Source organism: Brachyhypopomus gauderio, unplaced genomic scaffold (assembly GCF_052324685.1).
Source record: "Brachyhypopomus gauderio isolate BG-103 unplaced genomic scaffold, BGAUD_0.2 sc62, whole genome shotgun sequence".
NCBI classification, from domain to species: Eukaryota; Metazoa; Chordata; class Actinopteri; order Gymnotiformes; family Hypopomidae; genus Brachyhypopomus; species Brachyhypopomus gauderio.
The window spans coordinates 1,476,311-1,620,489 of record NW_027506883.1 but is presented as its reverse complement, the minus strand read 5'-3'; the positions used below and the strand labels follow the sequence as shown (position 1 = coordinate 1,620,489).

The window sequence follows — 144,179 nt, the reverse complement described above, 5'->3', positions numbered from 1 at the left end:
ACACACCTTTATACCTATATGTATGTATAGTTTCTATGTATACTTATGTATGTATGTATTAGTATATGTTGTCATAGTTTCAGTACATACACTACCACACACACACACACACACACACACACACACACACACTTCTACCTAAATGTATGTATAGTTTGTATGCATATCTGTCCAGTCATAACAGTCATGTCAGTCCAGTCATGTCAGTCATTTCAGTCCAGTCATATCAGTCATGTCAGTCCAGTCATGTCAGACATAAGTCATGTCAGTCATATCAGTCATGTCATTACAGTCATGCCAGTCATGTCACTCATTCCAGTTATGTCAGTCATATCAGTCATATTACTTTTGTTCATCATGCCAGTGATGTCATTTCAGTCATATCAGTTATGTCAGTCATGCCAGTCATGTCAGTCATGTAATGCCAGGCTTTGCAGACTACATTCATACTTTGAATACACGGGCAGTCATGTTAGGCGTGCAAGGTGTGCAAGGAGTGAATTAACAAAGCATAGTCTCTGGCACCCTCAATCTCTCTCTGTCTGTAATATACAGGCCCAATCATGTATAGACACAATATAGGCCTTCCTATATTGTTCACATAGATGCAGCCCTAGCCAGATGTGCTATTTCTGTGTCTCCCTTTCTGACACACGCAGATGTCATCACACACTATCTGTAGAGCACACACTGGCCAAACCCAAACAGCTTCTTTTCACTTTTAGGTCTAAAGGACCTTTTGGGCTTCCTTTTGCCTATTGAGGCCAAAATATGCCTATTTGTGTGTGAACCCGCCAATCGCCGCTTGCGGCTATATTTCTTCTTATTATTATTATTTTTCAGGCTGTAAAACGCATACTGCAGCCTAGACCGTAAGGCCCAGAAACACCAAACTTGGCAGACAGGTGCACCAGAGGTGCAATGAGGGAAACCCAGACAATGACCCACATTGGCCTGATGGTGGCGCTATAGCGCAGCATTTTGCGTTTTGGTCCATATCTCCTACACCGTAGGTCATAGAAACGAAATTCCACTTCTGATGGATTCCTTGGCTCAAACCAAACAAAAAAGCCTCTAGGACCCTTTAGCTCCGCCCACTTAGATTTCGAGTTAATTTGCATAATGTGCAAAATCGCACACATCTTTGAGCGCGAACTAGTCCCTGGATTTTTCACATACATGCACATATGTGGTATCAAAACGTTCAGAAGAGTCTGAACTTTAAAATGTATCCAACAAAAATGCTAATTTCTTCACTACCTAGTCAGTATAAGCCAATCAAATGAGGGGGCGTAAATTCAATAGTAAATTTTGCGCATATGGAGCTCTAACTTAAGAAAACTTGCATGTAATGAGATGGCACTTCACAGACAGCTTCCGTGTGAGGGTCTGGGGCAGCTCGCAGAGGTTGCCATACCTCACCTGCTAGGGGGCGCTATAACATGCAAAAATTTGCCCCATGCACTCAGATTGGCCGATCCACATGAAACTTGGCAGACATCATCTATGGGCCTCTGGGAACCAGGTCCTAAAGCAGACATGCCATACTTCCAAAATGGCTGACGTAATCGGCCAATCAGTGATCGGCACGCGTTTGACAGGCTTACCATTGGTCGATCTGCACGAAACCTCTTGGGTGTGGACAAGTGCACGCCCCCTATGACATAATCCAGCCTGGTGTCGATTGGCCACTGGGGGGCGCTATTGCAAAAAAAGCAAGTGTATCCCCTACATAATTCCACTTGGGAACATGCAATTGGACTCTTTTGATTCCTTGCAGTAGTGCGAACAACTTTTCTATTACATGTCCTATTAAAAAATGCACAGTTTATTTACAGTTAATAATAGTTTGAAATCATCACTTTTCATACTCCTCCTAGGATTTTCATACTATCATGTCAAGCAAAGTCTTATAATACTCTACAGAGTGTGAAATCAAAAAACAATCCAAAGATTTTGGATTTGAGGACACTTATACCTGCTAAATATTTTTTTTAATGGACAGCATCGATACATATAATATTCATATTCTTAAAGCTCTTTCATATTTTACCCAATTCTGACCAAAATGCACAAGCCCATTCAGAATCCCATCCTGAACAAATTTGTCAAGTTTCATCTAAATCGGTTATCGTATGGCTCTACAGTGCAGTATTATATACAATGCATAAGAATGCATGTAAAGTCCCTCTGTCACCTTCTCCTTCTCACACGCACGCAAGCTGAAACTCACACTCTCAGTCTCTCTCACACTCTCACCCACATTCCCCCTCCCATCTCTGTGCCCTAAGTAAACATTGCTCTGGCTACCTAGATCTCTCTGTGTCTATTAACCAGGCACACACACATACAGGCGCAAGCAGGCCTTCCTATAGCATTCACAATGACACTTCCCTAGCCATACCCACCCATATCTCAGTGACTAACACATGCTTATACAAACTGATATTTGGCTTCTTTTTGTCTCTCTCTCACACAAACACACAGACACACACACCTTTATACCTATATGTATGTATAGTTTCTATGTATACTTATGTATGTATGTATTAGTATATGTTGTCATAGTTTGAGTACATACACTACCACACACACACACACACACACACACACACACACACTTCTACCTAAATGTATGTATAGTTTGTATGCATATCTGTCCAGTCATAACAGTCATGTCAGTCCAGTCATTTCAGTCCAGTCATATCAGTCATGTCAGTCCAGTCATGTCAGACATAAGTCATGTCAGTCATATCAGTCATGTCATTACAGTCATGCCAGTCATGTCACTCATTCCAGTTATGTCAGTCATATCAGTCATATTACTTTTGTTCATCATGCCAGTGATGTCATTTCAGTCATGCCAGTCATATCAGTTATGTCAGCCATGCCAGTCATGTCAGTCATGTAATGCCAGGCTTTGCAGACTACATTCATACTTTGAATACACGGGCAGTCATGTTAGGCGTGCAAGGTGTGCAAGGAGTGAATTAACAAAGCATAGTCTCTGGCACCCTCAATCTCTCTCTGTCTGTAATATACAGGCCCAATCATGTATAGACACATGCAGGCCTTCCTATATTGTTCACATAGATGCAGCCCTAGCCAGATGTGCTATTTCTGTGTCTCCCTTTCTGACACACGCAGATGTCATCACACACTATCTGTAGAGCACACATTGGCCAAACCCAAACAGCTTCTTTTCACTTTTAGGTCTAAAGGACCTTTTGGGCTTCCTTTTGCCTATTGAGGTCAAAATATGCCTATTTGTGTGTGAACCCGCCAATCGCCGCTTGCGGCTATTTTTTTTCTTATTTTTCTTCTTATTCTTTTGCCCATTTTTTGACATAAAATGCATCGTGCAGCCTAGACCGTAATGCCTAGAAAACCCAATCTTGGCAAAAAGGTTCAGTTAACTCCAAGGACCAGATTCCCATACAGGGACCCAAATTGGCCTGATGGTGGCGCTATAGCAGAGCATATTGACTTTTTGTCCATATCTCCTACACCGTAGGTCCTAGAACCAAAATTCCAGTTCCTATGCATTCCTTGACTAAATTCAATAGGACAATTAATATACAACCATTAAGCTCCGCCCACTTAGATTTCGAGTTAATTTGCATAATGTGCAAAATCACACACATCTTTGAGCGCGAACTAGTCCCTGGATTTTTCACAGACATGCACATATGTGGTATCAAAACGTTCAGAAGAGTCTGAACTTTAAAATGTATCCAACAAAAATGCTAATTTCTTCACTACCTAGTCAGTATAAGCCAATCAAATGAGGGGGCGTAAATTCAATAGTAAATTTTGCACATATGGAGCTCTAACTTAAGAAAACTTGCATGTAATGAGATGGCACTTCACAGACAGCTTCCGTGTGAGGGTCTGGGGCAGCTCGCAGAGGTTGCCATACCTCACCTGCTAGGGGGCGCTATAACATGCAAAAATTTGCCCCATGCACTCAGATTGGCCGATCCACATGAAACTTGACAGACATCATCTATGGGCCTCTGGAAACCAGGTCCTAAAGCAGACATGCCATACTTCCAAAATGGCTGACGTAATCTGCCAATCAGTGATCGGCACGCGTTTGACAGGCTTACCATTGGTCGATCTGCACGAAACCTCTTGGGTGTGGACAAGTGCACGCCCCCTATGACATAATCCAGCCGGGTGTCGATTGGCCACTGGGGGGCGCTATTGCAAAAAAAGCAAGTGTATCCCCTACATAATTCCACTTGGGAACATGCAATTGGACTCTTTTGATTCCTTGCATTAGTGCGAACAACTTTCCCATTAAAAGTCCTATTAAAAAATGCACAGTTTATTTACAGTTAATAACAGTTTGAAATCATCACTTTTCATACTGCTCCTAGGATTTTCATACTATCATGTCAAGCAAAGTCTTATAATACTCTACAGAGTGTGAAATCAAAAAACAATCCAAAGATTTTGGATTTGAGGACACTTATACCTGCTAAATATTTTTTTAATGGACAGCATCGATACATATAATATTCATATTCTTAAAGCTCTTTCATATTTTATCCAATTCTGACCAAAATGCACAAGCCCATTCAGAATCCCATCCTGAACAAATTTGTCAAGTTTCATCTAAATCGGTTATCGTATGGCTCTGCAGTGCAGTATTATATACAATGCATAAAAATGCATGTAAAGTCCCTCTGTCACCTTCTCCTTCTCACACGCACGCAAGCTGAAACTCACACACTCAGTCTCTATCACACTCTCACCCACATTCCCCCTCCCATCTCTGTGCCCTAAGTAAACATTGCTCTGGCTACCTAGATCTCTCTGTGTCTATTAACCAGGCACACACACATACAGGCGCAAGCAGGCCTTCCTATAGCATTCACAATGACACTTCCCTAGCCATACCCACCCATATCTCAGTGACTAACACATGCTCATACAAACTGATATTTGGCTTCTTTTTTGTCTCTCTCTCACACAAACACACAGACACACACACCTTTATACCTATATGTATGTATAGTTCCTATGTATACTTATGTATGTATGTATTAGTATATGTTGTCATAGTTTGAGTACATACACTACCACACACACACACACTTCTACCTAAATGTATGTATAGTTTGTATGCATATCTGTCCAGTCATAACAGTCATGTCAGTCCAGTCATATCAGTCATGTCAGTCCAGTCATGTCAGACATAAGTCATGTCAGTCATATCAGTCATGTCATTACAGTCATGCCAGTCATGTCACTCATTCCAGTTATGTCAGTCATATCAGTCATGTTACTTTTGTTCATCATGCCAGTGATGTCATTTCAGTCATATCAGTTATGTCAGTCATGCCAGTCATGTCAGTCATGTTATGGCAGGCTTTGCAGACTACATTCATACTTTGAATACACGGGCAGTCATGTTAGGCGTGCAAGGTGTCCAAGGAGTGAATTAACAAAGCATAGTCTCTGGCACCCTCAATCTCTCTCTGTCTGTAATATACAGGCCCAATCATGTATAGACACATGCAGGCCTTCCTATATTGTTCACATAGATGCAGCCTTAGCCAGATGTGCTATTTCTGTGTCTCCCTTTCTGACACACGCAGATGTCATCACACACTATCTGTAGAGCACACACTGGCCAAACCCAAACAGCTTCTTTTCACTTTTAGGTCTAAAGGACCTTTTGGGCTTCCTTTTGCCTATTGAGGCCAAAATATGCCTATTTGTGTGTGAACCCGCCAATCGCCGCTTGCGGCTATATTTAGGGTTCACACACACATAGTGTGGGAACCCTATTGTAATTGCTGGTATTTTTTAGGGTTCACACACACATAGTGTGGGAACCCTATTGTAATTGCTGGTATTTTTCTTATTAGGGTTCACACACATAGTGTGGGAACCCTATTGTAATTGCTCGAGTTTTTTAGGGTTCACACACATAGTGTGGGAACCCTATTGTAATTGCTCGAGTTTTTCTTATTATTATTATTTTTCAGGCTGTAAAACGCATACTGCAGCCTAGACCGTAAGGCCCAGAAACATCAAACTTGGCAGACAGTTGCACCAGAGGTGCAATGAGGGAAACCCAGACAATCACCCACATTGGCCTGATGGTGGCGCTATAGCGCAGCATTTTGTGTTTTGGTCCATATCTCCTACACCGTAGGTCATAGAAACGAAATTCCACTTCTGATGGATTCCTTGGCTCAAACCAAACAAAAAAGCCTCAAGGACCCTTTAGCTCCGCCCACTTAGATTTCGAGTTAATTTGCATAATGTGCAAAATTGCACACATCTTTGAGCCCAAACTTGTCCCTGGATTTTTCACATACATGCACATATGTGGTATCAAAACGTTCAGAAGAGTCTGAACTTTAAAATCTATCCAGCAAAAATGCTAATTTCATCACTACCTAGTCAGTATAAGCCAATCAAATGAGAGGGTGTAAACTCAATAGTAAATTTTGCGCATATGAAGCTCTAACTGCAGAAAACTTGCATGCAATGAGATGACACTTCACAGACAGCTTCCCTCTGAGGGTCTGGGGCAGCTCGCAGAGGTTGCCATACCTCACCTGCTAGGGGGCGCTATAACATGCAAAAATTTGCCCCATGCACTCAGATTGTCCGATCCACATGAAACTTGGCAGACATCATCTATGGGCCTCTGGGAACCAGGTCCTAAAGCAGACATACCATACTTCCAAAATGGCTGACGTAATCGGCCAATCAGTGATCGGCACGCGTTTGACAGGCTTACCATTGGTCGATCTGCACGAAACCTCTTGGGTGTGGACAAGTGCACGCCCCCTATGACATAATCCAGCCGGGTGTCGATTGGCCACTGGGGGGCGCTATTGCAAATAAAGCAAGTATATCCCCTACATAATTCCACTTGGGAACATGCAATTAGACTCTTTTGATTCCTTGCAGTAGTGCGAACAACTTTCCCATTACATGTCCTATTAAAAAATGCACAGTTTATTTACAGTTAATAATAGTTTGAAATCATCACTTTTCATACTCCTCCTAGGATTTTCATACTATCATGTCAAGCAAAGTCTTATAATACTCTACAGAGTGTGAAATCAAAAAACAATCCAAAGATTTTGGATTTGAGGACACTTATACCTGCTAAATATTTTTTTAATGGACAGCATCGATACATATAATATTCATATTCTTAAAGCTCTTTCATATTTTACCCAATTCTGACCAAAATGCACAAGCCCATTCAGAATCCCATCCTGAACAAATTTGTCAAGTTTCATCTAAATCGGTTATCGTATGGCTCTACAGTGCAGTATTATATACAATGCATAAGAATGCATGTAAAGTCCCTCTGTCACCTTCTCCTTCTCACACGCACGCAAGCTGAAACTCACACTCTCAGTCTCTCTCACACTCTCACCCACATTCCCCCTCCCATCTCTGTGCCCTAAGTAAACATTGCTCTGGCTACCTAGATCTCTCTGTGTCTATTAACCAGGCACACACACATACAGGCGCAAGCAGGCCTTCCTATAGCATTCACAATGACACTTCCCTAGCCATACCCACCCATATCTCAGTGACTAACACATGCTTATACAAACTGATATTTGGCTTCTTTTTTGTCTCTCTCTCTCTCACACAAACACACACACACACACCTTTATACCTATATGTATGTATAGTTTCTATGTATACTTATGTATGTATGTATTAGTATATGTTGTCATAGTTTGAGTACATACACTACCACACACACACACACACACACACACACACACACACACACACACACACACACACACACACATCTACCTAAATGTATGTAAAGTTTGTATGCATATCTATAGTATATGTATAGTATATGTCAGTCATGCCAGTGATGTCAGTCATATCAGAAATGCCAGTCATGTCAGTTACATCAGTCATGTCAGTCATGCCAGTCATGTAAGTCATGTCATGCCAATCATTTCAGTCCAGTCATATCAGTCATTTCAGTCCAGTCATATCAGTCATTTCAGTCCAGTCATATCAGTCATGTCTAGGGATGCAAATGATTAATCGACTTTCGATTAATTGTCGATTAAGACGTTACTCGATCAAAATGTATTAATCACGATTAATCGTTAGAGAGCGCTCCTGTAGTAACTTGAACAGAGTGTAAGAACGAGAGGTGAACACGTGTCGCGAAAGACCAGAGTGGAAAACAAAATGAAGCGGGCGAAAAGACGTGCGGTGTGGGACCATTTTGAAGCGGGTTCGGGAAACGAGGCAGAAACTGCGTAATCTAGAAAATCCCGAGGAGGGAAACTTTATTTTCCACGCAACTCAAACAACAGCACTGTTCTCTCCCCCAGTGTCACTTAAAGGGCCAAGTGCCTATCTGTTAGGGAATTCGCTGCGAGGAGTAGTAGTCGCTACAATTTTAACATTGTTAATTTAGGCTAAGAAGTCAAATGTTCTCTGTGTAATGCGGTATTGAAGTACAACAGTTCCACTAGCTCACTCAATTATGATTTGAACACCGTGCATGCAGCTGTCCTGCATATCACCAGTGCACCTGGTCAACCTAAAATCACAGCTACACTGGGAAGGCGAGCGTTTTCGAAGCTCGCTATGAAAAATGAAGAGTGAGCTAAAACAAAGCTAGCTACCACTACTGCTGTAGCCCTTACAACAGATTGTTGGACGACTCTAACAACATAAAGTTACATTACCGTGACGTGCCACTACACTGACGAGAACTGGCAGCTAAAATCTGCAGTGCTGATTACGACGAACATGTCGGACAGACACACCGCTGACAATTTAGCTGACAAGCTCAATGATGTTGTGGAGACTTGGGCACTCTCCGGTCGCGTTACAGCGTGTGTTCACGACAACGCTAGAAACATTGTCCAAGCATAGGCTCAATAATATTCTGTTTGGCTCTCTATTTAATTTCTTCTTTAAATTTTTTTTTTACATTTTTAAAAATGTCTAATGTTTCAAATGCAAGAACGGAGCCAGTCCTTAATTTATTCCTTTTTTAAATGAAAGAATGTATTTTGTTATACCATAAAAAATTCCTAATGCATAATTACTTGAGCAATATATCATATAATACAATATAATTATCATAATATAATATATACTTTTTGACCAAAGTGTTTTAACTACACTGCTCAAAAAAATAAAGGGAACACTTAAACAACACAATGTAACTCCAAGTCATCCACACTTCGTGTTCAGATAGGAAACAACACTGATTGTGAATCAATTTCAACTGCTCTTGTGCAAATGGAACAGACAACGGGTAGAAATGAAAGATTTTCAACTGATTTAAAAGATTTTTATTAATTGAGATCTAGGATGTGTTATTTTAGTGTTCCCTTAATTTTTTTGAGCAGTATATTTAGCTAATATTTTTAAAAGCCCTATTGAAACAATGAAATTCAGGTGGAAAACGCCGCTTATCGATTAATCGAAAGTCGATCGATAAGATCAATCAACTAACGATTAATGAATTAATCGATAATTTGCATCCCTAGTCATGTCAGTCAAATCATCAAATCAATACAGGCCCAATCATGTATAGACACATGCAGGCTTTCCTATATTGTTCACATAGATGCAGCCCTAGCCAGATGTGCTATTTCTGTGTCTCCCTTTCTGACATATGCAGATGTCATCACACACTCTACATCTGTAGAGCACACACTGGCCAAACCCAAACAGCTTCTTTTCACTTTTAGGTCTAAAAGACCTTTTGGGCTTCCTTTTGCCTATTGAGGCCAAAATGCCTATTGGTGTGTGAACCCGCCAATCGCCGCTTGCGGCTATATTCTTATTATTATTATTTTTCAGGCTGTAAAACGCATACTGCAGCCTAGACCGTAAGGCCCAGAAACACCAAACTTGGCAGACAGGTGCACCAGAGGTGCAATGAGGGAAACCCAGACAATGACCCACATTGGCCTGATGGTGGCGCTATAGCGCAGCATTTTGTGTTTTGGTCCATATCTCCTACACCGTAGGTCATAGAAACGAAATTCCACTTCTGATGGATTCCTTGGCTCAAACCAAACAAAAAAGCCTCAAGGACCCTTTAGCTCCGCCCACTTAGATTTCGAGTTAATTTGCATAATGTGCAAAATCGCACACATCTTTGAGCCCAAACTTGTCCCTGGATTTTTCACATACATGCACATATGTGGTATCAAAACGTTCAGAAGAGTCTGAACTTTAAAATCTATCCAGCAAAAATGCTAATTTCATCACTACCTAGTCAGTATAAGCCAATCAAATGAGAGGGTGTAAACTCAATAGTAAATTTTGCGCATATGAAGCTCTAACTGCAGAAAACTTGCATGCAATGAGATGACACTTCACAGACAGCTTCCCTCTGAGGGTCTGGGGCAGCTCGCAGAGGTTGCCATACCTCACCTGCTAGGGGGCGCTATAACATGCAAAAATTTGCCCCATGCACTCAGATTGGCCGATCCACATGAAACTTGGCAGACATCATCTATGGGCCTCTGGGAACCAGGTCCTAAAACAGACATGCCATACTTCCAAAATGGCTGACGTAATCGGCCAATCAGTGATCGGCACGCGTTTGACAGGCTTACCATTGGTCGATCTGCACGAAACCTCTTGGGTGTGGACAAGTGCACGCCCCCTATGACATAATCCAGCCGGGTGTCGATTGGCCACTGGGGGGCGCTATTGCAAATAAAGCAAGTATATCCCCTACATAATTCCACTTGGGAACATGCAATTAGACTCTTTTGATTCCTTGCAGTAGTGCGAACAACTTTCCCATTACATGTCCTATTAAAAAATGCACAGTTTATTTACAGTTAATAATAGTTTGAAATCATCACTTTTCATACTCCTCCTAGGATTTTCATACTATCATGTCAAGCAAAGTCTTATAATACTCTACAGAGTGTGAAATCAAAAAACAATCCAAAGATTTTGGATTTGAGGACACTTATACCTGCTAAATATTTTTTTAATGGACAGCATCGATACATATAATATTCATATTCTTAAAGCTCTTTCATATTTTACCCAATTCTGACCAAAATGCACAAGCCCATTCAGAATCCCATCCTGAACAAATTTGTCAAGTTTCATCTAAATCGGTTATCGTATGGCTCTACAGTGCAGTATTATATACAATGCATAAAAATGCATGTAAAGTCCCTCTGTCACCTTCTCCTTCTCACACGCACGCAAGCTGAAACTCACACTCTCAGTCTCTCTCACACTCTCACCCACATTCCCCCTCCCATCTCTGTGCCCTAAGTAAACATTGCTCTGGCTACCTAGATCTCTCTGTGTCTATTAACCAGGCACACACACATACAGGCGCAAGCAGGCCTTCCTATAGCATTCACAATGACACTTCCCTAGCCATACCCACCCATATCTCAGTGACTAACACATGCTCATACAAACTGATATTTGGCTTCTTTTTTGTCTCTCTCTCTCACACAAACACACAGACACACACACCTTTATACCTATATGTATGTATAGTTTCTGTGTAAACTTATGTATGTATGTATTAGTATATGTTGTCATAGTTTGAGTACATACACTACCACACACACACACACACACACACACACTTCTACCTAAATGTATGTAGTTTGTATGCATATCTATAGTATATGTATAGTATATGTAAGTCATGCCAGTGATGTCAGTCATATTAGACATGCCAGTCCAGTCATGTCAGTTATATCAGTCATGTCAGTGATGCCAGTCATGCCAGTCATGTTCTGCCAGTCATGTAAGTCATGTCATGCCAATCATTTCAGTCCAGTCATATCAGTCATTTCAGTCAAATCATCAAATCATTACAGTCATGCCAGTTATGTCAGTTATATCAGTCATGTTAATTTTGTTCGCCATGGCAGTGATGTCATTCCAGTCATGCCAGTCATGTCAGTCATGTAATGCCAGGCTTTGCAGACTACATTCATACTTTGAATACATGGGCAGTCATGTTAGGCATGCTAGGTGTGTAAAGAGTGAATTAACAAAGCATAGTCTCTGGCTCCCTCAATCTCTCTCTGTCGGTGATATACAGGCCCAATCATGTATAGACACATGCAGGCTTTCCTATATTGTTCACATAGATGCAGCCCTAGCCAGATGTGCTGTTTCTGTGTCTCCCTTTCTGACACATGCAGATGTCATTACACACTATCTGTAGAGCACACACAGGCCAAACCCAAACAGCTTATTTTCACTTTTAGGTCTAATTTTTAGGGTTCACACACACATAGTGTGGGAACCCTATTGTAATTGTTAGGATTTTTCTTTCTTATTCTTTGTCCCATTTTTTGACCTAAAACGTATTGTGCAGCCTAGACCGTAATGCCTAGAAACCCCAAACTTGGCAAAAAGGTTCAGTTACCCCCAAGGACCAGATTCCCATACAGGGACCCAAATTGGCCTGATGGTGGCGCTATAGCAGACCATATTGACTTTTTGTCCATATCTCCTACACCGTAGGTCCTAGAACCAAAATTCCAGTTCCTATACATTCCTTGACTAAATTCAATAGGACAATTAATATACAACCATTAAGCTCCGCCCACTTAGATTTCGAGTTAATTTGCATAATGTGCAAAATCACACACATTTTTGAGCACGAACTAGTCCCTGGATTTTTCACATACATGCACATATGTGGTATCAAAACGTTCAGAAGAGTCTGAACTTTAAAACGTATCCAACAAAAATGCTAATTTCTTCACTACCTAGTCAGTATAAGCCAATCAAATGAGGGGGCGTAAATTCAATAGTAAATTTTGCGCATATGGGGCTCTAACTTAAGAAAACTTGCATGTAATGAGATGGCACTTCACAAACAGCTTCCCTGTGAGGGTCTGGGGCAGCTCGCAGAGGTTGCCATACCTCACCTGCTAGGGGGCGCTATAACATGCAAAAATTTGCCCCATGCACTCAGATTGGCCGATCCACATGAAACTTGACAGACATCATCTATGGGCCTCTGGGAACCAGGTCCCAAAGCAGACATGCCATACTTCCAAAATGGCTGACGTAATCGGCCAATCCGTGATCGGCACGCGTTTGACAGGCTTACCATTGGTCGATCTGCACGAAACCTCTTGGGTGTGGACAAGTGCACGCCCCCTATGACATAATCCAGCCGGGTGTCAATTGGCCACTGGGGGGCGCTATTGCAAAAAAAGCAAGTGTATCCCCTACATAATTCCACTTGGGAACATGCAATTAGACTCTTTTGATTCCTTGCAGTAGTGCGAACAACTTTCCCATTACATGTCCTATTAAAAAATGCACAATTAATTTACAGTTAATAATAGTTTGAAATCATCACTTTTCATACTCCTCCTAGGATTTTCATACTATCATGTCAAGCAAAGTCTTATAATACTCTACAGAGTGTGAAATCAAAAAACAATCCAAAGATTTTGGATTTGAGGACACTTATACCTGCTAAATATTTTTTTAATGGACAGCATCGATACATATAATATTCATATTCTTAAAGCTCTTTCATATTTTACCCAATTCTGACCAAAATGCACAAGCCCATTCAGAATCCCATCCTGAACAAATTTGTCAAGTTTAATCTAAATCGGTTATCGTATGGCTCTACAGTGCAGTATTATATACAATGCATAAGAATGCATGTAAAGTCCCTCTGTCACCTTCTCCTTCTCACACGCACGCAAGCTGAAACTCACACTCTCACCCACATTCCCCCTCCCATCTCTGTGCCCTAAGTAAACATTGCTCTGGCTACCTAGATCTCTGTGTCTATTAACCAGGCACACACACATACAGGCGCAAGCAGGCCTTCCTATAGCATTCACAATGACACTTCCCTAGCCATACCCACCCATATCTCAGTGACTAACACATGCTCATACAAACTGATATTTGGCTTCTTTTTTGTCTCTCTCTCTCTCACACAAACACACAGACACACACACCTTTATACCTATATGTATGTATAGTTTCTATGTATACTTATGTATGTATGTATTAGTATATGTTGTCATAGTTTGAGTACATACACTACCACACACACACACACTTCTACCTAAATGTATGTATAGTTTGTATGCATATCTGTCCAGTCATAACAGTCATGTCAGTCCAGTCATGTCAGTCATTTCAGTCCAGTCATATCAGTCATGTCAGTCCAGTCATGTCAGACATAAGTCATGTCAGTCATATCAGTCATGTCATTACAGTCATGCCAGTCATGTCACTCATTCCAGTTATGTCAGTCATATCAGTCATATTACTTTTGTTCATCATGCCAGTGATGTCTTTTCAGTCATGCCAGTCATATCAGTTATGTCAGTCATGCCAGTCATGTCAGTCATGTAATGCCAGGCTTTGCAGACTACATTCATACTTTGAATACACGGGCAGTCATGTTAGGCGTGCAAGGTGTGCAAGGAGTGAATTAACAAAGCATAGTCTCTGGCACCCTCAATCTCTCTCTGTCTGTAATATACAGGCCCAATCATGTATAGACACAATATAGGCCTTCCTATATTGTTCACATAGATGCAGCCCTAGCCAGATGTGCTATTTCTGTGTCTCCCTTTCTGACACACGCAGATGTCATCACACACTATCTGTAGAGCACACACTGGCCAAACCCAAACAGCTTCTTTTCACTTTTAGGTCTAAAGGACCTTTTGGGCTTCCTTTTGCCTATTGAGGCCAAAATATGCCTATTTTTAGGGGTCCAAGCACCACCGGTGCTGGAACCCTATTGTAATTGTTCCGATTTTTATTATTATTAGGGGTCCAAGCACTGAAGGTGCTGGAACCCTATTGTAATTGTTCCGATTATTATTATTATTCTTCTTTTTCTGCCCTAAAACGCGTTGTGCAGACCAAACCGTAACACCTACAGACTTCTCCTTTGGCCAACTTGTAGTACTCCTCTCCGCTACTCAGGCGCAACACGCCAGCCCGATCCGCCCATAGGTGGCGCTATAGAGCGCAAAAAATTGTCACGCCTACACCGTATGTCATAAACAAAAAATTCCAATTGCATCTGATCAGTCATCTTCCATTCTACAAAAAATATATTTGAACCCATAAGCTCCGCCCCTTACATGTCGAGCTAATTTGCATAATATGCAAATTTGCACACATTTTTGAGCGCGTACTAGTCCCTGGATTTTTCACATACATGCACATATGTGGTATCCAGGCGCTCACAAGAGTCTGAACTTTAATTGTTATGGAGCCAAAGTGCACATTTCTGCACATGGGCGTGGCCACATGCATCACAAGTCAAGCGTCGAAAATTCCTTCGCCAAAAATCCACATATTCTGCTGTATCTCAGGCATACTTTCATGTATTCACTCCAAATTTCACACACATGTACCTATTGGGTGTCTAGACCTGCACATGCATTTTGGCAGACATGCACACCTAGGTGGCGCTATAACGGCCAAAAAACTCTCCTGCCCACACCGATTGGCCAAATAACTCCAAACTTGGTACGCATCATCTATATGCACCTATGACACAGGTCCTTGATCTGCACCATCATATGTCCAATATGGCCGCCGCTATCGACCAATCAGCTTTCAGTACACCTTTCACAAGCTTTTCATATGCCAATTTTTTTTCTGCCTTAAAACGCGTTGTGCAGCCTAAACCGTAAGACCTACAGACTTCTCCTTTGGCCAACTTGTAGTACTCCTCTCCGCTACTCAGGCGCAACGCGCCAGCCCGATCCGACCATAGGTGGCGCTATAGCGCACAAAAACGCATGAAAAAGTTTAAACTGGTGTTTCTCCTAAACCGTATGTCCTAGAGACAAAATGTAAACTTCACCTGATCAGGCATGTGCTCATCTAAAAAAAGTTCCATTGAAGCCATATGCTCCGCCCCTTACATGTCGAGCTAATTTGCATAATATGCAAATTTGCACAAATTTTTGAGCGCGTACTAGTCCCTGGATTTTTCACATACATGCACATATGTGGTTTCCAGGCGCTCACAAGAGTCTGAACTTTAATTGTTATGGAGCCAAAGTGCACATTTCTGCACATGGGCGTGGCCACATGCATCACAAGTCAAGCGTAGAAAATTCCTTCGCCAAAAATCCACATATTCTGCTGTATCTCAGGCATACTTTCATGTATTCACTCCAAATTTCACACACATGTACCTATTGGGTGTCTAGACCGGTACATACATTTTGGCAGACATGCACACCTAGGTGGCGCTATAACGGCCAAAAAACTCTCCTGCCCACACCGATTGGCCAAATAACTCCAAACTTGGTACGCATCATCTATATGCACCTATGACACAGGTCCTTGACCTGCACCATCATATGTCCAATATGGCCGCCGCTATCGACCAATCAGCTTTCAGTTCACATTTCACAAGCTTATCATAAGCCAATCAACATGAAACTCACATATTATGTTCATCTACACACCCTCTAAGACATACTCAAGTATGACGGGAATTGCACCACTAGGTGGCGCTATACTAGAATTTCCTGAATTACCCCTACATCTTTCTTACACATGCACACACATGCAATGGCCTACCTATAGGTTTCATATACACAATGCTTCACCCATACCTACCCAGTGATTACACACACATGCTTACGCATCTCAGGCGTGCCAGATGCTGCCCATACCCTGTGCTTGGACCCCGTAATTGCCGCTTGCGGCTATATTTATTATTATTATTATTATTATTATTTTTTTTCTGCCTTAAAACGCATCGTGCAGCCTAAACCGTAAGACCTACAGACTTCTCCTTTGGCCAACTTGTAGTACTCCTCTCCGCTACTCAGGCGCAACACGCCAGCCCGATACGACCCTAGGTGGCGCTATAGCGCACACAAACGCATGAAAAAGTTTACACAGGTGTTTCTCCTACACCGTATGTCCTAGAGACAAAATGTAAACTGCATATGATCAGGCATGAGCTCATCTAAATAAAGTTCCATTGAAGCCATATGCTCCGCCCCTTACATGTCGAGCTAATTTGCATAATATGCAAATTTGCACACATTTTTGAGCGCGTACTAGTCCCTGGATTTTTCACATACATGCACATATGTGGTATCCAGGCGCTCACAAGAGTCTGAACTTTAATTGTTATGGAGCCAAAGTGCACATTTCTGCACATGGGCGTGGCCACATGCATCACAAGTCAAGCGTAGAAAATTCCTTCGCCAAAAATGCACATATTCTGCTGTATCTCAGGCATACTTTCATGTATTCACTCCAAATTTCACACACATGTACCTATTGGGTGTCTAGACCGGCACATACATTTTGGAAGACATGCACACCTAGGTGGCGCTATAACGGCCAAAAAACTCTCCTGCCCACACCGATTGGCCAAATAACTCCAAACTTGGTACGCATCATCTATATGCACCTATGACACAGGTCCTTGACCTGCACCATCATATGTCCAATATGGCCGCCGCTATCGACCAATCAGCTTTCAGTACACCTTTCACAAGCTTTTCATATGCCAATTTTTTTTCTGCCTTAAAACGCGTTGTGCAGCCCAAACCGTAAGACCTACAGACTTCTCCTTTGGCCAACTTGTAGTACTCCTCTCCGCTACTCAGGCGCAACACGCCAGCCCGATCCGACCATAGGTGGCGCAATAGCGCACAAAAACGCATGAAAAAGTTTAAACTGGTGTTTCTCCTAAACCGTATGTCCTAGAGACAAAATGTAAACTTCACCTGATCAGGCATGTGCTCATCTAAAAAAAGTTCCATTGAAGCTATATGCTCCGCCCCTTACATGTCGAGCTAATTTGCATAATATGCAAATTTGCACACATTTTTGAGCGCGTACTAGTCCCTGGATTTTTCACATACATGCACATATGTGGTATCCAGGCGCTCACAAGAGTCTGAACTTTAATTGTTATGGAGCCAAAGTGCACATTTCTGCACATGGGCGTGGCCACATGCATCACAAGTCAAGCGTAGAAAATTCCTTCGCCAAAAATCCACATATTCTGCTGTATCTCAGGCATACTTTCATGTATTCACTCCAAATTTCACACACATGTACCTATTGGGTGTCTAGACCGGTACATACATTTTGGCAGACATGCACACCTAGGTGGCGCTATAACGGCCAAAAAACTCTCCTGCCCACACCGATTGGCCAAATAACTCCAAACTTGGTACGCATCATCTATATGCACCTATGACACAGGTCCTTGACCTGCACCATCATATGTCCAATATGGCCGCCGCTATCGACCAATCAGCTTTCAGTTCACATTTCACAAGCTTATCATATGCCAATCAACATGAAACTCACATATTATGTTCATCTACACACCCTCTAAGACATACTCAAGTATGACGGGAATTGCACCACTAGGTGGTGCTATACTAGAATTTCCTGAATTACCCCTACATCTTTCTTATACATGCACACACATGCAATGGCCTACCTATAGGTTTCATATACAATTGCTTCACCCATACCTACCCAGTGATTACACACACATGCTTACGCATCTCAGGCGTGCCAGATGGTGCCCATACCCTGCGCTTGGACCCCGTAATTGCCGCTTGCGGCTATATTTCTTATTATTCTTTGTCCCATTTTTTGACCTAAAACGTATTGTGCAGCCTAGACCGTAATGCCTAGAAACCCCAAACTTGGCAAAAAGGTTCAGTTAACTCCAAGGACCAGATTCCCATACAGGGACCCAAATTGGCCTGATGGTGGCGCTATAGCAGACCATATTGACTTTTTGTCCATATCTCCTACACCGTAAGTCCTAGAACCAAAATTCCAGTTCCTATACATTCCTTGACTAAATTCAATAGGACAATTAATATACAACCATTAAGCTCCGCCCACTTAGATTTCGAGTTAATTTGCATAATGTGCAAAATCACACACATCTTTGAGCGCGAACTAGTCCCTGGATTTTTCACATACATGCACATATGTGGTATCAAAACGTTCAGAAGAGTCTGAACTTTAAAATGTATCCAACAAAAATGCTAATTTCTTCACTACCTAGTCAGTATAAGCCAATCAAATGAGGGGGCGTAAATTCAATAGTAAATTTTGCGCATATGGAGCTCTAACTTAAGAAAACTTGCATGTAATGAGATGGCACTTCACAGACAGCTTCCCTGTGAGGGTCTAGGGCAGCTTGCAGAGGTTGCCATACCTCACCTGCTAGGGGGCGCTATAACATGCAAAAATTTGCCCCATGCACTCAGATTGGCCGATCCACATGAAACTTGGCAGACATCATCTATGGGCCTCTGGGAACCAGGTCCTAAAGCAGACACTCCATACTTCCAAAATGGCTGACGTAATCGGCCAATCAGTGATCGGCACGCGTTTGACAGGCTTACCATTGGTCGATCTGCACGAAACCTCTTGGGTGTGGACAAGTGCACGCCCCCTATGACATAATCCAGCCAGGTGTCGATTGGCCACTGGGGGGCGCTATTGCACAAAAAGCAAGTGTATCCCCTACATAATTCCACTTGGGAACATGCAATTGGACTCTTTTGATTCCTTGCAGTAGTGCGAACAACTTTCCCATTACATGTCCTATTAAAAAATGCACAGTTTATTTACAGTTAATAATAGTTTGAAATCATCACTTTTCATACTCCTCCTAGGATTTTCATACTATCATGTCAAGCAAAGTCTTATAATACTCTACAGAGTGTGAAATCAAAAAACAATCCAAAGATTTTGGATTTGAGGACACTTATACCTGCTAAATATTTTTTTAATGGACAGCATCGATACATATAATATTCATATTCTTAAAGCTCTTTCATATTTTACCCAAGTCTGACCAAAATGCACAAGCCCATTCAGAATCCCATCCTGAACAAATTTGTCAAGTTTCATCTAAATCGGTTATCGTATGGCTCTACAGTGCAGTATTATATACAATGCATAAGAATGCATGTAAAGTCCCTCTGTCACCTTCTCCTTCTCACACGCACGCAAGCTGAAACTCACACTCTCAGTCTCTCTCACACTCTCACCCACATTCCCCCTCCCATCTCTGTGCCCTAAGTAAACATTGCTCTGGCTACCTAGATCTCTCTGTGTCTATTAACCAGGCACACACACATACAGGCACAAGCAGGCCTTCCTATAGCATTCACAATTGACACTTCCCTAGCCATACCCACCCATATCTCAGTGACTAACACATGCTTATACAAACTGATATTTGGCTTCTTTTTTGTCTCTCTCTCACACAAACACAGACACACACACCTTTATACCTATATGTATGTATAGTTTCTATGTATACTTATGTATGTATGTATTAGTATATGTTGTCATAGTTTGAATACATATACTACCACACACACACACACACACACACACACACACACACACACACACACTTCTACCTAAATGTATATATAGTTTGTATGCATATCTATAGTATATGTATAGTATATGTCAGTCATACCAGTGATGTCAGTCATATCAGACATGCCAGTCCAGTCATGTCAGTTATATCAGTCATGTCAGTGATGCCAGTCATGTTCTGCCAGTCATGTAAGTCATGTCAGTCATATCAGTCATGTCAGTCCAGTCATGTCAGTCAAATCTTCAAATCATTACAGTCATGCCAGTTATGTCAGTCATATCAGTCATGTTAATTTTGTTCGTCATGCCAGTGATGTCATTCCAGTCATGCCAGTCATATCAGTTATGTCAGTAATGCCAGTCATGTCAGTCATGCCAGGCTTTGCAGACTACATTCATACTTTGAATACACAGGCAGTCATGTTAGGCGTGCTACGTGTACAAGGAGTGAATTAACTAAGCATAGTCTCTGGCTCCCTCAATCTCTCTCTGTCAGTAATATACAGGCCCAATCATGTATAGACAAGTGCAGGCCTTCCTATACTGTTCACATAGATGCAGCCATAGCCAGATGTGCTATTTTTGTGTCTCCCTTTCTGACACACACAGATGTCATCACACTCTACATCTGTAGAGCACACACTGGCCAAACCCAAACAGCTTTTTTTTCACTTTTAGGTCTAAAGGACCTTTTGGGCTTCCTTTTGCCTATTGAGGCCAAAATGCCTATTGGTGTGTGAACCCGCCAATCGCCGCTTGCGGCTATATTTTTTCTTATTCTTTTGCCCATTTTTTGACATAAAATGCATCGTGCAGCCTAGACCGTAATGCCTAGAAAACCCAATCTTGGCAAAAAGGTTCAGTTACCTCCAAGGACCAGATTCCCATACAGGGACCCCAAATTGGCCTGATGGTGGCGCTATAGCAGACCATATTGACTTTTTGTCCATATCTCCTACACCGTAGGTCCTAGAACCAAAATTCCAGTTCCTATGCATTCCTTGACTAAATTCAATAGGACAATTAATATACAACCATTAAGCTCCGCCCACTTAGATTTCGAGTTAATTTGCATAATGTGCAAAATCACACACATCTTTGAGCGCGAACTAGTCCCTGGATTTTTTACATACGTGCACATATGTGGTATCAAAACGTTCAGAAGAGTCTGAACTTTAAAATGTATCCAACAAAAATGCTAATTTCTTCACTACCTAGTCAGTACAAGCCAATCAAATGAGGGGGCGTAAATTCAATAGTAAATTTTGCACATATGGAACTCTAACTTAAGAAAACTTGCATGTAATGAGATGGCACTTCACAGACAGCTTCCGTGTGAGGGTCTGGGGCAGCTCGCAGTGGTTGCCATACCTCACCTGCTAGGGGGCGCTATAACATGCAAAAATTTGCCCCATGCACTCAGATTGGCCGATCCACATGAAACTTGACAGACATCATCTATGGGCCTCTGGAAACCAGGTCCTAAAGCAGACATGCCATACTTCCAAAATGGCTGACGTAATCGGCCAATCAGTGATCGGCACGCGTTTGACAGGCTTACCATTGGTCGATCTGCACGAAACCTCTTGGGTGTGGACAAGTGCACGCCCCCTATGACATAATCCAGCCGGGTGTCGATTGGCCACTGGGGGGCGCTATTGCAAAAAAAGCAAGTGTATCCCCTACATAATTCCACTTGGGAACATGCAATTGGACTCTTTTGATTCCTTGCAGTAGTGCGAACAACTTTCCCATTACATGTCCTATTAAAAAATGCACAGTTTATTTACAGTTAATAATAGTTTGAAATCATCATTTTTCATACTCCTCCTAGGATTTTCATACTATCATGTCAAGCAAAGTCTTATAATACTCTACAGAGTGTGAAATCAAAAAACAATCCAAAGATTTTGAATTTGAGGACACTTATACCTGCTAAATATTTTTTTAATGGACAGCATCGATACATATAATATTCATATTCTTAAAGCTCTTTCATATATTACCCAATTCTGACCAAAATGCACAAGCCCATTCAGAATCCCATCCTGAACAAATTTGTCAAGTTTCATCTAAATCGGTTATCGTATGGCTCTACAGTGCAGTATTATATACAATGCATAAGAATGCATGTAAAGTCCCTCTGTCACCTTCTCCTTCTCACACGCACGCAAGCTGAAACTCACACTCTCAGTCTCTCTCACACTCTCACCCACATTCCCCCTCCCATCTCTGTGCCCTAAGTAAACATTGCTCTGGCTACCTAGATCTCTCTGTGTCTATTAACCAGGCACACACACATACAGGCGCAAGCAGGCCTTCCTATAGCATTCACAATGACACTTCCCTAGCCATACCCACCCATATCTCAGTGACTAACACATGCTCATACAAACTGATATTTGGCTTCTTTTTTGTCTCTCTCTCTCACACAAACACACAGACACACACACCTTTATACCTATATGTATGTATAGTTTCTATGTATACTTATGTATGTATGTATTAGTATATGTTGTCATAGTTTCAGTACATACACTACCACACACACACACACACACACACACACACACACTTCTACCTAAATGTATGTATAGTTTGTATGCATATCTGTCCAGTCATAACAGTCATGTCAGTCCAGTCATGTCAGTCATTTCAGTCCAGTCATATCAGTCATGTCAGTCCAGTCATGTCAGACATAAGTCATGTCAGTCATATCAGTCATGTCATTACAGTCATGCCAGTCATGTCACTCATTCCAGTTATGTCAGTCATATCAGTCATATTACTTTTGTTCATCATGCCAGTGATGTCATTTCAGTCATATCAGTTATGTCAGTCATGCCAGTCATGTCAGTCATGTAATGCCAGGCTTTGCAGACTACATTCATACTTTGAATACACGGGCAGTCATGTTAGGCGTGCAAGGTGTGCAAGGAGTGAATTAACAAAGCATAGTCTCTGGCACCCTCAATCTCTCTCTGTCTGTAATATACAGGCCCAATCATGTATAGACACAATATAGGCCTTCCTATATTGTTCACATAGATGCAGCCCTAGCCAGATGTGCTATTTCTGTGTCTCCCTTTCTGACACACGCAGATGTCATCACACACTATCTGTAGAGCACACACTGGCCAAACCCAAACAGCTTCTTTTCACTTTTAGGTCTAAAGGACCTTTTGGGCTTCCTTTTGCCTATTGAGGCCAAAATATGCCTATTTGTGTGTGAACCCGCCAATCGCCGCTTGCGGCTATATTTCTTCTTATTATTATTATTTTTCAGGCTGTAAAACGCATACTGCAGCCTAGACCGTAAGGCCCAGAAACACCAAACTTGTCAGACAGGTGCACCAGAGGTGCAATGAGGGAAACCCAGACAATGACCCACATTGGCCTGATGGTGGCGCTATAGCGCAGCATTTTGCGTTTTGGTCCATATCTCCTACATTGTAGGTCATAGAAACGAAATTCCACTTCTGATGGATTCCTTGGCTCAAACCAAACAAAAAAGCCTCTAGGACCCTTTAGCTCCGCCCACTTAGATTTCGAGTTAATTTGCATAATGTGCAAAATCGCACACATCTTTGAGCGCGAACTAGTCCCTGGATTTTTCACATACATGCACATATGTGGTATCAAAACGTTCAGAAGAGTCTGAACTTTAAAATGTATCCAACAAAAATGCTAATTTCTTCACTACCTAGTCAGTATAAGCCAATCAAATGAGGGGGCGTAAATTCAATAGTAAATTTTGCGCATATGGAGCTCTAACTTAAGAAAACTTGCATGTAATGAGATGGCACTTCACAGACAGCTTCCCTGTGAGGGTCTGGGGCAGCTTGCAGAGGTTGCCATACCTCACCTGCTAGGGGGCGCTATAACATGCAAAAATTTGCCCCATGCACTCAGATTGGCCGATCCACATGAAACTTGGCAGACATCATCTATGGGCCTCTGGGAACCAGGTCCTAAAGCAGACATGCCATACTTCCAAAATGGCTGACGTAATCGGCCAATCAGTGATCGGCACGCGTTTGACAGGCTTACCATTGGTCGATCTGCACGAAACCTCTTGGGTGTGGACAAGTGCACGCCCCCTATGACATAATCCAGCCGGGTGTCGATTGGCCACTGGGGGGCGCTATTGCAAAAAAAGCAAGTGTATCCCCTACATAATTCCACTTGGGAACATGCAATTGGACTCTTTTGATTCCTTGCAGTAGTGCGAACAACTTTCCCATTACATGTCCTATTAAAAAATGCACAGTTTATTTACAGTTAATAATAGTTTGAAATCATCACTTTTCATACTCCTCCTAGGATTTTCATACTATCATGTCAAGCAAAGTCTTATAATACTCTACAGAGTGTGAAATCAAAAAACAATCCAAAGATTTTGGATTTGAGGACACTTATACCTGCTAAATATTTTTTTAATGGACAGCATCGATACATATAATATTCATATTCTTAAAGCTCTTTCATATTTTATCCAATTCTGACCAAAATGCACAAGCCCATTCAGAATCCCATCCTCAACAAATTTGTCAAGTTTAATCTAAATCGGTTATCGTATGGCTCTACAGTGCAGTATTATATACAATGCATAAAAATGCATGTAAAGTCCCTCTGTCACCTTCTCCTTCTCACACGCACGCAAGCTGAAACTCACACTATCAGTCTCTCTCACACTCTCACCCACATTCCCCCTCCCATCTCTGTGCCCTAAGTAAACATTGCTCTGGCTACCTAGATCTCTCTGTGTCTATTAACCAGGCACACACACATACAGGCGCAAGCAGGCCTTCCTATAGCATTCACAATGACACTTCCCTAGCCATACCCACCCACATCTCAGTGACTAACACATGCTCATACAAACTGATATTCGGCTTCTTTTTTGTCTCTCTCTTACACAAACACACAGACACACACACCTTTATACCTATATGTATGTATAGTTTCTATGTATACTTATGTATGTATGTATTAGTATATGTTGTCATAGTTTGAGTACATACACTACCACACACACACACACACACACACACACACTTCTACCTAAATGTATGTATAGTTTGTATGCATATCTGTCCAGTCATAACAGTCATGTCAGTCATTTCAGTCCAGTCATATCAGTCATGTCAGTCCAGTCATGTCAGACATAAGTCATGTCAGTCATATCAGTCATGTCATTACAGTGATGCCAGTCATGTCACTCATTCCAGTTATGTCAGTCATATCAGTCATATTACTTTTGTTCATCATGCCAGTGATGTCATTTCAGTCATGCCAGTCATATCAGTTATGTCAGTCATGCCAGTCATGTCAGTCATGTAATGCCAGGCTTTGCAGACTACATTCATACTTTGAATACACGGGCAGTCATGTTAGGCGTGCAAGGTATACAAGGAGTAAATTAACAAAGCATAGTCTCTGGCTCCCTCAATCTCTCTCTGTCGGTGATATAAAGGCCCAATCATGTATGGACACATGCAGGCCTTCCTATATTGTTCACATAGATGCAGCCCTAGCCAGATGTGCTATTTCTGTGTCTCCCTTTCTGACACACGCAGATGTCATCACACACTATCTGTAGAGCACACACTGGCCAAACCCAAACAGCTTCTTTTCACTTTTCGGTCTAAAGGACCTTTTGGGCTTCCTTTTGCCTATTGAGGCCAAAATATGCCTATTTTTAGGGTTCACACACACATAGTGTGGGAACCCTATTGTAATTGTTAGGATTTTTAGGGTTCACACACACATAGTGTGGGAACCCTATTGTAATTGTTAGCGTTTTTTAGGGTTCACACACATAGTGTGGGAACCCTATTGTAATTGTTAGCGTTTTTCTTATTATTATTATTATTCTTTTGCCCATTTTGCTGTCTATAAATGATACTGCAGCCTAAACCGTAAGGCCTAGACACACCAAACTTGCCAAACTTGTTCTCTAGGTCAAAAGGACCACACACACTTATAGGGACCCACATCGGCCTGATGGTGGCGCTATAGCACACTATGTGACTTTTTGGCCCATATCTCCCATACCATAAGTCATAGAAACAAAATTCCACTTCCTATGCATTCCTTGGCTCAATTCAATAGGACATTTCATATACAACTATGAAGCTCCGCCTACTTAGATTTTTTGCTAATTTGCATAATATGCAAAACCTACTTTTGCCTACTACTCCTTGGTTTTTCGTCTGATCACCACAGTCTTGGTATCAAACTACTCAGAAGAATCTCATTATCAAAACGCATCGCCAACATTGTGACATTTCCATACAGCCTGGCTGTCACATGTCAATCAATAGCTCTGAGGCGTGGCCAAATTTACTTCAGCAGCTATATCTCAGCAATGCTTTGACCAATCTTCATGAAAATATATCAGTTGTTAGGACACATGACTCAGAGGTCACAGGTCAAAGCAGGCCACGATTGTCCAATAGGGGGCGCTATAACATGGGAAAAACTGTTTCTCAGAAACCATTAGTCACATCAAACCAAAACTTTACAGGCATCATCATGGGGTCAAGTGGTATCAAGACACACAATGATGACCTCATCACTCAAAAAACATGGCCGCCATAAGCCAATTAATTTTAATTTTAATTAATTGGCCATTTGACCTACTTACCATAGGTACATACACATGAAACTGACATGGTATGTTCATGTACACACCCTCTAAGACATACCCATGTTGGAAGGGAATTGCACCACTAGGTGGCGCTATACTAGAAAATCCAGAATTTCTCCTACATATTTTCACTTATCAAGTAATGCTTGCACTCTTATGATTGTATGCAGAATTCCTAGCAACTTTGTAATTACATGTGCTTTGCAAAAATGTACCACTTTTTCACTATTATCAAATATATATAACTTGCCATTTTCATACTAGTCCTAGCATTTTAACTCCATCACCTTAAATCACACCTTGTAATACTCAGCAGACTCTGAAATGCTAAGATTAGCGAAAAAATCCTAAGTTTTTGACAAATTAATATTTTTCATATGCATCACAATGCTACCATCATAACACATCAAATTCCCAGTTCAATAACTACGCCATAGTATGTCTGATTGTTATGGAAATTGAAATCCACATTCACATGACCATTGTGGTGCGATGTGCCAATTTTGAGCCAAATCTGTCCACAAACAGCTCTACAGTGAATATTTTCATTTTCCATACAAAGCAGTGGAGGGAGGCATACACAGCTGCTAAGCCACACACGCACGTGCCTTTCTCACACACTCTGCCCCCCCCTCCTCCACTCCCCTCACACTCCCCCTTGCTTCCAACACTTTACAACCCATGGGCTCTACCTCCCCCCCCTCTCTTTCACATGCACTTACAAAAACACAGGCCTCTGTAGCTTTCACACTGCCCTTGCCATACCTACCCATTTCGCTATGAGTAACCCAGATACAAACACACAAACTGACGTTTAGCTTCTGTTTTTGAAAACACACTCTCTCTCTCTCACACACACACACACACACCTACTTATAGGTTTAACATACACACTGCCCTAGCCATGTATACCCATTACTCTTTGACTAAAACACACACACACACACACACACACACACACACACACACACACACACACACACACACACTTCTACCTAAATGTATGTATAGTTTGTATGCATATTTATAGTATATGTATAGTATATGTCATTCATGCCAGCAATGTCAGTCGTATCAGTCATGCCATGCCAGTCATTTCAGTCCAGTCATATCAGTCATATCAGTCATGTCAGTCATATAAGTCAAATAATCAAATCATTACAGTCATGCCAGTTATGTCAGTCATATCAGTCATGTTAGTCCACATTCATACTTTGAATACACGGACAGTCATGTTAGGCATGCAAGGTGTGCAAGGAGTGAATTAACAAAGCATAGTCTCTGGCTCCCTCAATCTCTCTCTGTCGGTAATATACAGGCCCAATTATGTATAGACACATGCAGGCCTTGCTATATTGTTCACATAGATGCAGCCCTAGCCAGATGTGCTATTTCTGTGTCTCCTTTTCTGACACAAGCAGATGTCAGTCATGTCAGTCCAGTCATGTCAGACATAAGTCGTGTCAGTCATATCAGTCATGTCATTACAGTCATGCTAGTCATGTCACTCATTCCAGTCATGCCAGTTGTCAGTCATATCAGTCATGTTATTTTTGTTCATCATGCCAGTGAAGTCATTCCAGTCATATCAGTTATGTCAGTCATGCCAGTCATGTCAGTCATGTTATGGCAGGCTTTGCAGACTACGTTCATACTTTGAATACACGGACAGTCATGTTAGGCGTGCAAGGTGTGCAAGGAGTGAATTAACAAAGCATAGTCTCTGGCTCCCTGAATCTCTCTCTGTCGGTAATATACAGGCCCAATCATGTATAGACACATGCAGGCCTTCCTATATTGTTCACATAAATGCAGCCCTAGCCAGATGTGCTATTTCTGTGTCTCCCTTTCTGACACACGCAGATGTCATCACAAACTATCTGTAGAGTACACACTGGCCAAACCCAAATAGCTTCTTTTCACTTTTATTTTCCAATATATTTCACACTGTAGGGCCTAGAAACAAAATACTACTTCTATTGTATTCCTTGGCTCAAGCCAAGATGTACTGCTTAAATCAAAAAACACACAAACACACATACACACAAAGCTATTCACAGCATGTGATTTACTTCTGATCTGAATCATTTTGCCAATTTTTTGGGCTTTTTTGCCTTTTTCGTGTGTGAACCCGCAATTGCCGCTTGCGGCTATATTTAGGGTTCACACACACATAGTGTGGGAACCCTATTGTAATTGTTAGCGTTTTTCTTATTATTATTATTCTTTTGCCCATTTTGCTGTCTATAAATGATACTGCAGCCTAAACCGTAAGGCCTAGACACACCAAACTTGCCAAACTTGTTCTCTAGGTCAAAAGGACCACACACACTTATAGGGACCCACATTGGCCTGATGGTGGCGCTATAGCACACTATGTGACTTTTTGGCCCATATCTCCCATACCATAAGTCATAGAAACAAAATTCCACTTCCTATGCATTCCTTGGCTCAATTCAATAGGACATTTCATATACAACTATGAAGCTCCGCCTACTTAGATTTTTTGCTAATTTGCATAATATGCAAAACCTACTTTTGCCTACTACTCCTTGGTTTTTCATCTGATCACCACAATCTTGGTATCAAACTACTCAGAAGAATCTCATTATCAAAACTTATCGCCAACATTGTGACATTTCCATACAGCCTGGCTGTCACATGTCAATCAATAGCTCTGAGGCGTGGCCAATTTTACTTCAGCAGCTATATCTCAACAATGCTTTGACCAATCTTCATGCAAATTTATCAGTTGTTAGGGCACATGACTCGGAGGTCACAGGTCAAAGCTGGCCACGATTGTCCAATAGGGGGCGCTATAACATGGGAAAAACTGTTTCTCAGAAACCATTAGTCACATCAAGCCAAAACTTTACAGGCATCATCATGGGGTCAAGTGGTATCAAGACACACAATGATGACCTCATCACTCAAAAAACATGGCCGCCATAAGCCAATTAATTTTAATTTTAATTTATTGGCCATTTGACAGACTTACCATAGGTACATACACATGAAACTGACATGGTATGTTCATGTACACACCCTCTAAGACATACTCATGTTAGAAGGGAATTGCACCACTAGGTGGCGCTATACTAGAAAATCCAGAATTTCTCCTACATATTTTCACTTATCAAGAAATGCTTGGACTCATATGATTGTATGCAGAATTCCTAGCAACTTTGTAATTACATGAGCTTTGCAAAAATGTACCACTTTTTCACTATCATCAAATATATATAACTTGTCATTTTCATACTAGTCCTAGCATTTTAACTCCATCACCTTAAATCACACCTTGTAATACTCAGCAGACTTTGAAATGCTAAGATTAGCGAGAAAATCCTAAGTTTTTGACAAATTAATATTTTTCATATGCATCACAATGCTACCATCATAACAAATCAAATTCCCAGTTCAATAACTACGCCATAGTATGTCTGATTGTTATGGAAATTGAAATCCACATTCACATGACCATTGTGGTGCGATGTGCCAATTTTGAGCCAAATCCGTCCACAAACAGCTCTACAGTGAATATTTTCATTTTCCATACAAAGCAGTGGAGGGAGGCATACACAGCTGCTAAGCCACACACGCACGTGCCTTTCTCACACACTCTGCCCCCCCCTCCTCCACTCCCCTCACACTCCCCCTTGCTTCCAACACTTTACAACCCATGGGCTCTACCTCCCCCCCTCTCTCTCTTTCACATGCACTTACAAAAACACAGGCCTCTGTAGCTTTCACACTGCCCTTGCCATACCTACCCATTTCGCTATGAGTAACCCAGATACAAACACACAAACTGACGTTTAGCTTCTGTTTTTGAAAACACACTCTCTCTCTCTCTCTCTCACACACACACACACACACACACACACACCTACTTATAGGTTTAACATACACACTGCCCTAGCCATGTATACCCATTACTCTTTGACTAAAACACACACACACACACACACACACACACACACACTTCTACCTAAATGTATGTATAGTTTGTATGCATATTATTATAGTATATGTATAGTATATGTCATTCATGCCAGCAATGTCAGTCGTATCAGTCATATCAGGCATGCCATGCCAGTCATTTCAGTCCAGTCATATCAGTCATATCAGTCATGTCAGTCATATAAGTCAAATAATCAAATCATTACAGTCATGCCAGTTATGTCAGTCATATCAGTCATGTTAGTCCACATTCATACTTTGAATACACGGACAGTCATGTTAGGCATGCAAGGTGTGCAAGGAGTGAATTTACAAAGCATAGTCTCTGGCTCCCTCAATCTCTCTCTGTCGGTAATATACAGGCCCAATTATGTATAGACACATGCAGGCCTTCCTATATTGTTCACATAGATGCAGCCCTAGCCAGATGTGCTATTTCTATGTCTCCTTTTCTGACACAAGCAGATGTCAGTCATGTCAGTCCAGTCATGTCAGACATAAGTCGTGTCAGTCATATCAGTCATGTCATGCCAGTCATGTCACTCATATCAGTCATGTCATTACAGTCATGCTAGTCATGTCACTCATTCCAGTCATGCCAGTTGTCAGTCATATCAGTCATGTTATTTTTGTTCATCATGCCAGTGAAGTCATTCCAGTCATATCAGTTATGTCAGTCATGCCAGTCATGTCAGTCATGTTATGGCAGGCTTTGCAGACTACGTTCATACTTTGAATACACGGACAGTCATGTTAGGCGTGCAAGGTGTGCAAGGAGTGAATTAACAAAGCATAGTCTCTGGCTCCCTGAATCTCTCTCTGTCGGTAATATACAGGCCCAATCATGTATAGACACATGCAGGCCTTCCTATATTGTTCACATAAATGCAGCCCTAGCCAGATGTGCTATTTCTGTGTCTCCCTTTCTGACACACGCAGATGTCATCACAAACTATCTGTAGAGTACACACTGGCCAAACCCAAACAGCTTCTTTTCACTTTTATTTTCCAATATCTTTCACACTGTAGGGCCTAGAAACAAAATACTACTTCTATTGTATTCCTTGGCTCAAGCCAAGATGTACTGCTTAAATCAAAAAACATACAAACACACATACACACAAAGCTACTCACAGCATGTGATTTACTTCTGATCTGAATCATTTTGCCAATTTTTTGGGCTTTTTTGCCTTTTTCGTGTGTGAACCCGCAATTGCCGCTTGCGGCTATATTCTTATTATTATTATTCTTTTGCCCATTTTGCTGTCTATAAATGATACTGCAGCCTAAACCGTAAGGCCTAGACACACCAAACTTGCCAAACTTGTTCTCTAGGTCAAAAGGACCACACTCACTTATAGGGACCCACATCGGCCTGATGGTGGCGCTATAGCACACTATGTGACTTTTTGGCCCATATCTCCCATACCATAAGTCATAGAAACAAAATTCCACTTCCTATGCATTCCTTGGCTCAATTCAATAGGACATTTCATATACAACTATGAAGCTCCGCCTACTTAGATTTTTTGCTAATTTGCATAATATGCAAAACCTACTTTTGCCTACTACTCCTTGGTTTTTCGTCTGATCACCACAGTCTTGGTATCAAACTACTCAGAAGAATCTCATTATCAAAACCCATCGCCAACATTGTGACATTTCCATACAGCCTGGCTGTCACATGTCAATCAATAGCTCTGAGGCGTGGCCAAATTTACTTCAGCAGCTATATCTCAGCAATGCTTTGACCAATCTTCATGAAAATATATCAGTTGTTAGGACACATGACTCAGAGGTCACAGGTCAAAGCAGGCCACGATTGTCCAATAGGGGGCGCTATAACATGGGAAAAACTGTTTCTCAGAAACCATTAGTCACATCAAACCAAAACTTTACAGGCATCATCATGGGGTCAAGTGGTATCAAGACACACAATGATGACCTCATCACTCAAAAAACATGGCCGCCATAAGCCAATTAATTTTAATTTTAATTAATTGGCCATTTGACCTACTTACCATAGGTACATACACATGAAACTGACATGGTATGTTCATGTACACACCTTCTAAGACATACCCATGTTGGAAGGGAATTGCACCACTAGGTGGCGCTATACTAAAAAATCCTGAATTTCTCCTAGATATTTTCACTTATCAAGAAATGCTTGCACTCATATGATTGTATGCAGAATTCCTAGCAACTTTCTAATTACATGTGCTTTGCAAAAATGTACCACTTTTTCACTATTATCAAATATATATAACTTGCCATTTTCATACTAGTCCTAGCATTTTAACTCCATCACCTTAAATCACACCTTGTAATACTCAGCAGACTCTGAAATGCTAAGATTAGCGAAAAAATCCTAAGGTTTTGACAAATTAATATTTTTCATATGCATCACAATGCTACCATCATAACACATCAAATTCACAGTTCAATAACTACGCCATAGTATGTCTGATTGTTATGAAAATTGACATCCACATTCACATGACCAGTGTGGTCCTATGTGCCAATTTTGAGCCAAATCCGTCCACAAACAGCTCTACAGTGAATATTTTCATTTTCCATACTCAGCAGTGCAGGGAGAAGTAGAGACACACGCAGGTGCCTTTCTCACACACGCTGCCCCCCCCTCCTCCACTCCCCTCACACTCCCCCATGCTTCCAACACTTTATAACCCATGGGCTCTACCTCCCCCCCCTCTCTTTCACATGCACTTACAAAAACACAGGCCTCTGTAGCTTTCACACTGCCCTTGCCATACCTACCCATTTCTCTATGAGTAACCCAGATACAAACACACAAACTGACGTTTAGCTTCTGTTTTTGAAAACACACTCTCTCTCTCTCTCTCTCTCTCTCTCTCTCACACACACACACACACACACACACACACACCTACTTATAGGTTTAACATACACACTGCCCTAGCCATGTATACCCATTACTCTTTGACTAAAACACACACACACACACACACACACACACACACACACAGATATTTAACTTTTTTCTCCATACACATTCACACACAGGACTACAATTATGCTTCATATACACAGTTCTCTAGCCATTTCCAACACACTAACTGATGTTTAGCTTATTTTTGTCATCCAAAGACACACTAAGATAATCTCAGCAAGTGATTTAGATCTATTATCTGAATTGTTTTGCCATTACAATGTTTTGTGACCTTTTGGGCCTTGGTGACTCATAAGCCAGTTAAATGGACACTGATACTTCAGAGCACGCTACATGTATTCAAATCCAAGGTTAATTATTTACTCTAAACAATGCTCATATCCTATATGGCCCATGGGCCCCTGCATATCTTCTTGAGATTCAAGACAATTGACAATGGGTGACTTTATTTGCTTAATCTGATTAATGTCAGAACATACACTACCACACACACACACACACACACACACACACACACACACACACACACACACACACACACACACACACACACACACACACACACTTCTACCTAAATGTATGTATAGTTTGTATGCATATTTATAGTATATGTATAGTATATGTCAGTCGTGCCAGCAATGTCAGTCGTATCAGTCATATCAGGCATGCCATGCCAGTCATGTCAGTTATATCAGTCATGTCAGTCATGCCAGTCATGTCAGTCGTGTTCTGCCAGTCATGTAAGTGGTGTCATGCCAATCATTTCAGTCCAGTCATATCAGTCATGTCAGTTCACATTCATACTTTGAATACACGGACAGTCATGTTATGCGTGCTAGGTGTGCAAGGAGTGAATTAACAAAGCATAGTCTCTGGCTCCCTCAATCTCTCTCCGTTGGTAATATACAGGCCCAATCATGTATAGACACAAGCAGGCCTTCCTATATTGTTCACATAGATGCAACCCTAGCCAGATGAGCTATTTCTGTGTCTCCTTTTCTGACACACGCAGATGTCAGTCATGTCAGTCCAGTCATGTCAGACATAAGTCATGTCAGTCATATCAGTCATGTCATGCCAGTCATGTCACTCATATCAGTCATGTCATTACAGTCATGCTAGTCATGTCACTCATTCCAGTCATGCCAGTTGTCAGTCATATCAGTCATGTTATGTTTGTTCATCATGCCAGTGAAGTCATTCCATCATGCCAGTTATATTAGTTATGTCAGCATGTGATTTACTTCTGATCTGAATCATTTTGCCTATTTTTTGGACTTTTTTGCCTTTTCGTGTGTGAACCCGCAATTGCCGCTTGCGGCTATATTTAGGGTTCACACACACATAGTGTGGGAACCCTATTGTAATTGTTAGAATTTTTCTTTCTTATTATTCTTTGTCCCATTTTTTGACCTAAAACGTATTGTGCAGCCTAGACCGTAATGCCTAGAAACCCCAAACTTGGCAAAAAGGTTCAGTTAACTCCAAGGACCAGATTCCCATACAGGGACCCAAATTGGCCTGATGGTGGCGCTATAGCAGACCATATTGACGTTTTGTCCATATCTCCTACACCGTAAGTCCTAGAACCAAAATTCCAGTTCCTATACATTCCTTGACTAAATTCAATAGGACAATTAATATACAACCATTAAGCTCCGCCCACTTAGATTTCGAGTTAATTTGCATAATGTGCAAAATCACACACATATTTGAGCGCGAACTAGTCCCTGGATTTTTCACATACATGCACATATGTGGTATCAAAACGTTCAGAAGAGTCTGAACTTTAAAATGTATCCAACAAAAATGCTAATTTCTTCACTACCTAGTCAGTATAAGCCAATCAAATGAGGGGGCGTAAATTCAATAGTAAATTTTGCGCATATGGAGCTCTAACTTAAGAAAACTTGCATGTAATGAGATGGCACTTCACAGACAGCTTCCCTCTGAGGGTCTGGGGCAGCTCGCAGAGGTTGCCATACCTCACCTGCTAGGGGGCGCTATAACATGCAAAAATTTGCCCCATGCACTCAGATTGGCCGATCCACATGAAACTTGACAAACATCATCTATGGGCTTCTGGAAACCAGGTCCTAAAGCAGACATGCCATACTTCCAAAATGGCTGACGTAATCGGCCAATCAGTGATCGGCACGCGTTTGACAGGCTTACAATTTGTCGATCTGCACGAAACCTCTTGGGTGTGGACAAGTGCACGCCCCCTATGACATAATCCAGCCGGGTGTCGATTGGCCACTGGGGGGCGCTATTGCAAAAAAAGCAAGTGTATCCCCTACATAATTCCACTTGGGAACATGCAATTGGACTCTTTTGATTCCTTGCAGTAGTGCGAACAACTTTCCCATTACATGTCCTATTAAAAAATGCACAGTTTATTTACAGTTAATAATAGTTTGAAATCATCACTTTTCATACTCCTCCTAGGATTTTCATACTATCATGTCAAGCAAAGTCTTATAATACTCTACAGAGTGTGAAATCAAAAAACAATCCAAAGATTTTGGATTTGAGGACACTTATACCTGCTAAATATTTTTTTTATGGACAGCATCGATACATATAATATTCATATTCTTAAAGCTCTTTCATATTTTACCCAATTCTGACCAAAATGCACAAGCCCATTCAGAATCCCATCCTGAACAAATTTGTCAAGTTTAATCTAAATCGGTTATCGTATGGCTCTACAGTGCAGTATTATATACAATGCATAAGAATGCATGTAAAGTCCCTCTGTCACCTTCTCCTTCTCACACGCACGCAGCCTGAAACTCACACTCTCAGTCTCTCTCACACTCTCACCCACATTCCCCCTCCCATCTCTGTGCCCTAAGTAAACATTGCTCTGGCTACCTAGATCTCTCTGTGTCTATGAACCAGGCACACACACATACAGGCGCAAGCAGGCCTTCCTATAGCATTCACAATGACACTTCCCTAGCCATACCCACCCATATCTCAGTGACTAACACATGCTCATACAAACTGATATTTGGCTTCTTTTTTGTCTCTCTCTCTCACACAAACACACAGACACACACACCTTTATACCTATATGTATGTATAGTTTCTATGTATATTTATGTATGTATGTATTAGTATATGTTGTCATAGTTTGAATACATATACTACCACACACACACACACACACACACACACACACACACACACTTCTACCTAAATGTATGTATAGTTTGTATGCATATCTATAGTATATGTATAGTATATGTCAGTCATACCAGTGATGTCAGTCATATCAGACATGCCAGTCCAGTCATGTCAGTTATATCAGTCATGTTCTGCCAGTCATGTAAGTCATGTCATGCCAATCATTTCAGTCCAGTCATATCAGTCCTATCAGTCATGTCAGTCAAATCTTCAAATCATTAGTCATGCCAGTTATGTCAGTCATATCAGTCATGTTAATTTTGTTCGTCATGCCAGAGATGTCATTCCAGTCATGCCAGTCATATCAGTTATGTCAGTAATGCCAGTCATGTCAGTCATGCCAGGCTTTGCAGACTACATTCATACTTTGAATACACAGGCAGTCATGTTAGGCGTGCTACGTGTGCAAGGAGTGAAATAACAAAGCATAGTCTCTGGCTCCCTCAATCTCTCTCTGTCAGTAATATAGAGGCCCAATCATGTATAGACAAGTGCAGGCCTTCCTATACTGTTCACATAGATGCAGCTCTAGCCAGATGTGCTATTTTTGTGTCTCCCTTTCTGACACACGCAGATGTCATCACACTCTACATCTGTAGAGCACACACTGGCCAAACCCAAACAGCTTTTTTTTCACTTTTAGGTCTAAAGGACCTTTTGGGCTTCCTTTTGCCTATTGAGGCCAAAATGCCTATTGGTGTGTGAACCCGCCAATCGCCGCTTGCGGCTATATTTAGGGTTCACACACACATAGTGTGGGAACCCTATTGTAATTGCTGGTATTTTTCTTATTTTTCTTATTCTTTGTCCCATTTTTTGACCTAAAACGCATTGTGCAGCCTAGACCGTAATGCCTAGAAACCCCAAACTTGGCAAAAAGGTTCAGTTAACTCCAAGGACCAGATTCCCATACACGGACCCAAATTGGCCTGATGGTGGCGCTATAGCAGACCACATTGACTTTTTGTCCATATCTCCTACACCGTAGGTCCTAGAACCAAAATTCCAGTTCCTATACATTCCTTGACTAAATTCAATAGGACAATTAATATACAACCATTAAGCTCCGCCCACTTAGATTTCGAGTTAATTTGCATAATGTGCAAAATCACACACATTTTTGAGCGCGAACTAGTCCCTGGATTTTTCACATACATGCACATATGTGGTATCAAAACGTTCAGAAGAGTCTGAACTTTAAAATGTATCCAACAAAAATGCTAATTTCTTCACTACCTAGTCAGTATAAGCCAATCAAATGAGGGGGCGTAAATTCAATAGTAAATTTTGCGCATATGGAGCTCTAACTTAAGAAAACTTGCATGTAATGAGATGGCACTTCACAGACAGCTTCCCTGTGAGGGTCTGGGGCAGCTCGCAGAGGTTGCCATACCTCACCTGCTAGGGGGCGCTATAACATGCAAAAATTTGCCCCATGCACTCAGATTGGCCGATCCACATGAAACTTGGCAAACATCATCTATGGGCCTCTGGGAACCAGGTCCTAAAGCAGACACGCCATACTTCCAAAATGGCTGACGTAATCGGCCAATCAGTGATCGGCACGCGTTTGACAGGCTTACCATGGGTCGATCTGCACGAAATCTCTTGGGTGTGGACAAGTGCACGCCCCCTATGACATAATCCAGCCGGGTGTCGATTGGCCACTGGGGGGCGCTATTGCAAAAAAAGCAAGTATATCCCCTACATAATTCCACTTGGGAACATGCAATTGCACTCTTTTGATTCCTTGCAGTAGTGCAAACAACTTTCCCATTACATGTCCTATTAAAAAATGCACAGTTTATTTACAGTTAATAATAGTTTGAAATCATCACTTTTCATACTGCTCCTAGGATTTTCATACTATCATGTCAAGCAAAGTCTTATAATACTCTACAGAGTGTGAAATCAAAAAACAATCCAAAGATTTTGGATTTTAGGACACTTATACCTGCTAAATATTTTTTTAATAGACAGCATCGATACATATAATATTCATATTCTTGAAGCTCTTTCATATTTTATCCAATTCTGACCAAAATGCACAAGCACATTCAGAATCCCATCTTGAACAAATTTGTCAAGTTTCATCTAAATCGGTTATCGTATGGCTCTACAGTGCAGTATTATATACAATGCATAAAAATGCATGTGAAGTCCCTCTGTCACCTTCTCCTTCTCACACGCACGCAGCCTGAAACTCACACACTCAGTCTCTCTCACACTCTCACCCACATTCCCCCTCCCATCTCTGTGCCCTAAGTAAACATTGCTCTGGCTACCTAGATCTCTCTGTGTCTATTAACCAGGCACACACACATACAGGCGCAAGCAGGCCTTCCTATAGCATTCACAATGACACTTCCCTAGCCATACCCACCCATATCCCAGTGACTAACACATGCTCATACAAACTGATATTTGGCTTCTTTTTTGTCTCTCTCTCACACAAACACACAGACACACACACCTTTATACCTATATGTATGTAGTTTCTATGTATACTTATGTATGTATGTATTAGTATATGTTGTCATAGTTTGAGTACATAGACTACCACACACACACACACACACACACACACACACACACTTCTACCTAAATGTATGTATAGTTTGTACGCATATCTATAGTATATGTATAGTATATGTCAGTCATGCCAGTGATGTCAGTCATATCAGAAATGCCAGTCATGTCAGTTACATCAGTCATGCCAGTCATTTCAGTCCAGTCATATCAGTCATTTCAGTCCAGTCATATCCGTCATGTCAGTCAAATCATCAAATCATTACAGTCATGCCAGTTATGTCAGTCATGCCAGTCATGTCAGTCATGTAATGCCAGGCTTTGCAGACTACATTCATACATTGAATACACGGGCAGTCATGTTAGGCGTGCTAGGTGTACAAGGAGTGAAATAACAAAACATAGTCTCTGGCTCCCTCAATCTCTCTCTGTCAGTAATATAGAGGCCCAATCATGTATAGACAAGTGCAGGCCTTCCTTTACTGTTCACATAGATGCAGCCATAGCCAGATGTGCTATTTTTGTGTCTCCCTTTCTGACACACGCAGATGTCATCACACTCTACATCTGTAGAGCACACACTGGCCAAACCCAAACAGCTTCTTTTCACTTTTAGGTCTAAAGGACCTTTTGGGCTTCCTTTTGCCTATTGAGGCCAAAATGCCTATTGGTGTGTGAACCCGCCAATCGCCGCTTGCGGCTATATTTCTTTCTTATTATTCTTTGTCCCATTTTTTGACCTAAAACGTATTGTGCAGCCTAGACCGTAATGCCTAGAAACCCCAAACTTGGCAAAAAGGTTCAGTTAACTCCAAGGACCAGATTCCCATACAGGGACCCAAATTGGCCTGATGGTGGCGCTATAGCGGACCATATTGACGTTTTGTCCATATCTCCTACACCGTAGGTCCTAGAACCAAAATTCCAGTTCCTATACATTCCTTGACTAAATTCAATAGGACAATTAATATACAACCATTAAGCTCCGCCCACTTAGATTTCGAGTTAATTTGCATAATGTGCAAAATCACACACATCTTTGAGCGCGAACTAGTCCCTGGATTTTTCACATACATGCACATATGTGGTATCAAAACGTTCAGAAGAGTCTGAACTTTAAAATGTATCCAACAAAAATGCTAATTTCTTCACTACCTAGTCAGTATAAGCCAATCAAATGAGGGGGCGTAAATTCAATAGTAAATTTTGCGCATATGGAGCTCTAACTTAAGAAAACTTGCATGTAATGAGATGGCACTTCACAGACAGCTTCCCTGTGAGGGTCTGGGGCAGCTCGCAGAGGTTGCCATACCTCACCTGCTAGGGGGCGCTATAACATGCAAAAATTTGCCCCATGCACTCAGATTGGTCGATCCACATGAAACTTGGCAGACATCATCTATGGGCTTCTGGAAACCAGGTCCTAAAGCAGACATGCCATACTTCCAAAATGGCTGACGTAATCGGCCAATCAGTGATCGGCACGCGTTTGACAGGCTTACAATTGGTCGATCTGCACGAAACCTCTTGGGTGTGGACAAGTGCACACCCCCTATGACATAATCCAGCCGGGTGTCGATTGGCCACTGGGGGGCGCTATTGCAAAAAAAGCAAGTGTATCCCCTACATAATTCCACTTGGGAACATGCAATTGGACTCTTTTGATTCCTTGCAGTAGTGCGAACAACTTTCCCATTACATGTCCTATTAAAAAATGCACAGTTTATTTAAAGTTAATAATAGTTTGAAATCATCACTTTTCATACTCCTCCTAGGATTTTCATACTATCATGTCAAGCAAAGTCTTATAATACTCTACAGAGTGTGAAATCAAAAAACAATCCAAAGATTTTGGATTTGAGGACACTTATACCTGCTAAATATTTTTTTAATGGACAGCATCGATACATATAATATTCATATTCTTAAAGCTCTTTCATATTTTACCCAATTCTGACCAAAATGCACAAGCCCATTCAGAATCCCATCCTGAACAAATTTGTCAAGTTTCATCTAAATCAGTTATCGTATGGCTCTACAGTGCAGTATTATATACAATGCATAAGAATGCATGTAAAGTCCCTCTGTCACCTTCTCCTTCTCACACGCACGCAAGCTGAAACTCACAGACACTCAGTCTCTCTCACACTCTCACCCACATTCCCCCTCCCATCTCTGTGCCCTAAGTAAACATTGCTCTGGCTACCTAGATCTCTCTGTGTCTATTAACCAGGCACACACACATACAGGCGCAAGCAGGCCTTCCTATAGCATTCACAATGACACTTCCCTAGCCATACCCACCCATATCTCAGTGACTAAGACATGCTCATACAAACTGATATTTGGCTTCTTTTTTGTCTCTCTCTCACACAAACACACAGACACACACACCTTTATACCTACATGTATGTATAGTTTCTATGTATGCTTATGTATGTATGTATTAGTATGTTGTCATAGTTTGAGTACATACACTACCACACACACACACTTCTACCTAAATGTATGTATAGTTTGTATGCATATCTATAGTATATGTATAGTATATGTCAGTCATGCCAGTCATGTCAGTCCAGTCATGTCAGTTATATCAGTCATGCCAGTCATGTTAGTCGTGTTCTGCCAGTCATGTAAGTCATGTCACGCCAATCATTTCAGTCCAGTCATATCAGTCATGTCAGTCCAGTCATGTTAGTCATATAAGTCATGTCAGTCAAATCATTCCTGTCATGCCAGTTATGTCAGTTATGTCAGTCATATCAGTCATGTCAGTCCAGTCATGTCAGACATAAGTCATGTCAGTCATATCAGTCATGTCATTAGTCATGCCAGTCATGTCACTCATTCCAGTTATGTCAGTCATATCAGTCATGTTACTTTTGTTCGTCATGGCAGTGATGTCATTCCAGTCATGCCAGTCATATCAGTTATGTCAGTCATGCCAGTCATGTCAGTCATGTAATGCCAGGCTTTGCAGACTACATTTATACTTTGAATACACGGGCAGTCATGTTAGGCGTGCTAGGTGTACAAGGAGTGAAATAACAAAGCATAGTCTCTGGCTCCCTCAATCTCTCTCTGTCAGTAATATACAGGCCCAATCATGTATAGACACATGCAGGCCTTCCTATACTGTTCACATAGATGCAGCTCTAGCCAGATGTGCTATTTTTGTGTCTCCCTTTCTGACACACGCAGATGTCATCACACTCTATCTGTAGAGCACACACTGGCCAAACCCAAACAGCTTCTTTTCACTTTTAGGTCTAAAGGACCTTTTGGGCTTCCTTTTGCCTATTGAGGCCAAAATGCCTATTGGTGTGTGAACCCGCCAATCGCCGCTTGCGGCTATATTTAGGGTTCACACACATAGTGTGGGAACCCTATTGTAATTGCTCGAGTTTTTTAGGGTTCACACACACAGTGTGGGAACCCTATTGTAATTGCTGGTATTTTTTAGGGTTCACACACACAGTGTGGGAACCCTATTGTAATTGCTGGTATTTTTCTTATTTTTCTTCTTATTCTTTTGCCCATTTTTTGACATAAAATGCATCGTGCAGCCTAGACCGTAATGCCTAGAAAACCCAATCTTGGCAAAAAGGTTCAGTTAACTCCAAGGACCAGATTCCCATACAGGGACCCAAATTGGCCTGATGGTGGCGCTATAGCAGACCATATTGACTTTTTGTCCATATCTCCTACACCGTAGGTCCTAGAACCAAAATTCCAGTTCCTATGCATTCCTTGACTAAATTCAATAGGACAATTAATATACAACCATTAAGCTCCGCCCACTTAGATTTCGAGTTAATTTGCATAATGTGCAAAATCACACACATCTTTGAGCGCGAACTAGTCCCTGGATTTTTCACAGACATGCACATATGTGGTATCAAAACGTTCAGAAGAGTCTGAACTTTAAAATGTATCCAACAAAAATGCTAATTTCTTCACTACCTAGTCAGTATAAGCCAATCAAATGAGGGGGCGTAAATTCAATAGTAAATTTTGCACATATGGAGCTCTAACTTAAGAAAACTTGCATGTAATGAGATGGCACTTCACAGACAGCTTCCCTGTGAGGGTCTGGGGCAGCTCGCAGAGGTTGCCATACCTCACCTGCTAGGGGGCGCTATAACATGCAAAAATTTGCCCCATGCACTCAGATTGGCCGATCCACATGAAACTTGACAGACATCATCTATGGGCCTCTGGAAACCAGGTCCTAAAGCAGACATGCCATACTTCCAAAATGGCTGACGTAATCGGCCAATCAGTGATCGGCACGCGTTTGACAGGCTTACCATTGGTCGATCTGCACGAAACCTCTTGGGTGTGGACAAGTGCACGCCCCCTATGACATAATCCAGCCGGGTGTCGATTGGCCACTGGGGGGCGCTATTGCAAAAAAAGCAAGTGTATCCCCTACATAATTCCACTTGGGAACATGCAATTGGACTCTTTTGATTCCTTGCAGTAATGCGAACAACTTTCCCATTACATGTCCTATTAAAAAATGCACAGTTTATTTACAGTTAATAATAATTTGAAATCATCACTTTTCATACTGCTCCTAGGATTTTCATACTATCATGTCAAGCAAAGTCTTATAATACTCTACAGAGTGTGAAATCAAAAAACAATCCAAAGATTTTGGATTTGAGGACACTTATACCTGCTAAATATTTTTTTAATGGACAGCATCGATACATATAATATTCATATTCTTAAAGCTCTTTCATATTTTATCCAATTCTGACCAAAATGCACAAGCCCATTCAGAATCCCATCCTGAACAAAGTTGTCAAGTTTCATCTAAATCGGTTATCGTATGGCTCTACGGTGCAGTATTATATACAATGCATAAAAATGCATGTAAAGTCCCTCTGTCACCTTCTCCTTCTCACACGCACGCAAGCTGAAACTCACACCCTCAGTCTCTCTCACACTCTCACCCACATTCCCCCTCCCATCTCTGTGCCCTAAGTAAACATTGCTCTGGCTACCTAGATCTCTCTGTGTCTATTAACCAGGCACACACACATACAGGTGCAAGCAGGCCTTCCTATAGCATTCACAATGACACTTCCCTAGCCATACCCACCCATATCCCAGTGACTAACACATGCTTATACAAACTGATATTTGGCTTCTTTTTTGTCTCTCTCTCTCACACAAACACACAGACACACACACCTTTATACCTATATGTATGTATAGTTTCTATGTATACTTATGTATGTATGTATTAGTATATGTTGTCATAGTTTGAATATATATACTACCACACACACACACACACACACACACACACACACACACACACACACACACACTTCTACCTAAATGTATGTATAGTTTGTATGCATATCTATAGTATATGTCAGTCATACCAGTGATGTCAGTCATCTCAGACATGCCAGTCCAGTCATGTCAGTTATATCAGTCATGTCAGTGATGCCAGTCATGCCAGTCATGTTCTGCCAGTCATGTAAGTCATGTCATGCCAATCATTTCAGTCCAGTCATATCAGTCCTATCAGTCATGTCAGTCCAGTCATGTCAGTCAAATCTTCAAATCATTACAGTCATGCCAGTTATGTCAGTCATATCAGTCATGTTAATTTTGTTCGTCATGCCAGTGATGTCATTCCAGTCATATCAGTTATGTCAGTAATGCCAGTCATGTCAGTCATGCCAGGCTTTGCAGACTACATTCATACTTTGAATACACAGGCAGTCATGTTAGGCGTGCTACGTGTACAAGGAGTGAAATAACAAAGCATAGTCTCTGGCTCCCTCAATCTCTCTCTGTCAGTAATATAGAGGCCCAATCGTGTATAGGCAAGTGCAGGCCTTCCTATACTGTTCACATAGATGCAGCTCTAGCCAGATGTGCTATTTTTGTGTCTCCCTTTCTGACACACGCAAATGTCATCACACTCTACATCTGTAGAGCACACACTGGCCAAACCCAAACAGCTTTTTTCACTTTTAGGTCTAAAGGACCTTTTGGGCTTCCTTTTGCCCCACAATATCTGAGTGAACTCATTGATTACTACAACCCATCTCGCCCTTTGCGCTCCCAAAATGCTGGATTTCTCGTAGTTCCAAAAATTAGTAAAACTACAGCCGGAGGCAGAGCTTTCTCTTTTAAAGCCCCTCAATTATGGAATAGCCTTCCAGCTCCAATCCGAGACTCTGACACAGTTCCAATCTTTAAATCTAGACTTAAGACTCACCTGTTTAGTCAAGCCTTCAGCTAAAATTCCCCTTGTAAGGTGTAGGGGCTTGGGGGCCCCCAGACATTGAGATTTCTGGTGATCTGAGATGTTGATGCTGTCATCCAGCTGTGTCTTGGCATCACTCTATTTGTGACTATGACTTGACTGGAAAGCAATGTCTCAGTGAGCCCTCATGCCTGTGGTCACCTCTGAACCTCTCCCTTTAGTTATGCTGCTATAGATTAGTCTGCCGGAGCCACATGCTGATCACTGGCACGTGAGCTACGTACATTTAAATCAACGGTGGTTTAAATTCATGTCCACTCAGTCTGTATTATCTATCTTCTTGCATGGCTCTACCCAAGACGATTGGATACAGGCACCTGCAGGCACCTGGGGGATGGTCTGGCTGCCGGTGGATGTGCTGATACCGGGGTTCACCTGGGGAGTAACACTGCAGTCGGAGCCTACAATACCAGCATCACTGCTCCGACACGGAATGGAAGCCTGGCATTCATCAACAGACATTTACAGTGACAATATCAAAACCCAGAACTTTCAATTCTACCTTTTACCTAGTCTGATTGTGTGAATTATGTGTGACTTGTGTATTTGTGTGTTAACGGGCCGCCCAATGGAGGATGGGTTCCCTTTTGAGTCTTGGTTCTCCCGAGGTTTCTTCCTATTCCTCACCATCATAGGGAGTTTTTCCTCGCCACTGTCGCCTTTGGCTTGCTCATTAGGGTTCTGGACCCATAGTATTGTTAACCTTGTAAACCCTGTAAAGCTGCTTTGCGACAACTTGAGTTGTTAAAAGCGCTATACAAATAAACTTTGATTGATTGATTGATTGATATTGAGGCCTAAATGCCTATTGGTGTGTGAACCCGCCAATCGCCGCTTGCGGCTATATTCTTATTTTTCTTATTCTTTTGCCCATTTTTTGACATAAAATGCATCGTGCAGCCTAGACCGTAATGCCTAGAAAACCCAATCTTGGCAAAAAGGTTCAGTTAACTCCAAGGACCAGATTCCCATACAGGGACCCAAATTGGCCTGATGGTGGCGCTATAGCAGAGCATATTGACTTTTTGTCCATATCTCCTACACCGTAGGTCCTAGAACCAAAATTCCAGTTCCTATGCATTCCTTGACTAAATTCAATAGGACAATTAATATACAACCATTAAGCTCCGCCCACTTAGATTTCGAGTTAATTTGCATAATGTGCAAAATCACACACATCTTTGAGCGCGAACTAGTCCCTGGATTTTTCACAGACATGCACATATGTGGTATCAAAACGTTCAGAAAAGTCTGAACTTTAAAATGTATCCAACAAAAATGCTAATTTCTTCACTACCTAGTCAGTATAAGCCAATCAAATGAGGGGGCGTAAATTCAATAGTAAATTTTGCACATATGGAGCTCTAACTTAAGAAAACTTGCATGTAATGAGATGGCACTTCACAGACAGCTTCTGTGTGAGGGTCTGGGGCAGCTCGCAGAGGTTGCCATACCTCACCTGCTAGGGGGCGCTATAACATGCAAAAATTTGCCCCATGCACTCAGATTGGCCGATCCACATGAAACTTGACAGACATCATCTATGGGCCTCTGGAAACCAGGTCCTAAAGCAGACATGCCATACTTCCAAAATGGCTGACGTAATCGGCCAATCAGTGATCGGCACGCGTTTGACAGGCTTACCATTGGTCGATCTGCACGAAACCTCTTGGGTGTGGACAAGTGCACGCCCCCTATGACATAATCCAGCCGGGTGTCGATTGGCCACTGGGGGGCGCTATTGCAAAAAAAGCAAGTGTATCCCCTACATAATTCCACTTGGGAACATGCAATTGGACTCTTTTGATTCCTTGCAGTAGTGCGAACAACTTTTCTATTACATGTCCTATTAAAAAATGCACAGTTTATTTACAGTTAATAATAGTTTGAAATCATCACTTTTCATACTCCTCCTAGGATTTTCATACTATCATGTCAAGCAAAGTCTTATAATACTCTACAGAGTGTGAAATCAAAAAACAATCCAAAGATTTTGGATTTGAGGACACTTATACCTGCTAAATATTTTTTTTAATGGACAGCATCGATACATATAATATTCATATTCTTAAAGCTCTTTCATATTTTACCCAATTCTGACCAAAATGCACAAGCCCATTCAGAATCCCATCCTGAACAAATTTGTCAAGTTTCATCTAAATCGGTTATCGTATGGCTCTACAGTGCAGTATTATATACAATGCATAAGAATGCATGTAAAGTCCCTCTGTCACCTTCTCCTTCTCACACGCACGCAAGCTGAAACTCACACTCTCAGTCTCTCTCACACTCTTACCCACATTCCCCCTCCCATCTCTGTGCCCTAAGTAAACATTGCTCTGGCTACCTAGATCTCTCTGTGTCTATTAACCAGGCACACACACATACAGGCGCAAGCAGGCCTTCCTATAGCATTCACAATGACACTTCCCTAGCCATACCCACCCATATCTCAGTGACTAACACATGCTCATACAAACTGATATTTGGCTTCTTTTTTGTCTCTCTCTCACACAAACACACAGACACACACACCTTTATACCTATATGTATGTATAGTTTCTATGTATACTTATGTATGTATGTATTAGTATATGTTGTCATAGTTTGAGTACATACACTACCACACACACACACACACACACACACACACACACACACACACACACACACACACTTCTACCTAAATGTATGTATAGTTTGTATGCATATCTGTCCAGTCATAACAGTCATGTCAGTCCAGTCATTTCAGTCCAGTCATATCAGTCCAGTCATATCAGTCATGTCAGTCCAGTCATGTCAGACATAAGTCATGTCAGTCATATCAGTCATGTCATTACAGTCATGCCAGTCATGTCACTCATTCCAGTTATGTCAGTCATATCAGTCATATTACTTTTGTTCATCATGCCAGTGATGTCATTTCAGTCATGCCAGTCATATCAGTTATGTCAGCCATGCCAGTCATGTCAGTCATGTAATGCCAGGCTTTGCAGACTACATTCATACTTTGAATACACGGGCAGTCATGTTAGGCGTGCAAGGTGTGCAAGGAGTGAATTAACAAAGCATATTCTCTGGCACCCTCAATCTCTCTCTGTCTGTAATATACAGGCCCAATCATGTATAGACACATGCAGGCCTTCCTATATTGTTCACATAGATGCAGCCCTAGCCAGATGTGCTATTTCTGTGTCTCCCTTTCTGACACACGCAGATGTCATCACACACTATCTGTAGAGCACACACTGGCCAAACCCAAACAGCTTCTTTTCACTTTTAGGTCTAATCTTATTATTATTATTTTTCAGGCTGTAAAACGCATACTGCAGCCTAGACCGTAAGGCCCAGAAACATCAAACTTGGCAGACAGTTGCACCAGAAGTGCAATGAGGGAAACCCAGACAATCACCCACATTGGCCTGATGGTGGCGCTATAGCGCAGCATTTTGTGTTTTGGTCCATATCTCCTACACCGTAGGTCATAGAAACGAAATTCCACTTCTGATGGATTCCTTGGCTCAAACCAAACAAAAAAGCCTCAAGGACCCTTTAGCTCCGCCCACTTAGATTTCGAGTTAATTTGCATAATGTGCAAAATTGCACACATCTTTGAGCCCAAACTTGTCCCTGGATTTTTCACATACATGCACATATGTGGTATCAAAACGTTCAGAAGAGTCTGAACTTTAAAATCTATCCAGCAAAAATGCTAATTTCATCACTACCTAGTCAGTATAAGCCAATCAAATGAGAGGGTGTAAACTCAATAGTAAATTTTGCGCATATGAAGCTCTAACTGCAGAAAACTTGCATGCAATGAGATGACACTTCACAGACAGCTTCCCTCTGAGGGTCTGGGGCAGCTCGCAGAGGTTGCCATACCTCACCTGCTAGGGGGCGCTATAACATGCAAAAATTTGCCCCATGCACTCAGATTGGCCGATCCACATGAAACTTGGCAGACATCATCTATGGGCCTCTGGGAACCAGGTCCTAAAGCAGACATGCCATACTTCCAAAATGGCTGACGTAATCGGCCAATCAGTGATCGGCACGCGTTTGACAGGCTTACCATTGGTCGATCTGCACGAAACCTCTTGGGTGTGGACAAGTGCACACCCCCTATGACATAATCCAGCCGGGTGTCGATTGGCCACTGGGGGGCGCTATTGCAAATAAAGCAAGTATATCCCCTACATAATTCCACTTGGGAACATGCAATTAGACTCTTTTGATTCCTTGCAGTAGTGCGAACAACTTTCCCATTACATGTCCTATTAAAAAATGCACAGTTTATTTACAGTTATTATTAGTTTGAAATCATCACTTTTCATACTCCTCCTAGGATTTTCATACTATCATGTCAAACAAAGTCTTATAATACTCTACAGAGTGTGAAATCAAAAACCAATCCAAAGATTTTGGATTTTAGGATACTTATACCTGCTAAATATTTTTTTAACGGACAGCATAGATACATATAATATTCATATTCTTGAAGCTCTTTCATATTTTATCTATTCTGACCAAAATGCACAAGCCCATTCAGAATCCCATCCTGAACAAATTTGTCAAGTTTCATCTAAATCGGTTATCGTATGGCTCTACAGTGCAGTATTATATACAATGCATAAAAATGCATGTAAAGTCCCTCTGTCACCTTCTCCTTCTCACACGCACGCAGGCTGAAACTCACACACTCAGTCTCTCTCACACTCTCACCCACATTCCCCCTCCCATCTCTGTGCCCTAAGTAAACATTGCTCTGGCTACCTAGATCTCTCTGTGTCTATTAACCAGGCACACACACATACAGGCGCAAGCAGGCCTTCCTATAGCATTCACAATGACACTTCCCTAGCCATACCCACCCATATCTCAGTGACTAACACATGCTCATACAAACTGATATTTGGCTTCTTTTTTGTCTCTCTCTCACACAAACACACAGACACACACACCTTTATACCTACATGTATGTATAGTTTCTATGTATGCTTATGTATGTATGTATTAGTATATGTTGTCATAGTTTGAGTACATACACTACCACACACACACACACACACACACACACACACACACACTTCTACCTAAATGTATGTATAGTTTGTATGCATATCTATAGTATATGTATAGTATATGTCAGTCATGCCAGTGATGTCAGTCATATCAGAAATGCCAGTCATGTCAGTTACATCAGTCATGTCAGTCATGCCAGTCATTTCAGTCCAGTCATATCAGTCATTTCAGTCCAGTCATATCCGTCATGTCAGTCAAATCATCAAATCATTAGTCATGCCAGTTATGTCAGTCATGCCAGTCATGTCAGTCATGTAATGCCAGGCTTTGCAGACTACATTCATACATTGAATACACGGGCAGTCATGTTAGGCGTGCTAGGTGTACAAGGAGTGAAATAACAAAACATAGTCTCTGGCTCCCTCAATCTCTCTCTGTCAGTAATATACAGGCCCAATCATGTATAGACAAGTGCAGGCCTTCCTATACTGTTCACATAGATGCAGCCCTAGCCAGATGTGCTATTTTTGTGTCTCCCTTTCTGACACACGCAGATGTCATCACACTCTATCTGTAGAGCACACACTGGCCAAACCCAAACAGCTTCTTTTCACTTTTAGGTCTAAAGGACCTTTTGGGCTTCCTTTTGCCTATTGAGGCCAAAATGCCTATTGGTGTGTGAACCCGCCAATCGCCGCTTGCGGCTATATTCTTATTATTATTATTTTTCAGGCTGTAAAACGCATACTGCAGCCTAGACCGTAAGGCCCAGAAACACCAAACTTGGCAGACAGGTGCACCAGAGGTGCAATGAGGGAAACCCAGACAATGACCCACATTGGCCTGATGGTGGCGCTATAGCGCAGCATTTTGTGTTTTTGTCCATATCTCCTACACCGTAGGTCATAGAAACGAAATTCCACTTCTGATGGATTCCTTGGCTCAAACCAAACAAAAAAGCCTCAAGGACCCTTTAGCTCCGCCCACTTAGATTTCGAGTTAATTTGCATAATGTGCAAAATCGCACACATCTTTGAGCCCAAACTTGTCCCTGGATTTTTCACATACATGCACATATGTGGTATCAAAACGTTCAGAAGAGTCTGAACTTTAAAATCTATCCAGCAAAAATGCTAATTTCATCACTACCTAGTCAGTATAAGCCAATCAAATGAGAGGGTGTAAACTCAATAGTAAATTTTGCGCATATGAAGCTCTAACTGCAGAAAACTTGCATGCAATGAGATGACACTTCACAGACAGCTTCCCTCTGAGGGTCTGGGGCAGTTCGCAGAGGTTGCCATACCTCACCTGCTAGGGGGCGCTATAACATGCAAAAATTTGCCCCATGCACTCAGATTGGCCGATCCACATGAAACTTGGCAGACATCATCTATGGGCCTCTGGGAACCAGGTCCTAAAGCAGACATGCCATACTTCCAAAATGGCTGACGTAATCGGCCAATCAGTGATCGGCACGCGTTTGACAGGCTTACCATTGGTCGATCTGCATGAAACCTCTTGGGTGTGGACAAGTGCACACCCCCTATGACATAATCCAGCCGGGTGTCGATTGGCCACTGGGGGGCGCTATTGCAAAAAAAGCAAGTATATCCCCTACATAATTCCACTTGGGAACATGCAATTAGACTCTTTTGATTCCTTGCAGTAGTGCGAACAACTTTCCCATTACATGTCCTATTAAAAAATGCAGTTTATTTACAGTTATTAATAGTTTGAAATCATCACTTTTCATACTCCTCCTAGGATTTTCATACTATCATGTCAAGCAAAGTCTTATAATACTCTACAGAGTGTGAAATCAAAAAACAATCCAAAGATTTTGGATTTTAGGACACTTATACCTGCTAAATATTTTTTTAACGGACAGCATCGATACATATAATATTCATATTCTTGAAGCTCTTTCATATTTTATCCAATTCTGACCAAAATGCACAAGCCCATTCAGAATCCCATCCTGAACAAATTTGTCAAGTTTCATCTAAATCGGTTATCGTATGGCTCTACAGTGCAGTATTATATACAATGCATAAAAATGCATGTAAAGTCCCTCTGTCACCTTCTCCTTCTTACACGCACGCAGGCTGAAACTCACACTCTCAGTCTCTCTCACACTCTCACCCACATTCCCCCTCCCATCTCTGTGCCCTAAGTAAACATTGCTCTGGCTACCTAGATCTCTCTGTGTCTATTAACCAGGCACACACACATACAGGCGCAAGCAGGCCTTCCTATAGCATTCACAATGACACTTCCCTAGCCATACCCACCCATATCCCAGTGACTAACACATGCTCATACAAACTGACATTTGGCTTCTTTTTTGTCTCTCTCTCACACAAACACACAGACACACACACCTTTATACCTATATGTATGTATAGTTTCTATGTATACTCATGTATGTATGTATTAGTATATGTTGTCATAGTTTGAATACATATACTACCACACACACACACACACACACACACACACACACACACACACACACACACATACACTTCTACCTAAATGTATGTATAGTTTGTATGCATATCTATAGTATATGTATAGTATATGTCAGTCATACCAGTGATGTCAGTCATATCAGACATGCCAGTCCAGTCATGTCAGTTATATCAGTCATGTCAGTGATGCCAGTCATGCCAGTCATGTTCTGCCAGTCATGTAAGTCATGTCATGCCAATCATTTCAGTCCAGTCATATCAGTCCTATCAGTCATGTCAGTCCAGTCATGTCAGTCAAATCTTCAAATCATTACAGTCATGCCAGTTATGTCAGTCATATTAGTCATGTTAATTTTGTTCGTCATGCCAGTGATGTCATTCCAGTCATATCAGTTATGTCAGTAATGCCAGTCATGTCAGTCATGCCAGGCTTTGCAGACTACATTCATACTTTGAATACACAGGCAGTCATGTTAGGCGTGCTACGTGTACAAGGAGTGAAATAACAAAGCATAGTCTCTGGCTCCCTCAATCTCTCTCTGTCAGTAATATAGAGGCCCAATCATGTAGACAAGTGCAGGCCTTCCTATACTGTTCACATAGATGCAGCTCTAGCCAGATGTGCTATTTTTGTGTCTCCCTTTCTGACACACGCAGATGTCATCACACTCTACATCTGTAGAGCACACACTGGCCAAACCCAAACAGCTTTTTTTCACTTTTAGGTCTAAAGGACCTTTTGGGCTTCCTTTTGCCTATTGAGGCCAAAATGCCTATTGGTGTGTGAACCCGCCAATCGCCGCTTGCGGCTATATTTTAATTTAGCATTTGGTAATTAATGTGCACCCTTACATAAAGGTACAGATCCAGGGGTTCAGGGGTTAAGGGTTTTATGGTAAACTTGGGCTCTGGTGCTGTCATCCTGTCACTGCTCGTGGTCACTCAAGTTTGTTGACAGTGCAGTGAATGGATGCCAATGTCTCAGGATGCTCCCAAGTCTGTGTTACCTTCTGGTTCTGCCCTTTTAGCTAGGCTGTAATAATTTAATGCCAGAATTGCTGACACACTCCAGTAATGTTTAAATTTCTTCTGTCCCACATATAATCCCATACAGAGCTCACTTTTCTTTTTTTCTTTTTTCCAAATGGCTGCCCTCCTACCCAGAAATACTGAAAAGAGGTGATGAGCTTTCCTGAGTTCCACTCTGGGTCAGCCACCTCCTGCCTAACCAGCTATGGATGAAGGATCAACCCTGGCCCCTCTCACTACCCCGAATTCTCCTGGTTTAGCTGTATCTCCATGGAGCTGGAGTACTATTATCTTGTTTATGTTTAGAGAACACGTATATAAATACACACAAATATGAGGATTATTTATCATTCCCATCTTTTCTTTGTTTATGTATCTCTCTAATTGTTGTTATGGTGACCGGTGTCGGCCAGATTAGGATTTGTTCCCCCCTGAGTCTTGGTTCCTCTCAAGGTTTCTTCCTCATGTTCTTAGGGACTTTTTCCTTGCCACGGTCACCCTTGGCTTGCTCACTGGGGGCTTGGACTCGGACACTTGTAAAGCTGCTTTGTGACAACAACCGTTTTAAAAAGCGCTATATAAATAAATTTTGATTTATTTCTTAGCCTGTATATTACTATATTACTAGATATAATAGAAACAATATTCCGCATTTGCATTCAGTGCAGACCATACCAAATAATTTGTTTAGGCCAAGTAAACTAATGTGAACTCTCCCTACTGGAGCTCTCCACACATGACATAATAAACTGATAAATACCATTTCTTGAACACCAAAGGTTATTGATTGATGTATTAAGGAGCTGGCTGCAGGTTGCCCACCTCTGTCTTAGTGAAATAGTACTGTCTCTCTTTTCTTTTTGTTTTTTAAATGTTTGATATTGATTTTGTAAGTAAGTTTTAAAATAATTTACTGGTACACGTTACTCTTTTGGGGAACTATTCATTACTGAAGTCAACATGAAGAACTGATACACTAATTTCCCATTTTAAATGATCTTTATCTCAGTTGATGTCAGGGTCTAACCTCATATAAGTAAACATTAATTTATCATAACTTTATGACAAATGAAATAAAATTTTACACCAAAAAAGAAAAACTGCCCTTTGATTGGAACCAACTGCTAATGGAATACTGTCTATCCAGGGTTCATAAGTAAACAAAAGATTTTTAACATCTCAGCATTATTTGTACACAGTACACAGAAATTATCATATGCAAATTCAGTATATGAAAGTAGGAATACTTTTGAAGAAAAAAAAAAAAACAAAATTAAAATAATTATCTAAGTAATCAAAATTGTGATAATTGCCTGATACTTGTAAAATTGGTTTGTAGATTTCCAATACAGTGTGCCTACACAAACTAAAATCAGCAGGATGACTTCTCTGGAGATGTGCAAGTGTGCTCAACGCTATGGTTTGTAAACAGTGTGCTATCTGGGGAGCATCTCGTCAAGATCAGCAACAACATAGGCTACCACAGCCCACACGGCCGAGCACAAGTTCATCTCTGTTGGGTCCTGCACCGTCATTGTGTCTCCCTGACTGTGGTGAAACCAGAAGTATCTGCTGTCCGCCGTGTGGAGGCTAGCACCTGGTGAGAGAGACCAGTGTTGAAGTGTGAGGTTAACCATGCACATCAGCGATCAGTCTTCAAGCTGCAGTGTAGACAGAATTCCCTGAAGTGCGGTTTCCACATGGAGGAAAATACTTTGATTCTATAATCACTTATTACCTTTTCATACCACATTGATTATCATAAGTTGCATGGGGGTCCTGGATTCAGTATTCTTACATGGGCTATTTGTGTCCAACAAACTCTCCCTTGAATGCTACCTGATAGGATCCTCCAAGAGTGTCTGTTATAGCTTATGCGCTTTCTATAAAGTGAAATCCTCTTACTCGTTTCTTAAGAATAGTTTTAATGGAATTTTAAAAGCAAACTCTGGAGTCAGGCCAGTCATAATTTCAAATGTATCAGGGTCGCCTACATATAATAATCCCTATATCAATATCAGACAAGATTCTTACAGACATTTTTGTTTTCCATTCTACACTCAAAGCAGATTCGTTGTGTCCCCAGGATGAATGGGAAGTGGGATGAGAAGATTGAAGCATGCATGTGTTTGCAGTTAGAGTTTCTCCAGTTTCTGTAGTGTTTCCAGATGGGAATAACACCATGCAGAACCCTCAGCTATTCTTGACGAAATGTGGCAATACAGTTTCACACAGCCTTTACGACAGGAGGCAACACAGTGAGCCACTGGTTTTAATTCTACTCTGACTCTCTACAGTGGTGTGAAGGACTGTGATGGCACTGAAACAGAGCCCAACCTCTTAAGTGTTTTAAAGTTGGATAAATGAAGATCACTCTCGTTACTTGCAAATGTTATGCTAAAAGTGTTGTGAAGAAATATTTACTTAAAATATCATGGTGTTTTAGTTACACCCAACAGTATCAGATGTCGAGCTAAACCAAAAACAGGCATAAGCGCTACAGTGGGTTTGAGAGGAAAACAGGAGTCTCTGGAGGGCCTAGAAGAGCAGAAGATGTCGCTGCTTACTGAAGGAAAAACTCCACAGAGCAGCTCTAGAAGATTACACTTCAAATGCTGCACAAAATGCTTGCATACAGGGGCAAGGAGTCATCGCAGCTCAGTTGTTCTGGCTGTAGATATTTGGACAGCTGTGTGTGACTCATTTATTTAATGTGATGGCTTTGAACTGCTGTCGGTTTCTCTTTACATTTCCCAAGTCTCCCTGCACGCTTCACATTTTCCTAAGATGCCACGTGATGTCATCATCAGTCTGGTTCATATCAATGACAGAACATTTTGTGCTGCAGAAAAACTGTCAAGCCATCATTTGGTGGCCGCATCTCTCATATAAACATCAATTAAGCCTAATGCAAAAAGCTCCAACTTCACAAGCACTTTTATCCTTTTGAGTCTGAAAGGCTGAGTGGTAGATTTGTAAATGACATACATGAGGGACTGATGTTGCTATAAAAATGCTCCCTGTCTGTAGGGGATTCACGACTCGGCGTGCTATTACAGGCTTGTCATTTTGCCTGTCCACCCCATCCCTGCAGCCAGTTTTATCTAACCTCGGCGCTCTGGCTAAGCATTTGAAGTATTTTATGGAAGGAAGTTTCATGAAGCTTTGCCTGAACTTAAACAATTAATGGCCGTTTTTAGTCAGGAGATTGCTGGTGGCTCACGAATGAGTGAATGAGGCATAATGGCTTTACTACCCAAACGAAGCTTTAGTTAAATATGCTGCTAGTGTGGAAGATGAGATCACTGACTCCAAGAAATTGACATTTAAAACAGAGACTTTTACTCACTTGGATAAAAAACCCACAGCTCATTACTTAAAAGCTCCAGTCTCTGGGACAGAAAAATAAAGTAGGCATAATAGATACTGTTGGAGCTCTTTCTTTAATCTTAGCTTATTGAGATTCAGATATAATGCAAGAAATAATGGTTTTAGGGCATTGGTTGTTGGATGCAACATTGTGGATGCAACATTGCGGTATATTAAGTATGATATACTTAGTCATAACTAGCTGTGCTTTGTAACCATTTAAAAAAAGGAACCTGTTATTTAAACTGACCAGGAACTCCAGCCTCCATCCACATGTTGATGTCAGTTCCTTCACCATGTTCCTCCAGGGACGTCACGTTGATGGGTGTCAGCAGTTTCACTACTTCCCACATGACAGCTCTGGCTTTGTCACTGCCGGTGAACTGCAGACCCACAGGTGCAAACGTACCCAAATCTGACTCCATCACCAGGTCAAAGTTTGAAATGTTTGCCTGCAGAGGGGAAAAAAAAAAAAATCAAATCATCTAAAATTCCAGGGATCGATTTCAATTTCATGCCTTATAGCGTTCAGTCTTTTGCGCAGTGCAATTTCTAATCTTCAGAACTGAATTAAGGAAGCCCTCGTAAATTTCTAGTGAAGAGAGAATAAGAAATCTGCTGAGAAGTAATTTAGCACCCTACACTCCCAGACTTGTACAGTCACATCACTGGATGGTTTAGTGCAGGGGTTCTCAACTGGTCTCAGCCCGGGACCCACTTTTTCTCATTGTCATTAAGTCGCGACCCAGTTTTATACAGTACAAATGTTATAACAAATTAAAAGGGTAAACAATTGGTGGTTACCATGGCAACAAGATGGTTCTCATGCTGGGCTACATACTAAAAATTACTCAAGGAGCCAGTAGGTCCTAAAAGGAAAAAATCAGGCACCAATAACTTTTTCTAGGTGCCATAATATAAACTAATAAGCACTCACATCAGGTCAGCTGTTATTTAGGATCTCTGTCGTCCAACATGACTGATGTTTTCTCTTCCTTGTAACTGTGGTTAAGTTGGTTTCATGTTCGCGTATTCGGAATTAGACATGTTTTAAATGTACTACTATTACCGTCTACAAATGACCTTAACATGGACAAAAGTGGTGGTCGTAAAGGCCCCGGAGCACTGCGCACTCTTTTTTTCTGCAAAGATTTAAATAATTTTTTAACGATTCTTCATAAGATAAAAACAAGTTGTATAAATATTAAGTGCACATTTTGTCAAATGTTTAAATAGCTTTTAAAATGTCCATCATAAGAGCATAAAACAAGTTATAGTTAAGTGCATACTAATCAACAACCTTGTTTTGTGGAATTATGATGGCCCATTTAAAAGCTATTGAAATAGTTGACAAAAACTGACCACCACACATTGATGCAAGGTATAAATACCCATCTTTTAGTTGTAGGTTGTTATTAAAGATTAACTTTATGTAATCCAACTTCTTTGGTGGTCTTAGATGGACCGTTTAAAAGCTATTGAAATTATTGCAAAACAGAGTGCGCAGTGCTCTGGGGCCTTTACGACCAAGGTCATTTGTAGACGGTGCCTTAGACGGTGCAGCGGTGACAGGAGTATATTTAAAATAACATGTTTTAAAATACATATATTCCTGATGTAAACAAAGTTGTAGATGTTTGTCTTGGGTGCCAGAAATAAGAATTTGCATATTTTGGTACTTTTAACTTAAAGGTATTGAAGAAAGAATTCCGAATATGCGAACGTGAAACGAACTTGACCAGGTTTCATAGTATGTATATGAGTGACTTTTGATCCCATTAAAATGAACTTAAAACTATGTACAGTTATAAAGGAGTGTGTCCTCTTATGGTCCGACAGAAATGTAGACTGTGTGAAAAAATCCAATATTTTTGGCTTCGCTATTTTCAACAAGCTAACGCTTAGTGCTAAAGTTTAAGCTCGGCTCCGCTGCTTTGCGAGTCACGCTGGTGATTCTCGCTTTTGTTAATGGGCAGAGCGAACATGAGAGTGGGAACTATAGCATATCGGTTAACTTTTAAAATACAACCTCAAAAGAAAATTGTGGATATTTTTCCAATGACAAATCTTCACCCATAAAATATAATGCTCTTGTATCACCTGTCGCCACTGGCGAGTGAAATAATTTTATTACTCATTTATGGTCGCGATTGCGACCATTTTAGTCGCAGTCTGGAGCTGTGGCATGTGCCTCTGTCTTTTTTCAAGATAAAAGACGAGTACAAAATCTGAAGAGTAGACTTTTTTTTTTAACAAGCTGTCCGCGACCCACCAAGAACGTGTCCGCGACCGACTTTTGGGTCGCGACCCACCAGTTGAGAATCACTGGTTTAGTGTTTCACGGTTCCAACACATGTGAATCAGCTCGTGCAGTGCTGACAGTGAGGGGGGGAGATGTTCACCTGTTAATCACTTCTCCACATCAAAGAATTTATGGAAATGGTTTCTGCAATATATAATTTACAATGATAGGTACAAAACGCAATTCATGTTCCTTCTCCAGACTTTAACAGCCCCTGTAAAAACATATCCACCCATTCCCAAATAAGATATTTGATATAAATTTTCCAAAACCAATGCTGTGCCATTATCAGCTTAAGGTCTCATTCTGTGGCACATACGTTCCATCACTCAACTTCTCAATGTCCTGTGATAATTTTAACCAAAGCTTATGTGGATGACTCCTTTCCTAGAATGGAAAAGATTTCAGCAACTTTTAAAATACCTATTATGGAACACATGAAACCTCATCCTTTTGAAATAACTTTATCTTCTGCATAGAACATGGCTCTATGTGAAGCTATATATAAGATATGAAGCTAGAATTGTATCTTATCATTCACATTCAATGATATAACTGTCAATTAAATCAAAGCTTTCATGGGCAAGAAAGGAGTTGGGGTTGGTGTCGAACGCAAGTTGTTGGGGGGGGGGGGGGGGGTGGCAAACGTAACACTCGTGACGGAGTTTTTTTTCAATAGCCCTGAAATAAATGCTCCGGTTTTTTTTTTTTTTTTGTCCGTATCCAGTTAATCAGGAATGAGATTGGGTCCGGACAGGACTGCGGTCCGCCAGTTGAGTACCCCTGGTATATACCATATAAATATAATATATAATATTTAAACTCTAGTTATTCCATATCCTCCAGTCTAAACCCCCAAACATTTCTCAGCAGTATACAGATTCAGGCCTACACTCATGCTAAAACTGTTCATTCCATACTAATATATATATATATACCAGTATAGAAACCCAGATCTAATAAGTACTGCATTGCATTGCAATGTTCCACTCTATAATGTGTATGTATGAGAGAGTGTGAGTGAGAGACAGACAGAAAGAGACAGAAAGGCAGAGAAATGAGAGGACAGATAGAGAAAAAGAGAGAGAAGAGAGAGAAGAGATAGAAGAGACCACAACAGCTCAATAAATCAGTATTGCATTATACTGTATACACAGAATAGAGGATGCACTCATTCTGGTTATATACTTTGTGCTGTTGGTAGTATTGTGCTGCTCCCAGGCCTCCTGCCTCCTCCGCTGACCACAGCACTGTCCTCAGAGTTCTCCTGGGCCGCAGCCCTGGGACCAAGCAACACACAAAATGAGCCAAGCACAGTTCACTTCACTGTTCTTTCAAAATAATTTTTCAAAAGAGCGGCTAAGGTCGAAGTCAGCCAGCGTGCTGTCTGAAGCCAAAAAACGCATCCTAAGGACTGAGAAGCCGTGGACCTGAAGAGAGTGGACACGAAGTGAATACTGACACATCGCCAACGCCGTTGAATGAACACAAGTCTTGTGGTTTTTTGATGAATGACACTTTTACTCCAACTTGACTACTGAATTACAAGAGCTCCAGGCTGCAGGATGAGTTGTGTCTTCACACTGAGGGCGAGTCCACACTGTCCATATGGACAACACGGTCACGGCGTCCAGGAGTGGCAACACAGCAGAGCAACAAGCTAAGAATGTGAACTGGGGTAGAACAGATCACATCCATCAAACTGAACATGGCTGAATCTACCAACCCCGTCTCTCCTCTTACTCAAACATACACAACATTTCCTGGGATTAGTCCAGTGTGCTGTCATTATTCACCTTTACAGACATATTTAAGTTCAAAAGCAGGGAGTGTGTGGTTGCTGATAGCCTATGAAGAATAATGCTTTTATTGTATGGCTGGTAGTTCAAAGATGTTGGATGTTATATCTAGTAATAGTTATTACTATTACACAACAATGTCTTTGAGAAACAGCCAGTGATGTACATTAAGCAGAAAATGTCAGCTCTTACACTCACCAATGTATCATCAAGTTTCTCTCCTTTTTTATATAGTGTTATTTTCTCTTTATGGATTAATATGAATCCAAGAAAAATACAGTTTTAGTGTTCACTTACTTCTTACTGTACTGTTACTCAAATACTATCTGTAACCTGACACGTACTCTTTAAAGGCCCTGTTGATCAGAATAACACTGCCAGCATTCCAGTGGTGTGCAGAGAGACTGTTAATGACAGAGTTCCTTTTTTCTTTCTTAAGAAAATGAAACTGCAGGATATAAATAGGCAGCGGTATGTAGCAGCAACTAAACAGTGTGTATGTCTGAACAGCACTCATGCTGTAATGTAGACGTCCACACAGGGGCCTTCCTGTCATTTTATGACACTAGTAGCGGTTCACACACTTTAAGCACTATAAAGGAACAATGAGTGACATGGAAGAGAAGTTCATGGGACTTTGAGAGATGAGACTATGGCAGAAACTTTTCAAAATAAGAGTTTCTATTGAATAAATTTAACTAGTGCCCTTTTTTATTCTTGGTTTTGTTCTGTTTGTAAATGCCACTCACTTTCCTCCAGTGAAATATTTCTAAATATTGGAATATTGGATGTCATTCCTCTGGTTGGAATGACATCATTTGAGCAAATGTGAAAGTCTCAGGACTATGACTCGTCTGAGAGGTTCACCAGAAAACTCACCCCTCTGGGGAAGGCGGTTCCTCATAATTGCCCCAGTTACACACCACCGCAATCCCAGGCAGACGCAGCTTAAATGTTCATAGCACATACCACCCTTCTTTACAAAATCAGTTCAGTCATGATGTCAATGGTTTCAAGAACCCAGTATCAGTAGAGACCCACCACCAAACACAGCAGTAAACTGTTTACTGTTTAAATCCATTTTCAGCATTGTTATATACCAGCACACATGGTTGTTACATACCAGCACCTCTTAGGCTCAGAACTACGACAGACTGTTTGAAAGCGTCTTACCCAGGTCTTTGATCAGAGACAAGGCTTCCCATGAAATAGCCACACCACCTCCGTCATCCATAGCCCCCTGTCCAACATCCCAGCTGTCCAGATGGCCACTCAGCAGAACAACCTAAGGAAGAGAAGGTTCATGGAAATGTCAAAAATATAGGAATATGCATGCAAATAAAAATCAGTGATGAATGTGATTAATCATCGTTAAAAAAGGACGGTCCTTCCACTGACACACTGACACTGCTTTAAAACTGCTGCTATGAAAATGTTTTGCCATAAGTCCCACTGCACAGGTTAACTGTCATAATGACAAACGATTTCCTCCCTTTTTGAAGTACTCACATAATAGAACATTTTTCTCTTTTCCCCTTGAACAATAATTAGCCAAGTTATACACAGGAGTACTCCTTGGCTTTATAGTGTCTGTCTGTGTATGTGTGTGTTTAACTGCTCATTAACGCAAATCAGCCAATCATATAGCAGCAACTCAATGCAATATACCTGAGTATTGTTGCTGACCATGTCCATCCCTTTAGGACCATTGTGTACCCATCTTCTGATGGCTACTTCCAGCAGGATAACGTGCCATGTCATAATGCGCGAATCATCTTGAACACAACAATGAGTTCACTGTACTCGAATGGCCTCCACAGTCACCAGATCTCAGTCAAATAGAGCACCTTTGGGATGTGGTGGAACGGGAGATTCACATCATGGATGTGCAGCTGACAAATCTGCAGCAACTGTGTGATGTTATCATGTCAATATGGACCAGACTGTCTGAGGAATGTTTCCAGTACCTTGTTGAATCTGTCACGAAGGATTAAAGCAGTTCTGAAGGAAAAAGGGGGTCCAACATGGTACTAGCATGTATTAGTAAATACTAGTGTATTTATATATAAAATCATCCAGATGTGTAAGGCTGTAAGAGTGGGAGTCATGTCTCAGGCAGGCCAGAAGTTTGCAGCACCTCTGAGCTGTTGTTGAAAGCTTTAACATCCTCCTGTCACTTTCCGTACATGTGACCTATGAATTAGTACCATCTTCATGTACTGTATAAACATGTTTCTACATAAACATGATATTAACCTTATATTTACCTTATAGGAACACAATACCTGAGATAATTTTGCCCCCAGAGTTCCGAATACTGCTGTGAGAGCGGTTGTAAAACGTTTACACTGGCTTCTAGCATCCAGTTTAGTTCAATAATAGATTTTTAAAGTGCTTCTGCAAGTCTATAAATCACTAAATAGATTAGGCCCAGAATGCATCTCTGGTGACATTTCTGATCTTTCAGCTCTATGGACACAACACAGTTAGTAGAGCCCAGAATTCAAACTAAACATAGTGGTCCCACATTTAGATGTTGTGCTAGAACCAAGTTTCAGAAGACGTGCCACAAACATAGCTATTTTTAAATCCAGATTAAAACCATTTCTGTTAACTTGTGCCATAACTGAGCCATCACTTGTTATTTCTAATACACTTTAGTAGAACACAAGTTATTTCGGCTTGATTCAGATTGTATTCCAGCTGACATTTAAATACATATCATTAATAATTATCTTTTTGATTTTAGACTGCTACTGGTAAAGCAGGCTAAACTGCCTTGTAGTGCTCCCTTCTATCCATTTCTGACATGATACAAAAACATTTGTTTCATTTCAGTTTAAGATTACAAGACTGTTGATTAACTTAATATGACAAGCAGTGTACCGGTATAATAAAATATTCAACACATGTTAAATGACCAGCTCAGAACACTATAATTAACTTCAAGATCATCTGAACATGAACTATATTTGTATGGATCTTGATTTTAATCCCTTAAGCAAAGAACTCAAGTTTTATTTTATTAATTTTTTTTTACATATTATGTTGACTGTTAAAATATTGCCCTTACAATCCTGTCACTCAAAAACCATTATATCACTATAAATATCAGACACATTGTGCACAGCCAAGGTAAACCATCTTAAGGTACCTTAAAACCTTCAGCTTTGCTCATAATTCCTACAGGAGTCCAGATGTTTGACCTAGCCTTCTCACAGTGTTCCTGGGCTTTTCCATGAATCATCCGTCATGTGATTCCTCTCCCACTAGGGTGAGACAGCTTAAATTTACGTCAACACCCTAACTGAAACATAATGGAAAGGATACTGTCGCTCTTAAAATCGGATCTATAGCTCCCTCATAGAGCAGGAACAGCATGGTGTTAGTAACACCAAGATCACAGCTTCAAATCCCAGAGCATGCATCATGTCACAAAGTTCATCTGTTTTATCTCTATGTATCCAGCTGCACTCACTGCATTCATCACATTCCGAGATAGAGTTGCCAGGGGCAACTTAGAACAAAGGTTCTTTGATGCTGATTCTGGTGGGGCATTTCTGTGCTTATGATGTACATAACCAGTTTAGGAGACAGATACTGGACGAAAACAGTAACCAGCAAAATGATCCCTAATGTTAAGATCTACAGTATCCAACAGACACACAGCACTGACAGTACTGAGAACGTTGACCAAGACAGACGTTGGTTCATAAATGCCTCATCACACAGGCAGACCAATGTCAGCGCTTTCTCAACTATATAGTAAGTGATGGTTCGCAGCTGCTTGTAACTAAATTGCAAGAATGCACGCAGACAGAAATATTATTCACAGGCCTATAAGGCTGATATAGACCGAACTACAAATAGCAAAAAAACACCCTGCAAAATAAGTAAATATACAAAAAGACATTTTTTTTCTTCACATTTCTTTGAGGGAAATGTACACAAACCATGAAATCCATGTCAACCCAGTCTTGTGATCCTATGTGCAGTCCTGGATTACCAGGTAGAACTCTCTGCTTTGATGGGCTGTCTAAATGTGGAATGGTGGTTGAAGTTAAACATGCCTTTGCCAAACCATATTCTAGTTGCATTTTGTACAAGTCTTTTGAGGAGAGAGAAAATCTGCTCTTAGAAACATAGTCTCCTTTTACATGACGCATCATAATCAAAATCTAAATGTGACTCAAAATTAGGTAAAACAGGATTGGACTATTAATTAAATATGAAAATATGAATGAGGGAGTTTAAAGAAAGGATATAAAATAAGTGATAAAAGAGAATGATTAGGCCTAATCATTGTATTGCAAAACCAGGTAAAAACCAGAGCCAACATATAGATCAGGGGTAATCAATTAAATCTTTCCGCGGTCCATTTTTGGCAGATAGCTCAGACCTTAGGTCCGGGTCCGCGGTGGCGAACAAAAGTTGTTGAGCGGGGGGAGGGGGGGGGTGGAGAACGAAAGTTGTTGAGCGGGGGGGGGGGGGGGGGGGGGGGGGGGGGGAACGTAACACTCAAATGGGTGGTGAACGTAACACTCGTTTGGAAATAAATTCTCCGGTTTAAAATATAGTCTCCCGTTAAAATTAATTTGGCATTTGGGTCCGTATCCAGTTAATCAGGAATGTGATTGGGTCCGGACAGGACGGCGTTCGGGTCCGGATCCGGACCGCGGTCCGCCATTTGGTGATACCTGATATAGATGATCCATGTCAGATTACTGAGATTTAATAGTCTCAATTTAAGATCTGTTCATGAAAATAAAAGCATGCAGTGCTGAAACCAGCCATGTTCTTTATAAAATCTTCAAGTCTCATATGGTGCCAGAAACAACCAAGTCTGAAGAGCTGTTAGATTGTTTTGTTATGTTATTCTTAATGGAGGAGACACACCACTCTAAAATATAAATGTGACAGCTCACACTTGTCTTAACCAGACAATAAAGAGTCAAACTTGTTGGTAAAGTTTTAACCAGGACTATGTTAGTATCCCATTACAGAAACAGTGACTCTTTGGTTAACGGTAACGTGCATCTTTACTGTAACTATATAGTGGAGTTTTAGTCAGGGGTTTGGAAATCAAAAATAAACACGACTGCCTATTCTTGTTTCAATGCAAGGTTCACAATCAAAAACCCACAACACCTTACAAACTGTAGTGTACAGACAATATCTTGGCACAATGAATAACAAAGCAAATTAACTGTGCACAGTAGCTAAATATATTATCAACAAACATTAATTCAAAAATAAATGTTTCTTTGTCTGTGTCATTATGGTGGTGCTGTAACCCTCCACGTGAATGTAAATGTAATCCGGTGTTTTTGTTACTGTAATAGTGTTCATTAGTATTGTATCATATGCACATTTTATATATAGATTTATATAAACACATTGAAGTCTTTGCCTGGTAAACTTCTCCATGCACTTTCATTTAGTTCAATGGCTTGTGGGAGAATGGGAGAGTCCTTTTGATTAGGGCTCTTTGTGTGTGTGTGTGTGTGTGTGTGTGTGTGTGTGTGTGTGTGTGTGTGTGTGTGTGTGTGTGTGTGTGTGTGTGTGTGTGTTCAGTTGACTTGGGTTGAGTTTGTGTGGATGCCACTGTGTAATCAAAACCCAGTTGGTATTGGTGACCATGGGTGTATGTAGCAATCATGTGTCGAGTTGTGGCACCTTTGCAAACACCTGAAGCAAAGCTGCTGTTCTTTTAATCAGTAAATAGCCAGTCTTTAATTACATGTTAATGAAAAGCGAATCTCTTAAATGCAGATGAAGAGGGCTCGGGCCACTAAGACAGGAGCTATAGTAAGAAAAGTGTGTTCAGCCAGTGTTTACTCTGATAATAGATAGTACCAGCTCCTGTGTTTACAAACACAATAATAATCTCTGAGGTACAGTGCGGCGTAACCATAAAAGGTCATTAAATGTGTCCTCAAATCAACTCTAAGAGACGTGGATAACCAGTGTAATATATGTTCCTTTTACTCGCTTGTGTGTCAGAATTCTGACCACGGTGTCTTCATAACTGTGAAAGCGAGAGAGAGAGAGAGAGAGAGAGAGAGAGAGAGAGAGAGAGAGAGAGAGAGAGAGAGAGAGAGAGAGAGAGAGAGAGACACACACTCATTGGTAGACCAAGTAGACGACACAGAAGCATGTACAAGTTTCTCGCAGTCAGCAGTTAACACTGCCAATTCTAAAACACTGCTTTTAAATCTCAGGTAATGAAATGTCATTTAGAAAAAAAAAACATTATTTGTATGATTCCTAAAATGTAGGTTCCTACCAAAAAAAAAAAAAAAAACAATCAGGTTTTTAATCTTCACAAATGCGCAATGCAATGTAACCGTTCTGATTTCACCATAACCAACAATTCAGTTTGGAATTCAGTTTTGTTTTTGTTTACCTTTAGACAAATTACACAAGGATCTGATGGCAAACATAACACTAGAACAACACAGAGCTAACAGGCCTTCATGATTTCAGTGGCTAGGGACATATACAACTGTTTATCATTCGTATAGTATTTAAAGGAAAAAACATTTATTTATTAACCTAGGGAGATGAAATAATCCAGCTCAATGCTGCCAGTACAATATCTATGAAACGGGGAGGCTGTAAAGTCCTTTTTCTTTAAAATATATTACAAAACATTTCATATGTTTCTCAAACTGCATCACAAAACAGTAAAACAATAACAATCCTATTTGAGCTTTATCTTGTTTTTCACATATCCACAGTGCATCTACTTACTTATGACACACTAATTTGCTTATATTTGTGTATATTTCCCACATAACCACTGTGTGGGATGAGTCGTTTCTGGTCTGTTAGAAAGCAAGGCACATTCACATGTCTGAAAAATATTCTGGTGAGCATAAGTAAATACGGAGCAGACAGGCCATTTCCTAATATATTGACACTGTATGTTTACAGGAATCTGTAATTATGGAAAAAGCCATCATAAACATGCCTGTGGACAGAAACACACAAAACGCCCTCTCACTCTCCATCTAGCCCACACACTCTCTCTATTTCTCTCCTACCATTTTTTGTTAACTAAACACACCTTGTATCTTTCTCATTTGTCAAAAAACAAAGTCTAATTCCTAATAAAGCCACAATGGTGTTTGACAAGATGAATACTGCTATAATTTGCTAAGCCAGAGAAGCATTTATTTGCGTTAACGTTCACTGTACAATTTTTAAATTGCACCTTCAGATAAGTCTAATTTACCAAGACCTTTTATTCAAGGATTAAGTATATGGCCATACTGGACATATTTAAAATTAATTTGAGTTACAACACATACACTCAAAAGCAACTTTGAGACTTATGAGTTCTATAGGAGTACAGTTACAAACTGCAGCCAACATGATGGCTTGAACATTTGAGCAGCTCAGCAAACCCATGTTCCTGTTGTGAGTTCTCTCACTTCTTCTCATTTGTTCTCACTTGTCAGTCCTAGACCGCAGAGGCATTGCTGACCAGTTGGTAACAAGCTGAAAACAGTTTGGAGGTCAGAAACTGATCATTAATAAAGACAAGAGACTAGCCAACAAACTGTTCATGCCAATGAGTTTATAGACCCAATAGATATTGCCTCTACAACATATATCTCCAAGGTTTTGTTTCTAACAAGCCGGATATAATGATGTAATATTCATCTGCAAGTAAATGCTTACTATAAACTCTGGAAAGAATCACAATGGATACTGGTTCTTAAGTGTTTTTGAAGAACACATTTCCAGAACAGTACAATTCTTGGGATCTTGAGCAAAAACCTGATCATCTTGATCAATCAGACAACAACCAAAGACACTGGCATGCTCTTAGCAACAACTATACAATATTCTGGTGTTCTGGTCCTTTAAGCTCTTTTAGAAATTCAGAAGAATGCCAGTCCTTAGAGAAAAGAGGAACCTTGGCTTTGTAGAATGATGTGAGATCATCAACCCACAGATTTCATTTGCTGTGGTCACCTCAAATTACTACCCCATTCAGCAGATGACTGTAAGAGTTGTGGTCCAAAGCTTTTAACACCTGAATCTCATAACAGATATATTATTGCCTTTTTTTCTTTTAGTAATAAACCATCTTGTACTATAATCCACTAGACCCACTCGTGTACTCTTGTTACCAAAAGTCCATTTTCTTATAGGACAAGTTTCCAAATAAAGGCTGAAATCATATTTTTTTCCATGCTAGAGATGTTCTCTGGAAATAAAGGATCCTCACTTATTTTAGAGAAAGGAAACTTGATAACTGAAGACAGTGAAAATACCTAAGAAGGAGTAATTCAAAAATATATCTGTTCTTCTCAAAACCGAAAGTCCTACAGACAGTTTAAAGCTTAACTAGCACACGGTGGGATCTAAAGTCTGCCTAACTGCCTGCAAGAATGACAATCACAGGGCTGTCAAAATGTGCTCGACTTAAAAAAAAATGCTGTGATAAGTCTTCCCACAACTCACCATCAGCATCTATCACTGTTAACCAGAACTGCAACCACCTTGGAAAGGCACAGTGAGAAAAGTCTAAGGTTCTGTTTGCTCATAAAATAAATGTCCCCGGCTTACACAAGAACTGTCACGTTAACCAGGGCTAAAGTATTTGCTGACCATAAACATTGACAAAATCCAACTGCTGAATTGCAGAAATTGTTCAAAATGAAATTTTGAACAAACTTTCAGTGACAAACTTTCCCTATACTTTCAGTGGAATCTAAAATTTACCAAATTGATTCTTATGTTCCTTCATTTTAAACTTAAGCTTGGTACAGAAGCCAACATACCACTCTGGGAATCCCAACACATTAATCTGCACCACTATTTTATATAAAGTGTGATAAGGTGATTAAACTTAATGAACCCCCTGCATGAATTATAGGTCCAGACAACAAATACCACTTTGGTTATATCTAATGACACCTAATCCACAACCTATGAGAATTAGACCCATAAGAGCGCAGACAAAGAAGGGAGTGCTATTAGAGAAGAAGCAAGTATAATGACTATATAAATAAATGAGGCAAATTCAGTGATTATTCACTGCACTGAATTTCTGAGAAAGATTTCACCTTCACTGGGGACCAAATACAGTTTTGCTGTTTATGGAGCTTTAAACAACTAAGCACAAATGAGGAAGTGTCAAGTCAATGGTCAGATGGGGGGGGGGGGGGGGGGGGGGTTTACTGTCCCATGTTCAAGCTCAAATCAAATTAGGCCATCACAGTGTATCTGTGTGTGTGCACCTGCCCATATTTTCATGTTGAAGTTACTAAAACATATATGACCTGTTGCCATTGGTTCTAGGTTTAAACTTGGTCATAGATGGCATTTGGATTCCATAATTTCTACAATTACATTACATGTGTAGACATTATTTGAAAGTCCAAAGGTATTCATACAATTCAATACTAACAGTCTTTTCAAAATGTTGTTGTTTTCTTTGAAAAATACGCGATTTATTCAGGCCTACATTTAAAAGTTTATAGCTGAACACAGCATTACTATGATTCATATCTACCTCTTGAACTCTATTCAGGGACCATGCAGTCACCATTTTCTGCTATGTGCCTTTGGCAAATAAACCAATAACCTCCACATATATGCATACACAACATTTTAAAACTTATGCCGATTTAAAACCTCAAATAATTCATATGAAGAACACCAGCAGGGTTGAGAAACTCAAGTATGCTCTTGAAGTCCTCTCTTCTCCCTGGTGGTAGAAGAACAGCTATTCTGGGTGTCACACGGCTTTATCATTGCTCCATGCATAATTTATAAGGCAGAGGCCTCTTGAGCTGAAGAAATAAATGGTTATGACATGACAAACCCCACGGGACAGCAGTGACAGCACAGACCAGCAACCCAGTTCTCCAAACTCACTGATGAGCGACCCAGTAGTTCTGGAGAAACAACGCACCACTAAAAGAAAAATGCAATGCACTTAATACAGCATGCCTTACCTGTAATCTTTTACTTTTCCATTTTTTCATCAGTTTATTTAATAAAATTTTTGCATTGCTGATTAAGCATTGTTCAAGAATGCAAGTAATTGAAGGGTAAAAAAAATCCCCAACAAAACTCCGTTCCTGTCTAATGTTTTAAAAATTAGATTTACCTTTAATAGAGACACAAAAGCCCATCAGCATCAAATAACCACAATGACAATGAATATGCAATATGCAAATGATCATGTGCAAATATGCATATGCATTATGTAAATTTGCATTTCCAAAAATCACAAGATCTCTTAGATGATTTAGATTCAACTGATGAGTGCTAGCCAGTTCAACATGACTCTAACGTCAATTTGAGAAAGCATGTCACATTTTCAGGCATACTGATCTTCAGTCTAAATTGACAAAGTACTTTTGGGAGACACAGCTAATTTCTTTTAAGAAGGCCTTTCTATAATAGTTACAGATAAAGACGGAATGTGGAAACTTTTCACCCAGTGAAATGAGAAAAGAAAACCTCTTAACAATCACAGATGTTTATGTCTGCATATGCAGACTATTAAAAATGCTCTTTTTTCTTTCCAACTCAGTTCATCCAAAACTTTTCTTTTTAGCCATAGAAGACTTTTAAAACATATAATTACTCTTTTGTTCAAAAGAGCAACTAGTGTATTTGATATCTTAAATTTAAGCTTGAGTTATGTAGAAATTGCTATGGTTTCTTAATAATATGGCTTCTGTTGGGAAAATTTGCAGGCTAGAGTTCCATTTCTGTGATTTATTCAGGGCTGTCAAGAAGTAATCCCATGAATGCAATAACACTGTCGATGGCCACTAATAAAAAAAAGCATGATAAAATAAATACAGACATAAGAGACATAAGACATAAACACATTGGGTAAAAGTATGACCTGAACAAAGAAACTGCATTATACTGTGGATAAGCGTCCCCTCTGGGTCAGAGGTCAGCAGCCTGCGAAACACTTTAAATGGGAGACAGTTAGGTGGGTTTAATGAGAATCACATCTCAGCCTGCAGATGCAGTGTCTCAGTCTCATGGCTCTTCAGCACAATTAAGACTGTAAATAGGTCAACCCTGTGCCTTCATGGGGTTTCCTCATGTTATCATGGAAAAACAGCCTCAGCTGTCCTAGACGAAGCCCCTGTCTGGCATGAGAAGACACATCCGTGTTACCAAACTCCCAAGTCCTTAAGATTCAGACATTGTAAGTGTGAATGTGAGTGGTTGTGTGTGTGTGTTCACACACTGAACTTTCCAGGCCATGGCAGTGTTTAATCAGCGATCTGGGTCCTGTGCAGCAGGGCTCCAGTGCCGTCACTGTGGGGGAGGAACTGCCTGTAGATCTGTAATTACTGAAGACAAGGCCAGCGTGTCTGTCACATCTCCACCACAACACAACCAGCACAACACCAGCACACAGGATTTGTGTAGCACAGCAAAGCACAGGGGTCGTTCCATTTCAAATTACCTGAAGAATATTTCTGACATGAACCTCTCTGGAGGGTCACTTCACAAGTAAACACAAAGTAATTTCAAAGGCACCTTTTGGAGTTATTTTTTATTCCAAACTGAACTTTCAATTTAATTTAATTTTAGTAGTGACAAATGCAGAGCAGCATTCAGAACTTTGGATTAAAGTTCCCAAATGAATGTCTTCAGATATGAGACAAGCTCTTCTCACCAAACGGTTCACCATTAGGGTTCATAATCAATCTCCCACTGGATGACTTGAATATTGCCATCAGAATGAAGAGAGTGTCCATTTTTAAGAAAATAAGATCAACATTTCTGAAATGATACACAATTCAGTTTATTTAAAGGCTTAAGAGTTTTTGAAGTTTCATCTTCCTCTCATTTATGAATGACTGTAAGCTTAGCAAGTTTCATTTTGATTCTGTTATTATAATCTACCATTCCATCAGCACTTACTAATGTGAATTATCGAGTGACAAAATGTTTTAATTATTTGCAAAATCCTGCCCTCGCTGGTACGTTCACACATGTGTGTAAGTCTGATTCTGGGTCATTACATCTGGCTCTGCTGGATTAAGGCAGCAGGCTGCAAGACCCTGACAGCGGGGTGTCAATCACACTCCCCGAACAATCAGAACCATGTGTAGATTGTTCTCTGCTTGGTCAAAGCCAGTGTGGCTGGTGTTTGAGAAGTGCTTTATTTTTTTGCTGAATGTCTGATATTATACTTTTACTTAGAATCATAAAATTGTTTAAAATATTTTACAATACTTACAAAATATGTGTTTGCTTTTGCCACATTAAAACTGCGATATGAAGGATATGGTGGTTATTAGGAGCACAGAGGCATGTATCATACATGAGGGTAAGGGGTTCATACATGGGCCTTTATAGGGTTCATACATGGGCCTTTATGGGGTTCATACATGGGTCTTTATAGGGTTCATACATGGGCCTTTATAAGGTTCATACATGGGTCTTTATGGGGTTCATACATGGGTCTTTATGGGGTTCCTGGCCTGAATGTGCACTATAGTGGGTTTCCATGGTAAGGGGAAAACATATGTTGTATAAAGCCCTGGTAGCCTTAATTTTTATAAATAGCTAGTCAAGATTAGATCTTGAAATCAGAAATGGTAGGATAATATATATTAGAGAAAGGTAGGTCTTCTTTAAACTATAATTAGCTATTTTTTTGGCAGAGAATATTGACACATAACATAGACCTCCAGTGTCTCTACAATCTCAAATTCTCCATCTTCACTCACACTTACTCACTCACTCTCTCACTCTCTCTCGCACGCACACAGACCCAGACACACACACACACACACACACACACACACACACACACACACACACACACACACACACACACACACACACACACACACACACACACACACACACACACACTGCACCACCCACTTCCCTTTTGCCCTCACTGTCCTTGTCAACACCAACACAAACACTCCAGCTCACGTAAACACATGGGTGCATGTACTGGTGCACACATACAACATGAAGGTCTCAATCAGTGTCATCAGGGGTCCTCCCTACCACAGATGGTAGGATAGAGAACACACCGAGAGAACAGACAGGCAACTGGAGCTTTCTACACCATAGAAGACACTTCGCACAGGCAGGATGGCTATATAAAGGACAGGGAATAGGAACCTCATACACAGACATTTATTTATTTTTCTTTCTAATTTGCATTCAGAGTGCAGAAAACTGACAGGACTCTCCAGCTGTCATGATTCGTGCAACACATTTAACAACAAGAACATAATCTAAATAATGTTAAATAAAGTTTTTATTAAGGAAATAATATTTTTTATTAAATATTGCTTTTATATATTATATACTTGTCTTTAATGTGGATGTACAACATTTACAATGTACTTTGGGAACCAAATTCTACATTTTAAGCTACTATTATCAGTAGCGAGCTGTCAGGGCCTGCAAGGCCTTCTCTACTGGCTTAAAAAATATCTGAATCACAAACTGTTAATTATATTTTGTCCATGAATACTTATTAAATAATTCCAAATGGTCTGTCCGCTTTCTTTTTAATAGCCTTTCCGACAGTTGCACTGTCAGGCATGTATTTTCATATTAAAACATTTAGCCAATCACATTTCAGCTATCATTTGTTGCCAGGCAGGATCAAGGTCAAAGAAGTCTGCCCGGAGGCCTTCACAGTCCATTCTGCAGGCCCTCTAACACAAAATCAATGTTTATGAAACTGTTGCTTCAACCAATCAGATTTTGAGTTGGTGTCACAAGGGCCCTCTAGCAGGCGCATGGCAATGTGACTGTATTCAGACCCATTGATTGGATAGTCTAGATTGGTCCAATCTTGCTATTTTGTCACCCCACAATGGCTGAAGGAGAAGAAGAAACAGATTTGATGGCAGATTTACTTTTAAGGCCATTTTCAAAACAGACTTTTCAAGAGAAGCTAGACACTGTTAAGAAAGGACGAACAAGCCTGTCACAACCAGGAAGAGGATTTGTCTGCTACGTTTAGGTTACCAAGGTTACCAACTAGTAGTTGGTAGTAGTTGGTGATAGTAGTTTGCTATCATCATTAGCTTCAATGGCGATAGAAAAAGGGCTTCTTGATGGACCTGAAGCGCACGCATCATCTGTACACCAGAGTAATGGAACTGTTTTTGAGAAAAGAGAGGAGGATGGATTTTGTTTATGAATATCAATTTTTTTGGCGAGTAAAATATTGCTATTTTCCTAAATAATATTGCAAGTTTCTTGGGTTATTATTGGTGTTTATTCACTAAAGACATTTATTAAGGCTACAGGAGTTATCTGGCTGCACGGACAGCAATGGATCTTTATACCATATTTCTGCATATTAAGATGGTTTTTATATCCAGAAATTACTTTCTGCGGGGTAGATGGATTCAGGTGGATGTGAAATGCGTGGTCCGCCACTGGTAAATAATTATGTGAATGTAACAGTGTTTATTCCTGATCAAAGATGCCACGTGTGATTTTATTCATGTGGGGTTGTTAGCAGGAATGACTACTGGTGTACACATCACTGCTGCACTAACCACCTTGGATGACATGGGACAAGGGAGGTGGAAATGTTTAAGCACTTTTTTGCTACATGGATGGTTAAGTAACATTTAAGCACATTTGATTTCTACCGATTTTTCTCTAGAATTGTCATGGTTTGTTAAAGGGTTGATTTGAATGTCAGGGGGGCAGAATGCTAAGATGCAGGTGCATTATACCATACTGTTGAATATTTAATAGCACATTTACATACACCGGTCTGTATGTGTACATTTTTATACACCAGTGGGGATGTTAAGAGTTCACGTCAATTTAGATTGTATTTCTATGTCCACAATGGCCTAGTGATGTCTGAAGTGTTCACTTCAGTGGGGTATATTACCCATATTTATTAAAAGCTTCTTATTCATTGTTTAGGAATGGATGGTGAATCTTATTGTCCGGTGCTGAGTTCGTGAGCGTGTTCCCTTCTGTGGTTCTTTTCCTTGTTTCTCACCACCTTCCTGCATTACAACACTTACATTACCTCCTCATGCCTGTTGGTTACAAATTCCCACACCAGTCAAGAAGACTGACAGGGCTGTTGCTAATGTGATGCGCAAATGTTTCATAGGACAATTCAGCTAGGACTTCTGTTATGTGGAAATTTCTAGTGACATTTCCATAATAACATAACTGGCCTAAACCATCGCATATATCTTCACCACAGCATCGCATTATGTGTGTGTGTGTGTGCTGTTCCTATACAGTCTGTCAAATAGTTGAATTGGTGAACTGACAATAATCGCATGTAGTGTGTATTATTTGTATTGTTAAGTAGCTGGACAATTTGATCTCCATGTAAATTTATTAAAATATTAGCAATTCTGCATTCTTCATATTGCTCAGATGTTTTTGAGATTGATTTCATCACCTGACTTCATTCAGAAACATCGGAGCCACGAACAACAACTAAGGAATACGAAAAACTGACAGAATCCCTTGGACCAAAAAAGAGAACCCAAATCAGGAAGATTGGGCCTGCAAGCATATCAGAGTAAGAGGCTTTCAGAGGTTCACTCCTGCTGACCAGGGACAGATGCATAGATGAGTTAATACAGTAGTACAGTAGGTTCAAACCACAGTTATGTAATGCTTTATAAGTAGTACATATTTAATAAAAATGTAAAATGTACATACATTTTGCTACAATATCAATTACAGGCTGACCCACAAGCTGAATACAATTTCCTTCTAAATATTTTCAATTCAGTGATTCTCAGTTAAATTAAACCATCTACACAAACAGCTCAGAATAAGTCTATACTCAACGAAGCCCAGAAGAACCGAGCATAAAGCTTCTGGACACTGTTATGCTCAAGGATCCATTTTACAGTTTCTTCTCATGGACAAGGAGCCACACGCACCCAGTGGTTGTTCATAACAAATCCAGTCCTTCCTAATATATTTCAAATACAAGAACATTGACATATAGTCCAGTCTTGTATTATATATGAAATTCAAGAAAGAAAGGGAATAGAGGTTTTCCTCCCTGTAAGCCAACATCCACATTCCTCACAGAAGGGCTGTATGTTAATGTGAGCTTCAAATAAACTGTAAAGTCTGGTAAGGGAGGAGGCCTTGAGAGTGGATATAACACAAAAAATACTTACTAATGGAGGACCTCTCTAATGATGGACATGAAAGCTTGGGTCAGCTCTGAAAAGTGTCCTTACAAGTTATAGTTTACTGGATGAAGTATGAAAATAACACAAAAACACTATATAATGACTCTTTGTTCCAACTCTATGATCATTTCTTTTATCCTGATTCATAAAGTAGTCTTTTAACGGGAGAGGTGCTGTGTGCATGTATTGCATCAGACTCATTAGGACATCTGTATCATCTAGTCTCATGGCTTGATGAGTCAAAGGTGTGACTGCACAGGAAAGAGTGGAAACTGCTACTGCTTATGACCTGAACTTTAGGAAGTTAAAGTAGAGCCACACAAGACACATTTCCCAAGAACTTCACGAGAACACAACTGTGCAACGTCATCCAAATGGAAAAGCAAGACGCACTGACATTTACTCAATACTGCGAGGTCAGTACTACTAGACATTTACTCAATACTGCGAGGTCAGTACTAGTAGACATTTACTCAATACTGCGAGGTCAGTACTAGTAGACATTTACTCAATACTGCAAGGTCAGTACTACTAGACATTTACTCAATACTGCGAGGTCAGTACTACTAGACATTTACTCAATACTGAGAGGTCAGTACTAGTAGACATTTACTCAATACTGCGAGGTCAGTACTACTAGACATTTACTCAATACTGAGAGGTCAGTACTAGTAGACATTTACTCAATACTGCGAGGTCAGTACTACTAGACATTTACTCAATACTGCGAGGTCAGTACTACTAGACATTTACTCAATACTGAGAGGTCAGTACTAGTAGACATTTACTCAATACTGCGAGGTCAGTACTAGTAGACATTTACTCAGTACTGCGAGGTCAGTACTAGTAGACATTTACTCAATACTGCGAGGTCAGTACTAGTAGACATTTACTCAATACTGCAAGGTCAGTACTACTAGACATTTACTCAATACTGCGAGGTCAGTGCTACTAGACATTTACTCAATACTGCGAGGTCAGTACTACTAGACATTTACTTAATACTGCGAGGTCAGTGCTACTAGACATTTACTCAATACTGCGAGGTCAGTACTACTAGACATCTACTCAATACTGCGAGGTCAGTGCTACTAGACATTTGCACAATACTGTGTGGCCAGTACTATATACTAATATAGTCAAGTACTCGTCCTTCACCATTCCTGAATGGAGATACTTTTATACACTTTATGAAAAATACGTGATCTGGCACAAACTGCATGGTACATTTGAAAAGGTCAGTGTGAATGATCAATGAAGCTGTTCTAGACACGGGAGACCATGCTGGATGTCTCTCCTCTTAGAGGATCACGTGAAATTCTTATGAATCAACTGCAGTCCCTCTTCAGTTGAGCAGAAGCATTTCTTCCTTTGTATGTAATCTGGGAGTTTTAAATGTGGAATACAACCGAAACGTGCACACAGACTTAGCTTAGCAAGGCCAAACAGCAGTTATATTGTGAGCTATCTGTGCACTGCTTGTACACAGATGTGGACTATGAGGTTAAAAATGGGAGTTGCTTGCTTTAAACATTTTAAACTTATTTTTTCATCCTCCTGCAGAAAACCCTACTGGAACAAAAACTATCTGTGGCAACCATATTTTTCTCTGAGGCCAATCCAACATGACAGAATTCAGAAAATAAAATACTTAATATCATGACCTTTGGATCCGAGGGCTAATGCATTTGTGGTTGGAGTGACAGCCATCTCATTAGAACTTTCACAAACAATCCACTAATTAGAAGCCAGCTAACAGTGCCAGCTAACTAGACTCCTGGGCAGAGAGCTCATACCCCAATTCCACAGAGTATGGTGTGTTATAATTGGTTTCAGTAGAAGACATCCTGCTGATCCAGAACCACATTTATTCACTGAATCCTAGTCTTTATTCTAAGAGAAACCACAATACTGTAACAACAATGCAGTGGCCATGATGCCAGATCTGTAATTAAAGGGCAACTCATAATAAAAACCCATGAACACTCCCCTGAGGATTCTTGCAAGTGACACAAAAGTACATGAGAGTGGATATGACACAGCACTGAACATTAAAACACGAGCATTAGAAAAGCGACTCCTACTCAAGCTGAATAAATGCATTAGCACATTCACTAGGAGAACCAGGGTGCTAGAAGGCACATGTGAGCCTTAAAGGCCCTACCTGCTCTGGGTGCTAGAGGGCACACATGAGCCTTTATGGCCCTACCTGCTCTGGGTGCTAGCACACGTGAGCCTTCAAGGCCCTACCTGCTCTGGGTGTTAGAAGACACATGTGAGCCTTAAAGGCCCTACCTGCTCTGGGTGCTAGCACACGTGAACCTTAAAGGCCCTACCTGCTCTGGGTGCTACAAGGCACACGTGAGCCTTAAAGGCCCTACCTGCTCTGGGTGTTAGAAAGCACACGTGAGCCTTAAAGGCCCTACCTGCTCTGGGTGTTAGAAGACACACGTGAGCCTTAAAGGCCCTACCTGCTCTGGGTGTTAGAAAGCACACGTGAGCCTTAAAGGCCCTACCTGCTCTGGGTGCTAGCACACGTGAACCTTAAAGGCCCTACCTGCTCTGGGTGCTACAAGGCACATGTGAGCCTTAAAGGCCCTACCTGCTCTGGGTGTTAGAAGGCACACGTGAGCCTTAAAGGCCCTACCTGCTCTGGGTGTTAGAAAGCACACGTGAGCCTTAAAGGCCCTACCTGCTCTGGGTGCTAGCACACGTGAACCTTAAAGGCCCTACCTGCTCTGGGTGCTACAAGGCACACGTGAGCCTTAAAGGCCCTACCTGCTCTGGGTGTTAGAAGGCACACGTGAGCCTTAAAGGCCCTACCTGCTCTGGGTGCTCGGTGCCCGTGATCTCTGCAACAGTGTTGAAGGAGTCCACATCAGCCAGGTTCTCGGCCCCCATCGTCAGACGCACCACAATCCTGGTGCATCTGCGTGCCATCCTGGCCATCATCTGAGCATCCTCCACAGTGATGGATGCTGTGGGGATCTGAGGCACCCCAGGCTGATACCACTGCCAGCCAGTGTGGGGGCTGTAGGAAGAATGCAGGGAAGACTGAACTTGATTAATCCAGTAGTGAGAAAGCGATAATTAACTTGGTCACCACACAAAAAAATTTTTTCAAGCAAAATGACTCGAAGAAAAGCTGATAGGAACGGACCTGTTAATGGAAAATGGAGTGACGGATCGAATCAGTGAAGCCACTGCCCCAACCTTCGCTGCCTCGGAAGCTCCTGCAGTGCGGTACACCACCGTCTCTGCATAGCTAACAAAGGGCTGATTAAAGACCACAATCTTCCCCTTGGCTTCATTCGCCCTTCTCTTCAACTCTTCAAAAGATTCCACTACCAAGACCTCCGCTTCAATACCTGTGAGAAAGCAAATTTGTACATCATAAATGCCTTGATGAGCCAGTGTGACGGACCTTCAACGTCGACTTATTTGTATTTGGACAAGAGAAGAAAGAATGAAGGTTAAACATTTTTAAGAGTTTAAATCAAAGATTTTAAAAAACATTCTTAAGGATGCAATGAATAGTGGTTAAGTAGTTTTATCACGCCAACTACAAACCTTCCTTAGGTGTTCCAACACTACTTCCCAATCCAAGAATGGACATGCTGTGGTTCCGTGGAAGAACCATCACGGCACTCTCCTCTCCTCTTATCCACCGAGGAATCTTCACTGGTTCTAGGTGTACATTCTCCAGTCCATCCAGCCTCATAGCATTATACATATATTTGATAGCCAGATCCAGATTCCTGGAACCGGTTACTCTGTGACCAACTGTATCTGTGAAGGCCGCAAGTTTTTCATATGACCTGTTCTGGGCATTCCCATACACAGCCAGCTGTATGATTTTCTGGGCAATATCTGTGTATTTTGAAATCTCCTGTGATATTTTTCCTGAGGGTTTATCTCTGTAGTCAAGGGACTTACAGTGGCATCGTAATACATTGCAAGTAAGAATGGCAAGTGTCAAAAATAGAAGGCACTGTCCATTATGTGTCATCTAAAGACAAAAGGACAAACAGAAGCATTATTTGACATTCAAATATTAAACAGACGCTATTCCGAAAGAATACATGTTTGTTTATATAAAAAATTGCGTTTGTTGTACTTTACAATGCACACACAATGCACAATGTAGAAACACAGATGACCAGGAAAATGGCGTTTAAATATTCTAATCTGTCACTTCCTACATTCAGAGCCGTGTGCGTCGCAGTGTGCAGCTTCCGAACCAGAAATAATTGTTTTCTTATCCTGTATTTTTAATTTAAATCTAATGCGTATATATCTTCTACTTTCATAAAGGTGCGAAACGTAGTAATTATCTAACTGTTAGATAAAACGGAGAACCGGGACCTCATGAATTTAGTTATATATGTCGTTGACAATTATTTGTATTTCTATATTCGTAAAAGTCAATTATACTTCCAAAAGATATCTTACATTTGTTATTTGTTCCTATAATAAGCGTGAAGTTATACTAACCTTGTCAACATTGGGCTGGAGGACCACGTGACCACACCAAAGTCCACGTGATCGGCATTATCCGCTTAAACTCCGCCCTCCGTCTGACGTGCTGACGCAGAAAATGATGTTTTGTCGTTTGTGTTGTCAAGATGAACCGGTTACAGTATCTGACTATGTGTCTGTTTATTTCTGCCTTTACTATAAATATTTATTTCTAACTCTTTCATAAAGGTCATTAAGATAAAACCCCATATCCAGATGATCTGTAAGAAAACCCAAATGAGGATCACTTATTGCTTAAATGCATTACTTAAATAATGATTTTATGGGACAAAACAATCACAGGGCCAAAGAAATAAATACAAAAGAATGTCCAATGTAGATGTGTAAATGAAGAACACAAGAATACAGGGATGAAGAGGCCTTCAGCCTAGGCACAGAGCAGGAACCACACCGCACTCAGAAACTTCATACCTCAAACCTGCTGCTACTGAGGAGTATCAGTGGTCAGAGACAGGTACACTGGACAGGTCCATGGGACAGGTGTCTTAGCATTTACACATTTATATGTGCTACTGTGTTGCCTGGCACCTACAGCAGTTATTACTCTTTTGTGCTTGGCCAAAGGTCTTAACAACCAAGAGATCACAGTAGTGTCAAATTCTAGATCAATTTCTGGGAGAAATATTTTCGTATGGAGAGCCACTCGAGACTTACGTTATGTTTTATGAAATTATTTGAACACAATTTAGCGTCATAAGGCTAATACACATACACTCTGGAAATAACAGTTATCCTAGTTACTTATTCTTTGGAGCATTTCCAAAGAACAATACTCAACCAAAAAGCACACGACCATATACACACCACACGCATATCAGGCATACTAATGAGTATCAACATTCCATGAGAAAATGTTTATTCAGTAGTGTTTCTTATTACAACACCATTTTCACAACTCCATTACTCACATAACTCCATTATTAATCATGCTTTTGAATCTCTGTCCTTCACGTTATTCTGTTGTACAAATATCCTCAAATGCCCAAAATGGGAATCTCTTTTTAAAACAGTAGGCACTTTAAGGGTGTTCAAACATCTGTGAATATACATTTTCATAGATTTTTTTTTACTAACATTTAATATGTTGTATATAAATAATTATATTCTATAAATTATTGTATATTAACATATACAGATACGTCATTGACTCAATGGTCAGGTCCTTAAAGAAAATTAAGCAGAAAGTAACAGGTAAAGGAATGAGAATGTAAAGATATCAGCAAAATGTATAATTATAGGAATAACACTGTTTAAGTCTTTGGAAAATGAACAAGGATTCTTTGATAATCAAGCGGCCCTAAAAGGGAATATCGCCAGCAGTGAGAAATCAAAAGAAAATGACTTCAGCTGAGAAAAAAGAAAGACATTATCAGTGAAGTGCACGTCTGCTGGGAAATCCAAACTAATCTGCTGTATCCCCGTTTAAACATCTGAAAATCAAGGTGTTCTTCTTTTTCATCAAACCTTGATTTTGAGTAATCGCAGAGGCTAACATTTTCATCATTTCAGCTCAAAAGAAAGTATCACCAAATTTTTGTCATTAATCAATGAACATCAACATCTCTAAATGAAGACTGATACTTTCCAAGGACTGAACAAGTGATTTTGATCAAACAAGAAAGCATATTTATTTCATATTCAATGCTATTTAGCATGTAGGCAACTCAATAATCACCATGTTTTTGTTATAACAATATGAATGTCACGTTAAGAAATGAGCGGTTAAGTCTGCAGAAAGATTGCCCAATCCACTAAATATCTTTAACTTAGATTGCTGTCAAAACAAATGACTGCACCTTAGCTAACTTTTATTTACTCATGTATTCATTCATTATGTGCTGCTTAGTGTATTGACTTTTAAATGACTATACTCCCAATGCATCCGATTCTTTACTGTAACAACTTCAATATGGAAAGCCATTTTAAAGTCTGACCTAAATCACTCATTTGATAAAATTATTATTTTATAATTTGAAGACAAAGGATTTTTTATTATTAAAATCTAGTTACACTTTAGTTGTAAAGCTTAGGTGGGAAAAGTATTTTTTTTTTACTTGTGTTTGAGAATGACCCAAGAGTGAATGAGAATGAATGAATGAGAAAATGACATTAGATTTATAAGTAAAAAAAGTCCTACTACTTTCTCAGTGTTCACGTTACCTTGCATAGCAACTTGTAAGAGATAGATAGATAGATAGATAGATAGATAGATAGATAGATAGATAGATAGATAGATAGAGAAAGAGAGAGATGAAACATGTCAGAATTTGTTCTTGACTAAAACATCTAGGGGCTTTAGACTAAAGCAAATGATGAAAAATGAAATATAGGAAATATGGCAAAATACACTTTGACATTTTGCAAAATGATTGGTCCTCTCATACTTTGATAATGAATTGACAAAAATATACAAATTTATGTTGACAAAACTAAAAAATATCACAACCCCAAGAGAGAGAAACCTTTACAAAAATAAAAACATTTATGGCATCTAAATTAAAAAAGATGTCAAATTTGACATCACAGGTTATGGAGAAACTGCTGATTTATGAGCTGGGTAATTATTAAAACATAAAAGATGAAATACAATTATAACCCACATTTCTACCATTGTCCTGTTTTTTTTTAATACAAATATGTACCTTTACAGTTACAAAGTAGTCAATGGATGTAAATACTTGTGAGAAAGAATTCACTGTTTTATAATACACATTACTTCCTCCAACAATTTCAAAAACCACAAAAGAAACAAAATGTGATCCAAAGTGAAAGCACAAGACCTGATTGGTTTTATGAAGCAAAAATATCTTTGTTATTAAATAAGTAAAGGTTCCCAATAAAACCCTCCTCAGTCTTTTGTGATTCCAGCCTTTCTTTTAGAAGACTGAGGAAATGGTTCTCATATGAATGTTAATCTTGAGTGTGATTGGTCGTTTAGGCGTAGAACTCCTTGGTGGGAGCCTTCTGATAGGCTGTGCTAGGTGGCTTGCGTTCTCCCAGATCATAGCTCCCCTCGTCCTTCTTCCTCATGCGGTACACCAGGAGGAGGATGAGGAAGATAGCAAACAGGAAGCCGATCACACCGCCTGCTATAACGGCTACAAAGGAAGGAAATTCACAAGATAGTGTAGTGATAAGTGTAGTGTCAAAAACAGGACAGTGTCTATATGACAAGTTTAAATTTAAATATGTCCTATTTAAAATATCAACATGTATTCATGAATGGGAAATAAAACTTAATGTAAAAGGACTCTGAGATGGAAAGTCTGCAGTGAGGTGAAGCTGGGGAAAAATCATCAAAACAGCCTCTATAACATCCCCTAATAATCTTCATTTGCCTTTAGATGGTGTTAAAACATTGACTGAAACAAAGTGAATTTAATGTCTACACCTGAAAATAACCCAAATATTATATTACGTTTTTAGGTTTCAGATAAAGTGTTTTGACCACACCTCCAGGCACGAAAACGGTATGGTGAAAAAAAACAACAAACTCCGTTTGCAGTGCTGAACTGAACATTACCTGCCAGGACCTCTTTCCTCTCGAAGAGGTTTTCTGTGTGCACCTCGTGGTGCTTGTCATAATCCTTAGCCAGGCCTGGGGAACTGCTTGTGCTTATGACTTCAACACTGACCTGGGGTTCCTCAGTCACATAGTCAAGCACCTAGTGAGGAGAAACAGAACTAAGAGTTATGAATGAAACTCTCGACACACAGTGACTATTAAAGACTATGTGTAGCACAATCCATAAATCCATAAACATTTTATCTTTACACACTACATAACGTTTAAAACAGCGCTGTTCTGTTCTTCACCCCTATGTCCCCTGAAATGGAGAAACTATGTACAGAAACGAATGTGACTCCCAGCACAGAAACAAATACTTTCTAATTAAACCAGACATTTTCTACTTTAAAAGAAGCATATGTGTGTATATATATATTTATTTATTCAGTTTTTCTGTATAACGAAGAACTGAATCCACAGGTTGCAGAGTAGACCAGGTAAATAACAGTCACCTGACTCCAACAGAGTAGACCAGGTGGAGTAAATAACAGTCACCTGACTCCAACAGAGTAGACCAGGTGGAGTAAATAACAGTCACCTGACTCCAACAGAGTAGAGCAGGTGGAGTAAATAACAGTCACCTGACTCCAACAGAGTAGCCCAGGTGGAGTAAATAACAGTCACCTGACTCCAACAGAGTAGACCAGGTGGAGTGAATAACAGTCACCTGACTCCAACAGAGTAGACCAGGTGGAGTAAATAACAGTCACCTGACTCCAACAGAGTAGACCAGGTGGAGTGAATAACAGTCACCTGACTCCAACAGAGTAGACCAGGTGGAGTAATTATCAGTCACCTGACTCCAACAGAGTAGACGAGGTGGAGTAATTATCAGTCACCTGACTCCAACAGAGTAGACGAGGTGGAGTAATTATCAGTCACCTGACTCCAACAGAGTAGACCAGGTGGACTAAAATAACAGTCACCTGACTCCAATAGAGTAGACCAGGTGGAGTGAATAACAGTCTCCAACAGGTGCAATGCAAAAAGAACACATAGCTGTTTCTTGAGTTTTTCCCTAGTTAAGAGTCATTGAGACATTTTCACACTTTGTTTCCGTGTAGATTTTGTCTAGAAATTGCTGTCTTGTTGAAATGAGAAGTCTAGTCATCTCCACCTCGGTGTCCAGATCTCCCTCCAGTATGGTGCCCACAGTTGCTTCTTCCTCTCTGACAAACGGGGTCTCCAGGATTTGAATGGAGGGTTCAAGGGAGTTCTTCCTAATCAACATGTCTTCATCATCGCTGTCACTAAAGCCTGCAGGCCACAAAAAATACACAAAACATTGCAGCAAACCATACCACCATTGCAAGAATGAAGCTGTGTTGAAGTTTGAGTTTAGCCATCACACTAAACACTGTACCTCAAATTCACACACAGTACAGTAGGTCATGTATAGTGAGGGACACGTGGTGAACATTTGCAAATGTGTCTTTGTCGGTCTTCGTGAGAGTATGTGAGTTTAACTCCTGCCGAATGGAGCTAATTCATTATGTATGGAGCAGGCACCTGCTGCTCGATTGTGCTTGTCTTGGCTGACCGCACTTGACCACGAATGAAACATCTGTGAACTCGTCAAACTGCTGCTACTGGCTGGCATCCCGCCAGCAGCCTGTCTGCTCACAGCCGCCTCACGGAGGCACGGGGCTGCCCACAGAGCCTCGCTAACAAGCTTAATGAGTGATGCCAGAGTTGCCACACACACCCTGGGCCTGGGATGCCCACTCACACCCCTGCCTAGCCAGAGTGGGGGGAGAAATACCATCTACAACAGACTGGAGAACGTTCCTGCTACTGTAGCCAGAACTGTCACGAAGGGGCTCTGGAGTCATTCTCCTGCTCTCTGCCTTCATTAAGCAGTGGTACCTGTTCCCGGTTACACACACACACACACACACACACACACACACACACACACACACACACACACACACACACACACACACACACACACACACACACACACACACACACACACTCCCTTTTTCCTAAGTCATAAGGCTGTGTATAAACTGCGTGCTGGGTGAATTAACAGTGTTGTCTCAGTTGTGTGAGTATTAGTGACCATGTAATCACCTCATGTTCTGTTGTGTCATGAGAGGTTTGTATTGGCATGAATTTACAATGACAATAAGCAAATCCAGTGAATAAATATACATAATGAATTCATAAGTAATCCTACCCAAAATAAAACCTGACTAAAACGTTATTAACTGAATGGTGATGTTTAATCCAACCTGAGCTTTAATTCATAGGTTGATGCGGAGGGTCAGACCTACCTGATCCGGAGCCAGAGCTGAAGTCATCATCGTCAACAGGATAATCACCTGAATGATTTTCGAGGTAGAGGACATCAATTGGGACAGTCTGACCTGTCACTGCCGACTGTGAGAGTAAAACACACACACACACACACACACACACACACACACACACACACACACACACACACACACACACACACACACACACACACACACACAGATAAAGTTCTCAGAGCAGTGTATGCCGTACAAAGCAGAGTGTATTGTACATGCCGTGTACAATAGTTTCTAATTTTCTGACATCTCCTCAGCTTCCAGACTCATTGTGCATGAACATCTGAAATAGGAAATTAAAGAACCAGATTCAAGTAGATTTCCCTACATCACCAAAACAATATTAATAATATTAATAATACTGAATAATATATTTGGAGAATAGAGGCCCACAAAACAGTGCAGCACACCTCTGTTTCCCTGGAAACCTCAAATAAAGCAGAAAATGCAGAACTTTGCTGCACAATGAAAGCAACACACTGGTCAGGACCTGCTGAAACATCTCTCATTTGTGAGGGAATTAACGTTTCATTGCTCCTCAACAGAATTGCAAGGCTATCTGGTGTAATGAAGATCAGACTCAATAGTAAGAAATAAAGCAGCGGTATATTACACACATACATTGTGTGCGAGTAAACGTGGATCTGTTCATTAAGGTAGCAAACACTGACACTAACGTGACATGATGTTGGAGGGTAAAACAAATAAGAATCTGGAAATGTGTGCACGTTTGTGTACAAAAGGGGAGGAGTCTTCAAAGGCAACCATGGCAACAGTAAAATACAGTTCCAATCAGCACTGAGTGGTATTAAAATCGGGATCAGTGCTGGTCCAAACTGAAAGTGCAGTTCTCCGTGCAGATCTGGGAGTTTCTCTGCCAGAGTCACAGAGTCTCTGCCTCCAGGTCTGAACACGTTGCACAAAGCAGGCAGGACTACTGTGGCCCCCTGATGAATATCCACAACATGTAGGCAGGTTGCACCACGGTTGTGCTGCACTGAGTCACAAAGTCAGCGAGGGAACTCTCGGATAGCACTCTCTAAAAATTCAATAATGATCCCTGTTCAACCAGCAGATCATGACAGTGTAAATCTCTGCCATGGCACAGACATAAACAGACTGCATTTGTTTTATCTATTGTCAGCCTTATGCACACACATGCAAAAATGCCTTAGCATTCCAAAGCAAGATTTTAAAATGTTGTCTTTTTAGTATTTCCAAAATGTCCCTGTCATAGGAATATAAATTATTAAACAGTTGTGAAAAAAATCATAAACATGTGCACAACAGAATTAGAGTAACTCCTGTTTAGTCTTTCATGTGTGTGTAATAGGATCCTATTTGCAGTGGCCAAATGAGGGCGTGAGAGAGAGATGGAGAGAGAGATGGAGAGAGAGATGGAGGACTATAGGAGCATGCTGGTTAGTGTTGAATAATGTCTCCCGTTCCAAAACAAACTCCTGTCGGCCATATGAAGGCGAGAATGGCATTCCTCATCTCCAGACCTGCACAAGCGTGTCATTGTGTGCTGCTCTGAGTCACACTCTTAGTACACTCCAGCACTACAGCTGAGCAGGACACTCTACAACTCACAAACCACTCTCTCTCCCCTCTCCTGCAAACACACACACACAAACACACACACTGTCTAACTCATGTACACATTCAGTGCACCCTCACTAGCTCAGTAATTCATAAAGCACCGAGCTTGCTGCATGGAGTCCCAAAGCAGGAACAGACTGGAGGAACAGACACACAGTCTGATCTGGCCATTAAGGAGGGGAAGAACACTTTCTGTTGATAGAAATGAGCTGAATAATTCAAGGATTGGAAACAACATCCTCCAGAAGCCGAGTGCAAAATTGGAGTGCCAACCGCAAAAAGGTAAACAAAACTAAGGCCAACTTTGAAATCCCTTACCTCTAAAACATCCCAAAGGCCGTGATATTTCAAAAAGCTGTCTCATCTAGCTGAGCCTAAATGTAGGTCTGTATTCTGTAGCACTATGTGTACAATCACACAGACAGGGAAAGACAGACATCATGATAAACCCTAACAGCAGGTTCAGGGAATCTGATGCTCCGACATCTGCAGGGTGCTAAAGCTGACTTGATCCAAGCTCTTCTCCGAAAGACACCGCTCCGAATCCTCCCCAACATGGCAGGCCGGGTCTCCAGCTTTATGGAATGCAAGGTGAGTGCATTTTCTTCACTGCAAATCAGACCTACACATGCAGGTCACGTTCCTGTGCACATAAGGTAAGCCTGTCTCCACTAGCCTGACACGTCTCCGTCTACCCGTCCTCACACACCCACAGCACTATTAACTTCAACTAGTGACCCATATAATGGATTGAAAGTGCTTTAAATTTGTTTACAAAACCAGTGCTGCAACACCAACAGCTTGAGCGTTTTCTTACGTTTTCTTAAGGGGGAGTACTGTTACACTGGAGTCATGGCTAGGGTAATAGTCCTCGCCTCCTTGTACAACGACTAAGGTAACAATCTTGTTACACTGGTACCTCAGCTAGTGTAGCTACTCCCTATAAGATCTGGTAGTAAGTATGTTGTACGTGAGATCACTCAACATGTTAACCAGACTGGATTTGCAAGCTCCTAGTTTATAGGACTGTGGAAAAACTCTGCTAGACCCTGTTCCAAGATCAGCTCTGTTTCTTTCAAAGCCACATAAAACACTTCAGGAGAGATGGTCTGTGATACTCACTGTGATGGAGGTACGTCTGTAATATGCCAGTAGGTCTGTACTGTACTACGATGTGGTTCACCACACAAAGGACATGGCAGAATTAGGTTGAGGACTCAGACATCAAAAGCACATATTAGTGCTCTGGAGAGCAGAGCTCCAGAAATGACGCAGGGAGTGTTTGTGTGGCCAGGCCACTGCAGGGGCCCCTCCAGCGGGCCTGATATGATTATTAAACCCCAGACATTCCCCCTCACACAAGCTAAACTGCATTCACAGCTCTTAATGTAATCTCAATATAAACCCAACTGCTACGCTTGCTTTTGAGAGTGTTCTCTGTACGCCCAAGGCCTGGCAGTGTTTCTTCACAAATCTACTCCGTTCCACTGACTGGACAAACAGGTCCATAAAGCTCCTCTGTATCTGACCTGTAGGACAAACTGTACTAGCTCTGGAAACAAACATGACATTTGACATCAGGGAACATATGTTTTTATCTTACCAAATAAACAAATCAATGAAATTCTTAATCACAGATTTACATAATGAGAAAGAAACAGATGTGGGAGTGTATAAATAATTGCAGAGGCATGTGTCTGGACCATGTGCTTGTCTCATGCACATTTTGTATCAGTTTCTTGAAGGGATTTGTGTCTGCGACAGAAACAGAAACCTGGAGAGCTGCTCAGTACGAGGTCTGTCCCATCCATCCACACAAAGAATCACTTAAAATGAACAGAAATCGATAGTGTAGCAGACGAAGCAGAGGGAAAGAGAGAGTGCTCTGTTCTCATTACTGTGATGGGAGCTGAGTATGTGACATTTGAAACAGTCGCACATGGCTGCATCCTTGTTTGCCGGCTCCTGAGGCCAGGTAGAGGCTATCAGCTATAACAGGACCAAACACAAGAGAGGAGGAGAGAGAGAAGGGATGTTGCAAAAAGCTCAGAAATAATGACCAAACTCTTGGATGTCCAACACAGTAATCACAATTACTTAACACTTCACCAGTTAAAAAAAAAAGAATTATGATGTGAAATGTGTTGTGTTGATATCAACCAAAAAACACATCAGATCCTCACCCAATCATCAGCTACTGCCAACGAAAGAAAAAAAGTTTTTTTTTTAATGAAAAAAGCAAAAATTCATAAGGACGCCCAGCATCTAAACGAGAGAAGCAAACAGGGATTTTAGGCTGCATGCGTGAGCAATGTTAGTCCAGTGAACTCAATATGTAAAACAGACATGATGTGCACTGCAGTGATGGTGAGATCAGTCTGCCAAGTGTGAGAACACAGATGTGCCTCTGATATTAACCAGCCAGCTGAGCTCTCTACACAGTGGGTGTACAGAGTATGACCAGCTGCTGATATTCATCTACACACACACACACACACACACACACACACACACACACACACACACACACATCGCCAACAAGTACACATATGCATAAATACACAAGCATACACAAGCTGGATGGATATACACACCGAGCACATTAGGCAGGCATCACTGTCTACAGTAAGTTGCACAGAAGGAGAGCAGTGATGAATACAGCCCATTCAGACCACAGGCATGTGAGCTATTCTTAATATGTCTACTCAAACACAGGTGCAGAGCAGAGGGAAGGAAGGGAGGGGTGGAGAGCACAAAAGAGAGAGAGAGACAGAGAGAGAGAGAGAGAGAGAGGGAGGAAGGCGGAGGAATGGTCTGGAGGCGCAGATGTCAGGTTAAACAGTGACTTCAAAACAGGAACACCATGGAAAACTTTGGCTTGACTTTTAAACAGAAAAACAGAAAGAAGAGACATCACACCTGTGTAGCAGGTGAATATAAACACAGTTACACAGTTATAAAAGCATGAAACGGTGTTCCAGATTTATTGGTTTGATGGAGGTTCAGTTCATGACCTGGCCCTCACCTTGCTCTGAGATGAAGGCTCCACACAGTTCAAAACATTATATTCTCCAGTTACCTTCTACATTTATTCCTCTAAAATGACATTAAAAGGAAGGTTTTACTTGTCTGAACCTGAAGAGTTTAAAGACTGTTGGGGGTCTCAGTCCACAGATGAATTCATGCGGTGTTTAAACAGAGCTGAATACACACATACATATATATTTCAACATTACGTCTTTAGAATAATAGAATGACAATCTTTATTTGTATAGCACCTTTCATACATACATGCAATAGAACTGTACCATCTGTGCTTTTCTTGCATACTGTATTGATCACATTTACATTAAAGCTAATAGCTAACAATTGCTAGCTTAAGCTAGGTAGCATTTTTTTCAGATGGTTAACCAGATCTAGCAGTCTTTGACTATATATGGTGGGACCTAAATGTGGTAAAGTCAGTGACTATTGGCCATTTCAAAAATGTAAGTGTGTCACATCATATAACATAAAAAAATGCATCTGAACAAATATACATAAAATTTGCTAATGTTAGCCGGCACATTTTATTAGATCCTCTTGCTTGTCAAATAAAAACAATAACTGGTTATAAAAATAATTTCATCATCCACATTTCCTCCCGTAAGTGTCAGGAAAGCTGTTTTAAGCTTTAGACGGTTTAGACTGAATCTGTATAGAGCCCAATTTTCAAATTCACAGTAAGATGTCTGCTACAAACTCTTATGGTGTCACTTCAACCCGAGAAAGAATTCTGATCCATTTTGATATGATCTTGTTTCCTGCATCAAACCTGAGCATTTTGTATGCGCATGTCATCTCTGTGATTGGAGCAGAACAATGCAGAGTGGGAGGTGCCAGGGTCAGTAGATTTCACAGTTCATGAATATGCAAAAAAAAAAGTAGCTTATGATTTGCTAGTGTGTTAAATTTCACAACAAAGATGAATCCAAATAAACAGTTATTCCTAAACAAACTTTAGGGAACAGCATATAAAAAAGAACTAAAAATGTAGAGGTCATTTTACGAGTTCTGCAGTGCATAATAAATGTTGAACTAAAACAGAAGCATGAGGGTAATCACTGTGTGAGCCCTTTAAAATGGGATCATTAGCACCGTCACCTTTTCGTTTGCTCTGTAGGGATCAAGACCTAGTTCCTGTGAAGCTGTTATGAGACATTGACTATTTTAAAAGCACTATATAAGCTTATTTTAGTAAAAATTTAATTAAATTGTACTGGATTTACATATGGAAAACCAAACCAAACTACTCCAAATGAATTTCCTGAAGTACAATATTGCAGGTTCTTGCATTCATAGCAAAATAACACTACAATTAGTTCCACTCTCTGTCTACATGGATACAGTGCTTCTCCTTTTCAACATTACACTGAAATGACATCTGAACAACATGCATGCAGTCATACATGTATGTTGTGTCCAAAGACAGTACACTGCATTTGAAAAGCTCGGAGCACAGTGGCATCTCACTGCCCAGTCTGTCAGTTATGGAGGTACATTGTGCATGTGTGTTTCATTGTCAATGTGGAACACCTGGGCATTTACAGGTTTAAGAAGAACTCTGAGGAGCTCAGGTGACAAAGCAGCCCATACATAGCACACCTGGCCACAAACACTGCACACTGGGAGCCCAGAGTCAGCACAGGTCACCACACACCTGGCCACAAACTGTAGCTGACAGCACAAGAATTGCTGGAGTAAAACAGCAGATGAACTACCCGTTCTATACATGCTAAACAATGAGACATTTTAACAATACGGTATAGCACTCCACAATTATGAACATCTTTGAGCACAGCCATAATTTGTAAGTCATCATTATGGGGACAATAAATAACTCATAATAATATGCAGCAGTAAGTTCTGTGGCACGTTACAAGGCAGGGTTTGTCAACACCTCTAAATAAAGCTAATGTACATGGCCATCCTCTCGTCTCAGCGGGGGGTGGTTAGCGTTTCCCTGTGTCTGTGCTGCTGGACCGAGTCCAAGTCGGTCTTGGAGTGGATGGCAGTGCTCAAAAGGACTTTCAGAGAGCACACGTTCTTTGCCAGTCCAGGGCTGGAACTCTGTGGGTACCTTTTCACAAACGAAAAAAACCGTCTGCACCACGGTAGAAGCTTTCTCCCACATTTTAATGAGTTAACTTGAAGTGAGAATGTAACAATACCTTTATTCTTTAATACAAAAAATCCACAATAGTAACAAAACATACAAAGATGAGAGAGGAGGTTTTGGAAAGAGAGAGAAAGATGCATCTGAGTTCAGGTAGCAGCTACACCAAGATAAGAGAATCTCTGGGTGGCATGCTCTGGGTTTAGAGAGCACTGTTCTTTTAGAGCTAAAAACAAATTGTCCATGTCATCTACAGACGACCAAAAACACCCAGAGACCTACAAAATCAAATAACTGCGATATAGAGCCAGCTTCATCTTATCTATCAAGCACATCCCTAATTTATTTCCAGGCTGTGGATATCACTGACAGGCCCTGTCAGCTCAGTTTGGAGTGTTAAAACCTCTAGCAAACTGTATGCAGGTCAATCTTTAATCATAACACATACATGGATAATCAATGTGTTGTATTATATTACGTCACAATGTGGCAACATAACATTTTTCATCAAATTTAGCCTTGCTATATAGCAATAGTAGACTCCTGGACATGTCAGTAGTCACTCACGCCACCAGATGTTGTTGGTCAGGGTTTGTTTTTCTGTCAATGAATTTATGGTCTGATCTGATCTTTGTAAGGCGTACCAAAATGTGTTTTAGTACACATGACCTAAATTAACAGTAGTGTACAAATTCTCCACACACTAACACGTGCTACTGTGAGTGCACCACACATACACAAACACACACATACACACACACAAACAAGCACACATAAACATACACACACAGACAAACACACAAAAACACACACACACACACACAAAACCATCTGGTGTGGAGGTGTTTGTAGTCCAGACAAAAACGGCACGTCCATATATGGGCTCGGAGGAGGCATGGCTCTATCCACGTCAGCCAGCCCCCTATTCTGTGTGCACAGCAGACCCACTAAGTCAACACGCTTGCATAACACGGCCAGGAAAACCCGTGGAACGCAAGACCACTTCAGGGAAGAAAACAAATAAAATCAATAAAGTTAACTAAAGAGCATGTGCTAGACCTAGAATTCAGGTACCCCTCAAAATGTTATGCACTTCCTTTACATGTAGAGCTATGGCTGTTATCCCACATACGCAGCAGATGAGCAGAAGCAGAAGCCACACGGTGTGGGGAGGAGATGTTTTCAGATGCTAGAACTGCCCAAACAGGGCAGAAGAGATCACTGTAACCATTTGTGTAGTTCATCTCATAGAAACTATGATCAAGGACTTTCCATTCTGTCAAGTCAGCCTACGTAACTGTAGCTGCCCCCATTTTGGCTTAATTTACTCCAAGTCTCCTTTCCACTCTTCTCTGCAATGTGGGGACCCCTGCTGAAGTTTATTAAGTGCTCCTTAAAGTCTAGCATGCTGTAATTTCACCACCACCACCACACTGCTAAACACACTCTGTTTTCAGCTCTGCCCACCTCTTCTCTCTCTCTCTCTCTCTCTCTCTCTCTCTCTCTCTCTCTCTCTCTCTCTGTGTCACCCTACAATACTGCCTACTTACTGAAGTCTAATGAAAGTCATTTCGAAGTGAAGGCAGACCAGGCAGGGTGACCGCCCGGAGCAGACGACGCCTCTGCCTCATGAGATTGGATTCTTACACTGTTGCTTACTGTGGCCCTCACAGCTACTGGCCCCTGGCCGCTTCACTGTGGCCCTCACAGCCGCTGGCCCCTGGCCGCTTCACCGTGGCCCTCACAACTACTGGCCCCTGGCCGCTTCACTGTGGCCCTCACAGCCGCTGGCCCCCGGCCGCTTCACCGTGGCCCTCACAACTACTGGCCCCTGGCCGCTTCACTGTGGCCCTCACAGCTGCTGGCCCCTGGCCGCTTCACCGTGGCCCTCACAGCTACTGGCCGCTTCACCGTGGCCCTCACAGCTACTGGCCCCTGCACCGTGGCCCTCACAGCTACTGGCCGCTTCACCTTGGTCCTCACAGCTACTGGCCCCTGGCTGCTTCACCGTGGCCCTCACAGCTACTGGCCCCTGCACCGTGGCCCTCACAGCTGCTGGCCCCTGGCCGCTTCACCGTGGCCCTCACAGCTCCTGGCCCCTGGCCGCTTCACCGTGGCCCTCACAGCTACTGGCCGCTTCACCGTGGCCCTCACAGCTCCTGGCCCCTGGCCGCTTCACCGTGGCCCTCACAGCTACTGGCCCCTGGCCGCTTCACCGTGGCCCTCACAGCTACTGGCCCCTGGCCGCTTCACCGTGGCCCTCACATCTACTGGCCCCTGGCCGCTTCACTGTGGCCCTCACAGCTACTGGCCCCTGGCCGCTTCACCGTGGCCCTCACAACTACTGGCCCCTGGCCGCTTCACCGTGGCCCTCACAGCTGCTGGCCCCTGGCCACTTCACCGCTACTCTCACAACTTTCCATTCGCTCAGCTAACCAAGACGCTGGAGGAATGAGGGCCAGGAACCCTCGCTAGCTAGAAACTAGAATTTAATGACTCCCCCACTTCACAGCTCTCCCAGTCCAGCCTTGTATATACTGTCTCTGTCTTTCAGATGCAAGCCATATTGGAATCTGTTTATGGACAGGCCAGCGTGCCTATGTTCTGTTTACAGAAGGCCTCACATAACCGCATCATACATGTGTCATTACTTGTGTTTTAACACTGTATACAGATTACTTCCTATCCTGCAATGTTATGAGAACTTGATTTATGCAGCATAGGATCTAGTGTTTTGAGCAAGTAAAAGTGGTTAATATGAATGCTTGTCATTCCATTAGGACTAAGTGTAAACTTCACAATATTTATGGACCATTCTTACATAAATACAACATTTAAGATGTGACTTCTTACTGTGATGTCAGTTTGAAAGAATTTAGGCAAGCTTTCCTAGCCAAACTTTTCCCATAGCTGGACAAAATGAGCTAGAATGTGGTCACATAACATAGTCATGTGGTGAGATTAAAGCTTGTGCTTCGCAAAAACATAAGCTTGCCTTTCTTAAACAAAATGGGTCGCAAAATCATGAATTATACAAAATGTCCTCAATTCACAGTTTAAATCATTTACTTCTCTTTGGGTCTATAGTGAAATCTGTGAAATATAGTGAAATTTAGACTAATTTAGCATGAAGTGGTCACACTACGTAGTCTTAAAAAAACTAGAAAAACCCTTCAAATGTATTTTTAAAAGTTAACTGTAATTAAGTGTAATTGCAGCAAAACTTTAAGCTATTTAGAGCTATTCAGCCCATAGGTTAAAGTGTCCAAACAAGTCAATATGGTTCAAATTCCACACAAACCAAATGTTATACAAACGTCTGAGTGGGACCAACAGTAGCGTTTCTCATTAATTGGTTACACAATGTTCTGACTTAGTATCTGAATATTAACCTCTTCAGTGTTGGCCTCTTCAGCCTCACTACTTAATCTCTCTGATTTGTTATTTTGCCCTTTGTTTGTTTGCTTTTCTTCTTGTTCATATCGTGGTTTACATTATATGGCTTTGCCCACTTGAAATCCTCCTTCATAAGGAAAGGTAGTTAAATATGAAATATAAAGAAAACTGCTATTACCTGTAAAAGCATACCATTAGGAAAGAGATAACTCTTTGTTAGCAGTCTCTGTCTGTTAACGTATGTCTTTGTCCTACTGTCCTGACACCCACACCTCCAGTTCTGATCAGTCTCAGGTTGAAGGCATGCTGTGCCTTCTTCAGAGACTGAAGCTTGTCAGTAAATCTTTACAGGAGTCTTAAATGCAGCACTCTGAGGACCACAAAGAGAGGACACGTGTAAACCTGAATCCCAGCTATGGAGCAAGCTTCTGCCTCACAGGTGTTTACTGAGGGAGGAGGGGTGGGGGGGGGAAGCTATTCATGACCTTCTCAATATTGATGAAAAGACTATTTATTCAACATAAATGATTAGCAAGCGGATAATGTCACAGACAGGGCACAGCTTGTCTAAGGTCAGGGCCAAACTGTAGGCAGGAAAACGAAAAATCACTGAACGTTTCCACAGAAAGCTAAAGCCATACTCTCATATCACCTTTAAAAAATGTACTTTCTTCCAGCTACTCCATGCATTTTATTGTCTTTTAAAACCTTTACATCAAGTAATTTTGAGTAGTTGCCTTTGAGGACATTTTTTTTTTGTTTTCATTCCAAAGAAGTTCCTGGCTAAACGTAATTAACACACGTGTCGTGAGACAGTTCCTAAACTACTAGACTGCACCACAGACAGTGTCATTATGGACAATCTACAGTAATGATACAGGTTACACCAGGATAAATGACCTTTGACCTTGCGGTCAGGCCAGAACTTGTTACAGATGCACTGCCCAACACAAACCAAAGCTTTCAAAGCCTTCAAGAAACTGTATGTTCCACCATGTTCCATCATCATGAACTAGCTGGACAATATAATCCACTATCTCATACAGGATGACCCATATACATTTACAGGTCACTGCAATAGTCCAATTTGTTGGCTACTTAAGAAGATCACGATGATCGATCAGCTATAACGATGTCAGAACGATCTTAATTATTTTCATTGTACATGATCAACCTGGTAGTTTCTCCTTAGAGTTGACGATCAAGCTCCAAGCTTCATATCTTGACATTGACGTTCAGGTGTGATCATGGGGTTTTACTGCATTGCCTCATACGCTCAGTGATGTGGACCAGCGAGAAGAACCTTTTAAAGATCAAACATCTGGCAGTCTTGAACATTTCCGAAAACACTGCCATGTATTTTGGCCATGATCACCATCACCATGTTTCTTACGACGAGGACCAAAGTTCGCAAGTTACTTTAAACATCACGCAATGCAAAAAACACATTTTCACCTAGAAAAGTTGCACCATCCCAACACGTTTACATGGGGGTTTCTCATCTCCAGGACACGGAAAACGCACTTTAGACGAGCTTCTCACCGTTTTCTCCAGCAACAACACAGGCGAACGACCCGCTCGCTGGAGACGAGATCTTGTATCTCCAGGATTCACCCACACATTTAAACGCCAGTGATCGCAAGTTTAGGGACCTTCACGCCAAACTCACCTTCTCACCCGAGAAGCACAGCGCTGCAAGACTGAACAACATCCAAATGTTCCTCATTATTCCCTTTACGGACGTCTGCTGAGATTTAGCCAAGAAATTTCGGGTTCACAGTCTCAAGTACTTCTCTGGCGAGTCTCAACTCCTCTGTGGGTTCTTTCTATCCTTTTCCAGTGTTATTCCAGTAGTACGATTAGCTCGGGTTTTAGTGCCAGCTCGTTGTTGGAGGAAACACCTTTCGTTTCTGTTTGCTTTCTGAAGCTATCTGATGACTAGATGTTGGAGAGGAACCGCGTCATTTCTAAACGCCCTGCATCTTTGGGGTAAGTGCAGCACTGGAGGCTCAGCCGGAGGATGAGAGTGAAGTAGATGTGGTGGGCGGAGCGTGTGCGTGATGATTGACAGGTGGGTACCGCATGGAGGCAGGGTCCCCCCATTTAGGGGATGCTCCGGTCACCAGGAGGAGGCAGCTGTCCACACCCCTCAATCATTCACCGCTAAAATGCTTCAGCTTACTGGATTTATTAATGCGGATTCCTTAAGTGGAATATGCTCTCGTGTAAACACGCGATGCAAACTAAAAGTATTCAAACAGTAATAATTAATCATCCAACTTATAAAAATAAAAATGAACACAGTAATTAATATGTCTATTTTATTACCTATCAAAAACGGAACTTAAGACTATTAGATTGTTGATTATAAAATGTGTGAATAGATGCATGTCTTACTGGAACTGCAGATATATTCACCTTGAAATGAGGACAAATAATCCCATAAACCATATCCACATGTACTACAACAGTATTTTACACTGTTACACTGATTGATCGCAGCAGGTCCACCAGGATCACATATCTATACTTTGTATTTTTGGTCAGCAGTTACAGTAAAAATGTTTAAAAAAAAAAAAAAAACATCAATCTTATTCTCATTAATCAAAGTTAATGGTGAAGCACATGAACAAAAAAAAAAACTTGTGTAATGGAGTTTGTCTCCCTCAGGTGGACAAACTGTGCATTACAGTAGTCTATACAACGTCTTGGATATCAACACACACATTAAGCTTGATTCAAGATTCAATGTCAGTTTCTGTTTAAATATTTTTTATTTAATGTTAGATGTAATATGATATTTACATGAAAGCACCAATACAGCCTTCATATATTTATAACAATGTCAAGTCATATGTGCCCAGTTTAAATCCATAATATCAAAAATAGTTATAACAACAAATACAGTGAGCAGCATAGATGGAGCTCCATAAATCAAACTCCATGCCACTTCACTGAAAGCTCGTCTGACCTGAATTATTTTTATGAGAGGTTCACATTATCTTGCGTATATTATTTTAAAAGCATAATTTGTCAGTTAACAGTGCGTTTTCTGACATGAACGGTAACTGCTGTTATCACACAGCACACAGTAAGAGGCAGAATGAGAAGTAGAGAGAGAGAGAGAGAGACCCCTACAACCCTCACAAGGTCATCTTACTCCTGCTTTCACCTCTGACCTCTGACCCTTTTAAGGTGCTGATCTGGTTTTTCCTCCAGAAAGGTGGAATCTGTGTGTGAGAGAGAAAGTAAGTCTTCAGGGACCTGAGCTTTCATTAAACATTCAACCAACATCTGCATTTCACACCAGCATAATGTGATATACAGAATTACAAACAGATGCAATCAAAGTAACTACCGTGCCCTCTAGAACATTTGCTGCCCTTGGTGGAAATGAGCCAAAACAACAATGTTTCTCTTATAAACAAAAACCACAAGAATCACACCGAGCTGATAATTATGTACATTTACTCCAGAATATTACTTGGGTGCTATTAGTGCTGGTTTCAGTGTACTCGGTTCACTGGCTGATGGTCAATTGTTCTGTGCAAGTTTGTTTTTTTTTTTTTTATAATAAAGATATTTGTTCTATACATACAGCTTTTATGTATTATGCACTCGAACGTAAGATGGACACAAATTCAGTATTATATCTCATCGATTTGGCGCCCCCTCTAGTGCAGCGCCCCTATGCGTCGCATACGCTGCATACCCCCTTTTTGCTCCACTGCTGTGCTATAATGGCCTTATAAGGTATAAGGCAGTTCTGAAGGCAAAAGGGGGTCCAACCCGGTACTAGCAAGGTGTAACTAATAAAGTGGGCGGTGGGAGTGTATATAAACACACTATATTGCCAAAACTAATATAATATAATATATTCTGCAGGAATCTTAGCCCATGTCTTGCTGAATGTGTCCTTCTGCTACAGGGTAAACTGCCATGAAGGGATGAACCTGGTCGTCCACAATGCTTAGCTAAGCCCTACAGTCCAAACATCCATCCACAGACCTCGGAGGACTGATGGGGTGCCAAGAAATCTCCACCAGGCTGAAGTGTTGACACCTGACAGGAAGAGCTCGTCGGTTCGTGCTGCTCCCACCACATCCTGACCCTCCCATCAACACGGAGCAGCAGAAATCTGGATTTGTCTGACCAGGCCATGTTTTCCCACTGCTAAGTAACCCAATTTATGCTCTTTGCCTTCGCTTTCTGTTCCCTTAGATAGCAATGGCACCCAAACTGGTAGTCTGTTGTCATAGCCCATCTGTGCTAAGGAATAACGAGTTGTGTGCTCTGGTGTTGTGCGCTCTGGTGTTGTGCGCTCTGGAGTTTGATTTGCTGCAGGTTGTTTGACTGTGCACTGCCTGTTCGTCAGAATGGTTCCTCACATCCTCCTCTTGTTTATGTCTACAGGATTCCCTTTCACTGCGTTTCTTTCCTTCATCACCCCATTCTTGGTATACTCTTGACACTCTTGCATGAGAAAAATAAACATACGTTTGGCAGATTTTTGAAATAGTGGAATCGAGCTAGTCTAGCGATACTTCCTTCAAAGTCACTTAGATCACTGGATTTTTCCATTCTAATGTGGATTCATGTGCCTAATGTCCATACAGAGAGGCTCCAGTCGTGAAAGAGCAGGTGTATAAAGGATATGACCCAGCCATAAACATAATGGACACACCTAACATTAATATTAACTACATGGTAATATGTAAAGCTACAAATTTGCCAGCATCAGTCTATGGAGTTCTACCCACTAGCAAATACATGACCATATACAGCAATCACGCAGCCTAATAACTCTCACTGGATATCTGCCCATAACACCAAGAATGTTAACAGCTGGCTGCACCCATAATGTGCTGAAGACATTCTCTGGGCTTAGTGCTCAGGGGTTCGGATTTTGGTTTCCTACAATCATCTTCATCTCTTGACACTTTCACAAAGATTACTGTGTTGAGACTGAGTCACATAGATCCTGATTTATTTATATGGTCAGCTAAAGCCATAATTTTGTGGTGCCTAATTGTCTTTCTAAACAATAAAACACTGAATTGGTTTTCAGGTTTTGTGAATTTGTCACCATAATTCAAGCCAAACCCTTACGGCCTCTTGGAGCTCTGCTCATATCCTCATGTAGCTTTAAAACCTCACGCATCAAAGTCTTGGTCAACACGGCCGGATGATATCTGGCTGAGACTGAACCACCAGTTGCATAATTACCTTATTTGTACAGCAAGTTGTAATTTAGTTACTTTAGATGTGTCTGTTTTTTCAGAAACCCGCTGTATGAAATTAAGACAAATGCCAAGCCACTTGTGCAGTTTGCTGCAGTGCATAGTGTGGATGGTCTGAAAAACAAAAGCAGCTAATACACTGGAGATTTGTAAATGCTGGAAGCATCTTGGCTTGCCAAGCCTGAAATAAAAGCATGAAATAAATAGCAGGTATTTGAAGTTTCAACCTGCATGTGTGCACATTCTATCTGACGCAGCTGCTAAATCCAAGGGGGAAAATCTACTCCTCATTATTTGAAAAAGCGAGAAGCAGTGGGACGAAGTGAGGCGAGGCTACGTGAGGCGAGGCTATGTGGGGCGAGGCTATGTGAGGCGAGGCTACGTGAGGTTACGGAGGCGTGGCTACGGAGGCGTGGCTACGGAGGCGTGGCTACGTGAGGTTACGGTGGCGAGGCTACAGAGGCGAGGCTACGTGAGGTTACGGTGGCGAGGCTACAGAGGCGAGGCTACGTGAGGTGAGGCTACGTGAGGTTACGGAGGCGAGGCTACGTGAGGTTACGGAGGCGTGGCTACTGAGGCGAGGCTACGTGAGGTTACGGAGGCGAGGCTACGTGAGGTTACGGAGGCGAGGCTACGTGAGGTTACGGAGGCGAGGCTACGTGAGGTTACGGAGGCGAGGCTACGTGAGGTTACGGAGGCGTGGCTACTGGGGCGTGGCTACTGGGGCGTGGCTACTGGGGCGTGGCTACTGGGGCGAGGCTACGTGAGGTTACGGAGGCGAGGCTACGTGAGGTTACGGAGGCGAGGCTACGTGAGGTTACGGAGGCGAGGCTACGTGAGGTTACGGAGGCGAGGCTACGTGAGGTTACGGAGGCGAGGCTACGTGCGGTTACGGAGGCGTGGCTACGTGAGGTTACGGAGGCGTGGCTACTGAGGCGTGGCTACTGAGGCGAGGCTACTGAGGCGAGGCTACTGAGGCGAGGCTACTGAGGCGAGGCTACGTGAGGTTACGGAGGCGAGGCTACGTGAGGTTACGGAGGCGAGGCTACGTGAGGTTACGGAGGCGAGGCTACGTGAGGTTACGGAGGCGAGGCTACGTGAGGCTACGGAGGCGAGGCTACGTGAGGCTACGGAGGCGAGGCTACGGAGGCGAGGCTACGTGAGGTTACGGAGGCGTGGCACCTGAGGCGAGGCTACGCGAGGTTACTGAGGTGAGCCTACGTGAGGCTACTGAGGTGAGGGTACGTGAGATTACGGAGGCATGGCTACTGAGGCGTGGCTACGTGAGGCGAGGTGAGGCTAGGCTACTGAGGTAAAAAAAATGTAAATGTGCCAAATTTTGTCCATTGTGATTTTTCACCACAAACAAAATTTGTCCTCTGCTTTTTACCCATCTGTGCAGTTAGAACACACACACACACACACACACACACACACACACTAGTGATTATTAGGGGACTGTGGATCACACGTGCCCAGAGCGGTGGGCAGCCCTAGCCTGGTGCCCAGGGAGCAGTTGGGGTAAGGTGCCTCGCTCAAGGGCACCTCAGTCATGGCCTCAGGTCTGGGAATCGAACCCATGACCCTCCGGTCACAAGACCAGTTGCCTACCACCAGGCCATGACTGCCCCTTCCTGGGACAGTCAGGAGGTGAGGCTAGGCTACTGAGCTGCAGTGCTGCTGGACCTTACTGGAGGAGGAGGGCTGGGCTCCAAGTGTCGTCCCAGGAAGGACAGCAGACGCCTCCATATGAGTCCACTGCCCAGGAACATGAACCCCGTCACCAACCAAAACACACGGGGATCCTACACACACACACACACACACACACACACACACACACACACACACACACACTTGAGTAAATATAGTCTGATTTAGTACACTGTTACCTGAAAAACACTACTGCCTCTACTTCAACTATGGGAACAATAAGACTAAAACACATCTTATAACATTATAGCTGTACAGGTTTAAAGATTTATTCAGAGCTGCCCATGTTTACAAGAGAGCAAAAAGACTTTGGAAAGTCTCAAGTGACCAAGGTAACCAGCGCATAGTTACCAGACTGAACATAAGGTCATGTGACCAACTGGCCGCTGCTGCTCAGGACGCCAAGTCACAGAGAGCAAATGGGAAAGCCATCAAAGCGCGAGCTAATATAATTCCTTTATTGCACCAATAAAAAACCTCCTTACTTCTTCAAAGGAAGATTCCAGGTTCATGCCAAACGCCACACCCATCATGCCAAATAAGGACAGAGAGAAGGTTCCCATGGTCAGCTGGAGGTTGAGGCGCATCATCACGTTTCGATGACTAGCATAAATTTAGAAGCAAAGAAACGGTAAGAGACCCTGGTACACGAACACAACCCTCTCTGCAGACGCTTCCGTGTGTGTCGTGGATTCACTGAAGAATTGAGAGGTAAACAGTACAGATAAAAAAAGTGCAAAGTACGCAGACAGCACAAAGTTGCTATTTGACAAACATTTAAATATTCTTTACCAAAGGACTTGTGTTTGATGGTGGTGGTGGGGGGGAGGGGGGGATGAAAAACATAAAAAAAAAGAGAAAGAATAAATCAAAGATGGCACCGTATCTGGTGGTTTCAACACGCCTTTGGTATCTGTATATTAGAGGCACCTGTCCAGGTTGATGAAGATGACGCTCTCCGAGTCATCGATGAGGCCCTTCATCTCCCGCGCTTTATTTCCAAGCTCATCCGCCTGCATGAAGTAGTTCTCCAGGAGCAGCTCCATCTCGTAGGCATGGTCGATGTCCAAACTGCTCTCCTCACTGCCTCCACAGACAAACGGAGGAGCACGTGCGTTCAAATAAATACAACCACACACACACACACAAATGTAAACAATATTTAACAAAAACACAGAGAAAAACCAAAGTAACATTATCAACAAGGTGTACAGGTGGTGCAGCCATTTGCCCAGATGCAATGAAAAGGCGAGTGTTCATTTCACCTACAATACGCGAGGATCAGTCCATTTGGTCAGACACAGTTCCTCAATGAACTCCTCTTCATCCAGAATCTTCAGAAGACTGTCCTTAAATACTTTGACGTCAGTCTCCAGTTCAGACAGGCTACGTGGAAATGTAGTTATTAAAGTTCAAGGCTTTACTCAGACAGGAAGTTAATATGCTCAAACTCAAACGACCAGTTCAAGCTTTCAAGAACAGCATAAAGATGTCATACAAATTGAAACTGAAAGACTGGATATTGTGTGCTCAATTTTCTAAACCTTCATATGGAACATTTATGTGAAAAATGTGTGATTCAAAAGCCAGAAGGTAGAAATTAGATTTAGATTATGAGCGAAACCCCACCATTATGACAAAAGGGAATCGTTTTCCTCACTAACCTCTTACTGTTGAGGAGAAGCATGTGTAGTTTACTGCGGTCTGCAGAGAGAAGCTTTGGGTCCACTAAGGACTCCAGACAGTCCAGGATCTGAGGCTGCACCTCATTTAACCTTGTCTGCAGTGTGTTTATCTGGACCAGAACACACATTAACAGGACAGCCTTTCAATCCCATACCCACACCTGCTCGAAAACCAACACAGCAAAGCTTCCTATTCAAATCAACTCATGGCGGTGTGTGTTTACATACTACACTCCATTGAGAATATAATTCCCTTGTGCCACAATTGTTTTTCTAGAACTACTGGCTTGCTTGTCGCACCCTCAGTGCCCAGAATTTACCCGGTGCTGCAAAATAGCCTCCATGGCCCTGAACTCGAAGGGCAGCGAGTAGGTGGCCAAAGCTCCGTCTCCTGCTAACTGCGGCCCCAACTCCAAAACCAGCCACTTCTCCAGACCCAGCCCACGGAAATCCAGAACCAGCAAACTCTCCCGAGTTATTACAGCTTTGAGGGACTTAAACACAGAAAGAAAGACTAGTTTGGAAACTGTGATGGCACTAGCAGTTTCCAAAGAACGTTTTTTATTTGATCCTTGCATGGATATAAAGGAATGTGGTTCGTATAAGGGTAACAAATGACTTACAGTCCATCATCTGACACACTGGATGGTACAAAGCATTGTAATAGCAAAACACTGAAATTATATTAAGCAGTAAATGTGTCACTAGAAATGACTGCAGTATTCATCTTGGCCAGTAAAACACCAATAAAAGCGAACGTGCCTCCATGCGAATGATGATCATATTATTGCGTGGGGTGATGCTGCTGAGATGCTGGAATCGCAGGTCTCGGGCCTGCAGGCCAAGCTCCTGACAGAACTCCGTTTTCTTTTTCTCTGAAGAAGGAAACACGAGACACACGACGCCTCTTATTTCCACCAGGAACACTGCCACATCGCATCTGGACGCGAGAGAATAACACAACTCACCAAATGCAGTGACGCTCCCATCTTCTGCAAATTTCATCTGTTGAGCAGAACAGTGCCTGACATTACCTCTGACCTCTGACATTACAGGCATCAAACCAAAGTTCTGACCAATGACATGTGTCTTACACAGCTGAGTCATCATGATTACATGGACAGAGAGCTGCGTTTAAATAAACAGACAGTATGTCCCTGGCCTGACCCAACGCTGCTCCTGTATTCACTCCCACTGCAGCAAACCTACACACCCCACTGTTGATATAGCAGCAAAGGTATCTAAAACAGTTATCTTACACACCTTCCAAAGCACCTCACACTTGGTAAAAGACAAAGTTATGGCCCTTTGACCACTGGGCTGGTAGCATCACCCCACCACACAGACTCTTCATGCTCTTACCACAACAAAAACAGGGGCCACACTGGACAGTGATGTATGGGTGACGTCTGTAACTCTGTCACGACTAAACTGGGCTGATGGAGGAGAAATCATTTGAGTGCATTGTATTTTGCATAGACACATAGACCAAGCATGTCATTTAACACCACCCCTTGCAATCAGTATACTTTGCATATCGCTTAATTTAAATAATTTTGAATACGTTCAGTCCACATTTATTACATTTATTTAGCAAATAACTGGTCTATACCAAAACGCGTGAGACTATTTTTTTTATATATAATCAAGATCCTATTTAAAGAATCTAGCAATCAGTGGTGTACCAACACTGATTACATCTATGTCTTAAGACACTCACAAACACGGTGGGGTCTGGTCAACAGTGTTGGGGCTCCCACTACATGATGGTTCCTCCTCCACAAACACGCTGCTCCACGGCTACACAGAGGACGTTTCAAAGGTGATCTTGAGCTTTTTAAACTTCTACAAGTCCAACGAGCCGGAATCTCGCGACACATGAACCTCACACAGGCCTCCATCGTGGTCGAAACAACGGAAAACCCTTTAAAACTACATTTAGTTTGTTAGGAGCGACATATTCCACATGCACCCGGACAACATCCAATTAGTTTGAATGAGACTCTGTACAACGAACCATGCGCGTTTAGTTCGACTTTCTAGATACGCAAAGTTTGCAAGCTTGCTCGTTGCGTTGTTAACTGTTATAGGAGACAACGATGCTAATAATAATAATAATACCAATACTAATAATACTGTGATTCAGCCTGTTTTGCCCAGGAGGGCGCGCGCCGCTCGTCTTTAGCCACCCTGCTAGTCTGAACAGCAGTAAACAGTGAGCTAACGAGCCGAGATCATCGGCTCTGCACTCGCTACGTGCGCCTCCCTCCCCTCACACTGCCCCTCGAAGTTATGCAAAGTGGAAAACGCGTCCACAATATTGATATTTCCGTTAAAATTGACGTTTCTTCTCGTCTTAACCAGGTAAAAACTACATATGTCCGCGCGCACGTATGACGAACGCAAAGGCAGGGCGCGCGCGCGGCACGTGGGAGCACGCGGAACTGGAAACGCCGTTCGGCAGGGTTCATCGTAGCGTCTCCGCCCACCTCCGCCTCCTGCAATTTGGCAACAGCTATGCACGGACGAATGTTACCTTAAATAATCTAAAGGAGCAGGGCGGGTTTACGTTGTGATATTTGTGATATAAATAGGCAGGTGTAGCGTTGAGGATGTTGATGCAGGTGTAGCGTTGAGGATGTTGATGCAGGTGTAGTGTTGAGGGTGCTGATGCGTCCGTATGCAGTGTGCTCCTGGTCGCTGGTGCGTTGATGGCATCCTGTCACTTGATGCAGATGAGTGCTGCACTGAGTCTCTTCGTGCAGTGATAACGGGCTTCATCACATCATGTTAACCTCAACAGCGTGAATGATTATAGTGCTGCTTCTGCCTGCCCGACCATCGTTTTATGAGATCCTGCTTTTTTCCTTTCTACGATTTTTTTATTTTGCTGGAAAATGTTTCCTTCGTGCTATTCTAAGCCCAAGAATGGGTCTCAATTTAAGATGTCGTACACGAAAGTTATATTTGGGGTGTTGGTTATCTACGTGCTCCATACGTGCTGGGCCATATATGGCTTCGTGCACACAAAACCGTGTGACAGTGCAAGAGGTGATCAATGCGTTGCGTCTTATCTGACTACTAAACCGCGACTGCAGGTGAGAGCACATTTGTTTCACATATTATCTGAGTTATTGTCGGCATAGCTTTCTAAACGCTTTGCTTTAAATACAAAAGCTTAGTTTCTATTCGACCATGGACCCCAATGACGAAGGTGGACACAAGCTCTTGTTCAAGGTGGACAAATTTGAAATTCACACCAAGTTTGAAAGGCAAGTTACTCCTTCTAAGTAAATGCATGAAATGTGTTTATGGTTTCCTTCTGGAATATATGTGTTTTCTTCATGTAAAATACCAATGTAGCATGTTGGCATATAATTGATCAACAGTATAATTGTTAATATTGTTGTTATTGTTAAACATTCTCACAGATCATTTTAACGCTGTTTAAGAATAAACAAAAACATACTTACTGCAGCCCTGAGAAACTATTTACAGTAAACACCCTCCATCTTCGATCAGTGCTACAAGGTGTGTTTCACATTACTACATGCTCTCTCTTGGAAATAGAAAGGTGAGCGTCTCATTGGCTGAGCTGACTCATAAGAACGGGAGTGTCCATGCGGTGGTGTATGTACACAAGAGTGGAGTGTCTCCGTGGAAGGACAGTAAACATGTGCGACTTGTGACTCGTCTCACCTCTCAGATGACTCCCCCTCCACCAGCGGGCACTCGTGCTGCTACTGAAGCGGCTCATAAGGTAATACAGGGTATTACCTGGTAGTGTGTTTGTGCCTAAGGGAAAGATGCACTAAACTCTTTCTCTGGTGTCTGGGTTGTGTTGTGGCTGTAGGGACGAGAAGCCCAAAAGCTGGTGTCATACTGGAAATCGCACATTTCTCTCAACATGATGACGGAGGACTTCACCTTTAATAACGCAGCAGTGCCCAGTGATCTGCACAGATACATGAAAATGTGAGTTGAACTGCTACAACCATCAGGTCAGGTCTGCACCTGATGGTTGCAGGTGCAGACTTAATATTTCCAAATTAAGTGATATAACATGAAACCATATTATTACACTTTTTTTTTTTTTTAAAGAGTTGAAGATGGAAAGAAGGACAAAAAGAAAATCTACCTGCCCCTTTTACTCATTGATGAAATGCAAAGCAGAATAAAAGACTTCACTGTACGTTAAAATCAGTGTAATTCCGAAAATCATAAATGGTTGTCATGTGTTTGGTGAATATGAGTATCTTTGTTACCTTTGTATCTTGTATGGCTTTTATGAAGGAGATAAACATTACTACAAAAGCAGTTCCCCTCACTATGTCATATGATACAATAACTCTTCGGAAATTCAGAATATGGATTCACATCCAGGCTGTCATATACTCACTCAAACATTTTGGTAAGTCAATTTTAGTACTGTTGAAGGGTTTTAGAGGTGGCATCAATTTTAACACAAAATATTTTATATTTATTGTCTACATTGTCAACATATGATTCACTGCTCTGTTATCTAATCGACTTATTTTAGATAATTTAATATTTTTGGATTTTCAGGATTTTCTGAGAAGAACATTGATGAAATTAAAGCCATGTTTGTCGAGAGTGGTGTTCATGTCTTGGTTTTATCCGTCTTGGTGCCAGCCTTCCATGTAAGATTATTTCCGTCATGTCAACATATGTATCACTTGTAATCTTTATTTCCAAATATTTTACATTTACATAATCTATAACTATGTATATTTGCTGTGATTTCATACTTGCCTTGTAATGTTTCATAGCTCTCATTTGAAGTCTTTGCTTTCAAAAATGATGTGAGCTTTTGGCAAGGGAAAAAAAGTTTAGCTGGCATCTCCAAGCGGTCAGGTGAGTTCAGCGTTCATGAAATACTCTAACCTGAATGAACAGAGCCTTAGTAGTGGAAACGCTACATATAATCCAACCTTTTGAGCTTCAAACATCTAAACGGTTCAGATGTTCTGGTCAGCAGCGTTCTAGAACTGAAATCAACACAGACATCTGACTAGACAATCACAGTTATTATTCAAATAGATGCTTACATTGTAAACCGCAAACTTTGCTTTCCCGTGAAGCTGCATGTGTGTTTCTACAGTGATCTGGAGGTGTTTGAGCACGTCTGTCATATTTCTGTATCTGCTTGGGGAGAAAACCAGCTGGTTGATTCTTATCCCCATGGGAGCTGCAGCTTTAACTGAGGTATGGAAACAGATTAGTCTGTTAAATGCAGTTTTCACTAAATGTAAATTTAGAATGAATCTCATTCTAAAATGTATTTCCTCTGTCTTTAGCTGTGGAAAGTCAGTAAAATATTTGCACTTCAACCCAAGGTAAGTTCTACTATTAATTAGTAAATATGAATTTCAAGTAAGATAAGTTTTAATATATTAGATTGGGTTGTTTCAGTATCAGCACTAGAGTCTTTCCTGCAGATCAGTGTTCTTACTGCACTGTGTTCTCTTTAGGATGAGAGAGATGAGATCACACAGGCAACAGAAGAATATGATGCCAAGGTACTGAAATGATCCGTCACGTAAAAGCAGTGACTGAAAAGGAAAAGGACACTTAAGTGACACTTAAGTGACCTAGATGATACTTTTCTTTTTCTTTTTCAGGCAATGAAATTCTTGTCATATCTAATGTATCCGTTGTGCATAAGTGGGGCCATGTACTCTTTCTTATATCTCAAGAATAAAAGGTATTGATCATTTGAAAATTAGTGATTCTAATGTGAAATATTTACTAGATGTTGGATTTTTACTATTGTCTGTTTTTATTTTTTCAGTAGTTTGTACTCTTGGCTCTTGAACAGTGTTGTCAGTGGTAAGTTCTTAAAAATCATGAGTCACTGTGCAAACCTGTTCTTTTCCACAGAGTTAGAATGTTAAATAAATTACTTATTATTATTTTTAATAGGGGTTTATGCATTTGGATTCCTATCTATGGTCCCACAGTTATTTATTAATTACAAGGTTTGTTCTTAAATCAGTTCAACATCTGATTTATGGAATTCAGCTTTAAACTAATTCTATGTTCAGTGCCTTTTTCGTGTTTCATTACAGCTAAAATCTGTTGGGCAACTTCCAATGTCCGTATTACTCTACAAAGTAAGTTTACATCGATGGCATGATATAAAATATAAAATGTATTTACTCATAAGTAAATCTTCAGTGTTAAGCAGACTGCTATTGACTATTAATATGTCTGTCTTGCACAATGCCACAGGGCCTGAACACATTTATGAGTGATGTGTTCAGTGGAATTATTACCACTCCTGGGCCACATCAGCTGGCTTGTTTCAGAGATGACGTGGTCTTCCTAATCTACCTCTACCAGAGGAGGTGTGTAACTCTATATAGAACATACAATGCACTATGGAGAATCACTAGTTAATGTTAACATAAAAAATGTCCTGAAATACTCAGATTACAGATTTGATATATTACAATTATGCTATTTTATGTGTTACCCGACATCTTGTATTTCAGATACATATAATTACATTTATTTTATTTATCTACACACTTAATTATGAGAATTTAATTATATAATATATATTTAATCTAACAATATATTTTATTCTAGCAGTTGTATTTCACATTGTGTGTGGTCACATTGTTGTGTCATTATGGTTTTATATTGTGGGCAGGATTTATCCCCTGAACAAATGTAGAAGTCGTGAACATGGAGCGTCTCATAGGAAGAAACCCAAGTCAAAAGCGCATGAAGACTGACGGAGAACCTGCGCAGACGAGCAGCGGACGCTGTGCGCATGCATGACTGCGAGCCTTGCACAGTCACTGGGTGGGAATATGGAGTATGGATGAAACATCTGTTCATACCTTCTGGACCCAAGATTCTTGGACCTGAAGTCTCCCATAGTCAGCAGTCTAATACATCCACCATGTTCTAAAGCTTGAGACAAAAATTGCTCTAATTCAAATGTAGCGCTACTGCATGATAAGTCATTTGACGTCAAGCACTTTGGGTTTAAGTGCATTATACATTTATTATTATTATCATCATTATTATCATTATTAAGTCTTCTGTTAAACTTAACTGGAGTACAGATCATGTAAATCACACCTAGCAGGGAAGACATTTGCTACTAACTTCTCCATAGTCACTGAGAGGCCTCGCGTGCTACTGTATGAAAGCTCGTAGATTAGTATATGCAAATGACCCCCTCACGTACAGCAGTGATGGTACTACTGCGGCCTACAGCATCTCCAAGAAGACACTACGTTCCTTAATCGAACCAGCTAGCAAAACAGTGCCAACCCTGTGAAGCAGACAGGCCTGCCACGTCCCCGCCTTCAGCTCAACAGACCAACTCTTTTATTCCAGTCCAATGCACTAGACTGACCGCCGTTAAGCTTATAGCCCAATAGACAGATACTGCTGTGTTTTACAGACTCCTCTAGTGTTTAACTACAGACAGCTTCATAATGGAAGTAGATGTCAATGTACAGGAGGTACTACTAAGAAATAATGATGTGCCCTAGGTTTATCCTAAAGGCAAGACCTGCTTCAGTACTGTACAGTATTTGTAGTTTTCTTGATTTATTGCAAATAAAAATATAAAATTGGTTATTTTCTTAGCCTTAATGTAAACACCATGGTTTGGTACAAGGACTATATGCAATGGCTTAGTTGATGCCCACACAATAGCAACTTAATAGTAATCAGTCTATGATGGTTTGAATTCATTACGTCTTTCAGTTCAGTTTGTTTTTGATGTCAATAAATGATTGTGCCTACCTGTGTGTAATGTGGTAGATATTTGTGTGCTTTTAGCCTTGATGAAGAAATGAGTACATTATTGTGAAGATTTAGTGCTGATCATTTACAAAGATGGCACTTCAAAACAATCTTTATATGGGAATCACCATTCAGTGGTGATTCAAGATAAAAAACTTGACCAACTGGTCACTGAAAAGAAACATGTTATTAAACTGTTTATTCGGTCAGGAGGACTATACCATGGTGTACCATCATACTGCAAGGGCCTGCAACAAAGGCCCTCTTACACACATACAGCCAGAGCATGAACTTTACATAATACCTAATGTAGATGAATTATGACCATCTACATAGGAACAAGAGTGAAAATGATATATTTATGAAAAAAGTAAAAATGTTAAAAATCACAGTGGGAGCCCACATTAAAAGGCCCTGGTGAACTGGCCTGTCTAACACTGTAGCCGTAAGATGGGGAGACTGGACAAGTCTGGTCTAAACACACCTGTGAACATGCAGCAGAGACCAGCAGCTGTGAAAACGCTGCGAGCTTGCTGGGATGATGGGCATAAACCACAAGGGACTGCCTGCTGCCAACATTTGGTGGGAATATGTACTGGGTGGTTCTCCAGAGAGAACTGGTAACCAGTACGTTTTCATAGAGAAGCACGGGGGCGCTTGCAGGAACTCTGTCCTAATAACAGCCTCCAGTATTGACTTGTCACTCACTACAACTGTACCTTTCTATTTTCAGGTCGGTTTTCTGTTAGACATTGGATGTTTCGGTAGCAAAAGCTCCCTATTAGAAAAGATTTAGCCACAATTCAGTCTTACCACTCCACGTGCAGGTAAGCATTTGACTATCGTCAGTAGCATTTACCAAAAATATTTGGCTGAAATCTGTGAATTAGTGATTTTATTACTTTAGTGTTTTTATAAGCTGCAACCAAAAATATCAGTATGCTCCATTATATTGCAGCAAATTATTCTCAGATGTTACATGTGCAGTTCCACTTACTCCAGAGAGTACTGCAGCAGAAACTCTGGGGACTACATGGCTCCTCACCATGAACTCTGGAGGGATTAAAGTAAAAAAAAAAAAATAATAACCTTGTTTCTTCAAACAGCCAAGAACTGTTGCAGAAATCTGGAGCACACAGAGCACTATTCTAGTTCACTTGAAGGAAGTAGTCCATGGATCTTACCTCAGCCTCCACAGAGAGGGCGGTGAGGTCTTCTGCTGTAGTGTCAGCTTGGATCAGTTCAGTAATGGACAGGTTGAGATCTGGAGTTTAACGATGCTGTTTTGCAGCTTTAGCGATCATTAGTATTTTCAGTGGAGGTACGCTTTGTCTGGAGAGTCAATAATTCGGATTCTGAAGATCATGTACATTTTTCTATGAACGCTTTAAAGACTAAATAGTAAAATAATTCTGTACTATACCACATTACATTATTATGGTGGTCGTTATAAAGACCATCTTATCCAGAGTGACTTACAAGACTGCTTTAATTCTCTACTCAGAAATGTGTCCAGAGATTATAAATAGGTTAGAGTCCAAAAATAATCCAGCTACCATACTGCCGGAAACGTGAGTCAATACTGAAACCTTTAATAATCCCCCCCAAACCACACAAGAACTCTAATCTGAATGCACCCTTCTTCCAAGAAAGTATGCATATATTCACTTTTTTGTCCACTACTTAAAATGTGAATGTTTTAAATGATTATTGCAAATAAAGAATAAAATGGTCATATTCTCTCAAGATATGCACTTCATATACGTCTCAGTGCAGTGTTAAAATGTAAATGGTATAATTTACATAAATAGTAACAAAAAAAAACTGAAGTAAACTTAATATGAAATAATCTTTATTTAGAACAATGATTTTAAAATAAATAAATACATCCTCAGTGTGTTGTACAAAATGTGCAATTGTTAACTAATGAAGTATGATCTCCAATAAAAAAAAACTTATTATTTTTAAACCGGTGATCAATTTTTTTTACAAAAACCCATCTCTCAAATGTGACCAAATTAGATTTCAATTAACAAATTGAAGTCTTGGGTGCAAAACATCAATATTCAATTCATGAAAGAAACTGCATATACATCAGAGAACATGAATAAGTCCAGTTCCATACTTAATGCTAATATTGGGAGATGCGATTTCCCCGGGCACACCAGGTGATCCAGTTCAGTGGAATACGAGAGCATGTCTTTCCTTCAGTGTCCATAGTGCACTTAAACATTTTAAGGACGATTCTTTACCAAGTAGTCTCACAATCACCTCCAGAGTGAGTGAACTGGATGGTGTCTTAACGGGAGCCCATGGCATGCTGGGTCAGGGTAAAGCTTCCCCAGTGAGCTCGACGGCGAGCTTAACGTCGCTGTCTGACTGAACGAGAAGTACAGCGGAGAACTGGCCTACCGTAGCCGGCTTGAACTGGACAGGCAGGTTGATGTAGTGCTGTGTCCTAGGGAATATAAATTAGTAGGCAGATTCATTGGTATGATTATAGCTCTCTGATGCACACATGTAGTAAAGTATGAATTTAAAGTATGAAATTCCAACAGAAATAAAAATGGTAAAAGACATCTAAACCAAAATACCTGGTAAACCTAAACAATACGACCATATAAACCACAACACCCCTGCAATGAAGTGGTAAAGACAACATAAAAATTTGCGCCAACTTAAATAACTGCTACTACACTTGCACCAGATCCATTACCATGAGCTGGTGTAATATGGCAGAGCAGAACAGAACTGGTCCCCATTAAAAAAAATATCTGAGGAAAAATCCTGTGAAAAACGTTTTGTGAAAAGGAGAATGATGCTGCGTGAACGGATAGTTCACAATGAGAAATAAATGACGAGCATGCGCGAGTGCCCATGTACACATGCTCGCATGAATTTCATGCACACAAAAACACACACACACACACACACAGCACTATATACCTGCAGCTTCACCTGATTGGTCCACTCAAGAGCACTCACATCAAGCATGGGCAGCAGGAAGTGACATCATATATTACATCACAACTTGCGTAAAAATCACTGCATACTACTACACAAAATTACCCACCAACAAAAGTTAGGACAAGAGCACCTGAGACGGTTTTTGTCAACAAAATGAGAGCAAGACAAACTCACCTTAGGGAATATTTGGAATGCTTGATGTAGAAAGGCTCAATGGGACTCGAGAACTTCAGCTGCGAGTTAATTAGAGAAGCCCAACATCAATGGCATGCAACACTTACAGCGCGGGCAGAATAATCACAAGCAATGATTATCAAATAAACTGGTGCTGAACTCATGAATTAGGGCAGTTTTAATATCAAAGCGCGTGATCTAGCCAGGGAAAACTTTACATGCACATCTCCCCAACAAACAAATGTCAAAGTTAATCCAGACCACTGGTGAACACTGGTGTGGTTCTGGTGTTAGAAGGCTCACGATGCGTTCAGTTCCAGGTGTTTTATCTGAAGCACGTCTCGGGCCATGATGTGGAATGCCAGGCCTTCTGCACACGCTCACCTCGTGCATACTTGAAGAGCTGTTGCGGAAGTTAACCTTCAGCGTGCTGACCTCGCCCACACGGGTGGCGGGGAACGCGTAGAGGCTCTGAGGTGCATACACACCTCGTCGGGGCGCTTCCGTGCTTCAGGACAGAGGGAGAAAGAGAGCTAAAATCAGTCTAATAAATCAGCATTCAGAGAACTCCCAGTCTGCACACATTAACAATGTAACTAACCAAACTGATATATGACTCTTTATTCCGACCACTGCCACAAATTACAATATTCAGAGCAAGATAACTTTTTAAAAATCATGTTAACAGCAACTTAACGCCAGTTTAGCTCATCACTGTTCTAATTTTAGACCAACAAAAGTCTAATTAATGTCCCTGACCAAGCAGCTGATTACTGAAGATGCATCACCAAAGAAGCACTGGATTTAAGCTTGTTAGACAAGCATAAATGTTTACATGTAAAGGTAATGCGCGTGTCTAAAACGTGCTGGTTAGCAGCAGCGGTGGTGATCTCTTACCCAGCTCTGGGGCCTGAAGACTCAACTCTCTTCCTGCTCTTCACGCTGCCTTCAGTTCGAATCAGAGTGCAGTCGGCCTCACGGCTGTGCCCTGCCCCGATACCCTGAAAACACCAGACACTTCTGATCAGCATTCTCTTCCATTCTGCCCCTCTCAACAGATATACTAGGACACGTGAGGTTTTCAAGGCTTTACGAAGATTGTTAATGTTAGTCAATGAAAATGATTGAAACAGTCACTTACAACAACATTCATATGGCCTAGACATTACACATTTCATTCATTTAATGTCTTTGATACCCAGCACGCCAGACACTCGCTCACACCTGAAGGGCAGTCATGGCCTGGTAGTTAGGGAACTGGTCTTGTGACCGGAGGGTCGTGGGTTCAATTCCCAGACCTGAGACCATGACTGAGGTGCCCCTGAGCAAGGCCCTTAACCCTCAATTGCTCACTCGTATAAAAATAAGATAAAAATGTAAGTCGCTCTGGATAAGGGGGTCTGCCAAATGCCATATTTTATAAAATTTTATAAAACTGTCCATCTAACATATTGCCTCCAGATAAGGATGTTTGTGCTAGAGTCATGACATCTTGAGTGGATGTCACCTTGGCTTGAATAAACGGCGTGGCAACAGCAGGGGAGGACTAACCGTGCCACAGAGCTGGAAGCGGATGCGGCTCTTGTGCTGTGGTTTGGCCACCAGGTGGCACTCCAGATCCCAGAACTGAGCGTAGTCTCCCCCGTCCCGCGGGAGGAATGTAATTGGCACCTATAAAACACCAACAAACAAATAATCTTTAGCGAGTGCCATGGGGTGACTCACCAGGAGTCTTCTGTACAGTAATTGAGTTTATAGGCCATCATACATTAGTACTGAAAAGCTCTCATGTCTTCTTCACCTGCATCTTGTCTTTGATACCCAGCACGCCAGACACTCTCTCACACCTGAAGGCTGTATATGTGGCACGGTACACATCCCCACTGCCGTCAACACCCTGAGGCAGCACAACAAGAGAACGTCTAACACAATGTGAGAAAATACGAGTAAAGGCTGAAGGGCAAAGAAGGAAAAAAAGTGACCTTGACATATGGAGGCGCGAAGGATGAAAGGTACCACCTCACTTCCTCCCCGGTGTTCTCCACCTCTAGAGAACATTCTAGAAACAAGAGAAACCTTTTCAGCTAATCGTTCATTAAAAGGCCTGCATGTTTCCAGGAAATCAATAGTTTAGGTGCAGGATTTTATCATCTTCCTGTATTATGTTACTAGCAAGGCAGTAAATGTATCTATACTTATTATTAATGACAATCCTAAAGCAATAATCACATGTGGATTTTCATATAAAAAAATTTTTTTACACAACAGACAGCATTATGGATTCTGGGTACATAAAATACCAAAATATTTAAACAAAAAGGATCATTAGTGAATTTGGCCCAACCATGTTGTTCATAATTGTATGGGAACAAAACTTCCCGCTAGCTGAACATGTAAATTCACTTTATAGAATTTAATAATATATGGAATCAGCCACAGAATGAGATATTGTAAAAGGCGGCCAGGTGAAGGTTGTGTGGTTACCTGAGGACTCTCCAGAAACAGTGGAGGGAAAGACCAGAGTGCGGTTCTTAATTTCCACCTGTGGCTGTGGGATGCAGCTCTGGGCTTTGAGGTCTGAGCCGGTGGGGGTCTGGACCTGGGGGGGCAGTGGGCAGAGCGAGCGGTCCGAGGACGGGCCTGCAGTGGACACGTCCATGGCCAGGTCCTGACGGATCTGCACTCTGATGGACTGCAGAGCAGAGAAGAGTGTGTGGGAGATGAATGTTTGGAAGGATAACACTTGTACTGAAGGACCTGGACACAAACGTATGCCAGTTACACAGTCTCTGGCCTTATAGTTCATCAAGACTAACTGGGGAGGGGACAGATACCTTCTGCTGACCATCACACTGGACATAGATCTGGCCGGTCCAGGGGAGCATGGAGGAACTAGTAGCCAGTGAGGGATTTGGGCTGATGAGAATCTGCAAATGATTCCTGGAGAGAGTTGGGTTTATATTAGATGATCATTTTTGGCGCGCGCGTGTGTGTGTGTGTGTGTGTGTGTGTGTGAGAATAAATGGATGTGCCATGAGGAAGTAAGACGGCGCATTCATACCGAGGCTGGATGACTCCATGTTGAGGAGTGATGGTCAGACAGTGGGCGGGCCAGGACAGCTCGAAGCTCAGCTCACAGTCCGAATGATTCCGAATCTGCACGTGCTTGGTGTCCGTGGTACCATCTGCACGTATTCCAGTCAAACCAAAACATTAGATGAACCCACATAATCAATAAGACTCGCAGGAACATAATAATCGGGACAGTGTCTGTGTCGTGAGCGGTGTTCAGCTCGGGCGCACGTGCGGTACACGTGCGGTACACGTGCGGGACACGTGCGGAGCCTCACTGGTGCTGGGTGCGGTGAGGAGGAGCTGGCAGGGCTGCAGGCTCCAGCGCTGCTCTGCTGGAGGTCCAGGCTGCGACACACACAGGGGCGGCCCCTTCACTGGCAACACGTCCAGGGAGACGTTACTGAAGTGCCGCTCCGACATCCCCAAACCACTGGCGGTAAAACAGTTACACTAATTACCACTACTGGAAAACGTTAACCGCAACAGGAGTTCCAACAACTAGAAAATACGAATTCAAAATCCAAATAAACACCATGATGCTTCTGTGAGGCAGGAGGAACAGAGTCGGTACCTGTCCGAGTCCGGGATGTTCTGGGACGGCCTGACGCAGTCGGTGTGGTCACTCTCTCCCGAGTCCGACATCTCCCCCGTGCCCAGGAGGGACAGGATAACCTTGCTCAAGTTGCCATAGAAAAGGTGAGCCTCGTTTGGCCTCTGGGGAAGGTCATAAGCTGAAGAGAGACAGTGAGAAATCTTTATTAGTCTACACAAACCCTGTGAGTAAAGATATTAATAATTCAGCTTTAGACATCAAAATCAGAGGATGTCTAACCTTCCTGAACGAGCTCCTCTCCAAGGAAAGGCTCATCAAAGCAAATGTTTTTCAGCAAGCTGTTTTCAGACAACACTTTTTTCCCCGCCTCAGGTTTGATGTGCAGTAAGCTAGGAGAGGACGGGGGCAGCAAGCCAGACACCAAGTGAAAAACAAACGTCTCGTATCACCATTGTGGAAAGATGTACGAATTTTAAACACATTCAAGGTCGCTGAAGATAACCATACAAACTAAAACTCTGCCAACAAACTTTTGCCAGTGGAAAAAGCAGTTTTATTTTTAAAATGAGGAACATGGGAGGTTTTTTCCTCCTCTTTTGAGAAGCTGGACCTCGTGACGATTCATCATCCGATTATCTTTCTAAAAACCACTTGACAGAAGGTCTACTCACTTCCTGAACTGCTGGCGGGAGACCTCATCTCCACAGAAGAGGCAGACGGTGGCCAGGACAGCAGTGTGAGACTGACAGAGTGCCTGCTCCCTGCTCGAGGCCTTCATCACCACCGTGATCACCTGCCAACACAGCACAACCAATAAGGCCATCGACCGCAAACACCGGCACAACGCTAAAATAACTTCCAAATAAAGTAGAAAATTTGCTCTCCAAGACATGACGGAAGACATTTTAATCAAAAACATCTTAAACCTCAAGCATTGCAGTGACCATATAAAGGCAAATCGCTGAAGGGACAGTTGGGTTTCGAGTTCAGAAATAGGACTGGAAATAAAACGAACGGCGGACCGCACAACAAATGAAAACAGAAAAAAAGTAAAAGAACTATGTTTACAATACATGATGGATGGTTGCAGACAGTAGCATCACCACAGGGTTATGTGGGAGAGCAATCGTTTGTGATTCTGGGCCCGACATGGTGAACCAGTTTCCTCGTACAAGCCAACACACCTCTTGAGTCCTCTCCTTGAGTACGAACTGTGATGGGGACAGGCTGATGACGGTGGACTGCATGACCACGCGCTTCTCCAGATCGCTGTAGGCCACGGCTCGGACAAAAGCGGCGCGAGAGCCCGTGTTGCGCACGCACACGCACAGTTTGCTGACCCGGCCGGCCTGCACGCCACTCAGGGTCGCCACGTAGCCATCGGAGCGCTTCCTCACATCCTCCAGGATCACGTTGCTTGTGCCACCATATCCAGTCAGAGGGATCTCAAAAAGGCCAATACGTTTCACGTCAGGACATGCACTAAATGGTTTAGGGATAACATGGTACTACGGCAATGCACCACTGGTCAAAACAACCCTTGGACAGCTCATAGAGAGTCTCAGGCAAAAAAAAAAAACATGGAAAATTCTCTCGGTCATCATTTGTTCAAGGTTAGCAGGAATAACAGATACCATACAACTGATAGACTATTTTAAAAAGATCCACATACTGTGAATTTGACCCCTGGCTGGGTGGTTCGCACCGCAGACTGCTTGATCTCTAGCTTGGCCAGCATGGACGCAACACGTGTGGGAGCAAAGAGAAGGTGGAGAGCGACATCCTCTTTGGGTTTGATCAGCAGCTCCCTGTTCCGCGTCAGCCGCTCGTCAGGGCCAAAGGAACTCTGTAGCTGCACAAGAGGGAGAATCAAAAGCAGGTTTTCTGTGTCCTGTGCCAAAGAGCCCAAGTATTAGATCTACTCTGACACACCTCTCAGTTACTATATAAAAAAACTGTTTAATGTGTTTACTTGACATGGTTGCAGTTGAAAAGGCATTAAAAACCTGGAGTGCTACTTAAAAATAAAATGCATGTGTGTGATTATTAGTAAGTGAAATGTGTTAAGTGCAACTAACCTGGAAGCAATCCTGGTCCTGACCTCTGATGAGGAGACGCAGCTTCTGTGAGGCAGTAGGAGAATTGTTCCTCAACACCAGCTTCTGCTGCCTGAAACATCAACAGTAGTTTTGGTTCACTGGAGAAACAGACATAAATGTGTGTGCCAGCATGCCTGTGTACCCGGGGTACTTACACTGCCCTACCCAGAGTGACTCCTCCCCAGGACATGAACTGCTTGTTGGAGAGGATGGGTGGCACCTCAGCATGGGACGCCATGGCCGGAGCAGAGGACACATTCCCAGAATTCCCCTGGAGAACCTCTCCCTTCAGGACCACCTCATACTGTGGCCCACTGGGCAACACGAATATGGTCAGCACACTGGGAGAACGAAGATGAAACACTCCATTAGAAGAACTTCAGCGGGCCATGCGTGTTCAGTCTGGACCCAGACAGTGTTGGACATGACTGAGGCGACGTCACACCTCTCTCTGTACTTCTGGCCGTCCTGCGGCGTGAACGTGATGACGACATTGTGCTCCTCTCCAGTTCGTAAGAGGAGCTCATCTGGCTTCACCGAGAAGCTGTTGTTACAATCATTACTCTGTGAAAACATACAACAAAAGTAATAATTATAAAAAAAGATATTACTACTTTTAATTAAAGGAGTAAGTAAATGTCCCTAGCGCGGTTTCTTTGCATTGGGGCCCCAGACTTTTCGACTATGCCACTGCTATGGACTTTAGCAGGATAAATGCAATTAAACAGCTTGGTTCAAATGCTAGTAAAAGAGGTTGTACCTTCAGTCTGAGATGGACGTCAATATTGCCTGCATTCTTCAGGGGGAGACTCTGTCTGGCTGGCTGACCCATCAGTGACTGAAGAAAAACTGGCTGTAATAAACAAAAGAAAATAACATTCTTAGATATCGTATTGAAAACAACCGAAGGATTTATATTCACAGAAGGAACCCCGTCATCCATCGAACATAAAGAAAGCAGAGCAGACTGTACTGTTGCTAATGGCAGACTTTACCATGATTTGAACATTCTTAAGACCTTGACCAGTGAACACCACATCCAATATACCAGACAATTTTAACTGTACCCCGTCTTCTGTTCACTTGTTCTGAACACATGTATGAATCTCCCACCAAGTAGATCCATGTCAAGAAAGAGGAGAAAACCTCACCTGCAGGTCCTTGGGGGCATGAACTCTGGCCGTCCCTGACCTCGCCCTGAGGGCAACACTTTGGATGACATGGCTGGGACCGGGGCTGTCCACCTCGATATCCACTCGAGCACTGTAATCATCTGCTGGACCCAACTCACCTGCACCACATGATACGGTTGAACCAACACCCAATATAATAGATATAATACACAATACTAGAATATAATAATACTAGAACTACCAAGACATTTGTTTTTAATCATTCCACTGCTACATTTAAAGAAACCATATGTGCAAGTACTGTGTGATCTACATTTGCATGAAAACAAATAAGTCATACCAGAGTTTATGTTGAACTTCTGAGGCGCATTAAAATGAACCCACACCAAGAAGCTGTCTGGATTCTGTAAAGAGGAAGAATTTTGTAGTTCAGCACAGAACAGCTATCCGTTAAGATTAGTGCCCATTTGCACTTCTGGTGAAGTGAAAAAGCTAAACCCAGAGCTCACATGCATTTTCATGCTTTGAGGTGACATACATCACTTACATCTCCATAGCTGGAGTGCATGACATGGTTTATGACCGAAGGGGCCGAAACAGGATTCAAGTTCCCGCCAGGCAGGAGAGCGCCGTCTGCAGTCATGGCAACGGGGCTCTTGGAGAAACTGAAGCAGTGCCATGCGGAGGCGGTCTGGAAGACGGGAAGCGGCGGTCAACAAGAGAGGCGAGATTACCCCCAAATACTGGAGATGAGTTCATTTGTGGAGCTCCACTAACAGAAGCGACAGAGATCCCACTAACCGCACTGATGACCAGGCGAATGGGCACGGTAGCACGAGTCCTGTTCACCAGTTTGAGGGGCAAGGCCTTAACACTGCCTCCTGACACGTCTCCAAAGTCCAGACACCCTGCTCCACCAGCATCTACCTGTGAACATACATCAACGTTTATTCATTCAGTGTGTAGTTGTCAGTCCTCCACATTTTGCATTGCTATAGGCTATGAGTCTATCATTTGTAAAATCCAAGCATCCAGAAGTGATTGCGTTAACGGAGTCCTGAAAATCACAGCAACTGCTGTATAGACTCTGTATAACTCTCTATGTTTCCAACGCAAACAGTTTACTTACTTGTATGGCAGGATTCTCAGCCACAGCAACAAGCACAACCTTCTTGGCGAAGGCTTCGGCGTGTGCCACAGTCTCGGTCTCCGCAGACGCAGGCCAGGACGACACGCTGAGCGTGCACTGGTACAGACCGGCCCTGGGAGCGATCAGCAACACCTTCTGCTCCTCTGTGCTCTTAGGGCCTATGATGGTCTTGTTCTTCACAATCAGCCACTGGTACGGGAGGGAGTCCACCTGGAAAGTGTGTTGCATTACAATGACATGAGATTAGATCGTCTGCAGTTGCAAGCAAAGTCGAGGTAAACGTGCAGGAGCTGTGTGGAAGTCGTCGTGTGTTGAGGCAGCAGTGTTGGAGGTGAGCAGTGCCATACTCCACCTCTCCCACAACACTACTCAACACACGGTGCTCATATCATAAAAGTGACCAGCCAACATCTAGGAGAAAATTAAAGCCTTGGAGATTACAATATTGTCCTAAAATGACTGAGGATTGGTCACAGTGCTCTGAATACATTTTTATTTAATAAATCGAGGACAGCGCTCGTAAGCAGGTATTTACTGTTAAAGCCAATGTACAAAGCAACACACTGGGCAGAATGTCTGTACAGTAGAAGGCCACGTTTCCCTTTCATTGCAAGCCAGACCAAGAAGTTAGATGGGAAGAACTAAATGTATTTAACAGTTTACATACACACCCGGGGATTGGGAAAAATTGGAACATACCAAAATGAGCAAAACAAAAATCACATTGTGAACAGATTAAAAAAAATTACCATATGGATCAGTTAGGAAGGACGAACAAGCAAAAAGTTCTAACCTTCTCGCCATCGATGGACAGGTTTACTATGGATATGGCAACCTGCTGCCAACGCTCAGAGGGGTTAAAAATGCTGAGTGATGTCTGGCATGCAATGCCAACACAGCAAGCAGTGGGAAACTTCAGCTCATCTGGGACAACCACCTGGCCTGGGAAACAATGGAACAGCAACACATAACTACAAACAACTAGCAATGGATTTGATGACCTATCTGAAGAAATATCAGACATAGAAGCAGCTATTTTTCATACTACCATTATACCTAATACAGTTTCCAGACTAAGAGAGAAATTACATTACATTAATTAGATAAAACCTACTTGTGAGGTCAGCCAGGTCCCTTGTAGACCACGTCCCAACGCTGGGCTGTCCATAAGGTTTGCCGAGAGGGTATTGATGAGGATGAGGGGTGGAATTCATGTAGGCAGATGAGAGACCTGCTGTCCCAGGAACATGAGCAGACCCAATGTGTGGATTAACACCAGGCATGACAGCTGACAAACCATACGGTCCAGCCAGGGCCCCCAAATGGTAGGACGAAGGCCCTTCAGTGTTCAAGTACTGCTGTGCTAGCTGCGTGCTAAGGAGTGATTGTCCAGTCAGGAGGGTCTGCACACCAGGTGTTAGGTCCGACAAAGCACCCCGAGTGGTCAACCCATATCTGAAGTCTTCAGGTTTGTAGGTGGAAGAGGGGAGAACATAGCGAGAATGGAAGAAATGTTCAGTCCCTGGTCCAGAGATGTTGGGCACCCGATTGGCAATCTGTTCCCCAACAACCCCAGGCTGATGCTGGATGTTGAGGTTGCTGGAATAGCCAGAGTCCCCCTGAGGGTAGAGATTCAGCCCAGACGCAGACCGGCATTTCCCCGGTCCACTCTCAGCCAGACGGTCTTTGTGGAAGTTGCACTCACTCTGGCTACGTGGGCCATGTTCCGAGACCTTCTGGATCAGATCAGGAGTTTCTGCACGACGAGGAGACAGTGGACTCTTTAAAGAAACGAGCACGCCTGCATTATTGTTCTGTTGGACAGATCCATTTGCGTCAGCAGGGTCCGCTGGTGGAGTGGGACTTGCTCTGATGATGGTGGTGCTCAGAGTCATGGAGTTATTTTTCTGAGGAGACAAAATAAGATAATCAAATACACCAAGTAAATCCAGCTGCATCCTGGGTGGAGATACAGTCCACGGTTGCAAGACACCCATCACTTCTACAAATACCACAAGAGATCTTGGCAGTGGTTCATAAGGCACAATTTTTTTCCTCCCCACAGTCTGCATCCTCAGCCAGCTGGGGTATGCTAGTTAGCATCTTGACCTCTGACCCAACACACCTTATGATGACTGGGGGTGGGCATGAGGGTGTTGTCGTTGATGGAGAGATATGTGAGCCTGCTGATGGACGGGCTGGAGCAGTGAGACTGGGGGGAGAGGGGATCAGGACTCTTCTCACCCGCAGCCCCACTGGAGGAAGGAGACAGCTCCCTGTGACGTAGAGTGGCACATGTGAGTATAAACCACACTGTTGCGTGAACAACACCTTTCAAATGGCAACACATTTGATGGGCTGAACTATCCTCATCTACACAAATCCCTATACTACTATTTAAATCAAATCTTGAACAACAATAAAGGTTTACCCATATCGACTAGGCAGTGAAGTCTGACTTGGGCTGGAATGGGTAAGTGGAGATGTGGAAGGTCTGAAGGAGTAGTGGCCAACCTCCACCCCAGCGGTGGCGCTGTGCTCAGGAGAGCCTTTAGAAACAACATAAAACACTTCAACTACGGCAAACTTCTAACGTCCGTAACATCCAACACATGGCAAAAGACTAAAGGTTCAAGTGCTTAAATAAGATGCGTAGATGCATTACAAAGGCATTCTGGAAACGCTTATTTTACAGTAACATCAGAACAAACATTAGAAGAACTTGCCAAATGTACTCTGAGCATTTTGGAGGGGAGTCTGCTGAGCAGCTGTTGGCTCCTCTGTCCCCAGAACCCGAGACGAGCTCCTCAGTGAACGTTGCTCCTCTGTGCGGGCTGCATCCACTCGCCCCGTGCAGCTTTTGCTGCGAGGAGTGTGTGGCGAGCTCCTTGGTAATGGCACCTCTGAACGCTGACTGCTTCTCAAACCAGGAGAGGTCTTGGGGGCAGCACAAGGATCCGTCGAGGAGCCGCTCCCCTTCAGAGAGCGGCGCGGGCTGGAGACCTGTGTTCGGGCGGGGGCCGTTTTGACCTTGGGTTCTGGACAGGTTCTGCTTCCTGCAGGGGTCACCGTGGGGCAGTCCCTCTTGCTTCTGTCAGCACCGGACTTGACTTCCACAGGTCTGGATTTGAGCGGTGACGCCTGCTTCTGCGTTGCACCTACGGATCTCCTGGCCGGGTGCGAGGTGGCTGTTGGAAGACTGGTTTTTGGCCGAGGTATTGAACTTCTCTTCACGTCTGACCGCTTAACTTCTGACACAGCATTGGTGTCACTGCACTGGTTGGACACAACGCCTGGCAAGACTTTGCTTGTCTCTACTTCTTGAGTTTTTCCCAACACCGAATCTTCAACACGGAGTCCAATATCATTTTGCATAGGAAGAGACCGTCTCTGTGCTGGCCCGTTAGAGTTTGCCAGACTGTCGGCCAAGCTCAGGATGTCCAGGCACGACTGGGAGTTGGAACAATCACTGTCACTGCTGGACACCTCAGCCATCTTTAGATATTTCTCCATGTCAAGAGCACTCAAGTCTCCCAGGGACAAAGTTTTCTGCAGAGGGTTCTGAAGCACTTGTTCAGGTGCAGGGTTCTGATCTGCTTTCCCTGCCCGCTGACCACGGCTTGATTTGCCCTTTTTGGACAACTGTATGATCATTGCTGCAAGCTGGGCTGGGTCAGAGCTGATGGAAGCGTCTGCGATGGCGGAGGCTATTGTGCTAATGCTCAGTATTTGGCTGTTGCTCGAGTTGGGTGATTCAGAACTGCGGCCTGAACTCTGCGCATCTCCCGGTGACAACACAGGGGGAATCTAATGAAAAATAAAACCAGAAGTTTCACAAATCAAATACGCAACACACACACGCGAAAAAAAAACTTGGTAAGTGCATAAAATAGCAGCACACCTGCACATTTTGTCTAGTTGTCTGTGGAAGTGAATCATTCTCCGGATGAAGCTCAGCTGCTGTGGGTTCAATGGTCTTCTCCAAGTCCTCTATGGTTTGATAGCAGGGGAGGGGGGTAAAAATAAAATCACAAATCCCTGATCATATATATAGATAAAATACCAAAAAGCCCCCCTTGGGGATTCCAGGAAAGATGCTGAACTCGTACCAGGATTCATAGTCTCATCAGCATCACTGAGCTCCACTGTCTCGCTGTGAATAGAGCCTCCAGTGGAAGAGAAATCAGACGGACGGAGCAGAGCAAAAGGCTCCCTCTTCTCCGGAGAGTTGATGACGTAACCAAACGAAGGCTGAGCAAAATAAAACCAAAAGAGAAGCAAAAAAAGTCACATTTTTAGTAATTGCTCATGACCAGTCTAATTATTTACATTAATCCTTAATCACTACAACTTTACTGCTTGTGCAACATTGGCCATGATCAGTAATCTGCTGAAAAGCTCTATTAATAATGACCCAGATGTCCCAACTAAAATGCTTAAACTGTAGCCTTGCACAATTAGCACTTCACAAAGGGCTCCAACAGCCAAAATGATGCATGTGGATTAATGATGCAGTCTTAGCTATGACAGTAACAGTGGTAGGGTTGTCCCGATCCGATATTTGGATCGGATCGGCCGCCGATATTAGCAAAAAATGCGTATCGGTATCGGATCGGTAGACACGAGAAAATGCTGATCCAGACTCCCGATCCAGTTTTTTTTTTTTAAGTCCGATCCCGGTTTTCCAGCGCACCCATTTAGATAATCCATTCCAGTTTTTGCTAGTGAGAGTAAAATCCGGTCCGCATTTTCCAGCACACCTTCAGCACACGAGCGTAGTTTCTGCCCCAATTTAGCTCCGTGGCATCTCGGACCGCCGTGTAAATTTGAAGTTATAGGTCAGTTGTGTGGGATTATTTTACCTTAAAGGATGACAAAGACGAAGAGGTAGAGTGCAACATATGCCACAGTAAAGTCAAGCGTTGTGGTAAAGCTGTAAGAACTTTTAATACCACCAATCTAATCAAGCATTTAGCGAAATACCACCATAAACAACATGACGAGTTTCTAATGAAAACCGAAGACAAAAAGAAAGGTCCTACACAACTAACACTGGCAGAAACGTTTGAATTGAAGGGAGTGTATAGATGGGGATGGAGCAGCAAAGTGTGGAGTAGAAGGCATTTTGCTTTTAATTAGTTTACGATATGTGCACGGATTTTTTTTTAAGCTTTGGTTTACACTTGTTCAAGAGCACTGATGGATGTTAATGTTAATGTTTTTTAAAAATATAATTTACAATATTATTTGCACTTGTGGCTTTTTAATCCTTGGTTTACTGATGCTATTTCTGTTTGTTATTTAATATTTTGTCTATTTTGAGTTTATTAATTGCTAAATAAACAGGTCAGTTTCTCCTTACCAACCATTGTGTATTATTCAAACACACCTAATTCAGCTGGCTACTTGTTATCAAGAGTAAAACGCTTTTCAACATGAGTTTGACAACAAAGTAAGTTGGCTAAATAAATTTAAACTTTAATACATGCTCGGATAGGCCGGTATCGGTATCGGCCGATATCGGTATCGGATCGGAAGTGCAAATAAATATCGGTATCGGAAGTTCAAAAAGCTGGATCGGGACATCCCTAAACAGTGGTATGAGGTTTGGTGTGACGACTAAGTCCTCACCCTCTTCACGTTGTCCTGTGCGCTGCGCCCTAAACAACCCAGAGCCTCAGAGCGCTGCTGGAAAAACTCCCCCAGGGAAATGCGCAGGTAGCTCTGGTCCTCCTTCTCAAACTCGGTGGAAACTTGGGAGGCCCTCATTAAAATGTGGCTACCCGGGGGGACTTTCCAAGATGTGTCACCAAGGGCCGTACTGACGTTAACCGCTTCAATTTTCTCCTCCTGTCAGGAGAAAATGGAAATGATTCAGTGACTCGTCACTCGACTTGTCGGACATCGGTTTGAAACATCCGTTTAAGAAAGGCCAGAGATTTGCCCTGACTTGTGGCCGAGGAAACGGTGGCAAGGGCAGTGTACAAACATCAGGACTGGGGAAAGCAAGCGGTTTTCACCTGCATGAACTGATGCTCTTTTTCAAACTCCTCTTGATCCTCAATAATCTTTTCCATGACTTGACCTGTATAACATGAACATTATCAAATATTGCACAAGTATAACAACCATAACGCACAAGACAAGAATTCCCAAGAACTTACTGCCACCAATAAAATCCTCTGACTCAAACTGTGTAGCGATATCTTCAGGAACGTCTGACTCAATCTCCTTTTTGAAAGAGGAGTAGTAGGCAAGGTCAGTGACCCACTTGCCCTCCTCATTTTGGTAGACCACACTATGGGTAGCATTTGCACCTGAACATGAAGACTTCATAAGAATTGCATCTCACACTAAAACAAAAAAAACACCAAGACACACACTGCTGTACTGATGACCAGCAAATAAAACCAGTTGTCAATTATCCCACCTTGTTCAACATCATCTGAGCAGTGATTCCAAACATCACTATGCTCATCCTCATTCTGATGGAAGCTCTGAGAGAGGTACTTCGCCTCCAGAGATTCTGCTGGATGTTCTTCATCACTGACATTCGGATGTTCCTCAAGGTTCAGCGAGTCTCCACAAGGGCCTCCACGAAGCCCTAGAGCACTAATGTCCACGGTCTGTCCACGATCATCTCCCATCTCACTCTCTCCAAGACGCTCTTTGACTAAGGAGAAGTGGAAACTGTTCTGAGTGCCCTGAGGGACCAAGGCAGAATCCTGGGGGGCACCAGCTCTGAGGTACATGGAGTCAAAGTGTTCTTCTGGAGATACGACACCAGAGTGTGAACTATCCATGGCATCCTGTTAAAGGGGATTGGGGTGAGATCAATCTGTATTTTAAAAGATCCTTTACAAATTACCAACAATATATCAAACAAGCCCAGTTTAAAAACAACAACAATGGTAATTGGTAATGGTAATTGTGTAATACCACGGTAGCAGTATAGCAAAGCTGTTCATTCACAATTGGGCAAACTCACCTTGTCATTCAGTTTAGGCTAGAATTTGTAACTAAATTGGTAATGCACTATACAAATCTAACAACTGTTCAAAAACCTAACTGATTTATTCATTTACAAATGCCGCAGCTGCCGTAAAAAATTCCTCAGTATAAAATTTATAATAATTTCCACAGTAATTACTTTGTCTAACAATATTCTGACCCCCTAATGGATATGGGTCTGCAAAAAAAACCCCATTGGTATATCCCAAAAGAACCAACTTAAAGCCAGCTTAATATACCATATTACAGATATAAAAGTAATCAGAACTCACAAGAGCTTCTTGCCGGTCCTGATTAACACTCCAGTTAACTGTGGACAGGCTGGCAGGTGCTTGAGCAGAAGGCTCTGGTTCCCCAGTACCAACTGGGCACACACGGTCTCCCATCTGAAATCAGACCACACATATTTGAGAACTGGAGAGCAGCACAATGGTTACAGTCACCTAGTGACTTGTGACACTAAATATCTAATAACTTCAAACAGAAGTGCTAAGAAATTCTTATATTTGTATATTAATATTGCAGCTCTTTATTCCAAAGACTCCCTGTGACTTGAGAGGCATATGAGCTCTAAAGAAGAGTCACAGAATACAGTATACAGAATATATGCAGACACAACATTTTTAAGAGCGTGGATTACCTGGCTGTGTCTCGCCAACCCGGACCAGTCCAGGCCCGGCAGCTGAGAGAGCAGCTGCTGTGAGTGGTCTCTGGCTCCACTTGCCCCCACGATGCCCAGTCCTCGGAGCACATCGTAGGTGGTCTGAACGCTGGCAGGCAGAGGGATTGTAGACACACCACCATCATTTCCGTCGTCCTCACTACCGCTGCTCCCATCACCACCACCTCCATCTCCTAAACAGAAAGTACACACAGTTGTCAACGACCGGTACGCTGACATTTCAATATGGTGGTAGACTACCAACAGCCCTCTTATGCAAATTATTTAAAATGCAACAGGTTAGAAGGCTGTACGTGGCTGCTCTCGTCATTCTTACTGGACACGCAAGTTGTCAGTGTAAAGTCAATATGTTAGTAGGTACATGGGAGAAAACCTGTCAAAAGCAAGGTCATTACGGCAGGAGGAATTTGAGGAGGAGTGGAGGAGTTCTGAGTCTTGTATGCGAATCTTTATCTACTCTGGAGGAACCTGTGATGGGTGAATCGATGACTTGTCCCTCAGCAGAGCGCCGGTGCTCAATGCCAGTCCTGGGGTCCAGACACTGGCCACTTTGTTGAGGTTCATCATCTGAGCTCCCACCTTCCAGGCCTGGCCTGAAATTAGGCCGATGGCTTTCACCAACCTAAACGTACATCACCAAACATCACTCAGGGGCTTTCCATGTAATTCAGTAGTGTGTCACAGGCTAAAATGTATAGTAAAATGTTCAAAAGTGCACAAATTCACAGATATTCCTCCAAACTGTTAACAGGACATTAAGCTGTTTCAGTAAAGGAAATTGGGCAACGAATAATGCAATGTAAACAATGCAATCATAAAGAACTCATGGATCCTCGCATGAACATATTTGTAGAGGTATATTCATTTTATTACTATAGTATAAGTATGTATAGTATACAGTTGTCATGGATTTACCAGTTGTCTGGAGGTGCTTGGTAGTAGGAACCTGGGTCTTTGGTTCTGGGAGGCTTCCAGCTCATCCTCCGTGTCCTCATCACTGGCGGGACAAGAGTCCATACCAGTGGCAGCCAGCCGCACATCAGGCATGCAGAAGTCCTCCTGGGGGGGATTAAACCCCCACACAAGAGAAACCAATAAACAGGAGAGCATAAAAGCAACAATACTTCAATTAGGCATAGAGACACGCTGCACTTGTCAAACCTTTAAGTGAAATACTCTATTGACTGGCATGCAGACACTCATTTCTATTAACAAAAGAGATTACTAAAATTACACTGCTCAAGAAAAATAAAGGGAACATTAAAATAACATCCTAGATCTCAATGAATAAAATCGTTAAAAATCTTTATTTAATAGATCATAAAAATTACCAATGTAAATCAAAATGATTACCTCATGGAGGGCTGGATTTGGAATCATACTCAAAATCAAAGTGACCAAAACATCAGCCAGAAAGGATGAGAACAGAGAAAAGGTCTGTGGTCACCACCTGCAGAACCACTCCTTTATAGGGGGTGTCTTGCTAATTGCCTCATTTCTACCCGTTGTCCATTCCATTTGCACAACAGGTAAAATTGATTCACAGTGTTGCTTCCTAACTGAACAGGTTGGTTTCACAGAAGTGTGATTGACTTGGAGTTACATTGTTTAAGTGTTCCCTTTATTTTTTTGAGCAGTGTACAACACTGGGTATTAGTTAATGAAATGTTCATTCCTACACAGAGAATTTTTATTTAGGAGACACAAATTTCCCCATCTTGTGCAATACCCATTCTCAGCAACTTTAACATCAGGTTCCTACCTGATCACAGTTGCCAAGGAAGTTGTATCTGGTCTTGGATGAAGAATCTGGTTCAGTAAAATACGTCTGAGACAAAGCAGCTTGACTGCTAGGTAGCTCCTAATGGACGAGACGTGATGGTATTAATTTGCATTCATTTGACTTGTTTTGGGTCTCATTTTTGGCAGTATGGTTCTTATGTATTATGAACAAAGGACAAAACAAAATCAAAATACAGCTGTTTGTTTCAAATGATTGAAAGCACTGCTGCTTATTTACTAAATAAACTAGACTTTGTAAACAGTGACTAATCAAATAATTCTAAAATGCAACACCAACATCTTACGTTCGATCTAATATGCAAACTAAAAGGTATCGGCATTGGTGACTTACAGCAGCAGGGATCTCTTGGCCTTCAACCTGACCTCTCTGCATGGCAGGTGGAATCAGATTATTGAAGTACTGATTCAGCTGTTCTTCATGCAGGTGGTCCACATCAATGTCATCATCTGACGTTCAGAAGCATAACAAACACTCAGAACTTGTCCAAATATCTGGACAGCAAACTAGTAAATGGTTCTTCTATCTACTACGGTTAAATAACACATTTACCCGAAATATCACTGTTCATGCTGTCAAGTGACACAAGCTTCTCATTTGCCAGGAAGCTGGCCACACTTCCACTCAAACCATCACTGTCCACTGCCTCACTCCCTGGAGACTCTTCTTCTATGGTGGCTGGGGCAAACATAGCCTGAAACAACCAATCAGTCTCATGAATAAATGTTAAGAACTTACAGGTAAAAATGGATGCCTAGACAAGGTTGAGTATGCATTATAAGCATACCTGAACAGCCACATTTTCCTTGCCCCCAGTTTGAGAAAATGTTAACAGGCCACTTGAAATGTCTGCAAGAGGAATTTGCACACACAAGAGGAACTTGGCACACGTCCACCAAATAAAATGAACGAGAAACATCAAAGGATCTCCAAAAACAACAACAAAAGAAAAAACAGCAGGGGAAAAAATCACTTGCTACATTCTTTTCCTACAGATAAAAGTGTAACTCAACTAGGCCCATGGTCACGTAGTCCATAAGGCATCTGCTAGCTTTTTTCCCTGATTGAACTGCTAACCATAATGCTGACTCTAAATGATCTTTTACTCAATCCTAAAAGATGTAAATATGTAAAGGTTTGGTACCAGTGGGGTACTCAGAGGGCCGGGCAAGGGCAGGCAGTGCTCCCACTTCGGCTGCAGAGCCTCTAGAACTGGATACACATTCTGACTCGTCCAGATTAACCTTCACAAGTAGTTCTGAGAACCGATTAGCAGCGATGAAGTCATCTGCATCATTCCTAATTGAAACAAATTCACTGTGTGTTAATGCATCTCTTAAAGGTTTATCAGAAATCCATTAAACAGTTCCAATATCCCTGGGATACCAGTAAATGCTTCAAAATATTTCATGGATATGAAATACTGGTACTCCATCTATTATACAGTAGATCAAAGAGACAGATGTGTGCTGACACTTACAAATCGTCTTTGAAGCTGAGTGCAAACTTTCCTTTCTCACAGTTCGAATTTTGAGAATGCATACAAGAAAGTGGGCCATCCTCCAAGTAAGATGCTTGGACATCAGTTAACCTGACAGAAGAGGAGGAGTCTATGATGCTTAAATAAGTGAGCATGCCTACAAAAATCCAGTGACAAATGAACAATCCTGGAATAACAGTTTATAAGCTCCTGACTTAAAAGCAAGAAAAAAACTGACACTAAGGACACTGAACTCTGAATAATTGAGTGAATGCACTTTGAAGAGGCAAACACGGCTCTAATATGGCCTATAAGGATACACATGAGTGTAATAATGCTGAGAGCCTTCAAACGGGACACTCCCACCTGTTGTCTGCTGCAGCTCTAATTTTAGCCACGGTAGAAGCAGCCATGGGCACCCCGAGAGTGGAAGCCAGTGTCACATTGCCCAGTGTGCCCAGTGAAGTGTTGGAGACGAAGCTAGGAAACGTCTCATCTTCGAGATTTCGGAAGCTGTCCATGTCTGTGACTCAGTGACAAGCGTTCACATAGGCAATGAGCTGGAAAAAAACGCACATCTATGAAAACAGTAGCAAATGCTTTTGATTATGTATTTTAGAGCATGCAGTATCCAATCAGACAACGATTTTGTCACGTTATACGTTAGCTAGGCTGCTAAATAGTAGTAAACATCCATGAAGTAACTGGCCAACTAGCGATATCAACAACAGGACATGTGTTGCCAGTGTGCGCTACCTATCCCGTCGGGAAACAAAACTACAGACAGACGACACTAACATCTGAAAAAGTTGTATCTGACCATGTCCAAACTTTTATTTAGTTAGACAGCCAGCTAGCTCCGATTATGCTAACTAGGTTTGTTTACAAGTTTTCTCTAGAGGGTTTACGCTAACTGGCTAGCGTTATATAAAAATGAGCTAGCAGGGGACAGAGTAATGTGGGTATAGGTCAAAATCCACATATTTTTTTCAAGACAGCAATAGTTAGGTTAGCTAACACGCCAAGACAGTAAAAATGGTTAAATATCTTACATAAAAGTAAATGGTGTGATAACAAATTCGTTAGCTTAAGGATTCAACTGAGAGTTCAATGGGGACCTAACCTGGCTAAGCTAGGTTAGTTAGTTAGTTAGACGTTAGCCGATAGCTCGGCCACGAAGGAGCCAAACTATGGCCAGCACACACGTATTAGCCGATCAGGCTAGTTAGCCACTTCATAACCAGCAGCTTCGCCTCAGCAAGATTCGAAATTCAAAACGTTAACCGTTACATTTGGCCGCTGCACACGCGTTCACCTGTTTAGCTAACCGACCAGCGTTCCATGCTCGCGACAACTAGCGCGCGCCAGCATCCAGCGACTTCGCCCCCAGTGCCTCGGGGAATCTCTTCAGAGTAGATCTCCTTGGCCACTCTTCAACACTTTGGAAATGTCGCGCGTTGTATAATTAGCCACAACACGAAAGTTAGCTATCCGTGTCACTTGTGAATCACTTGGTACGGTGTGTCGATGGCCAACCGTTTGTTTTGCAGATGTTTAAAGTAATCCCAGACAATACAAAAAACAAAGTTAGACCATAACTGAAGGAGCCCGCCTCTTAATTTCGTTTTGTGGGCGGGCCTTATACCGACATCTCGCGTTTTAATTGGAGCGCCATATTTCATTCATTTCAAATAACAAGCCAATCCCGAGAAGCTTGATTGAAGCGCTGGTAGTTAGTTACTCCAAATTCTGCTGAGCTGTTGTAGTGCGCAGATTTGGAATTAGACTAATGTACACTATATTTTTTATTTATTTATTTAGTTGACTTATATTTTAATTTTATTTTTATTTACATAATAATGTGCCACCTCATGCCACTGTATGGAATGTTGATTTACCGGATTTGTAGATAGTCTTTTTTTTCCATTTTCTTTAATGAGAAAATACAATCCAAGATACTTTTCAGATTTAGTGTAATTATAGTGTAATTATTTATTGCTGCATGACAGCATTTTTGTCAAGGACTCCTCGTGATGTTTGTCAACATAAAAGACAGCTTGCATGATTAGGATCACAGCACAATTAGGCCAGTATTTGTATGGGTATTTGTATAACAGCACATGATAATTACACCCATGATCTTAGTGCTGGTAGCATTTTGCTTTACCTGCTGTCCCAGGTGAGCTACAGTTGTATCAGTGTTCTTGCTAAATCAATTTACCTAACTGGCGCTTATGAGATTCTCAAACCGTAGCTTATGAGTTTGAAGAATTATGCAGTTGGTATTTCTCAGGGTGGCAATATATTTGTATTTATTGCAGATTATCTGTGAATTACAGTAAATTATCATATTTAGTAAGGTAGGTTTATATTATGCTGTAAAGTCATTTCTAAGTGCTTCAGTAGCCAGAAAGTTACTGTTGTCATGACTCAAATGTAAGAAAGTGGCTTGGGACAAATGCTCACCACAAAACATCTCACAGCTGCCACACAGGACAGAGCCTATTTATAGTGGGCCACGCCCAACACAGTCAGACTATCCTTTCTAGCAGGGTTGCAACTACATACTTTCTGAGGTGTATGCAAACATACTATCTGCGTAAGCGCCCCCCCCCCCCCCCCCCAACTCGTCAAATAATTTTCTGGCATCGATTCGGCACCCCCTCTAGTGCAGCGCCCCTATGCGTCGCATAAGCTGCATACCCCCTTTTTGCACCACTGCTTTCTAGAACTGGATACAAGAATAATATGCAGACTGGATACAGGTTTGTATTGTAGGTTATAGCAGGATATCCTCAGTTAAACTAGCACCCCATCGGTTTGCTGATAAAAAAATAAAAATGACACCACAAACTTGAGTTTAGCAATTCCCATCATGCTATAACAGATCAAGTTTGATTTTATTTTAATTTACATTAATCTGATATTAACTGTATGCCTCAAGTCATTGAAACATTTCATAAAGGTACAGAAACATCCAGATAAATCTTCTCAAAGCTAAAATGAAATGAAGGACCCGACTAGTGATGGTTGTGGATTCAAGTTTAGATCTATTTCAATACACCGATCAGGATGTTGTGCTTTACTGAGGATGAACCTCAGATAATGGTCACCCCGAAACACTCCATACACAGGTCATAAAACACACCAGCCTTAACGAATCCTGTTGCCAGTGTTCAGAAACCCCCCCCCCCCCCATGTACTGCTGTTGCATAAGCCAAAAGAATACAAGTTAGTAGAATATTAGGTAGTCTGCGTTTAAATACAACACCATTAAGCTTACCATCATAGGGGTTACTAGTACATCTCTAGTTTGACTCCCCCCACCCCCACCACCACATACTTAACCCATAATTGCAGTGTCAATTATACGTCATTCTGACCAAGGACTTTTGGGTAGTGTTGGCTCAACAGTGCCCTCTGAGCCACAATGGAGGATGACTGCTGCTTTTGCAGAACCCATACAATGACATGGAAGTGATTTTCTTTAGAAGTGGCTTATTACATTAGAAGTGGACTGGAGTCCAGCATTTTGACACTACCCACTGAAAGCTGCCATCAGTGGTGCAATGACTGCCAATGCAAATTTCAGACTCCGATTGGAAGTCATTAGCACTTGCAGTACAAATCTTACTGCCGAAGTCCCAAATTTGGCATCTTGCCTTTAAACACCAGCCACCAGGCTTCCAAATATTTAACAGACTGCAGGCTTCAAAAGAACACTTTTATTTAAACAGGCAATTGTCATTCTTAAATATTTAGACTGGATACAAAATACAAATCTGTAATCCAAATCCATTTATAAAAAAAATAAATAAAAAAAAAAAAAGGTAAAGCAGCAAAACCTCTTCCATCTCAGGCAAAGTGCATATATAAAGAAGGAAGCTATCCATGTAAAAATCAGAACACACCCATTGTCTGAGCAATGGCGAGTGCAAGAATAGTGAAAGACGGCAAGAGAACAGCAGGTCCGCCATTGCAGTAGTTTTCATTACAACAGCGCATCGTCATGGTGTAGATGGTCTTGTTTGCAGGGAACTCAGCAGTTGTGGTCTTGTTGCATCTCTCTTCAGGAAGGCAGCCCATCATCTTTATATCCAGGACAGAGGCTGAAACACACCAAGTCAGCAACGAAACGCAGGCCTGCACATCACAGTGCACACGCAACAGTCAGGAAGCAGAGAACACTCACCTGCCTTGCCAGTTCCAACAAAACACTGGTCCCCAACACTGCAGTTTGTTTTGGTGGTGACACACATATCCCAGAATCCAATGGAACATTGAAAACACTGAAGCGTTTGTTCTACAACAGACCATCACAGCACTGCAATTACAGGCCACTTTATTACAATGGCCTATAATGATATTCATTTGAATATTCTTAGTCAGAACATTGGGTACAGTATGAGGTATTTAGTTGTGCACACAAACAGTAGACAGGAGAAACGAGTGTTCATCTCAGAACAATATCACAAACGTGTTTTCTCTAGTCAAAACTAGCGAGCAAAAGACAAAATCACTTACCTGTAATTGACACAGTGGCCATTAGTACCACACAAAGGGCAGGAAGAATTACACTCATGTTAAAATAACGCCAAATCCAAACGCAGCACAAACCCAACTACAGTTACACTCACTGAATCAGAAAACCTGTCGATACACGTCCGTCATGTGTGCAAATATATATGGATTTGGTTCGCTTAATTGATTAGTAGGCCCAACAGATAAACTTAATTAGTCATTTAGGAGAGGGTATATCAGTCACGTGATCAACACATGAACTGAGTTCATCACATAATCCAAAAGTTAACGTGATGTTATAAACGAAACAGGATTATACCTCTTAAAATGTGCTCTCTGGTTGGTCAACGATATTATCCAAAAGCATGCTTGAGCAACTAAAACTGGTTTATTTAACACAATTTAATTTAAATTAAATTGATTCATTTAATGTTTAATATTTGATATACAGTCCCTATTATATTTTCAACGGTTGCAGTCTAATTTAGTAAAACGTGTTATCAATGAACGTTAAGATTTTGGATCGTACCGGGTTGTTGGCACCATGGTTGGCACACAACAACGTGTCTGTATGTGTGTGGATAGTGGATAGTGGAAGCTCTAAACATTTTCAAAAAAGTACTCCGTTCTGAATAAACGTTTTAATTTATTACAAGAGACATTAACAGATACATCTAGCCTACACAATCTTTCAAAGTATGTGGTTTTATTCGTTTACCTATTAATAGCTATCTTACTTTGAATACGAAGTGAGCATATAAATTATGTTGGTATGTTATTTTATATACGGAACCCCGCAAGGGACATGGGGGAAAAAACATGGGAGGAAAAAAAGGAACTTTTGTGAGATCTCGCAAATGTTTTGCGAGACTCCGGGTTACTTTTGCGAGATCTCGAGGTAAGTTTGTGTGCGGCCCCCTGAACCTGATTTGCACAACTCCTACAAATGCGATGCCACTCGCTCGCAGTGGTTTAATTACGCCGATGGCGTGGAGGAACATTCACTCATAACCGTAATCTATAATAAATCCTTTAAATTTGCAGTGCTGTCGTTAACGGTCTACCACTGAACATTCACGTACCCTCCTATAATCTTAATTCGACGTTATCGCTAAACAGTATTATGAACTAGCTGTCTAGCTGGATGTCGGCTAGTATCTTTCACTCAACATAATATTCAAAAAAAGTTAAGAACCATCTTCATTTCAACAAATGCGATTCGGAGCCCTTCGGGATAATTTAAGCGAGTGGCCGATACACTATGGGAGGTATTTCCTGCCAATAATAAAACTAAAATGAAAACACTAAAATGAAAATGAAAATACCGTTTTGCCATTTCTTTTTCCATACATGTGTGAAAATATTATGACAAAATTAAAAATAAAATGAAATCACTTAATTTGCAATTTATTTTTCACTCGAGCACGGGTCATATGTGACAAATATAAAATGAAAATTAAAAAGGAGGATTGGCGCTACCTGCTGGTGATTTTCTTTTTCATTTTCCACTTTTCATTTTCTTTTTCCACTTTTCATTTTCGTTTTCAACTTCACCAGCATGCAAATATATGTAAATGAACAGTAGGCAGAGCTACAACTACAGTACCTCCCGTGAAATCCAGAGAGGGCAGCACACAGCGACATGGCTGACGTTTGCTGGGCCAGGCCAAAATCAGGCTTCTCTTACAGATAGTAACGTGTTATGTATGATGCATGTGTTATTTGTCTGGCCCCACACCTTATAGGCATGCAGCAAGCCTCTGAATTTGCCTCTCTGAACCATTTCACCTGTGTGCTTAACTACTCAATATGCCATGTTTCCAGTTAGATTTGAGGTATAAAATTATGTAGGGTCAGGCTAAAATCAGGTTTCTCTTAGGGAGCGACCTGTTCTTTATGATTCATTTGTTATTTATCTGGTCCACTATAAATAAGGCCTTCAATAAGCCTCTGAACCTTCCCCTGTAAATTCGTTCACTGCTCAATATACCATGTTGTGTGCTTGTATATCTTCTTCCGATTGATTTGTGTTCTAGAACAGCATTTCTGTGTTTTTAGTTTTCAAATCTAAGAATATGTTTCCTTACGTTAGAAATGCTGACGAATTCCATAATCATGTACAAATTGCATACAATTGTAACGACTTGAAATAGAAACCATTTTACAAAAAGGAATGCTTTCCTTATATTTTAATATTTTTTTCTACATTCACAAAATCAGTATGGGAAACAATAACCTCTTAATGTATGCTCCTGTGCTCGTTTGTTTAATCTATCTCTTTTAAACAAAGTGCGCAGTAAACACGCATCGTGAACCGAATAAGGAGCTGCGAATAAGTAGCCAAACGAATCTGAAACTGCGAATAAGTAACCAACTTCAGGGTCGTCTCTGCGGCAACGTCCAAC

General features: G+C 41.7%; 5 protein-coding genes across 11 annotated transcripts; 1 reads left to right on the top strand and 4 right to left on the bottom strand.

The window, feature by feature from the left end:
• Window positions 1-54,822: 54,822 nt before the first annotated feature.
• LOC143489410 (carboxypeptidase Q-like) lies at window positions 54,823-82,695 on the bottom strand. 2 transcript variants are annotated; one of them, XM_076988431.1, is made up of 8 exons: window positions 82,619-82,695; window positions 81,695-82,133; window positions 81,285-81,492; window positions 80,948-81,155; window positions 63,126-63,237; window positions 61,342-61,433; window positions 58,102-58,303; window positions 54,823-56,079 (listed from the first exon to the last, which is right to left on the bottom strand). In XM_076988431.1, the coding sequence occupies exons 2-8, from the start codon at window positions 82,131-82,133 to the stop codon at window positions 55,919-55,921; spliced, it is 1,422 nt and encodes a 473-aa protein (XP_076844546.1). In that variant the 5' UTR covers window positions 82,619-82,695; the 3' UTR covers window positions 54,823-55,918. The 2 variants fall into 2 exon arrangements, with proteins under 2 accessions (XP_076844546.1, XP_076844547.1); XM_076988432.1 differs by lacking the exon at window positions 82,619-82,695 and adding an exon at window positions 82,577-82,598.
• Window positions 82,696-83,502: 807 nt separating this feature from the next.
• Window positions 83,503-100,723, bottom strand: LOC143489412 (syndecan-2-B-like). Its single transcript, XM_076988435.1, has 5 exons — window positions 100,372-100,723; window positions 88,511-88,616; window positions 87,349-87,488; window positions 86,187-86,328; window positions 83,503-85,761 (listed from the first exon to the last, which is right to left on the bottom strand). The coding sequence occupies exons 1-5, from the start codon at window positions 100,426-100,428 to the stop codon at window positions 85,598-85,600; spliced, it is 609 nt and encodes a 202-aa protein (XP_076844550.1). The 5' UTR covers window positions 100,429-100,723; the 3' UTR covers window positions 83,503-85,597.
• Window positions 100,724-101,453: 730 nt separating this feature from the next.
• On the bottom strand, window positions 101,454-109,741 carry mrs2 (magnesium transporter MRS2). Of its 2 annotated transcripts, XM_076988434.1 has the most exons (11): window positions 109,061-109,739; window positions 108,703-108,776; window positions 108,309-108,345; window positions 108,103-108,215; window positions 107,661-107,834; window positions 107,320-107,450; window positions 106,925-107,041; window positions 106,586-106,738; window positions 106,141-106,258; window positions 105,634-105,747; window positions 101,454-101,932 (listed from the first exon to the last, which is right to left on the bottom strand). In XM_076988434.1, exons 1-11 carry the CDS (start codon window positions 109,239-109,241, stop codon window positions 101,846-101,848), a joined length of 1,299 nt encoding a protein of 432 aa, XP_076844549.1. In that variant the 5' UTR covers window positions 109,242-109,739; the 3' UTR covers window positions 101,454-101,845. The 2 variants fall into 2 exon arrangements, with proteins under 2 accessions (XP_076844549.1, XP_076844548.1); XM_076988433.1 differs by having other exon boundaries at window positions 108,103-108,345; window positions 109,061-109,741.
• A 17-nt stretch (window positions 109,742-109,758) lies between these two features.
• LOC143489409 (lipid scramblase CLPTM1L-like) lies at window positions 109,759-115,119 on the top strand. Of its 4 annotated transcripts, none has more exons than XM_076988430.1 (17): window positions 109,759-110,438; window positions 110,518-110,612; window positions 110,911-111,100; window positions 111,194-111,315; window positions 111,442-111,529; window positions 111,634-111,751; window positions 111,907-112,001; window positions 112,131-112,215; window positions 112,463-112,566; window positions 112,659-112,697; window positions 112,833-112,880; window positions 112,983-113,065; window positions 113,156-113,190; window positions 113,284-113,339; window positions 113,430-113,474; window positions 113,593-113,708; window positions 114,017-115,119. In XM_076988430.1, the coding sequence occupies exons 1-17, from the start codon at window positions 110,238-110,240 to the stop codon at window positions 114,099-114,101; spliced, it is 1,605 nt and encodes a 534-aa protein (XP_076844545.1). In that variant the 5' UTR covers window positions 109,759-110,237; the 3' UTR covers window positions 114,102-115,119. The 4 variants fall into 4 exon arrangements, 2 of the variants coding, with proteins under 2 accessions (XP_076844545.1, XP_076844543.1); XM_076988428.1 differs by having other exon boundaries at window positions 113,153-113,190; XR_013124671.1 differs by lacking the exon at window positions 113,284-113,339.
• A 1,856-nt stretch (window positions 115,120-116,975) lies between these two features.
• Window positions 116,976-138,871, bottom strand: cep192 (centrosomal protein 192). 2 transcript variants are annotated; one of them, XM_076988426.1, is made up of 48 exons: window positions 138,569-138,871; window positions 137,620-137,813; window positions 137,254-137,364; window positions 136,918-137,072; window positions 136,561-136,622; window positions 136,326-136,467; window positions 136,107-136,222; window positions 135,735-135,833; window positions 134,888-135,031; window positions 134,441-134,594; window positions 133,931-134,145; window positions 133,563-133,676; window positions 132,710-133,088; window positions 132,444-132,596; window positions 132,300-132,364; window positions 131,911-132,129; window positions 130,389-130,530; window positions 130,181-130,269; window positions 129,006-130,086; window positions 128,711-128,828; window positions 128,405-128,555; window positions 127,394-128,186; window positions 127,073-127,221; window positions 126,259-126,489; window positions 125,931-126,056; window positions 125,677-125,820; window positions 125,470-125,533; window positions 125,148-125,287; window positions 124,757-124,849; window positions 124,442-124,560; window positions 124,152-124,337; window positions 123,976-124,066; window positions 123,570-123,749; window positions 123,082-123,342; window positions 122,569-122,690; window positions 122,177-122,286; window positions 121,916-122,075; window positions 121,620-121,774; window positions 121,331-121,454; window positions 121,104-121,209; window positions 120,754-120,961; window positions 120,252-120,328; window positions 120,071-120,166; window positions 119,821-119,940; window positions 119,167-119,270; window positions 118,654-118,777; window positions 118,270-118,328; window positions 116,976-117,586 (listed from the first exon to the last, which is right to left on the bottom strand). In XM_076988426.1, the coding sequence occupies exons 2-48, from the start codon at window positions 137,772-137,774 to the stop codon at window positions 117,454-117,456; spliced, it is 8,139 nt and encodes a 2,712-aa protein (XP_076844541.1). In that variant the 5' UTR covers window positions 137,775-137,813; window positions 138,569-138,871; the 3' UTR covers window positions 116,976-117,453. The 2 variants fall into 2 exon arrangements, with proteins under 2 accessions (XP_076844541.1, XP_076844542.1); XM_076988427.1 differs by having other exon boundaries at window positions 138,586-138,871.
• Between the last annotated feature and the right edge of the window lie 5,308 nt (window positions 138,872-144,179).

Excerpts from the sequence above, each read along its gene's own strand:
- cep192 (XM_076988426.1), bottom strand. The coding sequence starts at position 137,774 with ATGGACAGCTTCCGAAATCTCGAAGATGAGACGTTTCCTAGCTTCGTC. Across the intron at positions 124,338-124,441 it reads GGCCAGAAGTACAGAGAGAG|TGTGCTGACCATATTCGTGT; the intron begins GTGTGACGTCGC and ends TCGTTCTCCCAG. Across the intron at positions 123,750-123,975 it reads AGGACCAGGATTGCTTCCAG|CTACAGAGTTCCTTTGGCCC; the intron begins GTTAGTTGCACT and ends CCTCTTGTGCAG.
- LOC143489409 (XM_076988428.1), top strand. The coding sequence starts at position 110,238 with ATGTTTCCTTCGTGCTATTCTAAGCCCAAGAATGGGTCTCAATTTAAG. Across the intron at positions 110,439-110,517 it reads CTACTAAACCGCGACTGCAG|CTTAGTTTCTATTCGACCAT; the intron begins GTGAGAGCACAT and ends TAAATACAAAAG. Across the intron at positions 113,066-113,152 it reads TTATATCTCAAGAATAAAAG|TAGTTTGTACTCTTGGCTCT; the intron begins GTATTGATCATT and ends TTATTTTTTCAG.
- LOC143489410 (XM_076988431.1), bottom strand. The coding sequence starts at position 82,133 with ATGACACATAATGGACAGTGCCTTCTATTTTTGACACTTGCCATTCTT. Across the intron at positions 81,156-81,284 it reads ACTCCATTTTCCATTAACAG|CCCCCACACTGGCTGGCAGT; the intron begins GTCCGTTCCTAT and ends TTCTTCCTACAG. Across the intron at positions 58,304-61,341 it reads AATACTACCAACAGCACAAA|GCAAACATTTCAAACTTTGA; the intron begins GTATATAACCAG and ends TCCCCTCTGCAG.
- LOC143489412 (XM_076988435.1), bottom strand. The coding sequence starts at position 100,428 with ATGAGGAACATTTGGATGTTGTTCAGTCTTGCAGCGCTGTGCTTCTCG. Across the intron at positions 88,617-100,371 it reads TGTGCTTCTCGGGTGAGAAG|TCGGCAGTGACAGGTCAGAC; the intron begins GTGAGTTTGGCG and ends TTACTCTCACAG. Across the intron at positions 85,762-86,186 it reads GAGGAAAGAGGTCCTGGCAG|CCGTTATAGCAGGCGGTGTG; the intron begins GTAATGTTCAGT and ends CTTCCTTTGTAG.
- mrs2 (XM_076988433.1), bottom strand. The coding sequence starts at position 109,241 with ATGGAGGCCTGTGTGAGGTTCATGTGTCGCGAGATTCCGGCTCGTTGG. Across the intron at positions 108,346-108,702 it reads TGGCCCCTGTTTTTGTTGTG|ATGAAATTTGCAGAAGATGG; the intron begins GTAAGAGCATGA and ends TCTGCTCAACAG. Across the intron at positions 106,259-106,585 it reads ATCTTCATCAACCTGGACAG|TCATCGAAACGTGATGATGC; the intron begins GTGCCTCTAATA and ends AATTTATGCTAG.